General features: G+C 43.3%; 2 long non-coding RNA genes across 4 annotated transcripts; both read right to left on the reverse strand.

Moving 5' to 3' along the window:
• Window positions 1-12,409: 12,409 nt before the first annotated feature.
• Window positions 12,410-104,522, reverse strand: LOC117351279. Its single transcript, XR_004537379.1, has 3 exons — window positions 103,506-104,522; window positions 84,667-84,860; window positions 12,410-12,656 (listed from the first exon to the last, which is right to left on the reverse strand). It is a non-coding gene; the product is annotated as an uncharacterized LOC117351279 (long non-coding RNA).
• A 22,509-nt stretch (window positions 104,523-127,031) lies between these two features.
• LOC117351277 lies at window positions 127,032-137,882 on the reverse strand. 3 transcript variants are annotated; one of them, XR_004537377.1, is made up of 4 exons: window positions 135,318-137,878; window positions 129,376-129,497; window positions 127,329-127,407; window positions 127,032-127,218 (listed from the first exon to the last, which is right to left on the reverse strand). It is a non-coding gene; the product is annotated as an uncharacterized LOC117351277 (long non-coding RNA). The 3 variants fall into 3 exon arrangements; XR_004537378.1 differs by lacking the exon at window positions 127,032-127,218 and having other exon boundaries at window positions 127,227-127,407; window positions 135,318-135,645; window positions 135,810-137,882; XR_004537376.1 differs by lacking the exon at window positions 127,032-127,218 and having other exon boundaries at window positions 127,227-127,407; window positions 135,318-137,873.
• Between the last annotated feature and the right edge of the window lie 6,297 nt (window positions 137,883-144,179).

Raw genomic sequence — 144,179 nt, forward strand, 5'->3', positions numbered from 1 at the left:
CTAGGACCCCTGAGGAAGAAGTGTTTTTCAAAACATGGACCATGTCACATCCAGGTCTCAAACCTAAAGTGAACCATTTTCTTTGGATACAAATTGTTTCAAATAGAAGGCTTGGCAGTTTCTTTTTGGTTGTTCTTTCCCACTGAAGTGAGACAAATTCCTTACAACCTCACCTTTATTTTCAAGTTTTTCAAAATATATTTGCACTTTAAAGTATTGGAGTTTGCTGTTCTATAAAGAAATGGACACTTTAAAATAATAATCTTTTTATTCAGGCACAGTTTAAACCTTTCTAACGATTGAAGATGGTGCAATGATAGACTATTGTGATCTTCGTACCAGCTGTTGGTTCTGAGCACCTTCTCGGTTAAAAAAGGATTATACTTTTTTATTGTCCCTTTGCTTTGTTTGCTTATCTGTCAGGCCTTTGAGGACATTTGTGTTTAAATCTTATCCAGTAGTGTTATTGGTGTTCTTAAATTCTGACATGAAATATCCTGGCTTCTATCAGTCTGTGCAATAGTGCAGGTGTAATCCGCCTTTTTTTAATCTCTTCCATGCTTTTAGTTCTGTTGACTCTTTATCACTCCTTCAGAGTTGTTTAGGCTAGGCACTGTTCCTGTAACTGTTCTACCCCTGACTTCTCACTTCATTTCAGTGAAGATTCTGTAATTGCTTAGACCGGTGGTGTAGTGAGGGTAAGATGCACCCAGGGTGGTGCGCCTCTTCCCTTCCTTCGTCTCCGCCCCACCCCTGCTGCTTCTCCGATCCCCTCAGCTGTGCACACTCCCTCCCTTCCCCCATACCTCTAGCTGAAGTTGTTGCGGCGGTTAACCATATGCTCCTCGCGACCCTGTCAGCTCGCCATCTGAAGTCGCTTCATATGCGCAGCACCCGGAAGTGACGTCAGCGGGAGAGCCAACAGGGTCACAAGGAGCACTTTGTTGACTGCCATGAACAACAACTTCAACTAGAGGCATGGAGGAAGGGAAGGGGGCATGCGCGTGGTGATGGAAGAAGTGGGAAGAGGCGGGGGCCATAGAGGAGGAGGGATGCTGCTATCCCTACCAACATGGCGCCCAGGGCAATCCACCTGCTCACCCCTGTTACTGCTGCACTGACTCAGACCTGGAGTCTGCATTTATCAGCTTGGAAGTGGAGTTTCACAGATGGTGCCAGGAATTTTCAGATCTGGGATGTGATGTCTAATGATGTGGAGATAAAATTAGAATTGGGTAAAACCACAAAGCTTTTTGAAACTTTGGATCCATAGCAGATGAGGGACATGTAGCTTTTCCCACTACAGGGCTGCCTTAACCACTAGACAGACCAGGTCAGTGGTATTCAACCCAATCCTCAGTGCCCACTTGACCAGTTGGGTTTTCAGGATATCCACAATGAATATGGATGACAGAGAATTTGAAACCTGAATGAACCCTGAGGAGTGGGTTGAATACCACTGGACTAGGTAGTCACTTAGAGCAGTGTTCTTCAACTGCTGGTCCGCGGACCGGTGCCAGTCCATGAAGGATTCAGGCCTTCTCCACAAACTGCACACTAGGCAGGAAGAGAGGCTGCGGTGCCAGTGTCAGCTGACTTGCAGCTTCCTGTTGCTGTCGCGTATGCCAGGACTCCTGCCTCCTTCCTTTATCTTGTCTCCGCACCCTCGGACCAGCAGCGGCAGCTCTGTGTGCTTTTAACTTCGGCACACAGCTGCCCCTAAGCAGTAGTTTAGCCGCGGTTTCATGAGGCAGCCTCGGGGCCTTTGTTATGCCAGCCTAGCAAAGGCCCCAAGGCTGCCTCATGAAACTGCGGCTAAACTACTGCTTAGGGGCAGCTGTGTGCCGAAGTTAAAAGCACACAGAGCTGCCGCTAGGCTAAAGAAAGGAAACATTTGCTGGAGAGGGGAGGGAAGGGAGAAGGGGTACTCCTGAACAGGGGAGAAGGGAGGGGAAGGGATACTACTGGACGGGGAGGGAGGGGAAGGGAATTACTGTTGGATAAGGGGAGGAGGAAAGGGAGAAGGGGTACTGCTGGACAGGGGAGGAAGGAAGGAAACAGCTGGCAGGGAAATTAGAGGAGGGGAAGGAGTTAGGATGGATTGGAGAGATCACATGAGGGAAAGGGAAGAGAGAGGAATGAGAAAGTAGAGAGAGATTGATGTTGGGAAGGGGGTCAGATGAGAAATAAGGAGAGAGAGACAAATATGTAGGAGAGATAAAAATGAGATCAGAATGAATCATGTAAAAAGGGGAGAGGGGCATAGAAAGAAGGCAGATACCATATGGAAGGGGGAGAGGGCAGACGCTGGATGGAAGAGAGTAAAAAGACGATGAAAGCAGAAACCAGAGATGACAAAAGGTTGAAAAAAAAATTTTTATTTCTGTCTTGTGATTAGAATACATCAGATTTGAAATATGTATCCTGCTAGAGCTGGTGTTTGACATAACTGTGGACTGCAAAGCCCAGGCAATGCTTCTTTTGCTTCCAGCTGGCTTAGGGCTCTCTCTGACCAGGGGGCAGTTTCCCTAGTTGCACTCCCCTAACACAATTCCTGTCATGTGTGACTGCGGTATTCTGTTAGCATGATATTTCTGTGTAGCATTCTGTAATAATTTGGCTTATTTAATTTTATTGAAAGTAGAGGGAATATTTGTGAAGGGGAGAGGAGACAGAGGTTTTGTTGATCCTTGCTCTGTATTATTTGTATTTATAAAATTACATTAATTAGAGATTTCTATTCCGCCATTACCTTGCGGTTCAAGGCAGATTACAAAAGAATTACAAAAAAGCATATTGCAAAAAGAAGATATCTGGTAATTTCTAGAGGAGATAAAGAGTAGATTAGGTTGCTTCGGGGAATCGGGAAGGTATTGGGAAGTGGGAAGGAGCTAGCGGTATTAAGTTTTAAGTTTATTAGGATTTTATATACCGCCTATCAAGGTTATCTAAGCGGTTTTACAATCAGGTACTCAAGCATTTTCCCTAATTTTCCTTAAGTCGTTTGCAGGGATTTCTTGAAAAGTAGACTGTTTATTTCTTTTCTGAACGTTTTGTAACCTGGGGTCGTAATTAGTAGATTGGAGATTTGGTTGTTGAATTTTGCTGCTTATGTGGCTAGGAGGCCATCTTATAGTTTTTTCCGTTTGACTTCTTTGATTGGAGGGTTTGTGAATGATGTGTGGGTTTTCCTATGTCTAGTTGATGTAGTTTGGATGAGGCGGTTGTTCAGGTAGGTTGGGCTGTTGCCGTTTATGGTTTTAAATAGTAGGCAGTAGAATTTGAATAGTATTCTTGCCGGAATTGGAAGCCAGTGTGAGTTGAGGTATACCTCTGTGATGTGGTCGTGTTTCCTCAATGAATAGAGAAGTCTCAGAGCTGTGTTTTGGATTGTTTATAGTTGTTCTATCATTGTTGCTGGGCAGGGGAGGTAGAGAATGTTGCAATAGTCTACAGTGTTCTCCCTAGGGCCTTTTAGCTGAGCGCTCCGCCCAGCTAATTTAGCTGACCGCTCGGCAGGTTAGAAACAGAAGGTGGGCCGATCTGAGCCTAGGCTGTATGTATCCCGTACTGGACTTTTTACATGAAGCGATGCGACGCACATGTATGGCCTCGAAGAAGCTGGGCGTAGCGGATTGGCTACTGGGTTAGGTATCTTGTCGGGCCGACCAATCGGCAGAGAATGGCGCTGGAGCATGCTGGATTTAGGTGCTCGGAGGATGGTTGCTGTAGAGTAGCATGGGGTCGCAATGTCGCTGGGTAAAGTCGGGTGGCTGCTACTGTTACTTGTGGGGCCTACGCGGCTAAGTGAGATGGCCCGCACGGCGGAGGCAGGAGGTGTGCACAAAACACAACTGGAGGGAAAAGATCACAATGCAAAAGAAGTCCGTCCACACACCCCTCCCCCCTGAAGAAGGGGCTTCGAGGTGTGACAAGCTCTATAAACGAGAAATAGTCTTTGGAGGAATTTGTTCACATTTGGAAAATCTCTCCGTCTCCCTCCCTCCCCCCACCCCACCCCAAGAAAAGGAAAGAAACCCAACACGTTTCTTATTGGGTTAACAATACATGTGTTTGTTAGTTTTCGGCAGTGAACACCCAATCCACTTTTGGCCTGTGGTAAGCACTATACTGTACTACTATACTAAGTTCAAGAAGTTGTTGTACAGTATTTACTTTGTATTGGTCCTTAATGATGTGTAACGAGCTGATAGCAGCCCCACTACTTTATCAGAGAAAAGAGGGATAAAGCAAAGGGGAAGAAGAAGATTGAGAAAGGTGAACTTTTTTCTGCCTCTGATAATGTGAAATATTGTAAAACAAAATGATAGTATTGCTATTAAGGTTGAATGGAGGTGTTATATTGTGTCTGAGTTTCTACCAAATCATATCTGATTTGAGGGAGCATTATATTTTCCTTTAAAAGCTTATTCTTGTAATATAGTGCTACCCGTTGAACTGCCCAGTGGCTCTTTTTACTTTCATGAAAACAACTGCAAATGGTGCCTAGTACAGTTGTTCTTTCATTGACATAAGTATTGTCTCTGTCTGTTGACCTATTTTCTTGGCTTGTACATGAACACAGTGATAAGTGAATTCTAGTGTTGAGACAGAGAAGAGTTGGTATCTTGTCTTACTGTATTAGGATTACAGCTGAGTGATCGTATACCCCAGGGGTGCCCAAAAGGTCGATCGAGATCAACCAGTAGATCGCAAAGGCAACACGAGTTGATCGTGGAGCCCATCTCGGGCTCCGTGATAGACTCGCGTTGTCTTTTGTTCTACCTGCTTCCCGACCCTGTAAAGAGGATGCTGAAGCGCCGGGCCAATCAACGTTCCTCACTTGACGTCAATTTGGACATTGGAGAGGAAGTTCCAGGCAAGCCAATCCATTTCTCCAATGTAAGATGTTTATGCATAGTTAATCGTAATATTTTAAAAGATTGTTCAATATAATAGTCCATCCCATTCACATGTATCATAGTTTGCTTGATTTTATCATTAGGAGCTGCGAGAAGCGAGAGATGTTGGGCGATATAGGGACAGAGAATTAAAGGAGACATGCTGGAGATGGGGGAAGGAGAATAGAGAGAGGACACAAGAGGAAAAGAGAGAAAGACAGAGAGGAGAGATGCTGAGGAGGGATAGCGAGAAGGGGACCATGATGCTGGTGAAGAGAGATGGAGACACTGAAGAAAGTGGGAGAGATGCTGGACATGGAGGGGGGAGATCATATATGAGGAGGAAAGTTAATGAAAGACTGAGAAACGAGAGGCTGTTACATTGTCTTGCAAGAGGGAGGGTACAAGACTGAAAATTTACAGTGGATGCCTAATACCCTTGCAAAAGTCTTGGGAATGTAAGTATTGGTTTAAGAAAAAAAGACTTATGTTAAGGCAAAGCAAATGCACCTATAAATGCTTTGTATCCTCAAAGAACCCCTATAACCTGGGAAATAAAATCTTTCATATAAAACTAATAAACACCTAACAATAGAAGCCCAACTAATAATAAGAAAATATTGGAAAATATGTTTCCCTCATTTCAAAGATTCATCTTTATGCAGTGTGGGTTTGAAGGGAGATGGTGATCTTACGTGTCTGTTTAGATTGCAGCTACGGCTGCAAATCAATGCTTCAGGCATACGATTTTTGTTTGATGGCACACGCATTGATTTTGACACACCTAGATTATTGTAATATGCTTTCCTTGGGACTGACTAAGATTAAATGAGGGCGTTGCAGTAATTTTGATTAATTCTATTGCGAGGTTGATTTTTGGGAATCTCGCGCACAGAACATATTACCCCTGTGCTAAAACAGCTGCACTGGCTTTCAGTGTTGCAAAGGGTTTGTTATAAAATGTCAGTGGTACATTGGAGTTTGTATTCAAGAGCAATGTTAGGAAATTCTACTTTACGGAGAGGGTGGTGGATGCCTGGAATGCTCTCCCGAGAGAGGTGGTGGAGAGTAAAACTGTGACTGAGTTCAAAGAAGCGTGGGATGAACACAGAGGATTTAGAATCAGAAAATAATATTAAATATTGAACTAAGGCCAGTACTGGGCAGACTTGCACGGTCTGTGTCTGTATATGGCCATTTGGGGGAGGATGGGCTGGGGAGGGCTTCAATGGCTGGGAGGGTGTAGATGAGCTGGAGTGAACTTTGACGTAGATTTCAGCAGTTGAAACCCAAGCACAGTACCGGGTAGAGCTTTGGATTCTTGCCCAGAAATAGCTAAGAAGAAAAAATTTAAAAAATGTAAATCGAATCAGGTTGGGCAGACTGGATGGACCATTCGGGTCTTTATCTGCCTTCATCTACTATGTTACTATGTATGGATCTGTTACAGTTCCTTTGAACTTTCAATCTCTGTGGGAAGTATATCAGCCAAGGAGGAATTCTCTTCCTGTGGATGTTGTGGCGGAGACTACTCTTCGGGGTTTCAAGCACAAGTTGGATATATACCTTCTTGCAAATCATATTGAGGGATACGGTAATTTCAGATTTTCATAATAGAGAACCTAAATGGGCCGCCGCGTGAGCGGATCGCCGGACTTGATGGACCTCGGTCTGATCCGGTGAAGGCATTTCTTATGAATCTAAGGTCTGAAGGTACATAAGAACATAAGAAATGGCTTCGCTGGATCAGACTCTAGGTCCATCCAGTCCGGCGACCCGCACCCACGGAGGCCAAGCCAGGTGTTCCCTGCTGAGAAACCTTGTTTACTCGTATCCCCCAATGTGATTTGCAAGAAGGTGTGCATCCAACTTGCTCTTGAATCCCAGAATGCTGGTCTCCATCACGACCTCCTCAGGGAGAGCATTCCAAGCATCCACCACTCGTTGTGCGAAACAGAACTTCCTAATATTTATCCTGGGCCTGGTGCCCCTCAGTTTCAGTCCATGACCTCTTGTCCGAGTCACATTTGACAATGTGAATAATGATGTTTCTTGCTCTATTTTGTCGAATCCTTTTAGTATTTTAAAAGTCTCTATCATGTCTCCTTGCAGTCTTCTCTTCTCGAGGGTGAACAATCCCAGTTTTCCGAGGCGTTCTTTGTAGCTCAAATTATCGATACCTTTAACTAGCTTCGTGGCTCGCCTTTGCACCCTCTCCAGTAGGTTATATCCTTCTTTAGGTAGAGAGACCAGTGTTGAACACAGTACTCCAAGTGTGTTGCTCTGTAAAGCGGCATTATGATGTCCGCCGATCTACTTGTGATTCCCTTCTTTATCTTGCCCAACATCCTATTTGCTTTCTTTGCTGCCGCTGCGCATTGAGCCGACAGCTTCAGGGTCCTGTCTATCAGTACCCCCAGGTCCCTTTCTTGTTCGGTCTTGCCCAGTGTCACACCTAATATTTTATATTCATGTTCTTTGTTTTTCTTACCCAGGTGCATCACTTTGCATTTTTCTATGTTAAATTTCATCTGCCACTTTTCTGCCCATTTCTCTAGCTGGTTCACATCTCTCTTAAGTTCTATGAGATTAACTTCCATGACGGAGAAAACTGCCCGGTATGCTAAATCTAGAGTGGCAATGTTGTCCGTGGTAGGGGGTAAAATTTTAGAACTCCCTCCCTGGCATCCTGAGGACTTTTTCTGACCGTTTACAGTTTAGAAAGATGTTGAAGACACAACTGTTTGTGGAGCCTTTTCTCTGAAATTTAATAAGAATCCTGAATTGTGATTGTTGCACTTTATTTAGTGGGGATGGTTAACATGTAAATTTGTTGAGCTTTTGACATCATTTTAAGTGGACTTTGTAATTGCAATGTAATTTGAATGCATTTTGTAAATGTATTGTCTTTGAACTACTGTGAATGTTTTAACTGTTAACTGCTTAGCTATAGGCAGTTTAGAAATTTTAGAAATAAATAAATAAATAGTTCATATCTTGAATACATAAATAACAGATTGCATAAAGAGATCTGATATCCACTCACCTTTTCACCTGTACTCAGCTAACTTGAGTAACTTTGGCAATGAATAAGAAGCGTTTTTTAGAAGCAAGCTTTCCCCCCACCAATTGTTCTCTCCTCTCCCTTATACCTCCCCTTTGGTTTTTAATTTTTATCTCGATGTATTTTTCTCTATCCCATCCCCAGACTCATAACGTATCTGTATCTATCCATCCTGTCCATCTCCCCCCTTCTTAATTACGAAAGGTTCTCCTTTCTAATTTATTTTCCATTATGTTGTTATTGTAAATGGAGTATTGTGAACCATCTAGATCAGCGGTCTGAAACTCGCGGCCCCCCGGCTGCTATTTTACGGCCCGCTGTGTAGTAGTACCCAAACATGCAACGGCCTGCTGCCGTCGCATATGCTGGGACTCCTGCCTTTGTGTATCTGCCGGATACGTGAAGGCAGGAGTCCTGGCATATGCGACAGCAGCAGGCAATTGCAAATCAGCTGACGCTGGTGCAATCTCGAACACTGGGCAGGAAGAGACGTGTCGGCGTCAGCTGACTTGCAACTTTCTGCAGCCATATCGTATGCCGGGACTCCTGCCTTCTGGCAAATACGCGAAGGTAGGAGTCCCAGCATACGTGATAGCTGCAGGAAGTTGTAAGTCAGCTGACGCCCGAGCTTCTCTTCCTGCCCAGTGTGCACCAGGTACTGCTGGACAAGGGGAGGAGGGAAAGAAGGAAGGGAGAAAGGGGTACTGCTGGACAACGCAGAAAGGGAGGGAAAGGTGCTACACACTGGAGGGGAGGGTGAGATGGTGCATGGGGAGAGAGCATGTTGGGTTGGGGGGTGCAAAGGAGGGATGCAACTGAGGGAAGAGGCAGGGACAGAGAGAGAAAGCGTGCAGGAGGCAGAAAGTGTTGGACTCATGGAGAGGGCAAGATGGATGGGGAGGACAGAAAGGGAAGGAGAAATGTTACACTGGGGAAGGGGGAGAGAGCAGAGAGTGAAAAGTTGGACTCATGGAGGGAGAGAGAGAGATGTTTGGTTGATGGAAGGAAGAGCAGAGGAAAAGCATGCAGGAGGAAGAGAGAAAAAAATGTTGGACTGGTGGAAAGACATGTTGGACTGGGAGGGGAGCCAGAAAAGAGGAAGGGAAAGAGAAATGTTACACTGGGGGGAAAGGAGGGAATGAGAGAGATGTCAGACTATGGAAATAGGGAGGGAAGGAGAGAGAGATAGGAAGGGAAGACATGGAAATGTAGATTTTGAGAAGAAAGCAGAAAAAAGGGAAAATTGAATGTTAAGTTAATGCCAAAGATGGATGCCGTGAACTGACCTTTTCAGATAAGTGATCTACTGTTAAACAGCTTTTGTAGAGCCATAACATTTGCCACTCCAGTAGAAGCAAGAATCCTTGCTCCATGCAATGTGTTATGATTAAAATTCAAGCACCTTTCCAGTGACATTGTACCGCTGCTGTGGCGCCTTGCTGAAGAGCTTATGAGCACATTTAAATATTTAAAAGCCTTTAAATATTATATGATGATATTATTTGAGAAACTTGCCCAGTATTGATGAGAGGGGGGTCTTTTGTGTTTTGTTCTATAAAGATGGATGCAAGGCAGAACGTGTAGACGGAGAGAAAAACAGTCAAAGGACAAGAAGGCCATGGAAACAATTAAAAGCACAGAAAAATGAAGTCACCAGACAACAAAGGTAGGGAAAATGATTTTATTTTCACTATAGTGATTGAAATGTTTCAGTTCTGAGAAAGGAAATATGTTACACTTTAACTGTGAGGGCTGCAGAAAAAATAATGTATTAAAGAAATGACAATTTTGCATGAGGTAAAACTTTTTAAAGTTTATAAATCTCTCCTTTAACAGTTAAAGGAAAGATTTATAAACTATAAAGAGTTTTACCTCATGCAAAATTGTCATCCTCTATAATAAAACCCTAAGCGCGCATGTGAAAAGTAACACGTGAAAAGTTTTTTCTAGAATTCAATTGTATAGCCAGAAAAATGTATAAATATCTCTGTAACTTCCTGGTTTTGGGACTTCTGAAGCCAGCTTGGGGCTCAGGGGTCCGCATATGCTGAACAAAATCTGTGCTTTCTTCAAGTCTCTAAGTTTTGTGGCTGACCAAAGTAACCTTTCATTTGGCGCACGAACAGGGACTTGAAGGTCATTTGACCACCGGTCACTTGATCGGTCACTTGTGTTTGGTCTAAGAGCTGCACATCCGCCTAGCCGGCTTGGTCCTCTCTTGGGATCGGTGGACCTCAGTCACTTTGACCAGCTCAATTGATTAATCCAGTCCTGGTTTAAAGTGCAGAAATTGATTTGTCACTGAAGTCATGGGGAGGGATTCTAGGAACTGTTGTTTTCTGATTGGGCAACTAAACTGAAGTCTGTTGTGGTTTGTATGTTTGAGAGTGTCTGAGACGTCCTTGTGGACGAAGCGAGTGTGGACCTGTTAGTACTGCGTTTCCCTAGTCCGGCGACGGGCAGGGCCAGGAATACAGGGAAGTGTTTTTGTCCTCCATTTCATAATGGGGGGATGTCAGTCTACCTATGGGGACCCCCTGATACAATGTTAGTTAATTTTAAAAAGGGATTTGGCTCTGATTATGGGACTACACTTTAAAGATCAACCCTTATTTGTCTGTGGAGGGTGAGAGGGAGGGGCTGACATCAGTGGGTCTTGATGTTATGCAGATTGACGGAATGTACTGTTTTTGTATTGTACTGAAGTTTTGCTGTGATGTTTTTTGTTATAAATAAACAATTACAAAAAAAAAAAAAAAAAGAATGGCCAACGTTTGGTAGCGATTGCATCAGAGGGAACATGCTACCGAGGTGCAGAGCAGCCTGCGAGGCTCGCTACAGCTGGCCGCGATCCTCAGCAGGGCTGCTTTGAAGAGGAGCATCAGCAGTTCAAAGACACCAGGAAGCTGGCTGCAGGGGGAGCAGGGAAGAGGGACAGGGGGATCAGGGAAGAGGTGCTGCTACACAGGGGGAGGTAAAAGGAAGGGAGAAGGGCTGCTGCTGGACAGGGGGGAGGTAAAACGAAGGGAGAAGGGCTGCTGCTGGACAGGGGGGAGGTAAAACGAAGGGAGAAAGGTTGCTGCTGGACAGGGGGAGTAGGGAAGGGGTGCTGCTGGACATGGGGGAGGTAAAAGGAAGGGAGAAGTGCTACTGCTGGACCCAGGGGAGGTAAAAGGATGGGAGAAGGGCTACTGCTGGACAGGGGGACCAGGCAAGGGGTGGTGGTGGACAACCGAGAAAAGAGAGAGACAGAAAGAAAGATAGACACACACATCTATTCTAGCACCCGTTAATGTAACAGGTTTAAAGATTAGTTTCTTTAATATTTTTTCTGTGGCCCTCCAAGTACCTACAAATCCAAAATGTGGCCCTGCAAAGGGTTTGAGTTTGAGACCACTGGTCTAGATATACTCTGATGGACAGTATATCAAGTATAGAAGAAACTTGGAAAACTGTGAAAATGTGTCTCTACCAAACACGACATGAGGGATTTCAGGAGTGGATGCCTATTCCTTCCTTGCTAATCTAGCTCCTTTTTAAACCTCTAATCCCTCTTGAATTAGAGCATTGTTACTGAACAATGTTCTAACACAACAGATACGCTCTAGTTAAAGGGGTGTAATGTTTAAATGCAATGAGGTAAGCCTTGGAGCTTTGTATCAGTGGCAAACTCTTGCTGTGCAGCAAAAGCTGCCTAGGTAAACATGAAGAAAGAATACGGTATTGTGGGTTTTTTTACATGCTGTTCCAAAAAAATAAAATCTACACACATTTCTTTGGATCCAAGGGGTGAAAAACCTTCTCAATGAAAGGGTGAAATGATTAATATTTTTAGCTTGGCTGCCCAATGGGATAGCTACTGGTTTGCACAAAGTAGGACTGCAGCTGGAATAAACTGATGGTGGTTCTCTATATGGGGAGCCAGAAAGGCTCGGTGGCAGCTGTAGACTGTGGGGCGGTATCAGCAGAGAGGTTTTTTAAGGACAACGAACCCCTTTTTAGATTCTTGCCAGCCAATCAGAGAGAAGCCTGCTGGAGCACATTAAATTTAGAGGACATTAGAGCATCGGCTGCATATGTGCAAATGATTAGGAAAAGGGAGGGAATGTGGAAGCAAGAATATCCTAAACGCAAACCAGGAGATGATCTTAAAAATGGCTACCGGTGTGTAAAAATGTGTGTGTGTGTAGAGGCAAGGGGGGGGGAAGGGTTACTATGACAACTATCCATCAATAGACATGTGTTGAATCTGAAACAGTCCCTGCCCACATCAAGCCCTAGTTAGTGAGAAAAGAGCTGCATTTAGAAAATGCTTCCACTAAATCAATATTGTTACTAGCAAATATTCAATGGCAACAAAGCTACAAACAATAATACAGATTTACAGACATACAGATTTTTTGACAATAGTAAAATATGATAACCAAATATCTTACCTTTACATTTTATTTCAGTTCTGTGGTGCACTGGTCCTGCATTCAGGCGTGTGCTTTGATCTAGGGATCAATTAATAGCACTCCCTGTCTCAGCGGACTGGTAAGAAATGCTGTTTCAGTGCCATTCTCATCTCCGTGTTAGTGCTGTGGATGGTCCTCTGATACATCGCTATCTTTTCCTGTGGTGTAATCTCCTTGAGTAACCCAACACTATTGGCATTATCAGGGTAATGTACATTTCTATCTGCATGTCCCCTGAAGAATGAATGAAAGTATCAAACGATTTCATTCAGGATGAACTCTGTACTGATATTTATTTCTCAACTATTCGTCTACTTCCTTTCCTATAATGCACACTGGCATAAAAATGGCAAAATCGCCTTTGTTCTGTTATATTACATAATTATGTGCAAAAAATTTAGATGGTAAACATAACACTACATGAATTTGTATTTCAAAGGTTTCTCATCCTGATCAGTTTAAAACAGTTGTACATAGATTTAAATTCTAATGGGTTTTTCAACTTTGTCTTCTATTACTTGGTTTGTGTTTTTGCATATAGGTTAGCAGATATAGTGACAGTGTTTACATAATTCCAACTGTAGTTTAACATCCAAAACATCGGATTGTAAAAGGTAAGTATATGATCGCATTTGCCCACTCCTAGCATTTTATTTTGCAGATCAAACACCATAAAGGTTATGACTCCAAGACGAAGCTGCTTGAATCATTCCAATGTAGTTTGCTATATTTCTGGGAAGTACACACTGGGGAGTACAGTTCCTCTGGACTGCTTCAAGTTTTTTTATGTCCTTTGGAATTCTTTACCTCAGTGGTTGAAAACTCAGTCTTCATATGTGCTCTATTTGAGAAGTTTATGAATTAGAAATTGGGTGATTACAGTATACAGTATGTTTGTGGTGAATTTTATCCTGTAATAAGTAGGAAAATAATTTTTATTGTGACCTGCTCTGAAACTATTTGTAGGAAAAAAGTGGTTTAGAAATACCAATTTAGATTAGACTAGATTAGATGCTGCAGTTTAGGATTTCTTTATTTGAAGTGCATCACTGTACTTCTTCACAATAAATCTAACTACCAAAATTAGACCAGTCTCTTAATTTGAGTAGATCACTTCTAATGTTTTCTGTTCCCTCCAAGGGTCCACTCTTGTAAATCTTTATCTGCAAAAGGCAAACCTTTCCTTCTAACCCTCACAGAGATAATGACTGATCCTTGAAGCACTCCAGTACTCACCTGTCTTGCCTGTATTCTATGTACGTTAACCTGTAACCCATTCTGGACTCGTTGGGGAGAATGGAATATAAAACGAAATATCAGTAGACAGCATCCAATACATGCCCTTCATCTGGTTCTCTGGTCACCTAGTTAAATATTAGATCATGCCAAAGTTGCCTGATTGATTTCTTTATCTTAGGTTAAACTGTGTTGCTTTGAGTTTTCTAACTCATTACATAGAAACATGACGGCAGATAAAGGCCAAATGGCCCATCTAGTCTGCCCATCCACAATAACCATTATCTCTTTCTCCAAGAGATCGCACGTGCCTTTCCCAAACCCTTTTGAATTCAGACACAGTCTCTGTCTCCACCACCTCTTCTGGGAGGCTGTTCCACACATCTACCACCCTTTCTGTAAAAAAGTATTTCCTCAGATTACTCCAGAGCCCATCACCTCTTAACTTCATCCTATGCCCTCTCATTGCAGAGTTTCCTTTCAAATGAAAGAGACTCGACTCATGCACATTGATATTACGTAGGTATTTAAATGTCTGTCATTTGTTCTTTGGGTTTGTTTTTTTTTTAAGTCGTTCATCCATTACTTTTCCAACAACTGAAATAAGGATTAACGGCCTGTAGTTTTCTACCTTTTCTTGGTTTTTTTTTTTCCTTTTGTGAACAGGGTCTATAACAATCCTTTTCCCATTCTTTGGAAATTATTCTGTCTCCAAGGATTTATTAAACATATCCTTTGGACCCACCTGAATTTTTCTGATCTCCTTCAGTATCCTGGGATGTATCCACTTTCAGTTTTTCAAATTGTTCATAAACAATTCCTTCTGTGAATGATGTGGTATCTGCTCCATTCCTATAAGTCATTCTCCAGGATTTTCTTCTGCGAAAACAGAAGTATTTGTTCGGCATTACCACTTTCCTTCATCATTATCCATACAGCAGCCTTTAGCATCTTTCAGTCTTTCAACTTCACCTGTTGCCTTCCTCCTCTCCCCAACATACCTGAAAACAAGCCTTGTCATTTTGCTTTAATCATTAGCCATTTTTTTCTTTGGCCCATGGTTTCTGCCATGCTATTTTTCTTTGCCTCTCTGAGCTTTATTCAATATTCTTTTCAATATTTTGTGAATGCTTTTTTGCCTTTATTGTTTCAGCCACTTCCTTAGAGAACCATTTGGGTTTCCTTTTCCTCCTGCCTTTATTTATTTTCCTTACATAAAGTTGTGGTGTCATTGTTATAGCTTCTTTCAGCTTGGCCCACGGCCTCTACACTTCCTTTATATCCTCCCACACTGTCAGCTTCTTCTTCAAGTACTTCTCCAGTCAACATGTTTGAAATCCAGCACTTTGAGTTTTGTGTGTTTGGACTCCACTCCTGGCCTACATTTCCGGAGCGCGATTCTGTACCTGGCATCGTCGTGTGATTGACACATGATCGGTGTCCACTTTTAACGGCGGACACTGACAACGACACTGGAAACAGAAACTGGGCCTATATGCATTGTTATAGAATACACCCAATCCACACAAAACTTAGGGACAGGCATTTAGGCCTGGCTTTAGTTGGCCTAAATGTAGTGTTACCAGACGTCCAGATTTCCCCAGATGGCTTTTCAGAACCCGGTACTTTGTCCAGGTTTTGAAAAGCTTCCCCCGAAGTTGTGTCGGGCAAGAGGACATCACTTCCAGGAAGAGACGACAGGAAGAGCCGACTTTGGTGCAACAGCAGGTTGGGGGTTGCTGCTCACGCCAGGAATGTTAAGAAGTATGGGGGAAGGGAAGGAGTAGGGGTGGAGAGGAGGATAGGTGTCTGCACCCTCACCAAGACGGCACCCAGGGTGGTCCGGTGGACCGCCCCTCCCTCTTACTACGCCACTGGTGATATACACAGGCGCTAAGCGCAGTCCTATAAATGGTACGTGCACCTTGTAGAATCATGCTAAGAGCTGTTCTAGTCATGGGAGCTGTATATGCAATCAGGCCCTAAGATGTTGTCCAAATATGAGCACCAGAAAAAAGAAAGCACTAAGTACTGTTTTATGAGTAGCCCTCTCAAATTAAGCGCTATTTATAGAATTGCGCTGAGTACCAGGATCAGTGCCCAATTTTGGGAATGAAGATTTCCACCAAATGAATCCTGGTGTAAATCCAGGTGCTTAAACGAGGCACGGATCTACCATATTCTGTTACACTGCACACACATCTTAGGAGTGCCCTGGTCCACTCATGCCCCGCCTATGGCCCTGCCCCGTTTTTCGGATCCATACAGGAAAAATGATGCATGCATCTTTTTTTTTTTGGTTTTTGTTTAGTTCAAATTTTTTATTGTGAGTTTAGAAAAATACAAAAAGTTAAAAGTAGAATCCCAATTAGCAAGATGCACAGGTGAATTAAAATTAGCACCAATTGACTGTTAGTGCACATTACTGGCTCCAATTGGCTTATTCAAATCAAACTTTTTTTTCCCCCCCTTGAAAGAAGAGCTCTGAAAGAAAATCCAGAGAAGGGTAGGGAAATTGGGCACAGGTCCAAATCTGCATGTGCAATTTTGAGTACTATATATAAAATTGGGAGTAAAGCACTTGCCCAGTTATGAGCATATTCTCTTGTGTCTCCATCTAATATGCAGGTCCGGCATTAGGGAGGGAGGGGGTGGAAAACAGGGCAGCTGCCCTTGGTCCCACAGTTCCAAGGGGTTTCCATGGGCCAGGTCCACCCTGATTCGAAGCCCCCTCCCTATAATTTTTTTTTAATGCATAGAGAGTCACCGGTATGACAGCGAGCTCCTGATGCTGCCCACAGTCCGCCCCCTGCCGCAGCCTCCTGATTCCGCTTGGGTGGCATTGGGCAGCATCAGGAAATCGCTGCAATGCCAGCAACCCTCCTTGCATTTTATAAGATGAAAGCAAACGGGCTTTGAACCGGGGTGGGGAGAAGGAAAGGACATCCCAGCCCACGGCGGCCCCTTGGAGTAGCTGATTTTAAAATGAAGGGAGAGATGCTGGATGGGAGGACATTTGGTGGGCCTGGGAGTGGTGGGGAGGAAGAGATCCTGGATAGGAGGGCAGTTGGGGGGACGTGGAAGAGATGGTAGACCCAGGGGTGGTGGCGAGGGAGAGAGAGATACTAGCTGGAAGGGCATTAGATCTGTGGGGAAATCAGGGGAGAGGATTTGGAGGTCCACTCCTTAATTTCTGCTTTGGGCCCCCCCTGTCTAACACCAGCCCTGCTAATATGGCAGGTTTTTCTTGTTTATTTCTTTTGCAAGTACTGTGTCTTATGTATATTTTACCCTAGTCGTGCTTGAGAATCAAGAGCTTTTTCTGCTCTACCTGTTGCTGCAAGCTGCTGGAGAATAGCTGAGCTGTCTCTCATATAGAAGATCAATTCAGCATTTGTAAGCAGAGTCTGTAACCGGGTGCGGAGATGCAGTGACGACATCACTGGCACTCTTCTCTGGGTTTTCTTTCAGAGCTCTTCTTTCAAGGGAAAAAAAAAAAAGTTTGATTTACTCAGAGGTTTGGTGAAGTCATACTCTCCTGACTCCTTCCCTTCCCCCAACACGTAGAACGCCAAAATATAAACAATCAGTGTGCTCTGTGGTCGGGATCGCTTCCTAATGTACCAGTGGACGACGCTACTCCGCTAACTCCCACCAGCTGCAATCATACAACACTGGATATCGCCACAGCCTGGCACCACAGTCCTTGCAAAGACACACTGCAGGCTTTGCAGTTTTGTGGGGGTTAAGTATGCATTAAGGGATTCAAAAACTTACACAATAATAATAAAAACACTTTTTTTTTTTTTTGTTCTCCGAGGCTACAGTGTGTACAGGGTAATTCTCATAGCAACAGATTCCTAGAGCTTGCAGTTGAAGCGCAAGCATGGAAGGTTAATTGGCTTGTTCAAGATCAAGCCATGAGTGGTAGAGAACTGAACCGAGGCCTGCAGATCTCATGACTCACTCCTCTAACCTTTACACACCACCACCAGTGCCAGAGTCCAGAATCTCACCCAGCAGAGCGTGCCAGCCACTCAAAGGAATAGTCAGCGATCGCATTCGGGCATAAAATAGCTCCCACATGGCCAGATTTTGACAGCAAAAGAGACCATGAGTGTCAAGGGAGATTTTAGTAACAAACTTCCTCCATATTTCCATCCAGTAATGCATTACTTAAAAATAGAAGGCAAGAACAGCAACGCTTGCTTGCTATTTCAGGGCTTTTCCCTCGAGTCAAATAGTCTGATTACTCGACTTTTTTCTGTCTTCATGGTGGGCCTATGATTTTAAGTTGCATGCAAGAATTTTTTGTGGTAATGAATGGAGTATATTCTTTGTTGCCTGCCTTCAGCCAGTTAAGGATCCTGGCCAGAGGTTTCCTCTTTGGCTTATTGGTATTACTAATGCCAATCTGTCTAGGGCTTTGGGGTTTTTTACCGCTGCTTTTAAAATAATTTGTGATCAGGCTGTGTTGAGGAAAAAGAGAAACTAATTAAGAGATTGTGGATTATTACCACGCTGTGTTTCATTATACTTGATATAACGCCTCTCTGCAGATGTAGCAAGGCGGTTTACAGTCACAAATTAGCAGAAAAATTTGGAAAATGAATTTTATTTTTAAAAAAGGAAAGTAAAGAAAAAGAGCAAATCAAAGAAGGAACTCCAGTGGTGCATCCGCCTAACACTCCTGTTACTCTCAGTCAGAGGAGATTGTGGTAGAGCCAAAATTGAAAGCCAGCGTAGAAAGATATGTTTTAAGATGTGATTTGGAATCATGATATTCGATTCAGGCAAATCCTGAAAAACAATTCTAAAGATGAGGTACAAGGAAAAAGAAGGATAAGTATCCAGTTGAGTCAAAGGCAAGGCACGCCCAGGATACCTGCAAAATCCTAAGAAAGTGTGGAGTGTGTGGCATAGTGGTTAGAATTACCAACTCAGAACCCTGAGGTTGAGGGTTCAAACCCCTTGCTGCTCCTTGTGGCCCTGAGCATGTCACTTAATTCTCCATAGCACCAGGTACATTAGATAGATTGTGAGCCCACCAGGACAGATAAGGAAAATGCTTTAAGTACCTATATGTAAACCACTTAGAATGTGGTTGTAAAACTACAAAAAGGTGGTATACAAGTCCCAGTCCCTTTCCCTGATGTCATAATACCTCATTACACCAATAAGAGTTAACCCCATCAGTGATGTCACAATGGCTTCATTGTTCTATAAGTGGCTCACTTCTGATACTGTATTGGAGGAGAGTATGGCCCAGTGGTTAGAGTTACAGCCTCAGCACCCTGAAGTTGTGGGTTCAAATCCCATGCTGCTCCATGTGACCCTGGGCAAGTCACTTAAGGGTAGGTCCTGCCAATCCAATCTCATCAGCTTCTTTGACTGGATAACAAGAAAGTTGGACTTGGGAGAGTCTTTGGACGTCGTGTACCTGGACTTCAGGAAAGCTTTTGACAGTGTCCCACACCGCAGGCTGCTAAGCAAGATGGAATCGATGGGGTTAGGAGAGACACTAACTGCATGGGTCAATGATTGGCTGAGTGGCAGACTTCAGAGGGTGGTGGTTAATGGTACCCTCTCTAAAACATCGGAGGTGACCAGTGGAGTGTCGCAGGGCTCGATCCTGGGTCCACTCCTTTTCAACATATTCATAGGGGATCTGACTCAAGGGCTTCAAGGTAAAATAACACTATTCGCCGATGACGCCAAACTATGTAATATAGTAAGTGAATGCAGTTTACAGAATTATATGGCGCAGGACCTGCTTACATTGGAAAGTTGGTCCTCAACCTGGCAGCTAGGCTTCAATGCTAAGAAATGTAAGGTCATGCACCTCGGAAGCGGAAATCCATGCAGGACGTACTTCTTGAACGGAGAAACTTTAACTAGGACTTCAGCAGAACGAGATTTAGGAGTAATCATCAGTGCAGACATGAAAACTGCCAATCAAGTGGAGAAGGCTTCATCTAAGGCAAGGCAGATATTGGGTTGTATCAATAGAAGTTTCGTCAGCCGAAAGCCTGAAGTCATAATGCCGTTGTACAGGGCCATGGTGAGACCTCATCTGGAGTACTGTGTGCAATTCTGGAGGCCACATTACAGTAAAGATGTGCGCAGAATTGAATCGGTTCAATGGACGGCCACCAGGATGATCTCGGGGCTCAAGGGTCTCTCGTACGAAGAGAGACTGAACAAATTGCAGCTCTACACTCTTGAGGAACGTAGGAAGAGGGGAGACATGATCGAAACATTTAAGTACCTCACGGGACGTGTCGAAGTGGAAGATGATATTTTCTTTCTCAAGGGACCCTCGTCCACAAGAGGGCACCCGCTCAAACTCAGGGGCGGAAAATTTCATGGCGACACCAGAAAGTATTTCTTCACAGAGAGAGTGGTTGATCATTGGAACAAGCTTCCAGTGCAGGTGATTGAGGCAGACAGCGTGCCAGACTTTAAGAATAAATGGGATACCCATGTGGGATCCCTACGAGGGTCAAGATAAGGAAATTGGGTCATTAGGGCATAGACAGGGGGTGGGTAAGCAGAGTGGGCAGACTTGATGGGCTGTAGCCCTTTTCTGCCGTCATCTTCTATGTTTCTATGTTAATCCTCCACTGCCCCAGGTACAGAAGATAGACTGCGAGCCTACCAGGACAGATCGTAAAAATGTTTGAAGCACCTATATGTAAACCACATCTAGTGTGGTTGTACAACTACAAAAAGGCGGTATATAAATCCCAATTCCTTTCTCTCATCTGGGAATGAAGAGAGTGAAAGGGACATAAGGAATAATAATAACAGTTTATATACCGCAGTACCGTTAAGTTCTATGCGGTTTACAAAAGATTAGTGAAGTACAAGTTGAGTTGACGTACAAATTGAGTTAACTTAAGGGATGTGGGAACAATAGGGAAAAAGGGCAGGAACACCGTTAGAGAGGGGAAAGAGAGAAGTGGGTCAGCTGTCTAGGTATTTCAGGAATAGGTGAGTTTTGAGGCATTTCCTGAATACCTTATAAGTGGTGGGCAATAGGAGTTGTTCTAGGTCTTTACCCCATAGAGCTGCTTGATGTGAGAGAAGATGCTCATGTTGTTATTTTAGTTTGCATCCTCTAACCGGGGGAGAAACGAAATGCAAGTGGGAGCTTCTCTTGTGTTTGTTGGCTGAGAAGGAGAAGAGGTCAGTGATGTATTTAGGGGTTAGACCGTAAAAAACTTTAAAACAGAGGCAGGTGAACTTAAACTTTACACGAGCTTCCATCGGAATGAGACATGCAGATAGATAAGATGGTACACCGGAATAGAAAGCCAACTTCACATACTGCATCATCTGAAATCATTGATTTCTCCTTCAGGCTTTAGATCTATTGTACAGGAGATGGTTTTTTCGAGATTGGACTACTGTAATACTTTCTATCTTGGAATTTCAAATGAAAGAGGGAGAGCGTTGCAGTTAATACAAAATGCTGCAGCTAGACTGGTTATGGGTATTGATAGGATGGCACATATTTGCATTGGCTGCCAGTAGCATTTCGGGTTCAGCATATGGTAATTTCTGTGGTTCAGCAAACTATTTACCATCAAACACCATGATATTTTCATCAAGTTGTGGTTCCTAACAGCCAAATCGATCTTTGCGATCTGAAAATCAAACGTTATTGGACCCGATAGTGCGGGGGAGATATGCAGACACTAGGGTCAATGATTTTCTGTGTTGCTGGTGTTAAGTTGTGGAATGCTTTGGTAGGGCAATTATGATTATATGCAAACGGGCTACAATTTAAGAAACAGTTTAAAAACTAAGCTGTGATTTTGGCCGCCACCGCCTAAATAAGCAAACGATGCTAGAAATTATTTTAAAAAAGAGGTGGTTAACAAGACTAAGAATGTTATAATGCCCCTATATTGTTCCATGGTGCAACCTCATTTTTGGAGTATTTTGTTCATTTCTGGTCTCTTTATCTCAAGAAAGATATAGTGGTTCTAGAAAAGGTTCAAAGAAGAGCGATCAAGATGATAAAGGGGATGGAACTTCTCTCGCATGAGTAAAGACTAAAAAGGCTAGGGCTTTTCAGCTTGGAAAAGAGATGGCTGAGGTGGGGATATGATTGAAATCTACAAAATCTTGAGTGGAGTAGAATGAGTACAAGTGGATCGATTTTTCACGCCGTCAAAAATTACAAAAACTAGGGGGACACTTGAAGTTACAGGGAAATACTTTTAAAACCAATAGGAGGAAAATTTTTTTAACTCAGAATAGGTAAGTTCTGGAACGCGGTGCCAGAGGATGTGGTAAGAGTGAATAGCGTATAGCATAGCTAGGTTTTAAGAAAGGTTTGAACAAGTTCCTGGAGGAAAAGTCCATAGTCTTATTGAGAAAGACAATGGGGGAAGCCACTGTTTGCCCTGGATCAATAGCATGGAATATTGCTACTCTTTGGGTTTTGGCCACCGTGAGAACAGGCTACTGGGCTTGATGGACCATTGGTCTGACCCAGTAAGACTATTCTTATGTTGTTACAGAATCCCTGTGATGTACTTTGTTGATTTTGGAGCAGAAGTTAATTAAGAGTGTAGATTTTATTTTATTTTTTTAATTTGCAATGTTCATTTTATGTATATTTTATATTTGTAAACTGTTTAGTTTTTAGATGGTTGTATAAATTTTTTAAATATTTGAAAAAACTTTTGGTGCTTATTGTTCATTTTTAGCAATGTTGTTCTGCAATAACTGAACTATGTATGTGTGTTTAAAATTTTATGCCTGTTATTATGTAAACCGTATAGGTAATACCAGGGAGAGTATTTTGAACTGGATACGATAAGAAACAGGTAGCCGATGATTTTCTAGAATATCTCTTGATTAAACCAATGCAGCGTTCTCAGCGTCTGAAAATGTTTAAGGTCAGTTGCCCTTATATTGGGCTAAATCAGTGTCTCTCAAACTTTCTCGAGGTAAACTAAAGGTAGTGGCCACAGCTTGGGGTACCCAAAAGTGCGCGGACGTCGTCATAATGACATCATGTTGACGTCTGCGCATGTGCAGAGGCACTCAAGATGGGCCCTGAGAAGCCAGTAGAGGGTGCCAGCAGGGAAGAGGGCTGGAGAGAAGGAGAGGCACTGGCGCCAGCTGATTGCCTACAGCAGTGTTTCTCAACTACTTCAAGCTAAGCATCCCCTAAGTCGAACAAATATCAACTGAGTACCCCAACCCCAGACCTCCCTAGGCCCACCCAAGCTTTGTCCCAAATCCCATCCCCTTTACTAATTGTAATGCAATTTTTTCAAGTCATTTTTCATATACACACAATATACCCAGCAGATATAAATTCTCAAAACGGACACATTTCAATCACTATATTGCAAATAAAATCAATTTGATCTACCAGATGCAGGCTGCTGTAATTAGCTTTAAAAGTGAGACTGGGAAGCCAGGAGGGAAGCTGGAGGACGCTAGAGAGAAGGGGAAAACACGCAGGCCTTTGGTGAATCAGGCAGCGCTGGTGCCGTACCGCGTAGGGAAGTCAGCTGGCAGGTGCCTCTCTTCCTCCTCAATGTTCCGTGGCACACTTGGAATGTCAGGAGGCACGCTAGTGTGCCCCGGCACAAAGTTTGAGATACACTGGCCTAAATAAAGATGCAGTAATCCAGGTGAGAAGTAACCAGTGAATGAACTAAAAAATGTACAGTTAGAGGTTCCAGGATCAAACCTTTTATAAGGCAAAGAATATATTCTTACTAGTAGCTGAAATCCTGTTTTTCAAAGATGACCTGGAAATTAAGTATTACTCCTAGTTATTGATATTCAAAAGACTTGAGCTATGCATTTACACATATAGCCCAAACTTCGCAACCTGCACACTTACTCCCTTTTTTACAAAACCGCAATAGTGATTTTTTAGCGCAGGCCAGTGCACTGAATGCTCTGCGCTGCCCCCGATATTCATAGAGTTCCTATGAACGCCGGGAGCAGCGCAGAGCATTCAGCATGCCGACCTGTGCTAAAAACCGCTATTGCGGTTTAGTAAAAGGGGGGTTAGAGAACAATGCTCCTCCACCCATACCTCCAACAATCACAAGGAGGGTGCAAGGCGATAGTCCTCCACTCCAGACTAAACAATAGTTGCAGTTGGTTTGATGTCACCTTCCACCAATAACATTTTTGTCTTATTGGAATTAACTATGAACTTAGGTGATGTCATCCATGCTTCCATAATCAAGAGACTGGGAGATCAAGATGGATTAAATAACCTACCTGTAATCTTTGTGGCTAAAGATTTTTCAGGGTTCAGCTTCAGATAATGTTTGTCAAGCCAGGCAGCCACTGCATCCAGTGGTGTGGCGAGAGGCGCCTGGGGAGGGGTGCCCCTCCCCCACCCTCTACCATGTCCCCTCCAGTCATAAACGCACCGCTTTCCCATACCTCTAACGTTCCTGGCACGAGCATCAACCCCCAAGCTGCAGTCACGCCAGTGCCAGCTCTTCATCTGATGTCACATCCTAGGGGTGGGTCCAGGAAGTGATGTAAGAGGAAGAGCCAACGTTGGCACGACAGCAGCTTGGGGATTGCTGCTCGAGCCAGGATTGGTATAGAGATATGGGGAAGGGAAGTGGCGGGGGTGGGGAGTAGAGCAGAGTAGGAGGACTGGTGCCTACACCCTCACCAAGATGGCACCCGGGGCGGACCGCCCCCCCCTTTCTACGCCACTGACTGCATCCAAATAGGTATTCAAGGGGGAAAGATAACAAGGTTAGGCATTAGCATAACAGAAATCACTAAGACCAAGATCCTGTATTAGCCTAGTCAGCGGGGACAGAAAGATATTGAACAACAGAGGGAAAAGAACATGAGCCCAAGACCCCAGTGGAGGATAGTGAGACGCTGAGTGATACTTGGAGAGAGCGATCCTGAAAATAGGACTGAACCCAATTCCAAAATGGACCCAAAGTCCTACTCCCTGAGCTGGATACAGGGTGATGACCCATCAAGTCAAATGGTTTATGGTTTAATTTTATTTCATATACTGCCCTTCCTTAGGCAAAAACAGAGCGGTTTACAAAATTGTAGTTAAAATAGAAAGGAACTCCAAATCTATAAAAGGAAAAAAAAAGAGAAACCCCCCCCAAAAAACATTCTGCAGATTGCCTCGCTAGTAAACCCTCAAGATCAAGAGAGACAAGCAAAGCAATCTTATCAGTGAAGAGACTTTGGGAATACTGCCCCAGGCGCCATCTTAGTGGGGGCACCGGCATATCTCTGCCCCTCCCATGCCATGTTCGGCCCTCCCTTCCCGCTCCCCCCGTACCTCTTTAAATCTTCACCAGCATGACTAAATACTTTGACCTGCTGCTCACGCCGGCCTGGCTCCCTCTGAAATTACTTCTGGATCAAAGGGCCAGGAAGTGACATCGGAGAGAGAGCCAACATTGGCATGAGCAACAGGCTGGAGAAGCTACTCTATCTGGTGAAGATTTAAACAGGTACAAGGGTGGGAAGGGAGGGTGTGAGTGTGGCATGGGGGGGGCAGAGAGGAGGGCGCCCCCTACCCTCACTAGTACTGGAAGACCAGGTGTTCAATTGGTGGAGGGTAGAGAATGACACGGGGACAAAATTCTCCCCGTCCTAACTCATTTTCCCATCCCGTCCCAGCGAGTTCTTTTCCTGTCCCTGCCCTATTGCTGCAAGCTCCGTCCTCGTGCGCACAAGCCTCAAACACTTTAAAATCATAAGTGTTTGAGGTTTGTGTGGTTAAGGCAGAGCTTAACAGGAATGGGGCAAGGACAGGGACCATGACAAAATACACGGGGATGGGACAGGGAAATTGAGTTCCTGCGGGGATGGAGACAAATTTGCCCCGTGTCAATCTCTAGTGGAGGGCACTGAACAACAGCGAGCGAGAGCAAGAAAAATGTAACTGGCCTTCACTCAAATGACTGCTAAGCAGACAAACAGTCTGATGCAGCTTTGGACTTTCTCATAGGGCTAGGAAAACTTCTGTGTGTGCTTAATCCTGTAATGGCCTCTCGAATATTCCCTGGGAAAAACAGATAAAGATTTAAACTCGGACGTATCTTGCTTTTAGTCCAAAATGTATGCAAAATGTGCAGTACCAGTTATAGATCTGTATGTATTACATAACATAACTTTATTCTTCTATACCGCCACAATCATACGACTTCTAGGTGGTTTACACTGAAGAGAACTGGACAATCAGCGATTTACAAAATACAAATAGTAAATTTAATATTTAGGAAATAAATCTATCAAACAATGCAGTCTTAATTTCTTTCCGAAAAGCGCCAGAAGTCAACCTAGCTGCATTGATGTAATTGCCTAACCAAGATTGTTGTTTACTTGCTTGAAACATGAATGTTCTATCCAAAAAGGACCTGTATTTACAACCAGTGATCCTGTATTGTGGATATTTTGTTGAGTGTTATGAGCAGTTTGAAGAGATATAAACACAATATTTCATCATCATCATTAGTTTTTCTCTCCTTGTCGCAATTGATTCAGGTTTATTATTTAGGCTGCGGAAGGTTATTGTCCTGTCATTTCCTTATGCTCATTGGGATTCCTAACTGACCAGACTCCATGGGCTCATTTTCATTTAAGAACCGCCCAAGGCTTTTCCCTCATTTCTGAAAAACTCTCTTAGCCATACAGTAAGTCATAGATTTAAGGGCTTCGGACCAAAGTTCTTTTCAGAACCCGAGTCTCACCAGTAGGACTATCTTTCTCTTCTTTTCGGGGGCCGTGAGAACGTGATTCCATTTTGAAGTGAAAAATCTTTTTATTTTTAGCAAAGATTTTTTTCTTTCCCTTGTCTCCAGTTTCTCCATCTCTTCCTCCCTCCCCACTGTTATATGTTAGCTATTTGTCACGTTAGGATAAAAACTTGTACCGTAACTATGGCAAATTATAACCTGTTAACTGCATATTATATATGTTAATCTGTCTGAGCTCTTTGGGAAGGATAGGATAGAAAACATCATCAATCAATCAATCAATAAACATTGGTATCCCACCTTTGAACATAGGTTCAGAGTGGGCCACTGTTCGTGCCTAGCATCTTTTTCTTCCTTCCTTCCTTCCTTCCCTCCACCTCCTCCCCGTCTTACAAGGTGTTCAAAGACTTATCTCTCTTCCTCCGGGCCAGCAATGCAGCAACCAAAGTTGAACTTCCCTGCTTATAGCAGTACACTGTAGCTCTCGGAGACCCCTTGTGTTCCCCTGTTTTGTATCGCCTATAAAACAGGAGTTGGAGACAATTTTGGGTACCTGGAGTCGATAAAAATGTATCAACTCCTGATAAATTTAAATTATAATAAAAAAATACAGCAAGTTTAAATATCCCATTCCACAAACAATATTCATAATTACCGCAACACATTGTGGCCATTTTTCACTAATCTACACCAAAAAGCGTGCAAATTTTAAAAATGTTGCATGGGAAATTAGATTTGCTTAATATAGCTGTAACTTCTGAACCATTGCTTATTTTTGAATAAAACTTTCAGTTTCTTTTCTTATATTGAATTCTTTATTATAATTTGAACACATTTTTAAAATTATTTTGTTATAAACAATTACAACATTTTCCTCAATTTTCCTTTTTGGTGAGCAAATTTATGTTTAAACTATAGAGATAAGAAAATGAATGTTGGGGCATAGCAATTTATTTAAATTGGTTTGGGGACCATTGACATCTTTTATTTCTTCACTAGTCTTTAACATAGTAACATAGTAACATAGTAGATGACGGCAGATAAAGACCCGAATGGTCCATCCAGTCTGCCCAACCTGATTCAATTTAAATTTTTTTTTTTTTTTCTTCTTAGCTATTTCTGGGCGAGAATCCAAAGCTTTTCCCGGTACTGTGCTTGGGTTCCAACTGCCAAAATCTCTGTTAAGACTTACTCCAGCCCATCTACACCCTCCCAGCCATTGAAGCCCTCCCCTGCCCATCCTCCTCCAAACGGCCATGCACAGACACAGACCGTACAAGTCTGCCCAGTAACTGGCCTAGTTCAATCTTTAATATTATTTTCTGATTCTAAATCTTCTGTGTTCATCCCACGCTTCTTTGAACTCAGTCACAGTTTTACTCTCCACCACCTCTCTCGGGAGCGCATTCCAGGCATCCACCACCCTCTCCGTAAAGTAGAATTTCCTAACATTGCCCCTGAATCTACCACCCCTCAACCTCAAATTATGTCCTCTGGTTTTACCATTTTCCTTTCTCTGGAAAAGATTTTGTTCTACGTTAATACCCTTTAAGTATTTGAACGTCTGAATCATATCTCCCCTGTCTCTCCTTTCCTCTAGGGTATACATATTCAGGGCTTCCAGTCTCTCCTCATACGTCTTCTGGCGCAAGCCTCCTATCATTTTCGTCGCCCTCCTCTGGACCGCCTCAAGTCTTAAGAACATAAGAACTGCCATCTCCGGATCAGACCTTCGGTCCATCAAGTCCGGCGATCCGCACACGCGGAGGCCCCGCCAGGTGTACACCTGGCGTAATTTATAGTCCACCATATCTTTATATGCCTCTCTTAAGGAGATATGCATCTAGTTTGCTCTTGAAGCCTAGGACGGTCGATTCCGCAATAATCTCCTCTGGGAGGGCATTCCAGGTGTCAACCACTCTCTGAGTGAAGCAGAACTTCCTGACATTAGTCCTGAACCTGTCCCCCCTTAGCTTCATTCCATGTCCTCTAGTCCGTGTCAAATTGGACAGTGTAAATAATCTTCTCTGCTCTATTTTGTCTATTCCTTTCAGTATTTTGAAGGTCTCGATCATATCCCCACGCATTCTCCTTTTCTCAAGGGAGAACAATCCTAGTGTTATAAGTCTATCCTCATATTCCAGTCTCTCCATACCCTTCACCAGTTTTGTTGCTCGTCTCTGCACCCTCTCCAGCAGTTTTATATCCTTCTTTAGGTAGGGAGACCAATGTTGGACGCAGTATTCCAAGTGTGGTCTGAACATTGCCCTATAAAGCGGCATTATAACTTTCTCCGATCTACTCGAGATTCCTTTCTTTATCATGCCCAACATTCTATTTGCCTTCTTTGCCGCTGCCGCGCATTGTGCCGACGGCTTCAGGGTCCTATCTATCAGTACACCCAGGTCCTTTTCTTGTTCACTCTTCCCCAGAGTTGCACCTGACATTGTATACTCGTATTCCTTATTTTTATTGCCTAAATGCATTACCTTGCATTTCTCCACATTGAACTTCATCTGCCATTTCTCCGCCCATGTTTCTAACCGACACAAGTCGCTCTGGAGTTTCTCTCTATCCTCCTGCGATCTGATTGCCCGGCATAGTTTTGTATCGTCTGCAAACTTGATGATCTCACTGGATGTTCCTTCCTCCAGGTCAGATACGGTCTCCAAAACTGAACACAATACTCCAAGTGGGGCCTCACCAATGACCTGTACAGGGGCATCAACACCTTCTTCCTTCTACTGACTATGCCTCTCTTTATACAGCCCAGAATCCTTCTGGCAGCAGCCACTGCCTTGTCACACTGTTTTTTCGCCTTTAGATCTTCGGACACTATCACCCCAAGGTCCCTCTCCCCGTCCGTGCATATCAGCTTCTCTCCTCCCAGCATATACGGTTCCTTCCTATTATTAATCCCCAAATGCATTACTCTGCATTTCTTTAAGCCCGTTACATTAATGGGTGCTAGAATAGATGTGTCTGTCTTTCTGTCTCTCTCCTTGGCTGCTTTCTGTCTGTCAGTCTTTCTTTCTGTCCCTCTCTCTCCTTGGCCGCTGTCTGTCTGTCTTTCTGTCTGTCTGTCTCTCTCTCTCCTCGGCTGTCCACCACCACTAGTGGGTGACGTCATCCGATGGAGCCCCAGCAGCAGCCCTTCTCCCTTCCTTTTACCTCTCCACTGTCCAGCAGCAGCCCTTCTGTGTGTGTCTTTCACTCCCATCTACCTGTCTTTCAGTGTGTGTGTTTGTGTCTATTTCTGTCTGTCAATGTCCCTGCCCACTCACTGCCTGTCTGTTTATCGTGCCCCTTCTCCCACCTACCTTTTTTTTTTTTTTAAATCATGGGCAACCGGCACACAGTAACCACTGCTGGATATAGTAAACTGCCATGCGCGTACTCGTTGTAAACCGCCGAAAGCGCACTAACATTTCTCTGCCGGCCATGGAGCTACTGATCACGGAGGCAGGGATCACACAGGTAGGAGTGCGCATGCGCGCTTAGGGTTTTATTATTAGTGATTATAGTTGTCTTTTCTCTTTAATCTTAATTTTAGCCCTTTGAATACATACATCTAAGTGGGTGGGAGGAGAGTGGGATTACGTTACTACTTTACATAGGGAAAGGTTAACGAAAGAATCTATGTATTTATGTTTTTGTTGACTAGTTATTGGATGGGTGGGTTTAAATGCTCATGTATGTCTGTAAGATGAATGTGCTTTTCTTGATTTATTATATGTTTATATACTTCTGTATTGCACCGTTGATATATGTAGATCAATAAAGATTAAAAAAAAACAAAAAACACCAATTAGAACATTCAAGGTTAATTTCAAAATTTAAAAAAACTATTCTTATCCTGAAGAAATTTAAGGAAAGACAACTGAATTTACCACTATTTTATTTACGATTTTGATATCCCTTCCGACCCTAATTCCACGAATCGTCAGGTTCGCCCCTTAATGATAGATAATGCATAATTTTTAATTCGCTGAATAGCCGTGTTTACACTTTTGCCGCACCCCGGCGCTAATATATAGAAACCGAGTTTTGTCAGCCCCTGCTCTCTAGTGATAGTGTTTACTCGTTTCCCGCCGGCAATGTGTTAAGTACTTCTCGGATGTAAGAATAAAGCCCAGTGCATAGTTGTATTTCTACTAGTGTGAAGTTCGGAGTCGGAGTCAAAAGATTTATCTACCGACTCCACAGCCCTGCTATAAAATTCTGTGGAAATGGGAAATCACCTCTTGCCAACACATTTAATAGCCCAATGTAATAAAATACAGCAGACTTCGCACAGCAGAGCTTCAGTGTGTGATTGTCTGTCCTACGGCAGCCACCCAATGCTCAAAGGAGTTGTGTGTGCACACACACAGCATGCATAAAAAGTCTCTTCTAGGCATCAGTGCACACTCATTTAAATCCATTGATAATGAAGGTATTAGCTATTAAAACTAGGTACCAAAAAACCTGCACAGATGACCTGAAGGCTGACGTTTCAATGCCAAGTCTCAGGAGGAGTAAACATTAGCATACTCTTCTGGGGCTAGCGTTAGTGAGAATTTAATTTCTGAATCTTTTTTTTTTTTTTTTGCTGTGAGCATGAAGGGTCCACAACATTTTTAGTTTTCCTAAATGGTACAGGACAAAAAAAAAAAAAAGTCAGGGGTGAGCAACTGAGGTGATTGTGTTGCAGTATTAATGGGGAAGTGCCACAGCTGTAAAATAATGGACAACGGGCAAAACTGCAGATATTTACATAAAATCTTAGAGACAGGTTTGCTAGAATGCAGGAAGTTTCTGCACTTGCTGTGTGTTCTGTGCAAAACTGAATGCATGGCAAAGTCTATGGCGCCAGAGGGGTATGGCCAGCATCTGTTTTGCATGCAGCGTTTCCTCTATGCTCATCTACAGTCCTACCAGTGGGGGGTGCTGTTTCGGGAATACATTTTCTTTCTTTCTTTTTTTTTTTTAAATTATTTATTCATTTTACTAGTGTTTAAGCCCGTTACAATAACGGGTGCTAGAGTAGATGTCTGTATGTCTGTGTTTTGTTTTTTATTTGTCTTTCGCAGTCTAAGCAACAAAGTTCATGATCTGCAAGCCCTGATATTAGAGGCAGATCTAGATATTGTTGCTATCACAGAGACATGGTTCAGTGAATCACATGGATGGGATGCAAACATACCGGGATATAATCTTTTTAGGAAGGACAGAGATGGTCATAAAAGTGGAGGAGTAGCGACCGAAATGCAAGGGACCTGGAGAGAGGAAGAAGCAATATGAATTGCTCTGAAAAGAGAAGATGGAACTTCTATCTACGTGGGTGTAGTCTACAGACCTCCGACTCAATCGCAGCAAATTGATAAGGATCTGATTGTGGATATCCAAAAGTTTGGAAGGAAAGAGGAGGTTCTGCTGTTGGGAGATTTCAACCTGCCGGATGCGGACTGGAATGTTCCATCTGCGGAATCGGAAAGAAGTAGGGAGATTGTGGATGCCTTTCAAGAGGCTCTGCTCAGACAAATGGTGACGGAACCCACAAGGGAAAAAGCGATATTGGATCTGGTCCTCACAAATGGAGAGAGTATCTCTAATGTTCGAGTGGGTGCTCACCTGGGTAGTAGCGATCATCGAATGGTTTGGTTTGATATAACGGCTAAAGTGGAGAGCGGCCGCACGATACTTAAAGTCCTAGATTTCAAACGTACGGACTTTAATGCAATGGGAAAGTACCTGAAGAAAGAGCTGTTAGGATGGGAGGACATAAGAGAAGTGGAAAGACAGTGGTCTAAGCTGAAAGGAGCGATAAAAATGGCTACGGACCTTTATGTGAAGAAAATCAATAAAAACAAGAGAAAAAGGAAGCCGATATGGTTCTCCAACCTAGTGGCTGAGAAAATAAAGGCGAAAGAGTTGACGTTCATGAAATATAAAAAAACCCAAGGAGAGCAGAAAGGACTACAGGGTGAAACTGAAAGAAGCCAAGAGAGAGATACGTTTGGTGAAGGCACAGGCGGAAGAACAAATGGCTAAAAATGTAAAAAAGGGAGATAAAAATTTTTTCTGATATTGTGAAAGGAGGAAGATAAAAAATGGAATTGCTAGGCTAAAAGATGCTGGGAACATGTGGAGAGTGATGACTAGAAAGCAAATGTGCTAAACAAATACTTCTGTTCTGTGTTCACAGAAGAAAATCCTGGAGAAGGACCGAGATTGTCTGGCAAAGTTACACGAGAAAATGGAGTAGATTCTGCGCCGTTCACGGAGGAGGGTGTTTATGAGCAACTTGAAAAACTGAAGGTGGACAAAGCGATGGGACCAGACGGGATCCATCCCAGGATACTAAGGGAGCTCAGAGAGGTTCTGGCGAGTCCTATTAAAGACTTGTTCAACAAATCTCTGGAGACGGGAGTGATTCCTGGGGATTGGAGGAGAGCGGATGTGGTCCCTATTCATAAAAGTGGTCACAGGGATGAAGCAGGAAACTACAGGCCGGTGAGCCTCACTTCAGTTGTTGGAAAAATAATGGAAGTGTTGCTGAAAGAAAGGATAGTGTATTTCCTTGAATGGCAACATGGCTTTACAAAAGGTAAATCGTGCCAAACGAACCTGATTGAATTTTTTGATTGGATGACCAGAGAGCTGGATCGAGGACATATGCTAGATGTAATTTACTTGGATTTCAGCAAAGCCTTTGATACAGTTCCTCATAGGAGGCTGTTGAACAAACTTGAAGGGCTGAAGTTAGGACCCAAAGTGGTGAACTGGGTCAGAAACTGGCTGTCGGACAGACGCCAGAGGGTGGTGGTTAATGGAAGTCGCTCGAAGGAAGGAAAGGTGACTAGTGGAGTCCCTCAGGGTTCGGTGCTGGGGCCAATCCTGTTCAATATGTATGTAAGTGACATTGCTGAAGGGTTAGAAGGAAAAGTGTGCCTTTTTGCAGATGATACCAAGATTTGTAACAGAGTAGACACCAAAGAGGGAGTGGAAAATATGAAAAAGGATCTGCAAAAGTTAGAGGAATGGTCTAATGCCTGGCAACTAAAATTCAATGCAAAGAAATGCAGAGTAATGCATTTGGGGATTAATAATAGGAAGGAACCGTATATGCTGGGAAGAGAGAAGCTGATATGCACGGACGGGGAGAGGGACCTTGGGGTGATAGTGTCCGAAGATCTAAAGGCGAAAAAACAGTGTGACAAGGCAGTGGCTGCTGCCAGAAGGATTCTGGGCTGTATAAAGAGAGGCGTAGTCAGTAGAAGAAAGAAGGTGTTGATGCCCCTGTACAGGTCATTGGTGAGGCCCCACTTGGAGTATTGTGTTCAGTTTTGGAGACCGTATCTGGCGAAAGACGTAAGAAGACTTGAGGCGGTCCAGAGGAGGGCGACGAAAATGATAGGAGGCTTGCACCAGAAGACATATGAGGAGAGACTGGAAGCCCTGAATATGTATACCCTAGAGGAAAGGAGAGACAGGGGAGATATGATTCAGACGTTCAAATACTTAAAGGGTATTAACGTAGAACAAAATCTTTTCCAGAGAAAGGAAAATGGTAAAACCAGAGGACATAATTTGAGGTTGAGGGGTGGTAGATTCAGGGGCAATGTTAGGAAATTCTACTTTACGGAGAGGGTGGTGGATGCCTGGAATGCGCTCCCGAGAGAGGTGGTGGAGAGTAAAACTGTGACTGAGTTCAAAGAAGCGTGGGATGAACACAGAAGATTTAGAATCAGAAAATAATATTAAAGATTGAACTAGGCCAGTTACTGGGCAGACTTGTACGGTCTGTGTCTGTGTATGGCCGTTTGGAGGAGGATGGGCAGGGGAGGGCTTCAATGGCTGGGAGGTTGTAGATGGGCTGGAGTAAGTCTTAACAGAGATTTTGGCAGTTGGAACCCAAGCACAGTACCGGGTAAAGCTTTGGATTCTCGCCCAGAAATAGGTAAGAAGAAAAAAAAAAAATTTTAAATTGAATCAGGTTGGGCAGACTGGATGGACCATTCGGGTCTTTATCTGCCGTCATCTACTATGTTACTATGTTACTCTCTCTCTCTCCCTGGACGCTGTCTGTCATTCTTTGTGTTTGTGTCTCTCCCTGGTCCCCTGTCTGTGCGACTTTTTTTCTGTCTGTCTCCCTGGCTCCCCTGCTTGCCAAAGCAGCCTCCTTTCCCTCTCCCCCTGTTGTGCAATGCCTGCCTGCTTCTTGGCCCCCTTCTGTTCCCCCCCATGATTGCTGTCTGCCCCCAGAACAACCATCCCCCTTTCCCTCCCCCCCTGGCCCCAGTTGTGCCATGCCTGCCTGCTCCGTGGCCTTCTTCTGTTCCCCCCATGATTGCTGTCGGCCTCCAGCACAACCATCCCCCCAAAGCAGTCCCCTTTGCCTCTCCCCCTGTCGTGCAATGGCTGCCTGCCTGCTTCGTGCACTCAGCACAACCCTCCCACCAAAACAGCTCCCTTTTCTGCCTGCTCCATAGCCCTTCTTTTTTGGCTTCCCCTTCCTTTCTTACCTCCCTCCATCCATCCATGCTTCCTGCCGCCGCTGCCGCTCCTGTTCCTGTTCAAAGCGGCCTGCTTAGGTTCATGGGCGGCTGTATTGAACCTCACAGGCCACTTTCCATATGGTAGCATGTTCCTTCTGACGCGATCGCGTCAGAAGGAACGTGTTTCATGTGGAGAGCGGCCTGCGAGGTTCAATACAGCCGCCCATGAACCTAAGCAGGCCGCTTCAAACAGGAGCGGCAGCGGTTGGTGCGGGAGGGGGGAGTCGTCGACACTGCTGCTGCGCAAGGGGATTGGGGCCATGCTGCCAGAGGGACAGCCCCCAGCCCTCTCCCTCCTCCCCTCACACGCTGTGGAGGAGATCGTTGGCTGGCTGCGGTCCCGGCTTGGAGAGGGCAGGGGGTGCTAGCGGCCGGCAGCCGCTGCTCCGCAGGTGGAGAGCAGGGAAGGGCGCACATGTGCACTTGTCTTGCCTCGCATGAGGCCAGACCGTAAGCCGCGCATGCGCACTTCCTATGGGTCGCTACAACTCACGGAAAACGGACGCACGCATAGGAAGTGCGCATGCGCGGCTTACCGTTTTATTATATTAGATAATTCACAACAAGTGTACAGTAAATATCAAACAATTAGAATACAATATCACTTGAAAATCTACCATATCATACAACAAAAAGATATAACCCCCACCCCCTCCCACTTCCATATACAACAAAACATATACCATATGAATATAATATCTTATCATTCATATATATTATTAATAGAAATCCAACTCCCCCCCTCCGATCCACATGTAAGAATTAAAATTGGGAAAAGTGTAGATTATTCATTAAAATAATTTAAAAATGGCCCCCACACATCCTTAAATTTATTATAGTAACCTTTTTGAACTGCCAACGCTCTTTCCATTTTAAACATATGACATACTGAATTCCACCAGAAGCAATAATTCAACCTTGTACAATCTTTCCAGTTATACGCTATTTGTTGAATGACAACTCCTGTCAATATCATCAAAAGCTTATTATTATTAGCAGATATTTGAGGCTTAGCTCTCATCAGCATGCCAAATAAAATTGTGTCGTAAGATAATGCAACATAATTTTCCATTAAATGATTTATTTGATCCCAAATAGAGATCCAAAAAAGCGGAAATACATTTTCAATAGTGAGGGACTGGCAAACGCTGCAGGACTCCAGGGAACCTGCCTGTCCCTCGCTATTGAAAATGTGATACTGAAACAGCGTACGATCATGCACACACACCTGGCAGGAATATACGTGTAGGACTCCTGCACAGCTTAGAGAGAGAGAGAATAAAATCCTGTCATTAAAGAACATTGCAGTTGAAGACATTTCTTTCTCACAACTTTTTTTGGGGGAGGGATTTTGTATTTCATCGAGCAGCGTTCATCTGGTTTTACTTCTTGCAGTGGTTAAAGCTACAGTCTCAGCACCCTGAGGTTGTGGGTTCAAACTCCTCGCTGCTCCTTGTGACCCTGGGCAAGACATTTAATCCCCCCCCCCATTACCCCAGGTACATTAGATAAATTGTGAGCCCACCAGGACAGACAGAGCAAAATGCTTGAGTACCTGAATAAATTCATGTAAACCATTTTGAGCTCCCTTTGGAGAACGGAGAATGGTACAGAACGGTATAGAAAATTGAATAAACAAATAAATGTAATACAGCGAGCAGAGCCATACCAGCATGGTGTTACATGAAGTGCCAGATAGCCTGCAGCTAAGGTAGTGCGATCCTTACATATAGTGACAAGCATTGCGCTCCGCCCACACAAATGTCCCCTCTCAAATGAGATCCTCTGCTGAATCCCCAGTCTCTGAATCTCCACTTTAGCACTCCCCCGATATGTTCCCAATCCCCACAACACACTGATCACATACCCAAACTTCATCCCCCAGATTGAATATCTCTCTAAACCCCCTAACCACCTCTCCATCCAATTGCAACACTCTGAGCCCCTCCCCAATCCAAAATCTCACCCACGTGTGAGTGTCTGAACCCCACCGTCATCCTCCCTGGCCCCCTGGTCTCCCCATTAATCCTGGGTCTTATTCAAAGGTGAGCATAGGTGCTAAAGTAGGCAGGATATGAGGGTCTCTCTTTGCTCCCACCTATGGCTCTTGAAATGACCACTATGACTCCTAGTGGTAGTATCATGGTACTACCGTTATGAATCAGTCTTCCATGCAAGGGGATTGGTGTAGTAGCTCCTGAGGCTAGAGCAAAAGATTTTTCCAACCTAAAGATAAGCAGTTCAATCAATTTAACCACAATGGGTCATCTTATAAGAAGTGGGCTCTTTTATAAGAGGTGCAATGAAAAAAACCCGTAAAAAGCTTAGATTTCGGTCAAAAATAAGGAAACAGGAAAGCACAATTCTCTTTGTTTAACACGTATACAAAGCTGGACTGTTTCATGTGCTTCACCATCCACCGAAAACTGCCAGCACTTCACCACTCAATTATGGGACAACTACTTAAAGGCACTGTAAGCAACTATTTGACTTAGCAATCAAAGCAGGCCTGGAATTGCTTTCCTGCTATAAAGTAGTATAAGGAGCCCTAAGCCAGATGCCCCTTGTGACAGGGAAAAAAAATGCTTAACTACCTGAATTCAAACAACTTATAAGTGGTATATAAAGACGTGCCGTGGACCACCGGATTGATTCTGGAAGAGATCAAACCGGCTACGTCACTCGAGGTCCAAATGATGAAGTGACGACTGTCTTATTTTGGCCACACCATCAGAAGAGAGAGATCACTGGAGAAGAACATCATGTTTGGGAAGATCGAAGGAACCAGGCGAAGAGGGTGACATGCAATCAGATGGCTGGCACGTTTAAAACAACCATGGGGATGATGCTGGAAGCACAAAACCGACCTCTTTTTAGATCTGTAATTTATCAAGTTGCTAGGACTCAAACATGAGTCGATGGCACCTATGAACAACCAAGACTATGAATAAATAAATAAGAGTTTCTCCATTTTTGTGGTACAATTGCTCAGCATATCAGGCCCCATACAAGTCACATTATTTCCCAGAATTCAAGGGCATGAAGACAACCAAATTAAATATAAAAACTAGCCATAGGTTGGGCAAATTCTTGTGAGGTCAATATACTCTTGTCAGTGATTATTGCTAGCTGTGACAGCAAAATTTTATAAAAGTACAATGAATAGACAGAATAACAAAGTCACCATTGCTTTATTATAGTGCCTTTAAGAATAAATAATAATTACACATCTCGGGACACAGGCTTACCACCGCGCCCATAGCATGATTCACTCTCTTGCTGAAGTGGCAAAAATCAAGCAGTTTGCAGAATCATTAGGGCAGGGCTCATCCAACAGGCCAACCTCCACAGATTTTGGACCTGAAGAAGGTGAACTAGAAAAGCATCTTACAAATCTGTATAGTCTCCAGTGTCACGCTATAAAGTATTTGCTAAACACAGGAGAAGGGGATCCCTGTACTAGTATGTAGGGGAGAGTGTGGTGCAGTAATTAAAGCACCCTGAGGTTGTGGGTTCAAACCCATGCTATTTCTTGTGACCCTGGGCAAGTCACTTAATCCCCCTATTGCCTCAGGTACATTAGATAGATTGTGAACCCGCCAGGATAGACAGTGAAAAATGCTTGAATACCTGAATAAATTAATGTAAACCCTTTTGAGTTCCCCTGGGAGAATGGTATAGAAAATTGAACGAATGAATGAATAAGCTTCTCTGGAAAATTTGGTTCAGGTCTCATGCTGGAAGCCTACAATATAAACTCTCTGTATTTGTCTAGCATGGGAAGTGGCAATAGGAAATGTAAAAACCAGTTTGGAGATGTCCTGGGAAGATTAGCAACAGGTGTTTTGGGAGTAACCTGAAACTATAAAGACAAAAAATAAATAAATAAAATTATGGGAACTCACCCTGAGGGAACTAAACTTTATCAGATAGGCTCCATGGGAAGTCACCAGAAGCTCATAATCTAGAGAAGTTTGAAATAAAATAAACAAATGCATTTTAAAGTTCTTGTACTTTGGGTTCCAGTGAAGATAATGTTGAATTGCTTGTTTGCCCTTTGTTAAAAAAAAAAAAAATTAGTACTAGGGGGCACAATGAAGCTACTAAGTAGTAAATTTTGAAACAAACTGGAGAAAATATATTTTCACTCAAAATATAATTAAACTCTGGAATTTGTGGCCAGAGAATGTAGTAAAAGGAGTTAGCGTAGCAGGGTTTTAAAAATATTTGGATAATTTCCCAAAAGTCCATAATGGAACAAAAGAAGATCAGCAGACCGCACCGCTTTTATCCAAGCTCCACTGGCTTCCGATTATCTCCAGAGTCCACTTCAAATGTGCCTGCCTCACTTTCAAGATCCTACACGGTATTCTCCCTCCCTTCATTCCTCTTTCTTGGAACTCCTCTAACCCCAATTCTGCCAGATCCACCCAAAAACTGAAACTTTCCTTTCCCTCTCTAAAAGGCATTTCACTTGTAGGAAAACTCGGTTCTTCCCTCCCTTTCAGAATCACTCAGCTCTGGAACAACCTTACCTCCCCTCTTAGGAATCTGAGTTCCCTCCAACTCTTCCGTAAACATCTGAAAACCTGGTTATTCTCAAAAATGTAACTCCTCCTCCCTCTCTGGTTATTCTAGTCTTCTAAATTTTCTCTTCATTTTGCCTCTTCCCTCCACTGGAGTTCCTTTCTACTCTAACTCTTGTTAACAGTGTCGAGCTTTCCGAATGTAGAAATGATGCGGTATACAAACCCAAGGTTTAGATTTAGATTTAGACAATATGAAGATTAAGTCAGATTTATTCAAGGTGCTGCCAGGAACCGTGCCTGACATGTTTCGCCAAACAAGGCTACCTCAGGGGTATGAAGCCAACTGGGATAGGAAATAGCTTCCACCAGCAATTGCAACCAGATGGCGTGATTAAAATCATCTTACCCCAACACTGGCTGGGATATAAAACAGCTTTCACCATGAATTACAGCCAGCTGGTATGAGAAGAACAACTAATTCCAAAAAGTGTCCGTAAGCCATTATTAAGATGGACCTGGGAAACAAACTGGAGAAAATATATTTTCACACAGAATGTAATTAAACTCTAGAATGTATGCAGTAAAAGCAGTTAGCTTAGAAGGGTTTAAAAAAAAAAAAATTTGGATAATTTCCGAAAAGTCCAAAAGCCAATATTAAGATGGGCTTGGGAAAATCCACTGGTTATTTCTAGGATAAGCAGCATAAAATCTTTTTTATTGCCGAGTACTTGTGGCCTGGTTTGGCCACTGTTAGAAACAGGCTACTGAGTTTGATGTATCTTCGGTTCCAGTATGGCGACACTTATGTTCTTATGTACTAGTTAGTAACAGTAAGGGGTAAGTTTATAATAGGGCACCTAACAGGCCTCTCTACTTGCTCACTTTCTATCCCATACAAATACAGCCGATACCCAAAGAGACTTTTACATGTGAAAGACAATTCTATAACAGGACCCCACCCCCCAAAAAAATCTATGTGCCGCTTGCATGCATAAGATTACAGAATACTTATAGGCAAGAGCATGGGAGGGGGCTCCCACTTACACATATCACATACAGAAATTACACATTTACATGACCACAAGTACACCACGTCTACGGGCAGTGTAAATGTTAGCTGCACCAATGCCAGGTTATGATGGCATTCTATAATGGAATCTGGCAAATTCTATTTTGTCTGCCTATAGTTAGGAGCCTGCATTGGCATGCCTAGCCAATGGTATAGGTCTAACTTGATAAGCTTAATTGGTGTTAATAAATGGCACTCAATACTTCATAACATTTACATTTTTTGTCATTTATATTCTGCATTACAGTACATAATACAAAAGACTGACCAACATCAGGAATTACAAAATTAAAAAGGTATCAAATGACATCTTTTCATTATATATAAATAAAGGGAGAAATCCCACCACAATAAATATAGAAGATGATCCAAATCTCAGACAATGTGGAAATATGTGCCTTACACTTACCGTATTTTCACGCATATTACGCGCGCGTTATACACGATTTTACAAACCGAGCATAACCATGCGCGTTATACAAATTTTTTTTTACATAGTTCCCCCCCCCGACGTCCGATTCATCCCCCTGCCCCACCCCGAAGGACCACTCGCACCCCCACCCCGAAGGACCGCTCACACCCCCACCCCGAAGGACCGCTCGCACCCCCCCAACGTCTGATTCATCCCCCAGCCCCCCCCTCCCCCCACGCATGGAGAAGCTGCCTACCGTTGGTTCCCGATGCCAGTGAGCCCTGCTGCTTCTTCTGCCGGTGGTCCCGCTCCTTCTCTGAGCCCTGCGCTGTTTCCTCTGCCGCGGTCCTGCCCCTTCTCTGACATTAGAGAAGGGGCGGGACAGCCAGCAGAGGAAGCAGCAGGGCTCACTGGCATCGGGAACCAACGGTAGGCAGCTTCTCCGTGCCGGGGAGGGGGCGCTGGGGGATGAATCGGACATCGGGGGTGCGAGCGATCCTTAGGGTGGGGGGGGCCAGCGGTCCTTCAGGGTGGGGGGCGAAAGGAGAGTTGGGACGAGAGGAGACTCGGGGCAGAGGGCAGGGCGGCGAAAGGAGAGTCGGGATGAGAGGAGACTCGGGGCAGGGCGGCGAAAGGAGTCTGGACGAGAGGAGACTCGGGGCAGAGGGCAGGGCGGCGAGAGGAGAGTCGGGACGGCAGGAGATTTAAATTCATGGAGCAGCATGCGCGGAATACAATAATTTCTTTACATAAATTTAGGTTTTCCGCGTGCTATTACCCGTATGTGCGTTTTACACGGGTGCGCGGTATATGCGTGAAAATACGGTAAATCTCAGCTGCTTAAGGATGAAAAAAAGCCTCAGAAGTCCCAGTGCACAAAGTCTTAGGCCTAGATTCACTAAACTCACCGATCTAGATCGTTGTTGGCCGATTCTTGGCTGAGTTTTGTCGAGCGACCGATTCTCTACAGATTATTTATTTTAGAAATTTCTATACCGTTTAAAACTAAACGGTTTACATAATTTACATACATAATTTTATAAAAACATAATAAAACAGACACACAAACAATCCTTAGAAATCATATCTACAAACTAATACCATGGCTTATATAATGAAAATCATGAATAATTCATCAACTATGCAGAGGAAAATTATTGGCTAAAAAAAGGCATCTACAAATAATTGTGTCTTGAGTAATTTTCTGAACATGCCCTTTTCACTACAGTTTTGTATTTGGCCTACAAGGGAGTTCCATATTTTAACTCCTGCACAGCATAAAGTCATTTTGCCAGTCTCAGCAAGCCTTGAGTTAACATTTGTCTTCAGTAGAGCTAATGATCTGTTTGGTGTACAACTAAGCATATTATTTTTGAACAATTTTGGTATATTTGCATACAAGAATTGATGGCAAATCATTACTGCTTTATATTGTATTCTGAAGGCAACTAGTAGCCAATGCAGTTGTTGAAGATATGGCGAAATGTGATCATGTTTTGACAATTCTATTATCAATCTTGCTGCTGCACCTACACCTTGCTTTGGTCATGCAAATGATCTGATCAGATGCACGCCCTACAGCGATCAAAACACATACGCAGATTATCCTTGTTGGTTGTAGATGCCATTTGAGCATAAGAACATAAGAATTGCCGCTGCTGAGACAGACCAGTGGTCCATCGTGCCCAGCAGTCTGCTCACGCGGCGGCCCTTAGGTCAAAGACCAGTGCCCTAACGGAAACTAGCCTTACTTGCGTACGTTCTGGTTCAGCAGGAACATATCTAACTTTGTCTTGAATCCCTGGAGGGTGTTTTTCCCTATAACAGCTCCGGAAGAGCATTCCAGTTTTCTACAACCCTCTGGGTGAAGAACTTCCTTACGTTTGTATGGAATCTATCCCCTTTTAACTTTAGAGAGTACCCTTTCGTTCTCCCTACCTTGGAGAGGGTGAACAACCTCTCTTTATCTACTAAGTCTATTCCCTTCAGTATCTTGAATGTTTCGATCATGTCTCCTCTTTTCAAGGGAGAAGAGGCCCAGTTTCTCTAATCTCTCACTGTACGGCAACTCCTCCAGCCCTTTAACCATTTAAGTCGCTCTTCTCTGGACCCTTTCTAGTAGTACCGTGTCCTTCTTCATGTACGGCGACCAGTGCTGGATGCTGTATTCCAGGTGGGGGACATACCATGGCCCAGTACAGCGGCATGATAACCTTCTCTAATCTGTTTGTCATCCCCCTTCTTAATCATTCCTAGCATTGTTCGCCCTTTTTGCCACCGCACATTGTGCAGATGGCTTCATCGACTTGTCGACCGGTACTTCAAAGTCTCTTTCCTGGGGGGTCTCTCCAAGTACTGCACTGGACATCCTGTAGTCATGTAATAAGATTTTTGTTACTGACATGTATCACCTTACACTTATCCACGTTAAACCTCATTTGCCATGTCACAGCCCATTTCTCGAGAGTGTTTATGTCACGGTGCAGGTCTTCTCAATCCTCCTGCATCTTCACTACTCTGAATAACTTCGTATCGTCTGCAAATTTAATCGCCTTGCTCGTCGTACCAATTTCCAGGTCATTTATAAATATGTATGTTGAAGAGCACTGGTCCAAGCACCGAACCCTGCGGCACTCCACTCGTGACACTTTTCCCGTCCAAGTATTGTCCATTTACCCCCATTCTCTGTTTCCTATCTGCCAACCAGTTTTTAATTCACGTGAGTATTTCACCCTCTATTCCATGGCCTGCAATTTTTAGTAGTCGTTCATGCAGAACCTTGTCAAATACCTTCTGATAATCCAGATATACAATATCGACCGGGTCACCCTTGTCTATCTGCCTGTTTACTCCTTGAAGAAGTGCAGCAAGTTTGTCAAGCAAGATCTTCCTTTACTGAAGACACAGGATGCTGCTATGTCAGCACAAATGTGATTATTATACTGAGAATCTACCTTATTTATAAAAAAATGAAGTAATTCTTGTTTATTTTACAACAAACTGGTTCAGTCCTATAAACTTGAATATTTTTCTAGGGAGTGTATATTTCTACCACTTTCTGAGGTTTAGAAACATCAATGTTTTAAATTCAACTTTAAAAGTGAGTGCAGCACCCAACAATCCCAAAACTTCCTCATCCAAATTGCTTCCCGATGAGCATATAGGCCCATATTCTATAAATGGTGCCTTAAATTAGGTGCTCTACCGGCACCCACCTGAAGCTGAAAATGCCATAAAAAAATAAAAAATGCATTTTAAGAGAAAAATGTAGATGTCACCTGGCGCCTATGGAGGCACTTTGATGCATAATGCTACTGTAGGTGTGGCTAATGCAGGAAGCTGCGGCATTGTAAGGGGATGTGGGGAGAGGCAGTCTGCCCCGGGCTCAGTCTTACTAAGTATGCGGTACCCCTTCTTTTCTCCTTTCCGCACGCATCTCTTGCCTTCCTCCATACCTTTTTTACTTCCCCGGCATGAGGTTGATGCTCGCATCGGTATTGGTGCTGTCTCTGATGTCATTTCTGAGACCTGCGCCTAGGACAGTGGTCGGCAAACCGTGGCTCGCAAGCCGTATGTGGCTCTGCCGGTAGCCAAAATTTTACTTTACAGAAGGGCCCAGACACAGCAGCTATTCTCACAAGCTTCTGGCGGCTGCCCCGAAGTTTTCCCTCTGCCACAACTTCCCGTTTCTGACAGGGCAGATCGCTGCAGAGGGAAAGCTTCAGGGCAGCCGCCGGCAATTTGAGACCGGCTGCCATCAGGGCTGGATCACAGCAGAGTTATCGCCTCCCCCCAGCATCATTGTCCCGGGCCCTCCCCGTCGACCCTCCCACCGTGAGACGACCGACAAACCTCCCTCCAGCACTCGTCGGCAGCCACAGCATTCTAAACTGGCTGCTTCGCAGTTTGTGGCCTTCTGCTGGTGATTCCTTCTGCCATGTTACTGATGACATGTATGGTGAGGAAGAGATGAAAGGAAAGGAGAGAGATGCCAGGGAATCAGGGAAGGGAAGGAGACAGATGCCAGACCATGGGGTAGGAAGGAAAGGAGAAGAGAGAGTTGCCATAGCATAGGGGAGGGGGTGATGACAGAGAAAAATGGAGAGGTGGCAGAGCTGAAATGAATCATGTACAAAGGAGAGAAGGGGCACAAGATAGACAGTTTATGGAATGAGCATAGAAAGAAGGAAAATGCCATATGGAACGGGGAGAGGGTGGACAGTGGATGGCAGGAGCAGAGAGAGAGAGGGCAGACATGGAAGGGGATGATGCTGCATGGAAGAGAGAGAGAGGACAGATGCTGGCTAGAAAGAAGTTATTGAAGACAATATGATTAAAGCAGAAACGACAAAAGGTAGAAAAATATTTTTTTTGTCAATAAATAAGATTATTATTATGATATCTGGTTTTATTTAATGTTAGTAGCTAGTTTAAACCAATTCCTGAAAACATGGTTCTTGAAAAGAAATTTGGCTCTCAAAAGAAATCTTAATCGTTGTACTGCTGATCTTTGGCTCTTTTGACTAATGAGTTTGCCTACCACTGGCCTAGGAAGTGACATCAAAGGGCAAGCCGACACCGACATGCGCATGCTGCTCGCATTGAAGAAGTTAAAAAGGAAAGGGGACATACACATGGCAGAGGGGCAGGGGAGGGGCACCACCACCCCAGGCGCCGCTCATCCTTACTACGCCACTAGCTGGAAAAGGCATTAGCATCATAAATCTCCTTACTAGGCGCTTAGAGAGAGGAAGAGATAATGGTTACTGCGGATGGACAGACTGGATGGGCCACTTGGTCTTTATCTGCCATCATGCTAGGGTCCACCTTGGGGGTTAGCGCTCAAGAAAAGGATCTGGGTGTCATCGTAGACTAGGAGTGCCGAATACATCGATCGTGATTGACCGGTAGATTGGGAAGCCAATGTGAGTCGATCGCAGAGCCCATCCCGGGCTCCGTGATAGATTTGTGTTGCCATCCCGATCTACCGAGCTAATCAGCCTTCCTCTTCCCGATAACCCTCACCACCGCCCCAAGCTCTCCCTGCAGAAGCGTTTGACCGACCAGCATTCTTCTCCCCGTCGGAGAAGAAATTCTGGGCCAGCGAATCGCTGCCTGGCTGGCCCGGAACTTCCTCTCCGATGTCAGAATTGACGTCGGGGTGTGGAGAGCTTGGGGCGATGGTGGCAAACCTAGTGGCTTGGGGGAGGGCAGGGAGAAAGAAAGAAAAAGTTGGGGGAGAGAATGAGGTCTGGAGGAGAGGAAGCATAAAGTAGGCTGAAAGAAGGGAAGAAATATTGAATGCACAGTCAGAAGAAGAAAGTGCATGAAGAAAGACTCATGAAATCATCAGACAACAAAGGTATGAAAAATTATTTTATTTTCAGTTTAGTGATCAAAATGTGTCCATTTTGAGAATTTATATCTGCTGCCTATATTTTGCACTATGGCTCCCTTTTACTAAACCGCAGTAGTGTTTTTTAGCGCAGGGAGCCTATGAGTGTCGAGAGCAGCCCGGGGCATTCACCACAGCTCCCTGTGCTAAAAACTGCTATCACAGTTTAGTAAAAAGGGAAGGAGGGTATATTTGTCTATTTTTGTATGGTTGTTACTGAGGTAACATTGCATAGAGTCATCTGCCTTGACCTCTTTGAAAAAACCCCAGAATATGAATGATAATTAACATTTTCTCTGCCTTTCTGTGTGCTTTGTGAGTTTTTTTTTTTAATTTTATTGTTGTAGATCATTTTGAGTTGGTCATTTTAAAAGTAGCTCACAAGCCCAAAAGTGTGGGCACCCCTGTCGTAGACAATATGATGAAATCTTCCGCCCAATGTGTGGCGGCAGACCAAAAGCAAATAGGATGCTAGAAAAAAAGGGATGCTTAACAAGAATAAGAATGTTATAATGCCCCTGTATCGCTCCATGGTGCAACCTCATCTGGAATATTGCCTTCAATTCTGGTCTCCATATCTTAAGAAAGATTTAGTGGTGCTAGAAAAGGTTCAAAGAAGAGTGACCAAGATGGTAAAGGGGATGGAACTCCTCTCGTATGAGGAAAGACTAAAACAGTTAGGACTCTTCTGCTTGGAAAAGAGATGGCTGAGGGGAGTTATGATGGAAGTCTACAAAATCCTGAGTGGAGTAGAACAGGTACAAGTGGATCAATTTTTCACTCCATCAAAAATTACAAAGACTAGGGGACACTCAATGAAGTTACAGGGAAATACTTTAAAACCAATAGGAGGGAATTTTTTCTCACTCAGAGAATAGTTAAGCTCTGGAACGCATGGTCAGAGGATGTGGTAAGAGCGGTTAATGTAGCTGGTTTTAAGAAAGGTTTGGACAAGTTCCTGGAGGAAAAGTCCGTAGTCTGTTATTGAGAAAGAAAGACACGGGAGAAGCCACTGCTTGCCCTGTATCGGTAGCACTGAATATTGCTACACCTTGGGTTTTGGCCAGGTACTAGTGACTTGGATTGGCCACCGTGAGAACGGGCTACTGGGCTTGATGGACCATTGGTTTGACCCAGTAAGGCTATTCTTATGTTCTTATGTTTTTATAACCATAAAGCTCTATGACCTCACAATGCAGGTTTAAAGAGTCTTAGCCAATAGGAAGAGGAGATGCAAATGTTAAGAGCCTTAGCCAATAGGGAGAGGAGGAGATTGTAGATGCTGCAGATGGACAGACTGGATGGGCCATTTGGTCTTTATCTGCCATCATAATTCTGTGTTTCTGTAACCATTAAGCTCTATGACCTCACAATGCAGGTGTAAAGAGCCTTAGAGGGGCATAATCAAAAGATACGTCTAAGTCAGTTTTGGGCCTAAGTCGCTAGTCGCCCAAAGTTGGACATGGGAAAAGATCCATTTTCAAAAAATACATCCAACATTTTTTTTTTCCCCGAAAATCATCTAACTGTACGTCCAGCTGTCTGATAGTCAAAAACACCTAGAAAAAACCTTTTGGATATGGGTGGAGTCAGCAAAGTGATGGACTGGACACCCAAACATTGCACCAGAGTAATGGGGTACCTTAAAGGCATTGCTGTGAACTTCACAAAAAGGGTGCCACACATACATCTCACCATAACAACCTTATAGGTCATGGTGAGCCCCCCAAAAGACTCCCCAGAACCAACTAGAACCACCTGTCTATCACCCCCAATAGCTCTTATGGCTGCAGGTGCCACTTATATGGCAGTACATAATGGTTGGGGGGTGCATGTTTCACCATGCATGCAGTGGTTAAAGTGGCTTATGGGTCTGGGTCCTCCTCTCCATGGTTCACTAGTCCACCCCCTAGACTATTTAAGCCACCTCTATGCAACTCTACTAGGCTTTCCTATGCCAGGTGCTAATGTTCTAGAAGCAGATATGTAAAAGTTGTTATTACACTTTTTAGGGCAGTGGGGGTGGTTGGTGAGTAATCACTGGGGGAGTGTGTAGGGGTCTGTACTTTGTTCCTACAGTGGTTATCTGGTCACTTTGGATACCTTGTTGTGACTTAGACCTGGTTTTAGATGGCCTAAGTCATAACGTCCAAGTTCCGTCTAGGCAATGTTGTAAAATTTTCGGTTATACATGCAATAAGACTAAGTCTAGGACGTCATGCCCAAATCCCGCCCATGCCACTCCTTCTAAAATGCCCCTTTTATCTCTGGGCGTACTGCAGCACTTTGAAGGCCTAAGTCATTTTTAAGATACGTCTAAAACCCGGTTCAAATATTGGCACTTGGACGACTTGCCTCGCTGATCGTCTAAGTGCCAATTTAGGCTGGTTTTAGATGTATTTCCGTTTCAATTATGAGCCCCTTAGCCTACAAGGAGAGGAGGAGAAAGTGGATGTTGCAGATGGGCAGACTGGATGGGACATTTAGCCTTTCTGTGCCATCAAGTTTCTATGTTTGTATGATTCACATAAAAGGTAGGTGCCTTAAATGTAGACCTTGAAAACCCTGGCCTACATTTGTGATGCCTACCTACCTTGTCTGAAGCTGAGATTCTATAAATAGTGCCATCATGTGAATGACATGCAGTCAGCAGCCATTTTTAAGGTGGCTGCCGACAACAATGCCGTTTATAGAATCTGGGACATAAGGTCTTCAATACTTTCAATCTTTTCTTCTCTTTAACAAATGGATAGCTAAATAATCCGTGACCTCTACGAGATCATGTATTTTCCAGTCAATTAAATCTGGGGATCAAATATAGAGGAACCATATAGTACTTTGTAATGCACACAATAAAATTTAAATTTTACCCCCCACTCCAATTGCAAGCCAATGTAATCTCACATAATAATCAGAAACATGAACAAATTTGGTTAGTGAAAAATCAGCCGTACAGCTGTATTCTGCCAAGTCTGTAATTGTTTCAAAGATCCCTTGAACAAAACAAATATAAAATATTACAATAATCCAATGTCCCTAAAATCAAAGCTTGGACTAACAGTCAATACTGAGCACACTAGTGCTGCCCGATTCAGGAAAAAAAAATTTCAAATCGATTCAGCCTGTTGAATCCTAGCTCACGTTCACAATCTAACACCAGTTCGGGAAGGGTACATATTTCAAATCTGGCATATTGTAATCACAAAACAGAAAAAATTATTTTTCCTACCTTTTGTTGTGTGGTCATTTTTCAAATCATGTTAGTCCCAGGCTCTGGTTGTCTTCTGATCAGGCTCTCCTTCTTTCTTCTCTCTCTGTGCTAACCATCCATCTTCCATCTCTGTCCTCCCCTTCTGTTTCCCTTTCCTCCTCTGGAGGTCTGGCATCTTTCCTTTTTTTCATCTCCATCCCCCGCAGCTGCAGCAGTGACTCCACCATCCACCATCTCTCCTTTTCACAACTATCCTTTCATCCAGCATCTTTCTTCTGTATCCCTGTCCCTATTCTCCTCTCCACTAGTGTCCCTCGTGCCCCTGTTCCTATGCTCCCTCCATGCCCAGCATTTTATCTGTTTCATGTCTTTCCCCATATCCAGCTTCTTTCTCTCTTCCTTACCTCCTGTATCCCCTTCCCCAGGTACAGGCTTTCTCCTATCATCTCTCCTGCCATCCTGCACCCTGCCCACCTACTTTGGAGCAGTATCTGTCCCTCTTGTACCCTTCCCCTTGTGGTCTTGTATTTCTCTCTCCATTAGTCCAGTACCTCTCCTCTGCTTTCCTCCCCCTCTTTATGGTTTGGTCTCTCTCTTCCCTTCACTTCTGGTTATCTCCCCTCCCCTCTCTTACTCCTTCCTCCTCCTCCTTCTGCACAGGCCTGCTTCCCACAGATTTTACCTTAAACTAATACGGCAGCCTGCAGGATCGCTGGTGCTATAGCGATCCCTGCAGCTGCCGTCATCCTCAGCGGTACATTTCCTCTGCCGCGATCCTGACCCTGACGTCAAAGGAGGGGTGGGATCGTAGCAGAGAGAACGTGCCCTTGAGGACGACAGCTGCTGCAGGGATTGTTATAGCACCAGCAATCCTGCAGGCTGCCATATTAGCTTAAGGTAAGAGCGGGGAAGCTGGGGGAACATGCAGGCCTTTCCGCCTGACCCTCCCCCCTCAAGCAGGAGCTGCCGCTCCTGCTTTAGGAAGGCACAGGGGGGTCGGTCATCAAATCAGAAGGCTGATTTTAAAAAAATATATATTTTTTTTAATTGAATTGATTTGAATCAATTCACCTGATTCGAATCGGTGAATCAATTCGAATCGGGCAGACCTACTGAGCACATTCAAAATATTTACGTACATAGAACATTAAAGATTTTTGTATCATTTTGGCAACCTGCACACAGAGAATAACATCTGTCCATCCATACCCCTAGCAATTTTAAGGAGGGCATAAGGTGATAGTCCACCCCTCTAATCTTACCAACAGTTGCAGATGATTTGATGTCACCTTCCACCAATAACATTTTTGTCTTATTGAAATAAAGTTTATCCCAGGACAAGCAGACAGCATATTCTCTACATGTGGGTAACGTCACCGACGGAGCCCCCTAGCGGATGTTTTCACAAGCAGACTTGCTTGAAGACCTTCAAGCTTGCGATTTGTCCATGCATGCGTGCGTGCTCCTTCTCCCCCCCCCCCCCGGTCTAGGGCATGCGTGTCCTCAGTTCTCTGTTTTCCGCAGAGCCAGAAGCACTGCTCCCTTGCTTCGCACGATATCGTTGTCCCTCTTGCACCGCGGCTTGTTTGGTTAGTTTATTTTGAGTCGCTGTGCTCGCGTCTGTGTTTTTCTTTCATTTTGTTTGTTTTTTAGTTCGTATCTTTTTGACTGGGTTTCCGGTCTTACTCTGGCCGCCTGGCCTCACGGGGCCGCAGCTGTCTTTTTTCTTATGTTCCTGCCCTTGTTCCGGGTTTAAAAACTGTACTAAGTGCAACCGGGTTATCTCCATCACCGACCCTCATCGTTGGTGTGTGGAGTGTCTGGGTGCAGAGCACTGTGCTGAGTCGTGCGACTTTGCAACCGCGGGCTCTTCGTAGGAGGGTGGCCAAGATTCTCCAACTCTTTGGCCCCATGGAACCTGCGGGATAGGCCTCGAGCTCGGCCTCAGCGCCCTCGTTGGGTGCTTCGGCCTCGAAGTCCTCGGCGTCCCCGTCGGCCCTCAGCCCCTCCTGTTACTCCAGCCTCGGGTATGTCTCCTCTTTCCTCCTCAGGTGTGCCGGCAAAGAAGCCTACCTACGAGTTTCATGTCAGTGCTGCCTTGTCGGCATCTTCGAGACATCACTCTAAGTATGCCTCCTCACGTAGGGAATACTCTTCCTCGAGGCACCTAAGACCCAACCATCTTTGGTCTCGGTGCCTATGTTCGAGGACATGCTTAAGGCTATTCTTACCACACAGCTTTCCTCGGTGGTGAGCCAACTGGTCCCGACTTCGACGCCTCTGACCTCGGTCTCGACCCAGTCTTGGTCTGACCAGTCTGAGCGTCCCCTCGTTTCTTGAGGCCCTGCCTGCAAGACTCGCCGGGTTCCCTCGAGCGATTCTTCATCCCCCGAGTCCCCTGTAACTTTTCAGGGATCCAGGCCAGGGGGCCATTTTTCCCCTGCTACTTTGTCGAGGTTTGCCCCTCCTAAAAATAACTTCTCCGCCCCTTCGGGGCAAGTCTCCAACCGTGAAACCTTCTAGACACACGCTTGTCCTCGAGTTGGACTCTGGGTTGTGTTTCCCATCGAGGCAGCTACCAGCCTCTAAGGGGTCTTCTTCGAAACCAGTAGAGGAATTTTCCTTTACCCAGTCTTCCCCGAGGCGTCGTCAGCTAATTCCTCGGACCTCGGGGTCTTCCCCGGCCCACCTAGCAAGGGGTCGTTCCTCGACGCCCCCAGACACTTTAGTAGAGCCTCTTCGTCTCCCATTCACAGGACTCCGAGGCCCCGGCTTACTGTTCGAGGGAAATTTCTCCTTCTTGGCTGCCTCCAGATCTCGCTCGGGGTCTCCTCAGGAGGATGAGTCTTCTCCTCGAAACTCCTCCTTTACTCATTTCATCTCTGACATGGGTAGGACCTCCAGTCTGAGTCCCGTTATACCCAGGAATATCTGGCAGAAATGGGTGTTGATCATCCGCCCCGTGAGGCACTGCGCTGGCCATTGCACCAGGTTCTTCAGCAAACTTTTCTCCGGAACCTGGAGACCCCCTATGTAGTCACGGCCATTCCCTCTAAGTTGGAGTCCCGTTACTGGACGATCCCGGTAAAGGGGTTTGAAAGTTCTCAGCTTTCTCATCAATCCTTGGTGGTTGAGTCTTCCTTGAAGAAGTCCAACCCTTCTAAGGTTTACGCTGCCATCCCTCCAGGCTGGGAGGGCCGTACGATGGACAAGTTTGGTCACCGTCTTTACCAAAACTCAATGATGGCGAATCATATCAACTATAACTTTATCTTCACGTCCTACCTCCGGTTCTGTTTGGATGCTCTCCTCTCGTTCCGGGAGGACATACCGGATTCTCAGCGTCAGGAGTTTCGTCTCCTCGAGGAGACCCTCTCCAAGCTTTGCCTCGCTTGGCTCCGCATTGTGGATATGGATCCGAATCTCCAGGATCATCTTGCCAATCTCCCGTGTGTGGGTCATGAGCTCTTCGATGATTCCATCGAAGCGGCCACCAAGCGCCTCTCGGACCATGAACGGTCCTTCACCTCTCTGATGAAACTTAAACCGAAGGCCCCTCCGGCTCGGCAATACAAAATTCCTCTCCAGAGGTACCCACAGAAATCTACGCTTGCCTTCTCTCAGCCTCCTTCGAAGCTGCCGCAACAGCAGCAACGTCAAACTAAGACCCAGCTGCCGGCTCTGGCGAAGACTGGGCCGTCCTTTTGACAATTCCCGTCTGAGCCTTCGAGCTCCCTTCCTCCAGGAGCCTTCTCCCCTCCCCATTGGGGGTCGTCTTCATCATTTCTATGCCCAGTGGGAAAGTCTTACCACCGACAGTTGGGTGCTTTCTATCATCCGGGAAGGGTATTCCCTTCACTTCAGTCACGTACCCCCGGACCTGCCTCCAAGAGAGTTTCCTTCTGCTCGGTCTCAGCTGCCTCTCCTTCTGCAGGAAGCTCAGGCCCTTCTTTGCCTTCAGGCGGTCGTGTAGGTTCCCCTGGACCAGTGGAACACCGGATTTTATTCCTGGTACTTTCTGGTACCCAAGAAGACAGGGGATCTGCGTCCAATCCTGGACCTCCGTGCTCTGAACAAGTTATTGGTCAGTGAACAGTTCAGAATGCTCACCCTTCCTACTTTGTACCCCCTCATGGACGAGGGGGACTGGCTGTGCTCACTGGACCTCAAGGAGGCGTACACACACATTCTGATACACCCGGCCTCTCGCCGGTATCTGAGATTCCAGATGGGGGATCTCCATCTCCAGTATCATGTTCTTCCCTACGGCCTGGCGGCCTCTCCGAGGGTCTTCACGAAATGTCTAGTGGTTGCTGCGGCTCTGCGTCTCCACGGCCTGCAGGTGTTTCCCTACCTCAACGTCTGGTTGATCAAAGCATCCTCTCGCCACGAAGTTCTGCGAGCGACGAATCAAACCATCTTGCTCCTTCAGAGTCTCTGCTTCTAGGTGAACTTCCCCAAGTCTCAACTCTGCCTGTCCCACTCTCTGGAATTTATCGGAGCGGTCCTGGACACGGCTCGTTTCCACTCCTTCTTGCCTCGGCCTCGACAGGAGGTCCTTCTTCGCTTATGCCGGAGGGTAACCCATCTGTCTTCAGCCCCGGCTTGGCTCCTGATGGTCCTCCTAGGTCACATGGCCTCCACGGTTCACGTGACTCCTTTTGCCTGACTTCACCTCCGTATTCCTCAATGGACTCTAGCGTCCCAATGGAACCAGGATCGGGACCCTGTCTCTCGACTCATTGTCGTGACTCCTTTGTTGAGGCAGTCTCTCCGTTGGTGGACGTTCTCTTCTAATCTCTCCAGAGGTTTTTTGTTTCATGCTCCTCCTCCGAAGAAGGTCCTGACTACGGACTAGTCGACCTATGCTTGGGGGGGCTCATTTGGACGGTCTTCGCACTCAGGGTCTTAGGTCCAGTGCCGACCAACTTTGTCACATCAATCTGGAGCTTCGAGCGATCTTCCTCGCCCTGAAGGCTTCCTCGCCCTGAAGACCGGGTGGTGCTGGTCCGCACGGACAACCAGGTCACCATGTATTTCCTGTCCCTGTGCCAGGAGGCGATGCGGATCTGGGATTGGGCCATCCGCCGCAACATATTCCTTCGAGCAGTCTACATTCAGGGCCAGCATAATTGTCTGGCAGACAAGTTGAGTTATCTTCTGCAGCCTCACGAATAGTCCATCCATGCCTTGAACCTGCGTCAGGTATTTGCTCATTGGGAGACACTGGACATCGTCCCCCCACAATCACAATTACCCCGCTTCTGCTCCAAGGTCTACACCCCACTCAGACTCGAGACGGATGCTTTCCTGCTGGATTGGACGAAACTGTTTTTGTATGCGTTCCCTCCATTCCCTCTGATTCTGAAGACTCGTCAGGCTCAAGTCCACGAGTGCCACCATGATTCTGATAGCTGCTCAGTGGCCCCGACAGACGTGGTTCTCCCTCCTGTTGCAACCCAGTTCCGGGGAGCCTCTTCTTCTGCCTGTTTTTCCTTCACTCTTACGCAGAGTCGGGGGTTCTCTACTTCATCCCAACCTACAGTCTCTACACTTAACGGCTTGGTTCCTCAAGACTTGATGCCCTTGTTCCAGTTCTCACAGCCTGTGCTGGATGTCCTGGAGGTGTCTCGGAAGGAGTCCACTCGCCAATGTTACCATCAGAAATGGACCCGTTTTTCTTCCTGGTGTGCTACTCGACAGCAGGAGCCGCTGTCTGCCTCCTTATCTGCTGTCCTGGACTATCTGTTACACTTATCTGGCGCTGGACTCAAGTCCTCCTCGGTTCGAGTCCACCTTAGTGCTATTGCCACTTTTCACCAGCCAATTGACGGGAAGCCTATCTCTGTTCATCTTGTGGTCTCCCGCTTCATGAAAGGCCTTTTCCACGTTCATCCGTCCCTTAAACCTCCTCCTGTGGTTTGGGATCTTAACGTGGTCCTTGCTCGCTTCATGAAACCCCCGTTCGAGCCGCTAGCGTGGGCTCACTTGAAGTATCTTACTTTGAAGGTTGTGTTCTCACTTCTGCCTGTCGGGTCAGTGAGCTTCAAGCCTTGGTAGCGGACCCTCCTTTCACTGTCTTTCATCATGATAAGGTGGTTCTCCGTACCCATCCTAAGTTCTTGCCTAAGGTTGTTTCTGAGTTTCACATCAACGAATCCATTGTTCTCCCTGTGTTTTTTTCCGAAGTCCCATTCTCACACTGGAGAAGTGGCTCTGCATTCTCTTGATTGTAAGCGTGCGCTGGCCTTCTACTTGAAGCGCACCGCTCCTCATCGTACTGCTCCCCAGCTGTTCATATCTTTTGATCCTAATCGCTTGGGTCGTTCTGTTTCTAAATGGACCATTTCTAACTGGTTGGCCGCCTGTATCTATTTTTGTTACGCTCAGGCTGGTCTCTCCCTCCCAGGTTGAGTCACTGGCCACAAGGTCAGAGCGATGGCGGCGTCTGTTACTTTTCTCCGCTCGACTCCACTTGAGGAAATCTGTAAGGCTGCCACTTGGTCCTCGGTTCATACGTTTATCTCGCACTACTGTCTGAATGTTTTCTCCAGGCATCGTGATGGCCATTTCGGCTAGTCCGTTTTGCGAAATCTGTTCTCCTAAATTGTCAACTCTCCCTCCATCCCATTCTGGTTAGCTTGGAGGTTTCACACATGTAGAGAATATGCTGCCTGCTTGTCTTGGGATAAAGCACAGTTACTTACCGTAACAGGTGTTATGCAGGGACAGCAGGCAGATATTCTCGCAACCCACCCAGCTCCCCTGGTTGGCTTCTTAGCTAGCTATCTGAACTGAGGCCACGCTGAGGAGACGCATGCCCTAGACCAGGCGGGAGGGGCACGCGGGCATGCGCGGTACACTCGCAAGCTTGAATGTCTTCAAGCAAGTCTGCTTGCGAAAACGTCCGCTAGGGAGCTCCGTCAGTGACGTCACCCACATGTAGAGAATATCTGCCTGCTGTCCCTGGATAACACCTGTTATAGTAAGTAACTGTGCTATCAACTTGTGTGATATCATCCATTCTTCCAAAACCTCAAAAATGTCTTCCAACTCCTCTCCAGTATCTTCCATTCTATGGTTAATAGGTATTAATATAGTAATACAATCTGCATAGCTGTATGTTACTACCCCTTGTTCCTCCAACATAATGCCTAAAGAAGCTAAATACAAATTAAAGAGCATAGGATAAAGTAGGGAACCTTGAGGAACCCCATACAGGTTAACCCTTAATGATAAGAAACCTTCTTGTTCTTTAACCCTATATGCCCGTTTTTGTTTTGTTTTTTTAAATCCCCCCTAAACTTGACCTGTCACCCCAGTAGCATCCAAAATCTGTAATAGAATATCATGATCTACTAGGTTGAATGAAGATGATAAATCAAATTGCAAAACCATTACTTATGCTCCCTCACACGGCCATTGTCTGATAGGTTGAATCATAACACTGAGACACTATTAGGGTCCTTGCTAGATACTAATTCCTGCTTGATTAGTATGTAGGGGGTCTGTGGTCTTTCAGATATGTTGTCAAATGAAAAGCTACCAATCCCTCCATAATCTTCAAGGAGCAGCAACATTCTGTATTAAAGCTTAACATAAAAACTGATTAGTTATTTTAATTTAGCATAAGTTTAATCAGTGTGAGGGGGTCAACTGTGCTTATCAATTGTTTCTATCTTATAACATAAGAACATAAGATTTGCCGCTGCTGGGTCAGACCAGCGGTCCATTGTGTCCAGCAGTCCGCTCATGCGGGGGCCCTTAGGTCAAAGACCAGTGCCCTATTTGAGTCTAGCCTTACTTGCTTATGTTCTGTTCCAGTAGGAACTTATTCAACCTTGTCTTGAATCCCTGAAGGGTGCTTTCCCCTATAACAGCCTCCGGGAGAGCGTTCCAGACCCCCACCACTCTACATTAACATTACTTTTAATGTTTAAAGTAATAAGGGATTCAACATTGCCAGATGCATAGTGAGGTCTGTAATCTCATAGGGCTGCTGTGATGATCGCTCCGATGCCCATAGGTGGTTTGCCATGTGGCAGCCGCTACCGTAGCTTTGTAAAAGGAGGAGTTAGTTTTTTGTAAGCATTATTACTATATTCTTTTTTGTTTTAAGTTCAATATTCTTTATTATGTCTTAACAGCTTACAAAAATCAATACATGTTAAGAATACATAGAAGTGTAAGGCCAATAGGATATAATAGAGCAATAACAGAACCGTCTGTAACAAATACCCTATACAGCCATGACTAGAAATAAGATGACATTACAATGAAATCTAAGATTATGAGAAACGAAGAAACATATGAGTGATGGGTGATGCTGTCATAATGGTCAGTACATGATATGGTGCCATTTTGATCCATATATAAGCAGTACAGTATGTTCTTGAAACCTGTGCCTGGAATTCTATTACGGCTATAAACAGATGCATTACCTTTGGGGAAACATTAGATGTGCTGAAGCATTAGCATCTGTTTTTGCTATAACCCTAGTTTTTTAATATCAATTTTTCATGTACTTTTTAAAGTACTGGTTCATAATTAATTATTTAGTTTCTATATATTTTTATTGTTTTAGGCTGTTTTTTGTAACTCCTCTGTTACTGTTATGGCCATTAGTAACCTTTTCTGGTGTGGGAGTGCTGTTACTTGTTCTCAGACAGCCAACATATAGATTCCATATTTCACGTCTATTAATCATATGTTCTTTGTTGGCACACGTTGTTTTATTTCTTTCTTTCTTGTCCGACACCTCCTCTTTTTGGACATTTGGCCTATTACATGGCTTTACTCTATAATTTCTGTGTTAACAATTATTATCAGATTTTTGTTTAATTTATTCCTTTTTATCCACCAAGTTGTTTATCAAACCCTTTATATTTTTACTTTATGCTTTAATATGTTTCAATATGTTAACATTTTAAATGATATTTTACAATATTTATGCAATGGCATTGCAAGGGTGGGAGGTGCCCGGGGCAGAGGCATGCTTCCTGACACCCCTGCCGCACACACGCATGCACCCCCCCCCCCCCACACACACACTTCCCAAACCCCCTGTACCACTAAGTGTTTAAGTAAGCTCTCCTAGCGATGCACAAAAGGGAACTCCTCATTTCTAGCACACCTCTGATGGAAGGGGGTCCAAAACCGGGACCCCTAACACCAAGCCCCCTCCTTTCTGAACTCCACAACCACTACCACCATCCAAAAACAAAATCCCAGTGGTATAGTGGGTTGGGTTGTTGAGTCAGACCCCTCCCAAGCTCGATTACCACTCCCTGTACTTTTTGTCAAAAATGAGGCAGGAGGAATGCCTACTCCCTTCTGCCTTGAAGGGCCACCTCTTCAAAATGGTGGGCCTTCTCTCTCTCAATGCATCCTGAGATGCACTGGGAGGGGGTATAAGCCTGATTGGCTCACGCATAAGGCTCCTCTCCAGGGGAAGAACCTTAGGTGCCTGATCCAATCAGAGCCTAAGGCCCAGGATGCACTGGGAGGGGGAAGGGTTGCCATTTGAAGAGGAGGCCCTTTAAGGCAGGAATGAGTGGGCATCCCTCCTGCCTGATTTTCAACAAAAGGTACAGGGGTAGGGTCGGGGGTGTTGGGTTGTTGAGCTGGGGGGGCGTCTGACCCAATCACCTCCAGCCCATTAGAACACCAGGATTTTGTTTTGGCATCAAAGGAGATTCAGGGGGGTCAGAAGGCAGGTGGTTTGGGGGGGTCTTTTATGGGGGTAGAGAATCTCGGAGAGAGCGTGAACTCGTAGGCCTTGAGCATGCACAGATGCTCTCAAGGCCCAGCAAGAAGAGGAGTTTGATCTTCGGGCACTGGCACCAACGCACAGGACATGCCGGTGCCCAGGCCTAGATGACAGTAAGAAGTGGCGGGGGGGGGGGGGGGGGCCCAATCGCGGGGGGAGGGTGCTGGATCGCGGGGGACGCCGCTCGCAAATGCAAGCATGCAAGAAGAGGAGTCCTATCTTCGGGCACCGGCACCAACGCACAGGACATGCCAGTGCCCAGGCCCAGATGACAGTAAGAAGTGGCGGGGGAGAGTGCCCAATCGCAGCGGGTGGGGGGGTGCCGGATCGAGGGGGGGAGGGTGCCGGATCGTGGGGGGGGGGGGGGGGGGTGATAGAGCAGCGCCGCTGGCCTTGGGGGGTGGGAACGTATCAAAGCGAGTTTCCATTATTTCCTATGAGGAAACTCGCTTTGATAAACGAGCATTTTGGATTACGAGCATGCTCCTGGAACCACTGTAATTTAGAATCCGTAAATTAATAGAATGGGTAATTTAACAAATAAAACCAACCGAAAACCTTTTGCTAGGCACATCTCTAAAACTTGTACATTAGGGGTACCCACACTTTTTGGGCTTGCGAGCTACTTTTAAAATGACCAAGTCAAAATGATCTACCAACAATGAAATTTAAAAAAAAACACAAAGAACACTGAAAGGCAGAGAAAATGTTAATTATCATTCATATTCCGGGAGGGGTTTTCAAAGATGTCACGGCAGATGACTCTATGCAGTGTCACCTCAGTAACAACCATACAAAAATAGACAAATATACCCCCTCCCTTTTTACTAAACCGTGATAGCAGTTTTTAGCACAGGGAGTTGCGCTGAATGCCCCGTGCTGCTCTCGATGCTCATAGGCTCCCTGCGCTAAATAAAGCTATTGCGGTTTAGTAAAAGGGAGCCATAGTGCAAAATATAGACAGCAGATATAAATTCTCAAAACGGACACATTTTGATCACTAAATTGAAAATAAAATAATTTTTCCTACCTTTGTTGTTTGGTGATTTCATGAGTCTCTGGTTGCACTTTCTTCTTCTGACTGTGCATCCAATCTTTTTTCCCTTCTTTCAGCCTCCTGTATGTTTTCTCTCCTCTGGACCTCATTCTCTCCCCCAACTTTTTCTTTCTGTCTCCCTGCCTGCCCCCTTTCTGTCTTTCTTTCTTTCTTTCTTTCTTTCTCCCTGCCCTCCCCCAAGCCACTCGATTTGCTGCCGCCATTGGGGAACAGCCCCCAAGCCACCGCCGGCCAATCTCTCCATGCAGAAGCGTTGCGCTGACCAGCATTCCACTCCCCAACATCAATTCTGACGTAGGAGAGGAAGCTCCGGGCAAACCAGGCATTTCTCCCCATTCCATCCAGCCTGAGCCCCATCTCTCCTTGATCCCTTCTGTGTCTCTGTCAGAATTACCATTCCACCTATTTTCCAGCATCATCCTTCTTTGTGTCCATCTCACCTATATCCCTATCTCACCACTTTTTCAGAATCTTCATTTGTCTCTGTCTTTGTCTTTACTCCATGTTCACCATTTGCCCTTTCAATGTCTTTATTTCTGCCCCCCCCCCTTTTTCAGCATAACTTCTATGTCTCTATTTCACCTCCTCTTCATGTCCCCTCTGTATCTCTATCCTTATTCAGTAGGTCCTGCTTACCTTTTCTCTTCTTTGTGTCATTATCTCCATTTTCAGCTTTCCCCTCTTTTCCTTTGTTACTGCACCCTGTAGCCAGAATCTTTCTACCCTCCCTCCACTCCGGCCCAGCCCAGTATGAAATATTTCCTTTTGTTTCCCTCCCCTCTCTTATCTCCTCCCTCACCTACGAGTCCTGCATCTAGCCCTCTCCCTTCCACCTGCATCCAGCCACACACCATGCCCTGCGGCCCTCTTTAGCAACTCGTCAGCAACGGTGATCAAGACAGGTTGCCGACATCGAGGCCTTCCCTCTGCGAGTCCCGCATTTGTGGAAAAAGGAAGTTGAAATAAGCGGGACTCACAGAGGGTAGGCCCCGACGTCAGAAGCTTGTGTCGATCGCTGCTTCTGATGAATTGCCGAAGAGAGCCGCAGAGCAGAGGGTGTGGCCGGATGCAGGTAGAAGGGAGAGGGCCAGATAGGAAGGCTGTTAGAAGAGGTAGAAGATCCGGAGCATGATACCGGCCCCGGCCAGGATGATTTCTTTTTCAGGTTGCTGCCGCCACCACCGCCCCCCCCCACCGAAATGACAAAAACCAGACTAAAGTGGATGCCCAGCGGTGGCGTCTTTGATGTCAGGGAGAGGAAGGCTGATCGGCCCAGTAGATCGGGATGGCAACACGAGTCCATCACAGAGCCCAGGATGGGCTCCGCGATCGACTCACGTTGCCTTCCTGATCTACCAGTCGGTCACGAAAGACGTATTGGGCACCCTTATTGTACATGATGCATTTCTTTGTCAGGTTTAGCGATTATCATGGTAGTCACTTACAGCTTGCTACCTGCAAGATGTGTATATGCAAACGGTTTGCACTGTTAATAGAGGTTATTAGGGCTATACCAAATATTTGTATTAGATTCGGCCCCAAATAGTACCCCGAATACATTACCCATATTCAGCCAAATAGTGATTTAAATTCAAATTTGAATAATCAGTGGCTCTAATATGCTAAATCCTACTGAAATAAATACTTGATCGCTGATTGATGTTGCTTCTTTTATTTTTTTATTTATGTTAAACCACAATGTCCATTATTCGTATTTGACTGAATAATATTTTTCATTATTCATATTTGGCCAAATAGTATGGTATGCTATTCAGTACAACTAAAGTCTGTTATTGAGAAAGACATAGGGGGAGCCACTGATTGCCCGGGATCGATAAACATGGATTATCCCAGGCAGCATATTCTCAACATGTGGGTGACGTCACTGACGGAGCCCCTAGCGGACGTTTTCGCAAGCAGACTTGCTTGAAGACCTTCAAGCTTGCGATTGCCCACGCATGCGCGTGTGCCCCTCCCGCCCGACCTAGGGAATGCGTCTCTCAGCTCTGTGTTTTCCGCGGAGCCAGAAGCACTGCTCCCTTGCCGCGCATGATCTCGTTGTCCCCCTTGCACCGCGGCTTATTTAGTTACTTTCAGTTAAGTCGCTGTACCCGCGTCTTTATTTTTCTTTTTTTCCGTTCATATATTTTTCACTGGGTTCACCGGTCTTGTTCTGGCCGCCTGGCCTCGCGGGGCCGCGGCCATCCTTTTTCTTATGTCCTGGCCTCGTTCTGGGTTTAAAAACTGTACTCAGTGCAACCAGGTTATCTCCATCACCGACTCTCATCGTTGGTGTGTGGAGTGCCTGGATGCGGAGCACCGTGCCGAGTCGTGTCCACGTTGTGCGACTTTGCAACCGTGGGCTCTTTGTCGGAGGGTGGCTAAGATTCTCCAACTATTTGGCCCCATGGATCCTGCAGGACAGGCCTCGAGCTCGTCGCCCTCGTTGGGTGCCTCGGCCTCGAAGTCCTCCTGCTACTCCGGTCTCGGGTAAGTCTCCTCTTTCCTCCTCAAGTGTGCGGGAAAAGAAGCCTGCCTCAGAGTCTCATGTCAGTGCCGCCTCGTCAGCGTCTTCGAAACTCATTCTAAGTGTGCCTCCTCATGTAGGGAATACTCTTCATCGGAGCGGTCCTCGACACGGTTCGTCTCCGCTCCTTCTTGCCTCGGCCTCGTCAAGAGGACCTTGTTCGTTTATGCCAGAGGGTGGCCCATCTATCCTCAGCCCCAGCTCGGCTCCTGATGGTCCTCCTAGGTCACATGGCCTCTACGGTTCACGTGACTCCTTTTGCCAGACTTCACCTCCATATTCCACAATGGACTCTTGCATCCCAATGGAACCAGGATCGAGATCCTGTCTCTCAACTCATTGTCGTGACTCCTTTGTTGAGGAAGTCTCTCCGTTGGTGGATGCTCTCTTCCAATCTTTCCAGAGGTTTTCTGTTTCATGTCCCTCCTCCGCAGAAGGTCCTCATGACGGACTCGTCGACCTATGCTTGGGGGGCTCATCTGGATTGTCTTCGCACTCAGGGTCTTTGGACTGCCTTTGTCACATCAATCTGCTGGACCTTCGAGCGATTTTCCTCGCCCTGAAGGCTTTTTGTCACCTGCTTCACGACCGAGTGGTGCTGATCCGCACGGACAACCAGGTCGCCATGTATTATATCAACAAACAAGGGGGCACGGGTCCCTGTGCCAAGAGGCGATGTGGCTCTGGGATTGGGCCATCCGCCGCAACATATTCCTTCGAGCGGTCTACATTAAGGGCCAGCACAATTGTCTGGCGGACAGGTTGAGTCGTCTTCTGCAGCCTCACGAGTGGTCCATACATTCCTTGACCCTGTGTCAAGTCTTTGCTCATTGGGGGACTCCAGGCGTCGATCTGTTCGCGTCCCGCCCTCAATCACAAGTTGCCCCGCTTCTGCTCCAGGGTTTACACCCCTCTCAGGCTCGAGGTGGATGCTTTTCTGCTGGACTGGACAAACCTGTTTCTGTATGCGTTCCCTCCATTCCCTCTGATTCTGAAGATTCTCGTCAGGCTCAAGTCCACGAGTGCCACCATGATCCTGATAACTCCTTGGTGGCCCCGACAGCCGTGGTTCTCCCTTCTGTTACACCTCAGTTCCAGGGAGCCTCTTCTTCTGCCTGTTTTTCCTTCTCTGCTTACGCAGAGTCGAGGTTCTCTACTTCATCCCAACCTTCAGTCTCTGCACTTAACAGCTTGGTTCCTCGAGACTTAATGCCCTCGTTTCAGTTCTCACAGCCTGTGCTGGACGTCCTGGAGGCGTCTCGGAAGGAGTCCACTCGTCAATGTTACCGTCAGAAGTGGACCTGCTTTTCTTCCTGGTGTGCTACTCGACAGCAGGAGCCGCTGTCTGCCTCCTTATCTGCTGTCCTGGATTATCTGTTACACTTGTCTGGCGCTGGACTCAAGTTCTCTTCAGTTCGAGTCCCACTTAGTGCCATTGCAGCTTTTCATCAGCCGATTGACGGGAAGCCTATCTCTGTTCATCCTGTGGTTTCCTGCTTCATGAAGGGCCTTTTCCACGTACATCCGCCCCTTAAACCTCCTTCTGTGGTTTGGGATCTTAACGTAGTCCTTACTCGCTTGATGAAACACCTGTTCGAGCCGCTAGCGTGGGCTCACTTGAAGTTTCTTACTTGGAAGGTTGTGTTTCTTATTGCTCTCACTTCCGCTCGTTGGGTCAGTGAGCTTCAAGCCTTGGTTGCGGACCTATCTTTCACTGTCTTCCATCATAAGGTGGTTCTCCGTACCCATCCTAAGTTCTTGCCTAAGGTTGTTTCTGAGTTTCACATCAACCAATCCATTGTTCTTCCTGTGTTTTTTCCGAAGCCTCATTCTCACCCTGGAGAAGTGGCTTTGCATTCTCTTGATTGTAAGCGTGCGCTGGCCTTCTACTTGAAGCGCACCGCTCCTAATTGTTCTGCTCCCCAGCTTTTCCTCTCTTTTGATCCTACATCTCCTGGGTCGTTCTGTTTCTGAGCGGACCGTTTCTAACTGGTTGGCCGCTTGTATCTCTTTCTGTTATGCTCAGGCTGGTCTCTCTCTGCCAGGTCGAGCCACAGGGCAGAGCGATGGCGGCGTCTGTTGCTTTCCTCCGCTCGAGGAAATCTGTAAGGCTGCCACTTGGTCCTCGGTTCATACGTTTACATCGCACTACTGTCTTGGTACTTTCTCCAGCTGTGATGGCCGTTTCGGTCAGTCCATTTTGCAAAATCTGTTCTCCTAAATTGCCAACTCTCCCTCCATCCCTTTCTGGTTAGCTTGGAGGTCTCCCACATGTTGAGAATATGTTGTCTGCTTGTCCTGGGATAAAACACAGTTACTTACCATAACAGGTGTTATCCAGGGACAGCAGGCAGATATTCTCGCAACCCACCCACCTCCCTGTGGTTGGCTTCTTTGCTAGCTATCTGAACTGAGGATATGCTGAGGAGACGCATTCCCTAGGTTGGGCGGGAGGGGCAAGCGCATGCGCGGGCCAATCGCAAGCTTGTTTTTGTTTTATAAATCTTTATTCATTTTCTTATGTTACAACAAGTGTTACAAATAAACTTATTAGAAACTTGAATATACACACTTGATTAACTCACATATTAATATTAATTTTAACATTTCATTAGAAAATTAATATTATATATAGTTATAATATTATGCAAGATATCTAAATCAATATACTTCTTATTTAATATAAAAATCCCACCCCCTCCCTCCCTCCCAAACAATAATATATAAAATCAACTTTATTGAGAATTCATTCAATTATTGGTAAAGTATATAATAATCAGAAATAAAATCCCACCCCAATCCCCTCTAATTAAAAATCTTATCATGGGAAAATTTTTTTCATTCTTTACAGAAATCAGTTAACGGTCCCCATACTTTTTGAAATTTATTCACATATCCTTTTTGTGTTGCAATAGTGAGTTCCATCTAATATAATAAAGAGCTAGCCACGCATGCGCACTCCTATTTGCGTGTTCTGTGCGCTGTAGGTCTGTGGCCGAAGGAGTGCGCATGCGCGCTAATACGTCACCTCCACAAAGCCGGACCGCAGCCAGATGACGATGTCCATTCCTCCTGCCGCTGCCGCTGATCTCCGTTTCTCCTTTGCCGCCCACCCCCTTCTCTTCCCGCGGGCCCGAATGGCGATTCCAGCAACGTGTGCATCAGTCTTCACATGCTGCTTCGGGCCCTTCTACTGCCCTTATTTGCTCTGCCGCGTCTTTGATGATGTCATCAGGGACGTGCCAGAGTAAATCAGGGCAGAAGAAGGGCCCGAAGCAGTGTGTGGAGACTGATGCAAGCGCTGCTGGAATCACTACCTTTGTAGTCCGGACCGCGGGAAGGGAAAGGGGGGGGGGGTAGAGGAAACGCTAATGCTGCTGCACAGGGAACTGGTGGGGGGGGGGAGGGAAATGGAGGGGAAGGAAATGCTGCTTTGGACAGACAGACAGAGAGAGGAAGGGAAACACAAAGAAAATAAGAAAGACACAGGGGCAGGTGCACAGGGAACTGGTGTGTGGGGAGGGAAATGAAGAGAGATGGAATGCTGCTTTGGACAGACAGACAGAGGGAGGAAGGGAGACAGAAAGGAAAGAAGAAAGACACAGGGTCAGGGAGATACACAGAAAGACAGACAGGCAAAGGGGGCCGGGACAGAGACAGACAGAAAGAACAGCGGGAGCCGCGTCAGGAGGGGTGCGGGATGCGGCAGTGGGAACTTTTCCAATGGGTGCAACTGGGCAGCTGTCGGGAACCTCTGATAAGGGGCACAGCAAGGTAAGAGTATCATAGGGATAAGAAGGAGGAGGGAGGATAAAAAAGGAAGGGATGCCTACTGCTGGACAGGGGGAGAAGGAAAGAGATGCTGATGGACAGGGGAGGTGAAGAAAAAGGAACGGAGGACTAATGTTGGACAGAGGGAGAAGGAAAGAGGTGCTGCTGGACAGGGGGGAGGTAAAACAAAGGGAGAAGGGCTGCTGCTGCATAAGGAGAGCAGTGAAGGGGTGGTGGTGGACACAGTGGAGGTAAAAGGAAGGGACAATGGACAGGGGGAGCAGACAAGGGATGGTGATGGACAGCCAAGGAAAATGAAAGGCAGAAAGAAAGAAAACGGCTAAGGAGAGAGAGAGAAAGAAAGACGGACACATACACATATGTTCTAGCACCCGTTAATGTAACGGGCTTAAAGACTAGTTTTGTATATATGGCATACAGAATTCCACCAAAAATTGTAATTTAACCTGTCATGTTTTTTCCAATTATATGTTATTTGTTGTATTGCTATTCCAGTTAAAATAAACAGAAGTTTGTTGTTACTTGCTGAAATTTGACTTCTTGGTCTCATAGTTGTTCCAAATAAAATAGTATCATATGTCAAGGCTACTGGATTTTCTAACATCCTATTGATTTGAGGCCAAATTGCTTTCCAGAATGATAAGATAAATGGACAATAGAATAAAAGGTGGTCTAATGTCCCGACTTCAACATGACAGTGCCAGCATCTATTAGACTTAGAACTATCTATCCTTTGTAAACGAACAGGGGTCCAAAAAGCTCTATGCAAAAGAAAAAACCAAGTTTGTCTCATAGATGCTGACACCGTACATTTTAACCTCCAAGACCAAAGTCGTGGCCATTGAGATGCATTAATTTGATGCTTTATGTCAATGCTCCAAATGTCTCTAAGACCATTTTTTGGTTTTTTATTTACAAATCCGGATATTAATTTATACCACTGTCTGTTTGCGAAAACGTCCACTAGGGAGCTCCGTCGGTGACGTCACCCACATGTTGAGAATATCTGCCTGCTGTCCCTGGATAACACCTGTTAATGGTAAGTAACTGTGCTATATTGCTACTCCTTGGGTTTTGTCCAGGTACTAGGGACCTGGATTGGCCACCGTGAGAATGGGCTACTGGGCTTGATGGACCATTGGTCTGACCCAGTAAGGCTATTCTTTTTTTTTTTTTTTTTTTTTTTTTTTTTTTTTTTCTGTTCAATATTTTTTTATTGAGTTTTTTGAAAAAATATAAGAAACAGTTCAAGTACAGGGTATCATTTAGTATAACAAATATTCAGTTATATTGTGTAATGTAGAATTGAATCGTTTTAAAAGATCTAAAGTACTAGGACTGTTCATGAAAAGATAATAAAAGAAAAGATAAGAGGAAAGAGAAATTGAAAGAAGAAAGAAAAAGAATAAAATGAGGAAAAAGATGAAGGTAAAGAAAAAGAAGAGGAAGAAGAGAGGAGTGTCTATGAAATAGATTGAACATATGAGTCCAAGAATTTCCAGGGTTATTTACATTGTGTCAAACTTTTGGAAAGTCGAATTATATTTTTCTTTTCATAAGCATATGATTCAAATTTATGATACATGCTCAAGGAATTCCACCAAAAGGTATAGTTTAGTAATGAAGAGGACTTCCAATTTTTCAAGATGTGCATAAGGGCAGTCACAAACATTGCATCAATGAGTTTAGGAGGACAGTTAGACTGTGTAAAACAAGGGTGTTGAGATCGGAGAATTATAATGTCAAAGGAAATTTCTTCTGAACAATTGGTAATAGACTTTATGGTGTCCCAAATGCATGTCCAAAAGGAACGAACTTTAGCACAGTGGAAAAGCATGTGATCAAGAGTCCCAGCTTCTTTCATACAATTCCAACATATAGAGTCTTGTTTTAGGTTAGCTTTCCACATCCGAAAGGGTGTCCATACCGCATTCCACATAATGAAGAACATTGATTGTGAGACTCTGGATGATAAAAGAGGTCGGTTTGTCGATGACCAGAAGAGTTCCCAGTCAACATCAGTAAGTGAGGTTGTCAGCATAGATTCCCAATGTTTCATGGAATGAGAGGAAAATGTGAAAGAGTGATCTCTTAGAATACTATAAAAGAGAGATATCGCTTTACCTTTTGATATAGCCAATGTGGACCAGTGATACAAAGTGTGAATGGATGTCATATAATCAAAGCGTATAGACATAGAAGATAACGTCTTAGTAAGAGAAAGCCACTGTGAGTAAGCAGAAGGAGACAATGAGTAAGTAGAGCAAATTGTGACAAAGGGAACAAACGAAGTGAGAGTGGTTATCTGATGGAGAGACCACAAACCAGCCCGCTGCCACCTTTTCCATGAAAGAGATTTACTATTGATTTGGATTTTGGGGTTATTCCAAATGGACAAGAGTGGACTGTCTTTAATTGAAATCTCTGCGATTACGTCTAGTATATGAAGGGCATGCTGCGTTGCACTCAATAAGGAGTATTTTCTCAAATTTTTGGGCACTGGCACCGTCAACAAGCATGAAACATGTAATGGTGCACATAAAAACCGTTCCAGGTCAAACCAGGTTGGTGAGTCTTGGGTACTAGGGTTAATAATCCAATAGGCTCCATATTTGGCCAATGATGCGATATAATAAAAATAAAAATCTGGTACATTCAAACCTCCATTAATTTTAGAGGCTTTCAGCTTGTCGAGAGCAATACGAGGTTTTTTGTTATTCCACACAAAGTCAGATATTTTCTTATTCAACCAATGAAAAAATTTCTTCTTGCATAAGGAGGGAAGCATTGAGAGGGTATAGTTTATCTGAGGAGTAAGGGTCATTTTGATAGAAGCTATTCTGCCCCACCATGAAAGGAAGAGTGGAGACCAACGAGACAGGGTGTTAAGAACTAAACTTTTAATTCTTATAATTTAACATCCATACCTTTGTGAGAATGTGCTCAACCTGAAATACCATCCAGTTCCTGAAGTTGTGGGATCAATCCCAGGGCTGTTCCTTGTGACCCTGGGCAAGACGCTTAATCTTCCATTGCCTCCGGTACTTTGAATTTGTAACCACAAAAAGGTGGTATGCAAGAAGTCCCATTCCTTTCCCACCGCCATAGTAAGTTCCTGAGGCTTGGTTATTCTCATATAATGCTGCTGTCTCATGCTTGTTAGCCAGTTTACTACTTCTCATATAATAAGTGTATAAAACCCTCTCTTGCTTGTAACCTTTCCGTAGAGAATGACACGGGGACAAATTTTTCCCTGTTTTCACGAGAACTCATTTTCCCATCCTGGTGAGTTCTTTTCCTGCCCCTGCCCCATTCCTGCAAGCTCCTTCCTCATCTACACAAGCCTCAAACACTTTAAAATCCAAAGTATTTGAGACTTGTGTGGTTAAGGCAGAGCATACAGGAATGGGGCGGGGACAGGGACAGCAACAAAAGTCGCAGGGATGGGACGGGGGAAATTGAGTTCCCACGGGGGTGGGGACAAATTTGTCCCTGTGTCATTCTCTACCGTAGAACATGGCATTGGTGGAGACAAAGGGAGGGAAGAACACCATTAGTATCTCCATTCTTCTTTTACAGAATAATCCTCAATTCCCACCAAGAATGGACGTCTCTGTATTTAAATCTTGGGGAGCTGAGAATACCACACTAATAATAATAATCAATTTATATACCGTAGGGTTGTAAAGTTGTATGTGGTTTACAAAATTTGTTAAAAAAATACAAATTAAGAGAAGAAATTAAATAACCAAATAATTTGAAATACTAGTAAACATTTTTTGGCTTTATATCCTAAAAAATCAGAATGTGCCACATAAGAATAACATCTCCTAAGTCTCTATAGGATTCACAAAACTGAAGCCTTTATTATCGAGTTGTCATTGTTTGGCAAAGGCAGACAACATAGTATAGTATTGTACTGCCTTGATGCATACGTTAGAATGATGTGAAGCTTTATATGTGCCTAATAAAAATGATGTTAAAAAAATAGTGCATAAACATCACCATCTAGAGGCTTGGAAGATGAATTGCCAATACATTCTGATTCAAAGTAGAGAATGACACAGTGGCTGTTACCCGTGGCTAGCCGTGGTTGGGGGGAAGTGCTCACTGTGGGCACAGGGACAAGACCATTCACCGCTCCGTAGAGCGTGAATGGCCTTGTCCCTGCAGTTAAGGGAGGGAACGCGCGCAGTCACCGATCACGCACAGCCCTCTCTCTCCCCCTTACATTTGCAGCGTGTTAGTAAAAGTAAGTTGCTCAAGCTGGCCGAGCCTGCTTGCAGTCACGTATGTGTGGGTGGAAGTAGAGAATGACATTGGGAAAAAATCTGTCCCCGTTACAGTCCCCTTCACCGCCCCGTCCCTGCTGTCTCCTTCACCGCCGCAGCATCCACCCTTCCCTCGCCACCTCACTGCCCTTCAGCAGCCCTAGAATCTCCCTCCCTCCCCCTTACCTTTGCGGTGTAAAGAAACTTAAGGGAGGGAAAGCGCGCGGCCCCTTCCCTCCCTCCCCCTTACCTTTGCGGCGCTTTAGAAAAGAAACTGATGCCGGCGAAGCCTGCCTGTGCTGCCCCGCAGTCACGTGTATGTGGGCGGAAGCTTCTCCTCTTGACAATTGTCATTTTATAAACATAGATAAAACAGAGCAAGGTTCAACAAAACCCATCTCCCCTCCCTTTCACAAATATCCCATTCACTATTGTGAAAACTGAACAAACCAAATTACTACAGAATGCTACATAGAAAAATCAAGCTAACAGAATACTTTAGTCACACATGGCAAGAATAATGTTAGGGGAGTGCAACTAGGGCAACTGCCTCCTGGTCAGAGAGAGAGCCCTAAGCCAGCTGGAAGCTAAAGATGCACAGCCTGGACTTTGCGGTCCCCAGTTATGTCTAATACCAGCTCTAGCAGGATACATATTTCAAATCTGAAATAGTCTAATCACAAAATATAAAATAAATTTATTTTTTTTCTTTTTGTTGTCTGGTAATTTTATTCTTCAAATCACATTGGTCTCAGGCTTTGGTTTTAGGTTCCTTCTGTCTTCATCGTGGCATGGTTGTTCCTGAAGGTAAAATAGGCGCAAGAGGAGCTGGGGAAAAGATGGCGAGTCTGATACGGGCGCAATTTGTTTTACCACAGGAGTAAGACTTTTCACCGCTCCCATGGGGTGATAAGAGGTCTTGTCCCCATTCCTGCGGATTTACTGCATTGTCCCACGGTAAACGGTCCCTGTGTCATTCTCTAGGCGGAACCTTCTCCTCTGATGCAATATCCGGTTGCGTCAGAGGAGAAGCTTACGCTCACACATACGCAACTGCAGGCAGGCAGGCTCGGCCGGCTTGAGCAACTTACTTATACTAATGCGCCGTGAAGGTAAGGGGGAGGGAGGGGGATTCTCGGGCCATGCGAGAGGGTGCTGAAGGGTGATGCGGTGGCGAGAGGGAAGGGTGATGGTGGGGAAAAGGAGCTGGAAGGGAAATGGGGAAGACAAGAATGGGCAGAAGATGCTGGAAGGGAAATGGGGAAAACAGAGTTGTGAGAAGACAGAGATGCCAGGCTATGGGGGGGGAGTGGAGGGAAGAAGATGGATGCCAGACCAATTTGGGGGGGGTGAAGGGAGAGGCACAGTAACAGAGTAAATGGAAGACGCTGAGAGAAGACAGACAGTGAATGGAAGGAATTGAATGAGAAGATAAGGAAAGCAGAAACCAGACAAGAAAGGTAGAAAAAAACATTTCTATTTATTTATTTTGCTTTAGGATAAAGTAGTATATTAGTTGTGTTTATAAAAATTTATAAACAAAGCCCTACCAGCTGAACATCTCTTTCTTTAGTTTAGCAGCCAGAACTTTGATTTTTAAGGAAGGAATAAGCTAAATATTGCAGTACTGAGGCTTGTATGGATGCTGCGAGGACGGGGCGGTGAAGGGGATGGGGTGGTGAAGGAGACAGCGGGGACAGAATTTTTCCCCGTGTCATTCTCTAATTCAACCCACAACGGCATATAATAAACTTCAAAGTTTATTATATGCTGTTGTGGATTGATGGTGTATATTACATAGACAACGTCATAAACAACATGGGGCTATTTTAATACAACATTCTCTAATTCAAAGCATGAAAGTCTTCCCATTCACAGTTGAGATCAAAGGGATCCGATACCTGGAGTTCCGCAGGATTCACCATTATCCCCATTACTTTTCAATGTTTACATGTCATCATTAGCAATTGACCCAGCTAGGAATAAAATTATTTAGTTACGCAGCTGACTTTATGATCATTATCCCATTCGCTACCTCTCTCTCTCTGAGGCAACAGAAGTACTAAACTTGATGAACAATGGATGACTGAATTTAGGCTGAAGCTTAACTCAGAGAAAACAAAATTCTTTATAACCTCACATACCCACTTGACACTAAAGCATCACTATACATCAATATTCTTAGTTACTATGAAGGTCTTGGGGGGTAATACTGGACCAGGGCCTAACCATGAAAGACCAGGTGGACTCTTTGGTTAGAAAGGGGTTTTTTTTACTCTCTGGAAGCGTCGGTCTATTAGAGCATATTTTGATGCTTCATCATTCAGAATTTTGGTACAATCCCTTATACTGAGCCAACTTGATTACTGTAATATCGCCCATCTGGCAATTTCCCAGAAGAATATGCAGCGATTACAACTGGTGCAAAATGCGGCGGTCAAGCTGATTTTCGGATTGAAGAAGTCCGATCATGTAACTTCTTCCTACCGATTCCTGCACTGGTTGCTGATGGAAGCACGTGCAACGTTTAAGTTTGAATGTTTCTGCTTCAAGGTACTATCCGGTTTAACCCCTAGATATATAACTGACCTCTTCTCTTTCTCAACCAATAGACACAAGAGAAGCTCACACTTGAAGTTTGTTTCTCCACCAGTTAGAGGATGTAAATTTAAAAGATATCTCCTTTTTGCAATTGTATTAGAACCTTGTTATTAGCTATTCAACAAGCAAAGGGGATACAGGGTATTCTTCATACAGACTGGGAATATAAAGTCTCTGCCTATGCAGATGATATACTGCTTTATTTGAGGAATCCAGAAATTTCCATTCCATGCTTCCATGAGTTAATAGAGAAATTTGGAAAATTTTCAAGATATAAGATAAATTGGAACAAATCAGAAATTTTGCCTCTTAATGTGCATTGTACTAAAGGACTATTTGACTCTTTTTCCTTTGTATGGAAGGAAGATGGATTAAAATATTTAGGTATTTGGATTAAAAATACACTTGAAGACACGGTAAAAGAGAATGAAAATTTTTTATTAAAGAAAGTAACAGAACTGTGTGAGCAATGGAATCCTTTGCATCTTTCTTGGTGGGGGAGAGTTCAAACTATTAAAATGATGATATTGCCTGTGGTTTGTTATCAAATGAGTATGATATCAGTTTTTTTTCATGAGTCCTTTTATAAAAAGTTAAATGGTATTCTTACAAAATTTATTTGGCTGGGTAAAAGACCTAGAATCACTTTAGTATCTCTACAAAAATCAATTAGGGAGGGTGGAGTAAATTTCCAAAATTTTTATAGGTATCATCAAGCTTATATTTTACACCAGGGTATGTATTGGGTCCTCCCAGAGCTCATGGAAAATATCCCAGATTGGTTATATTTGGAATGGCGACTCCTGTTCCCTTTACATTTATGTCATGCTCTCAGTATTAAGATGCCTAGAAAATATAAAGATAATAGAATATTAATGGATGCGTGGAAAACATTACATTATGTCAGTAATTTAACACCTAACCCAATACAAAAATCAACAAATCAATCTATATGGCTTAACTCCAAAATTCAAATTGGCGGATTTAAAGTCATCTGGAAGCATTGGATTATTGCAGGTATACGGGTTTTAGACGATGTTATTTTAAATGGTAAACTGCTTGATTTTTCATAGTTGCAGCAAAAATATGGTCTTAATAAAACGCAAAGTTTTAAGTGGTTGCAACTGAAGCAGGCTATTCAGGAGGGGTTCCCTGAATGGAAGAATTTTAATAATCAATACAGTCTGGAATTCTTATGCTTTCAGGCGGACTTCTTAGGACACCAAGCCGCACAGTGGTATAAATTGATAACAGGATTTATAAATAAAAAACCAAAAACTGGCCTCGGAGACATTTGGAGCATTGAGATTAAGCATCAAATTTCTGCATCTCAATGGCCACGAATTTGGTCTTGGAGGATGAGATGTACAGTGTCAGCATCTATGAGACAAACTTGGTTCTTTTTGTTACATAGAGCATTTTGGACCCCAGTTCGATTACAAAAGTTAGACAGCTCTAAGTCTAATAGATGCTGGCATTGTAAACTTGAAGTAGGGACTCTAGATCATTTATTATTCTATTGTCCCTTTATTATGGCCTTTTGGAAATCAATTTGGTCCCAAGTTAATTGTTTATTAGAGAACTAGATTTTCAGCCCGTTACATTAACGGGTGCTAGAATAGATGTATGTGTCTGTCTTTCTTTCTTTCTCTCTCCTCTTAGCCTGTTTCGGTATTTGTCTGTCTTTCTTTTTCCTCGGCTGTCCAGGTGCTAGAATATATGTGTGTGTGTCTGTCTTTATTTCTTTCTCTCTCTCTCTGCTTAGCCGCTGTCTTTCTTTTTCCTTGGCTGTCCATCACCACCCCTTGCCTGCTCCCCCTGTCCATTCTCCCTTCCTTTTACCTCCCCTTCACAGCTCTTCTTATGCAGCAGCAGTCCTTCTCCCTTTGTTTTACCTCCCCCCTGTCCATCAGCACCTTCCTTCTCCCCCTGTCCAACATTAGGCCTCCGTTCCTTTTTCTTCACCCCTTCCTGTCCATCAGCACCTCTTTACTTCTCCTCCTGTCCAGCAGTAGGCGTCCCTTCCATTTTCTCCCCCCTCCTCCTTCTTATCCCTATGATACACTTACCTTGCTCTGTCCCTGATCAGAGGTTCCCGACAGCCGCCCAGTTGCACCCATTGGAAAAGTTCCCTCTGCGGCATCCCACACCCCTCCTGACGCGACTCCCGCTGTCTTTCTTTCTGTCTGTCTCTGTCCCCCTTTGTCTGTTTGTCTTTCTGTATATCTCCCTGCATCTTTCTTCTTGTCTTTCTGTCTCCCTTCCTCCCTCTGTCTGTCTGTCCGAAGCAGCATTCCCTCCCCCCACACCAGTTCCCTGTGCACCTGCCCCTGTGTCTTTCTTCTTGTCTTTCTGTCTCCCTGCCTCCCTCTGTCTGTCTGTCCAAAGCAGCATTCCCTCCCCCTTCCATTTTCCTCCCCCCACACCAGTTCCCTGTGCAGTAGCATTAGCGTTTCCTCTACCCCCTTTCCCTTACCACAGTCGTGACTACAAACACGGTCCCGAGTCCTTTGCCGCCCCCCCTTCCCTTCCCGCGGGCCCGACTACACATGGCGATTTAAGCAGCGTGTGCAACCGTCTTCACACACTGCTTCGGGTCCTTCTACTGCCCTGATTTACTCTGGCACGTCTGGAGCAAATCAGGGCAGTAGAAGGGCCCGAAGCAGCATGTGAAGACGGTTGCACACGCTGCTTAAATCGGCAGTCGGGTCCGCGGTAAGGGAAGAGGGGGGGCGGCAAATGACTCGGGTCCCGGGCAGCGGAAAGTTGCTGGGCTCCTCGGTGGGGGCGCTGAGCGGCCACGATCCCTCTCCTCGTTGTGAAGGGGCAGCGTGGTGCGGTGTGCTCTGAGGGGAGGGGGAAATGTGCTCCAGTTTCGCTGCGCCTGTGGCGCCCGGCGGCAATGGGTGCGTGAGAGAAGCCTGCTGCCCGAAGAGGAGGAGCGGCGGGGTCTGAAGAGGCTGAGCTGTCCCGACCTGAGATTTCTGCCGTTGGCTCCTTCGATCCTGGCTGTCTCTTTCGCCATGTTCCGGTAGAGCCGTATTGTGATGTGGAGAGCAGAGAAGGGCGCGCATGCGCACTTGTCTTGCCACATCCCGACAGAAAAGGGATCAGGGAACACGCTTGAGGCAAGTGCGCATGCGCGGCTAGCATTTTATTATTTAAGATCATGTAGCATTATCATATGATACGATTCTATTTGGTGCATCAAAGAAAACAAGGAGTCAGATTTCATCAAACAACAATTAACTTTTATTGATTATGACATGGGTCGCCATTCAAAATATCACAAGTAATTGGAAAAACTGCAGTAGATTAAATTATACCTTCTGGTGGAATTCGTTGCGTCACATTTATAAAATGGAAAGCATAATTGCTACTCAAAAAGGGTATTATAATAAATTTAAAAAGATCTGGGGGCCATTGACAACTTATTGTAATGAATAGACACCATTTTCCAGTGAAAGTATATTTGCAAATGGGGGAGGAGAGTGGTTGATAGTTTACTGTGGGTTTAATCAAAAGAAAAAGAATATTTATATTGTATATTTTTGATTAAATGTTAAAGGAAAGGGGGTGGGAAGGGAATAAATTTATATATTTGATGTTATATTACAGGGGTGCCCAACACGTCGATCGCGATCGACCAGTAGCTCAGGAAGGCAACGTGAGTCGATCGCGGAGCCCATCCCGGGCTCCGTGATAGACTCGTGTTGCCTTCCTGAGCTACGGGCGATCAGCCTTCCTCTCCAGTGTTCTCCCTAGGACCTTTTAGCTGGGCGGTCCGCCCAGCTGTCATCTGCTGCTGCTGAACATTAAAAAAACAAAAAAAACCGGCTTGGAGATTTCAGCCCGTAGCGAACTTATGCTCCGGGCTCTAACGTGTGCGTGCCGGCTTCTCTTCTCTTCCCTCCGAAACCGGAAGTTATGTCCCGGGGGGGGGGGGGGGAGAGAAGGGAAGCCGGCACGCACATGTTGAGAGCCCTGAAGCAAGCGTTCGCTACGGGCTAATGCGGGAGACAGGTTAGTGAAGCATTTGTTCTTCTTCCTGCCGGGTCCTGCCTACTTTCTGTTTCCGCGAAGGCAGGACCCGGCAGCATTTCCCCCAATAGATTGATCACGATCTTGGGCTGATCAGCCTTCCTCTTCCCGACGGCTGAATTGACGTCGGGGAGAGGAATGCTGGTTGGCCGAAGCAGGGAGAGCTTGGGGCCTGTTATTGGTGGCGTTTGGGTCCTAGTCCCCGATGGCAATGGCAGTGGCAGTGGCTTGGGGGAGGGCAGGGAGAAAGAAAGAAAAAGGGCAGGCAGGGAGACTGAAGGAAAGAAGAGAAACAGAAAAAAAAAGAAAGGGAGGCAGAGAGAAAGAAAGGGCAAGGAAGAGGAAGGAAAAGTTGGGGGAAGGAATGAGGTCTGGAGGAGAGGAAGCATACAGGCTAAAAGAAGGGAAGAAAGATTGGATGCACAGTCAGAAGAAGAAAGTGCAACCAGAGACTCATGAAATCACCAGACAAGGTAGGGAAAATGAATTTATTTTAAATTTAGTGATCAAAATGTGTCTGAATTTATATCTGCTGTCTATATTTTACACTAAGGTCCCCTTTTACTAAACTGCAATAGAGGTTTTTAGGTTAGGGAGCCTATGAGCAACGAGAGCAGCGCTGGGCATTCAGCGCAGCTCCCTGCGCTAAAAACTGCTATCGTGGTTTAGTAAAAAGGGAGGGGGATATATTTGTCTATTTTTGTATGGTTGTTACTGAGGTGATAGTGCATAGAGTCATCTGCTTTGAACTCTTTGAAAAACCCTGGAATAGGAATGATAATTAACATTTTCTATGCGCACAGTGTGCGTTGTGTTTTTTTTAAATTTTATTGTTGGTAGATCATTTTGACTTGGTCATTTAAAAAGTAGCTCGCGAGTCAAAAAAGTGTGGGCACCCCTGTTATATTAGAAAGAAATTCAAGTGATGTATTTAATTTCAAATGTTTTATTATTTGTACACTTGATGGAAGATTAAAAAATGAATAATAAAAAAAAAAAAGCTATCAACAACATCTTTTCTCTTATCAAGCAGCATTATGGGGCAAAGATCTAGAACAATTGCATTTGCATGCTGATAACTAAGGGGAATTTAGGGGACACCTCAAAACATATCTATTCCTGAAGTACTTGGGTAGCTTATCTGCACAACCTTTCCCACAACAACTGTTAGTCACTAACTTCTAACTTTGTTGGTTCTACTCAATTTGTAGCATCTTTAATCATTGTTAACCGCATAGAACTTCACGGTCCTGCGGTATATAAACTGTTGTTATTATTATTGAAAGTGGCAAAATAAAACAAGTTTTTCCAAATAATTTCCGGGGTCCATTTATTTGAGATTTTAAAGCCTGAAAGAAAGACTAGGAGGGAGATTTCCAGTGGCCAAGAAAAGTGATGGTGGGGAGTGAGAAGGAGGTGATCTTCTTTCATGGGAAGTAACTCCATAGTCAGCTTGCTGCAAAGCATTCTGGAACATTTTTGGCAACACATGGCACTCAAAATATAATAAGGAGACATTATCAAAATAAGTAAATACATTTATGTAAAATAGCTAAGTCACAAGTTTTCCATAGTACAGATAAAAAATATAATTTGTCTTTCATTCATTCACTATTCAATATTCTGCTTGCCTTGTCCGATTTATTACTGTTGTGCTCATTTTGAGCAAATATCGATTTGTATGATAAGAAGGTGCAGTAAAACTGGGTACAAAGCTTAGCCCGTGTTTATATAGCTTGAAAAACTAGCGAATATTACTATCATTGTTAAACTGAAAGAGGCTCTCTGGTCCAGCCCAGTATGTTGAGCCTGACAAACTGTGGCACGGTAATAGAGGGGTCCTTTTACTAAGACGCGTTAGTGCGTCTTAGCGCGCGGCAGTGCATCCATAGGATATAATGGACGCGTTAGCATTTAGCATATGCTAATTTTTAATAGCGCGCCTTAGTAAAAGGACTCCAGAGAATCCCAAAACCTACTCCTTACCTATTCTCACCAACCATATAACTCGGCAATCTCTCTGATGATCCCTTTATATTTACTTCTTCCTTGTCATATTTTCCTCCCATGGGTTTCACGATGGGTGACATAGGTCCCAAGACAGATCTCTAGACAGGGGCCCCCAAACTTGGGGTTCTAGGACCTGGAGCCACTAATTGAGGATTCTTTGTCCATTTACAATTTGTCGCCCGGGTCTCAGCATTTATTTGCTTCTTCACATCTAGGGCTAGCTTTAAAAATCAATGCTAGAGGACGAAATAGTAAACGCTAACAGAGTAATAATTCTAAAGTACACCCCAGAGAGAGTGGAATGTATGGGATGTAATCTACAAAAATTAAAAGCTTGGGGTAGGTAATGCTTGGCAGTTAAGCTTTAATGTGAAGAAATGCAGGGTGATGCATTTGGAATGCATAAATCCAAAGGAGCTGTGATGAGAGGCAAGAGGCTGATACACATAGTTATTTTTATTGTACGCTTTATAAATGTTGTGAACCACTCTGTTATTGCATAAGGAAGGGTGGCATATTAGATAAAATAAACCATAAATCTCAGAGTGCTAAAGATCTTAAAGTGGCTAAACAATGTGACAAGGTGATGGCCAATGCCAGAAGGATGCTTGGCAGCATTGATAGGAGTATAGCTAGCAGAAAAGTTTTATTTAAAATTTGATTAATCGCTAAAGCGTATTTCTAAGTGATGTACATAGCTAAAATCTATACCAAAGGCAAGAAATACAATAGTCGATGGCAAATAAGACAAATAGGAGAAGAACAAAAGGGAGGGTAATAAAGAAGAGTAACGGGCGATTCGAGGACAGTCTTTGAAGGGACATTCTAGAGAGCTAACAGTCAAAGGCATCTTTAAAAAAGAAAACATTTCAACTTGCTCTTAAACTGGTCTACCGCAATAGACGGCTATCCTAGGGAACTAGGGCTATCCAATTCCCACTGCAGCTCCTTGTGACCCTGGCAAACCACTTAATTCTCCATCCCATGTACAAAAACTTAAGATTGCGTGCCCACTAGGACAGAGAAATTACCTGCACATAATGTGTAGTAGCGATATAGAAATGAAACATAAAAACATGACGAGATAAAGGCCAAATGGCCCATCTACAGCATCCACTATCTCCTCCTCTCCCTATTGACTAAGGCTCTTTACATTTGCATCGTGATGTCATAGAACTTTATGGTTATAGAAACATTGTAAGATGAAGGGCCAAATGGCCCATCCAGTCTGCCCAGCCGCAGTAACCATTATCTCTTCCTCTCTCTAAGGGTTCCTTTTACTAAGGTACGTTAGTGTTTTTAGCGCACGCAGGATATTACCGCACGCTATGAGGCTAGAACTAACGCCAGCTCAATGCTGGCATTAAGGTCTAGCGCGCGCGCTATTCTGTGCGTTAATGCCCTAATGCAGCTAAGTAAAAGGAGTCCTAAGAGATCCTGTGTGCCTATCCCAGGCTTTCTTGAATTTAGTGCTTACCGTTTTGTTTTTTAACCACCACACATCTACCGTATTTTCACTCATATACCGCGCACCCGTGTAAAACGCGCACGGGTATAGCGCGCGGGGAACAGAAATTTATGTAATAAAATTTTAATATAGTGCGCACACGCGTATACCGCACATGCTAAAACCTCTTCCCGCCTACTCTGAACCGGCATCCTCCCCCCTCCCCTGCTCACATCATCCCCCCTCCCCCACGATCCTACATCCCCCCCAGCACCGCAAAGACAACTCTTACCCGATTGGGCACCAACACCAATGCACAGGATGTGCCAGTGCCAGTGCCCGAAGATCCTCCCTCGTTGAGTTGGGCTGGGCTGGGCTGGGCGGTGCGAGAGAGATCCTCCTTCTTCCTGTGCCGGGCTGGACTAGGCTTTGAGAATTTGCGCATGCTCAAAGCCTAGTCCAGCCCGGCACAGGAAGAAGGAGGATCTCTCTCGCACCGCCCAGCCCAGCCCAACCCAACGAGGGAGGATCTTCGGGCACTGGCACATACTGTGCATTGGTGCTGGTGCCGGTGCCCAATCGGGTAAGAGTTGTCTTTGCGGTGCTGGGGGGGATGTAGGATCGTGGGGGAGGGGGGGGGTGACGCGAGCGGTGGGGGGGGGGGAGGATGCCGGTTCGCAGGGGGAATGCCGGATCAGAATGAAAAAAAAAAATTTATATAACGCGCATGGTTATGCACGGTTTGTAAAATCGTGTATAACGCACGCGTTATATGCGTGAAAATACGATACACCTGAGCTTGCTTTGGGTGAAAATGGCAGCGGCTTGACTTTTTTTTTTTAATACGCTTACCAGAGACTCCCCTATGACATCATTACATTCTAAACCTTAGTTCGTTTGTTATGAAGTTCAATGTCTTCAAAATGAGATATATGCAGACAATTCACAAGTGCCAATGAAAATTACAATAAAGTATTCTACTCAATTTCTAAATTTAAACAGTTAGCGGACACAGTGTTAAGAGAGAAGATCCATCTTTGCTCTTGGTAGTTTGGAATCTTTTCAAAATTTCCACCTTCCCACCCTTCTATCAGGTTCATAGTCAGTGTCACGTGAGACACCAGCTGACAATTTAGCGCAAGAAAGAAACGCGCTGCAGGAAAACTTATTTTTAAAGAGCTCCGACGGGGGAGTGTTTGGGGGAACGCACACACATTACTGCATAGTGTTTGTGCTGCTGTTGGGGGCGGGGATTTGGGGGGGTTGGAATCCTCCATTATAGAGAAAACGGAATTTTTTCTGATTTTTTTCAGGAAAAGTTCCGTTTTCTCTATAATGTGGGGGGTTGCACCTCCCACCCCCACGGCAGCGCGAACAGCGCTGAGCTCTTTAAAAATAAGTTGTCCCGTGGCGTGCTTCTTTCTTGCGCTGGATTGTCAGCGCACTGGTGTCTGGCGTGCGATTATCCCGTCACCTTCTATCACTTGGTCAATTACCCTCCATTTTATATCTTCCCAAGTGTAATGTTTCTCCCTCCAGTGATCCACCAGAGGGGCTTGCTGGGCATCTGTCACTATTCTAGATTTATGATCATTTAAGCGGACATTAATTTGATGCTTACTCCTGCTGATATAAATTAAATCACAAGGACATTTTATTATATATACTACACTTTTACTTTTACATGCAGTGGCTGTCAGCTTTCTCCCAAGAGTAAGGTTTCAAGTTTATTAAATTTTTACTATACCGACTATCAGCAAATATCTAGCCGGTTTACAAGTTAAAATAAGATAAAAAAAATAAAATAATATACAAAATAATTGAAAAGAAAAAGAAGGGGGATTGTGAACATTTAGACTTTAACTGGACATACTGGAAAGTGATGGTAGGGAAAAGAAGTGGAAGGGGAAAAAATACATAGTTCAATTAAAAAAAAAAAAAAAGGAAGGGATGAAACATAAGGAATGGGATCGCTTCCTAAAAGCGGTTGAGGTATTGAAGAATGAATTATATTTGGGAGCAGGAAAACGCATCTTGGAATAAGAAAGTTTTTAATTTAACCTTAAATGTATCAATTGATGTCTCGTGACGAATGTGGGATGGCAATGAGTTCCATAGGGTAGGAGCGACTACAGAAAAGTTAGTCTTTCTCGTATAGAAGAAATCTTTGATTGTAGGAACAGATAGCAGGTTTTGATCGGCTGATCTAAGGGTCTGTGATGAGCAGTAAGGGATGAGAAGTTTATCTAGAAAAGAAGGTTGGCGGAAGAATTTAATTTTGAAGACTTGCATAATTGTTTTATATGTGATACGATGGGTTATAGGTAGCCAATGAGCTTCTTTCAGGAGTCTGTCCAGTCTGATCCCGTTATAGTGTGGACACACCATTGGCAGGTGTCACACGCTTGATGTTGATGTACTATTCCTTCACTAGTTGTAATGTCATCTCTCTTTTTTTAATCACAATTTTTCCAATGTTTTTAGATCTTTGGTATGCTATTATAGGCATCCTGGAGAATTCCTTCATTAAAGTCTGCACCGTAGGCCATTACCGTAGGCTACTCTTCTTTACTTCTTGTCCCATCCGAATATACGGAAGTACACCCGTATTCTTTAAATTACAACCTGCCTGTAGGGCAGTTTCTCTGAATCTGTAGAATATGTAGAACTATAGAATTGTATATGGAAGAAGCAGATTGTATGCTAAATAGTACCCTACATTGCCAGTAAAAAAAGTGAAGTTAAGAGCGCAATTTGCCAATAGACAACTGCTCCTTCAAAAGAAAGTGGCCTCTCAGGAGGAAGAAGAAAAAATGATCTGTGTGCTTCCGTTTAATCGGATGGGAAAACAAGTAAAGAAGGAGAAATATAATTAAACTTTCATTTCCCTGAAATAAGTTTTGCCGCCATGTTTTGTGTCCAGGGCTGAAGGAAGGGGGTGGATTCCAGAGTGGCTCACCAGAAGAATAATTGAAAGGGGGGGGGGGGGGTGTTTTATATGCCAAGACTGTTGCCAAGAGGGGACAGATACCAATTTCAGTGGGTTAAAGAGAGTGTGAGTGACTGCATATATCAGAGCCTAGACTGAGACACACGGGGTTTACTTCTATTGAAAGCAACGAAAGTAAAACCCAGATGTCTCAATCCATCTTCTTTTTTTTGTTCTGGAGCCCTATGTTAACTGTGGGCTTACACAAACTTAGCATCCAGTTTTTAGCGCCTCACATTTAGCAACCTTTACTGAAATTACCACATTGCATCACAAGAACATAAAAATAGCCTTACTGGATCAGACCAATGGTCTATCAAGCCCAATTGCCCGTTCTCCCAGTGGCCAATCCAGGTCACTAGTACCTGGCCAAAACCCAAGGAGTAGCAATATTCTCTGCTACTCAATAACAGACTATGGACTTTTCCTCCAGCAACTTATCCAAACTTTTCTTAAAAACTAGCATCCTATGAACTTCAGGAAACTCTCTTTGGTACAGTCAGTGTAAAGTATTATGAGAAGCGTTAGTAGTAAATTTGAGAGAGATCTTATTCCACATACATTGACTGAGTAGAGAGGTTCATTTCTATCATAGCAGATACAAAACTAACCTATTTGGAGACACTGTCTTGAAGTAAGAAAAATCAGGAAAATGTTTTCTCTTCCCACTGAAGAAGATCTCTAGAACACCGCAGGTATCCTGTACAGATGGCCATGAATCAGTAGTTGCACAAGCTCTCCCATCTGTTCCTATAAGCATGCCGTGCATTTTGATTTCATGTATTCTGACAGCATGAAGTAGAATCTAGAATGTGATAGAAATAGATTTGGATGAATATAATTAACTTGCGTGATATAGAGAGCATCACTTTATAATCCTTCAGTTCCAAGCTGGTGTAGCTTCTGCTATTCTCTGATTTCTCATATTTTTTAAATAAAGAGCCCTGATTTTATCCCCTGCTTTAAGAACATAAAAATCGCCTCTGCCGAGTCAGACCACAGGTCCATCATGCCCAGCAGTCTGCTCCCGTGGCGGCTCCCCAGGTCAATGACCTGTAAGTGATCTATTACTCTAAAGCATTTGTATTGTATAGTACCCCTCTAATTATACCCTTCAATCCCCTTTTCCTTCAGGAATTTGTCCAGTCCCATTTTGAAACCTAACCTCGTACTCTGCTTTACTACCTCCTCTGGAAGTGCATTCAAGGTGTCCAGAAAAACTTCCTGGCATTTGTTCTGAATCTATCTCCCTTCAATTTTTCCGAATGCCCTCTAGTTTTTGTCGCCCCTGCCAGTATGAAGAATCTGTCCCTCTCTACCTTTCATGATCTTGTAAGTTTCTATCTTATCCCCTGAGTGAAAAGATCAGGAATTATATCAGTTAAGAGTTAGCACTTTCTCATAGAAAAAGTCTTACAAACAGAGAATAATAAATTCCTTCTATGCATTTCAGTCATTCAGGGATGTTAATAGTTTTTCAAGTTTGTACTTAACTAAAAATATAAAACATAAAGAACTATGAGATGAAGATAGAAGTTGAGTAGTCAGCATTCAAAGGTCCATTTTTGACATGTCTAGATCCGAGTTTAGATGTTTTTGTAAGTCACCCAAAAATCGGGTATAGAAAAAGGACATTATCAAAACAGCAAAATGGCTATTTTTTAAAAATGATTATTTCTAGATGTGTTTGATCTTACTGTGTCTATCTTTTTTTTTTTTTTAACATTTTTGGAAAAAAAAAAAATGTCCAAATGAAAACCGCACAGAACAAGCCATTGGGGATGTAGGAGGGCCATCATTTTTAGTAGACTGGCCACACAAACATCCCAGGAGGGTAGTGGGGTATCTTAGGGGGCATTGCAGTGAACTTCACATAAAAGGTTCCTATAGCGAGCCCTGAAAAACTCACCCCAAACCTACTGTACTCGGCTGTACACCACACCAGTAGCCTCTATATGTAAGTACAGTAGCTTTTGGGTGGGTTTTGGTAGGCTCACACATTTCCCCACAAATGTAGTAGATTGGGATGTGGGCTTGGATCCCCTTCTCTGAAACCCACTGCAGTGATCCCAGGCTACTCCAGAGACCTACTGGGAGCATGAGGGAGAACATGCCTCCAGCAGTCATCTGGTTACTTTGGCTACCTTGTAGGCACTTAATTCATTACTAAAACAGATTTAGCCTCAAACGTCCAAGCGCTGCCCTGGACATTTTCTGCAATGTTCCATTATTGCAGACTACCCGTACTATGTGAAGTTATCATACAGGCTAGTATGGACTATTGGGGGAAGATAGCAAGGTCCTGGGCTGAGGAATAAGGGTGAGACCCAGAGTGTCTCAGTACGAGTACAGAAAGAATTGTGTGAAGAGATTGGGAACACAGTGAGGGATGGATGGAAAAGACTTGTGTAACTGGAATGCAATTAAAAACTGAATTTAAATACCCTCCTGGTTGCTATGCTATCACGATTGACATTAGTTTCGAGTTGCAGCTGTGAGTGTCTGAGTAAGTTTGGAGTGGTGGTATTTTATGCAAGTAAGTCTAGTGTCGACAATGAGGGTGAGTCATTAGGAACTTATTCATAGATTTTTTTATTTTTTTCTTTGTAAGTTTTTTGCGATATGAATCTCCCAAGGCAGGTCTAGTAGTGAAACACATGGTTGGCAAGTGTTAATTGAAATGCTTGGCTGGTCAGAGCGTTGAGAGCATTAGAAGACAAGCGCCGGAGTCTATATACAGAAGCTAAGTAATCGTCCCATCATAACTGTAATGTTGAGTACATGAGCTGAGCGCACATATTTTATTTAAAAATTTATTTGTCGCAAACATCCAACAATTCTGAGCGAGTTACAATAAAACCTGCATAATTCAAACTAAAACATAAACACTACAAATTAGCATCCATACTCATCATATCAAAAGCTGAATCACGTAAGAAACATATTTCCAGACTCAGTCACTCACAAAAGCCATTTCTTAAACAACAAACTTTTAACCATTTTCCTGAATTGAAATAGACTAGAAGCTCTTTTTATTTCCACAGGCACCGCATTTCACAATATTACTCCCTGCACAGTTATTATTTTATACCCTGAAAAACAATGAAAGCAGTGCATGCAAATAGATCTCATGCATATTCATTGGGGAAATCCTGAAAACCCGACTGGATTGCGGCCCTCGAGGAGGGACTTTGACACCCCTGGTATAGGGGATGTGAGATGTTTCATGAGGTCTGTGACTGTTTTGGTTTTTTTATAGTAGAAAGGGGTCATATAATTAAAGGCTTGGAGGGGCATAATTAAAAAAAATGTCTAAGTCCCCTTTTGGCCTAAGGCCTTAAACGTTGAAAGTAGAAGCAGGAAAAATGTCCATTATCAAAAAAAACGTCCAAAAGGAGGTTTTTTAAAATAATGGCCTGCCTCTACATTCAGCTGTTTAAACGCCCAGACCACCACTACATCTAAACTTTTACCATATAATCAACCTAAAAAAAGCCTAAGTCCCAAACGTCCAAAACAAGGGCTTTTAGGCGAAGGAGGAGCCAGTCCGTCAGCTAAAAGCTGGATTCTGTAACCGGTGTCTGTCAAAAACAGCACCGGTTACAGAATCCATCCCTCCCCCCCCCCCCCCCCCCCCTTTAACAACGAACAGGGCAGGAGGGAACCTAAGCTTATGGAAACATTGATTAAACACAAATTAGATACGGTTCTGGACGATGAGAGACTTAGGTATCCCCACCAGCATGGATTTACAAAGGGGAGATCCTGCCAATCCAACCTGATCAGCTTCTTTGACTGGGTAAGAAAAGAACTAAATAAAGGAGAGTCCCTAGATGTAGTGTATCTGGACTTCAGCAAGGCTTTCGATAGCATCCCACACCGTAGACTTTTGAACAAGATGAATTTGTCGGGGCTAGGAGAAATATTATCCGCATGGGTTAAGGACTGGCTCAGCGGCAGACATCAGAGGGTGGCGATACACGGTACTCCCTCTGAAAAGTCGGAAGTGCACAGTGGAGTACCGCAGGGTTCGGTCCTGGATCCAATCCTAATTAATATCTTAATAGAAGATCTGCCTCAGGGACTTTAGGGTAAAATTGCATTATTTGCCGATGATGCTAAATTATGCAACATAGTGGGCGGCGGTACCGTGCCCGACACTATGACACAGGACATACTTTTTCTGGAGCTCTGGTCTACTATTTGGCAGGTGAATTTTAATGCCCAAAAATGTAAAGTTATGCACCTTGGTAGCAGAAACCCATGCAGAACCTACACTCTAAATCAGGGGTGCCCACATTTTTGGGCTTGCGAGCTACTTTAAAAATGACCAAGTCAAAATGATCTACCAACAATAAAAACACTAAACATATAACCCCCTCTTTTACTAAGGTGCGCTAGCCGATTTAGCGAGCGCTAAGTGCTAATGCACCCATTATATTCTTTGGACGCATTAGCACGAGCTAAATCAGCTAGCGCACCTTAGTAAAAGACCCCCCATATTTATTTATTATATATACTGTGTGCACCTCTTCTGTCCTCCAGACCTCGTTCCATTCCCTAACCAACATCTCTCTCTGTCCCTCCGGGAGTCCAACTTTTCTTCCTCTCTCCTCCACCCCTATTGGCAACATGTCTCCCTCTCTCTCCCTCCTCTGTTATGATCGTGCATCTCTCTGTTCTTCCTCAGGGTCTCTCCTCCTCTGTCTGCACCTTCCATATCCCAACATCTGCCCCCCTCTCTTCTGCCTCCCCTTTGTTTCAGGTTTCTCCTTCTCTCTATTTTCCTTCTGCTAACAATTTGAGTCCTCCCACCTTTGGTCAAGGTCTTTGTCTCTCTCACTCTGTCTTCCCCCTTCCCAGGGCATGGAACCTCTCTAATCACTCTACTAGTCCAGGATCTGTCTTCCCCCTCACCTTTTGGTTCATGGCTTTTGGTTCAAAGCTGCTTTCCCCCTCCCCTCCTTAAGGTCCTTTTGTCTCCCCCCCCCACCCCCCGATCCAGCATCTCTAAGGCAACCCCTATCCCACCGGGGCCCTCGCTATGAGCACAGCCTTACCTCACCTAATTCCCCTTTATGCCTCTGAAACTAGACAAAACAGTAGCAAACTTTAAATGAATACATTTTAAAGTGCTCAGCAAACGGATGCCACAGGCAGCTGGGAAGGCACTCTGGGGGCCTTACTGGGAGGAGTACTTCCCTAAATGCTATGTTTCAACAAGAGGATAGATGAGGGTACAGACTTACTCTCTCAGTTTATCTTCAAACTGTCCTCGTCTTCATTCTTCCCTCTGGGTCTAACTACCACAGCTGAAAGTTAATTACGGCAGCCTGCAGAGCAAACGTAGCAGGCTGCCGTCGGCCTGTGTAGCATGTTCTCTCTGCCACGGTCCCGCACCTCCTGTAATGTCAGGGGCGGGACTGCGGCAGAGGGAACGTGCTACAGAGACCAACTGCAGCCTGCCGTAATTAACTTTCATCTGTGATAGGTTCAGAGTGAAGAACGGAGGACGCTGAGGGGGAAGCATGTCATCTGAGTAAGACAGCTGGGCGCTCACCTAAATTAGCTGGACAGAGTGCCCGGCTAAAAGATGCTAAACACACTAGGGAGAAGACTGGCTTAGTGATTTACCGGCATTGCCTTTGCGATCGACCGGTGGATCGCGATTGATATTTTGAGCACCCCTGCTCTAAATGGTGAGACCTTAACCAGAACTGTGGCAGAACGGGACCCGGGAGTAATCATTAGTGAAGATACGAAGGCAGCCAATCAAGTAGAGAAAGCCTCATCCAAGACTAGACAAATGTTGAGTTGCATCCGGAGAAGCTTTGTCAGCCGAGGCGGTAATGCCGCTGTATAGGTCCATGGTGAGACCACATCTGGAATACTGTGCACAATTTTGGAGGCCACACTATCGGAAGGATGTGCTAAGAATGGAATCAGTTCAACGATCGGCCACCAAGATGGTCTCAGGGCTCTAGGATATCCCATATGAAGAACGTCTAGGTAAATTGCAGCTTTACTCTCTCGAGGAACGTAGAGAGAGGAGTGACACGATAGAGACGTTCAAATACATTACTGGCCGTATTGAGGTGGAAGAAGACATCTTTTTCCTTATAGGCCCTACGGCGACAAGAGGGCATTTGCTAAAAATCAGAGGTGGGAAATTTCATAGTGACACTAGGAAGTACTTCTTCACCGAAAGGGATGATCTAAATGTGGAATGTTGGAATGATCTAAATGTGAGGTTATAAAATTTGCGGATGTCACCAAACTTTGCAGCAGGGTTAGAACCACGGAAGACTGCGAGGACCTGCAAAGGGACCTAACGATACTGGAAGAGTGGGCAAAAAAGTGGCAAATGAGCTTTAACATAGAGAAATGCAAGGTCATGCATGCAGGGAAAAAGAACCTGATGTTCAGCTACAAAATGGGGGGATCACTGCTAGGGGTAAGTAACCTTGAAAGAGACCTAGGAGTGATGGTAGACACAACATTGAAAGCGTCGGCCCAATGCGCGACGGCCTCAAGGAAAGCAAATCAAATGTTGGGTATCATTAAGAAAGGTATCACGGCCAGGACGAAGGAAGTCATCATGCCACTGTATCGTGCAATGGTGCGCCCGCATCTGGAGTACTGTGTCCAGTACTGGTCGCCATACCTCAAGAAGGACATGGCAGTACTTGAGGGAGTCCAGAGAAGAGCGACTAAACTGATAAAGGGTATGAAAAATTTCTCATATGCGGACAGGTTGAAAAAGCTGGGGCTATTCTCCCTGGAAAAGCAGAGACTTAGAGGAGACATGATAGAAACCTTCAAAATCCTGAAGGGCATAGAAAAGGTAGACAGGGACAGATTTTTCACACTGTGGGGAACCACAAGTACAAGGGGGCACTTGGAGAAATTAAAAGGGGGCAGGTTTAGAACAAACGCTAGGAAGTTCTTTTTTACCCAGAGGGTGGTGGACACGTGGAACGCACTTCCAGAGGCCGTGATAGGACGGAGCACGTTACAGGGCTTCAAAGAAGGTTTGGATAGGTTCCTAGACGATAAGGGGATTGAGGGGTACAGAGAGGAGTTGAGGTAGGTTATAGGAATAGTCAGGGACCACAGCACAGGTGATAGACCTGGAGGGCCGCCGCGGGAGCGGACCGCTGGGCGGGATGGACCTCTGGTCTGACCCGGCGGAGGCAAATTCTTATGTTCAGGTAGTTGAGGCCAGTAACGTGACTGACTTTAAGAACAAATGGGATCACTTCAAAGAAGAACTTAGAGGGGAGGGTTATTTGAGTGGGCAGACTTGGGCCAAAGGCCCTTTTCTGCCGTCATATTCTATGTTTTTATGTTTCACTGGTGGATGCTTTTTTCCAATCTGTCTAGAGGTTTACTGTTTCAAACGCCCTGTCATCAGAAGGTCTGCATGAAAGATTCTTTGACCTACGGTTGGGGGGGGGCTCCTCTCGACGGTCTCCGTAATCAAGGATATTGGTCCAGAACAGATCGTCGGTGTCGCATAAATCTGTTGGAACTTAGAGCGATTTTCAATGCTCTCAAAGCTTTTCAGCATCTTTGTCACGGTCAAGTAGTCCTCATTCGTACAGACGATCAAGTAGCCATGTACTATGTTAACAAGCAGGGAGGAACAGGATCTCTTCTGCCGTGCGAAGAAGCTCAGAAAGTTTGGATTTGGGCAATTTTTCACTACATTTTTCTGAAAGCCATTTACGTTCAAGGAGAGAAAAACTTCTTGGCGGACAAATTGAGTCGTCTTCTACAGCTTCACGAACGGACACTTAATTCCTCGCCTCTCTATCATATTTTTTCTCAGTGGATCTCGGTGCAATTGCTGCTTTCCATCAGTCCTTAGAGGGGAAACCTTTATCTGTTCATCCTGTGGTTTCTAGATTTGTGAAAGGACTTTTCAGTGCGAAACCATCTCCAGCGTTTTGGGATCTCAATGTGGTTCTCGCTAGATTAATGAAGCCTCTATTTGAACCAATGTCTTTGGCTCACTTGGAAAGTGGTTCTTCTTATTGCTCTCACCTCCGCTCGCAGAGTCAGCGAGCTACAAGTTTTAGTAGTAGATCCACCTTTTACCGTATTCCATCATGACAAGGTGGTTCTCCGTACTCATCCTAAATGCGTACGAAAAGTGGTTTCAGAATTTTATCTCAATTTCATTACAATCTCATTATACTCCCAGTGTTTTTTTTTCCAAAGCCTCATTCTCATCTCGGAGAAACAGCTCTTCGTACTCTGGACTGCAAGCGCGCTTTGGTTTTCTACTTACAAAGGACTAAGCCACAAAGATCTTCTCCTCAACTTTTTGTCTCCGATCCAAACGAGTCGGGACATCCAATTTCCAAGCGAACCATCTCCGACCGGTCGGCCGCTCGCATCTCTTTCTGCTACGCTCAGGCTGGACTGCATTTCGAGGGTCGAGCCACACAGCCCATAAAGTCATAGCCGTGGTGGCATCTGTAGCTTTCCTTAGATCTACTCCTATTGAGGAAATATGCAAAGCGGCCACTCGGTCCTCGGTTCATACATTCACCTCTCGCTATCGTTTGGATTCTTTTTCCAGACGGAATGGTCACTTTGGCCAGGCAGTATTACAAAATGTATTCTTCTGAATTGCCAACACTCCCACCATTCTTTTCAGGCTAGTTTGGAGGTCACCCATATGTTGAGAATATTTGCCTGCCGTTACGGTAAGTAACTGTGGTTTTTGATCATTTAATTTGCAACTAATTTGGGGGGGTTTGCATACATTTATAAATAAGGATGCCTATCAATGTGTTATATAATATGTTCACGGTATCTGATATCATAGCTGTTACCATTTATTATAAATTTTAAGTTTAATTACATTAAGGATTTAGTAACATAGGAAATGACGGCAGATAAAGACTCAAACGGTCCATCCGGTCCGCTCAATCCGTTTCAATCTAAAAATTTGTCGTCGTTGTTTTTTTTTTAGTTATTTTTGGGCAAGAATCCGAAGCCGCACCCAGTACCGTTCTTAGGTTCCAACTACCGAAGTCTCCGTCAACGCTCTCTCCAGCCCATCTACACCCTCCCAGCCCTCGAAGTCCTGCTCGGCTCATCCTTCAGTAAACAGCCAGATACAGACCGTGCCAGTCTGGCGAGTATCCGCCTTATTCTTTTCCGAAGATAGATCCTCCGTGTTCATACCATGCTTTTTTGAACTCTGCCCGGTATCGTTCTTAGGTTTCAGCTCCTGAAGTCTCCGTCAACGCTCGCTTCAGTCCATCCTCCCCCAAATGGCCATATACAGACACAGACCTTGCAAGTTTGCCCAGTTACTGGCCTTAGTTAGAACATAAGCAGTGCCTCTGCTGGGTCAGACCAGAGGTCCATCGTGCCCAGCAGTCCGCTCACGTGGCGGGTCCATCAGGTCCAGGACCTGTATAGTGATCCTCTATCTATATACTGTTCTATCTATATCCCCTTTTCTTTCAGAAAATTATGTAATCTCTTCTTGAACCCCAATACCGTATTCTGTCCTATCACACCCTCTGGAAGCGCATTCCAGGCGTCCACCACCCTTTGGGTGAAGAAGAACTTCCTAGCATTGGTTCTGAATCTGTCCTCTTTTAATTTTTCCGAATGCCCTCTCTTTCTTGTAGTTTTCGAAAGTTTGAAGAATTTGTCCCTCTCCACTGTCCATCATGTCCCCTCTAAGTCTCTGCTTTTCCAGGGAAAAAAGCCCCAGTTTCTCTAATCTCTCAGCATATGAATGGTTTTCCATACCCTTTATCAAATTGTGTCACTCTTTTCTGAGCCCTCTCAAGTATTGCAATATCCCAGATGCGGGCGCACTATCACCCGATACAACGGCAGGATAACTTCTTTCGTTCTGGTTGTAATACCCTTCTCGATACCACCTAGCATTCTGTTTGCCGCCTTAGAGGGCGCCATGCACTTTGCCGACGGCTTCATTGTCTTGTCCACCAGTACCCCCCCCCCCCCCCAAGTCCTTTTCTAGGCTGTACATTGGGTTTCTGTTTTCTACATGCAAGACTTTACATTTCTCTATATTAAACTTCATCTGCCTTCTTTTCGCCTACTTTCCCCCAGTTTGTTCAGGTCCCTTTGTAAATCTTCACAGTCCTATTTAGTCCTAACCCTACCGAATGGTTTTGTGTCATCCGCGAATTTTATAACTTTGCACTTTGTCCCTGTTTCTAGATCATTTTATAAATACATTTTGTTTTGTCAGGGTCGAGTTTCAGTTTGTGGTCTTCCATCCAGTTCGCTACTGTTTCCAAAGTTCAGTGTAGAGTGTCTGTTACGGTGGTCTTCGGTTGATCAAAAGGTACAAGGATGGTGAAGTCATCTGCATAACTGTAGGAGGTTATGCCCAGTTTTTCCATGTACATTCCGAGGGAGGCAGTATATAGGTTGAATAGAGTAGGAGATAGAGGGGATCCTTGTGGTACTCCACAGAGGTCAGACCAAGGTTCAGATTTTTCTTTATCTGATTTAACTCTGTATGTTCTGTATTTTAGGAAACCCTCAAACCGTGAGAGTACATTGTCTGAGAAACCATTTGAATCTAAAATTTGCAGCAGTATGTTATGGTCTACCAGGTCAAATGCTGCGGTTAGATGAGACTAAACTATAAACTCCTATACGTTTGCCAAAAGGTGCTTAAAAAGATACAAAAAAGAAGGCAAAAGATATCAGTAAGGACTCTATGAGTGTGTCTATCAGCTAATCACTACTAACAGACCAAACCACACAAATACCAAATGTCAATTGAGGAGTAGGGACGCTCTCAGTGTGAGGTTATTAGCGACGGGAGAACAAACTCCAGCGCTTCCACTACAAAGATGGAGGTGAATCACCCCGCCTGCACACCATCATTGGGCGTCCCTAGTGTGCAAAATCAACTGTGCAGAATTAATAACAATAAATAAGTCACAAACAGTGAACTAGTGAGAGAGTGAATCACACTGAAAACCCACTCATAGAGTCCTCCCCAGCCTAATCCCCAAGATACAAAATGAAACCACAGCCAACTTAGCTTTTAAAGCGAGCCAAATGAAGTCAATGAGAATTGCAGGAGACCAGAATAGTCATTGGATCAACCGGTTTCGGGTGAAACTCTTCATCGGGATCTTAAGGCTGGAGCAGAACCGGCTGGGAGGGAAGCAGGAGAGCCCGCAGAGGCAACTGACCGGGCTTAAAAGCAGATCCAAAATGACATCAGACACTTTCAACCAGTTTGTTCTCCCGTCGCTAATAACCTCACACTGAGAGCGTCCCTACTCCTCAATTGACATTTGGTATTTGTGTGGTTTGGTCTGTTAGTAGTGATTAGCTGATAGACACACTCATAGAGTCCTTACTGACATCTTTTGCCTTCTTTTTTGTATCTTTTTAAGCGGTTAGATGAGAAGCATTCATTCCTTTTCCAGTGCTGAGGTGTTGTCTAACTGTGTCCATAAGGGAACCTAGTAATGTCTCTGTGCAGAAGTTGGTTCTGAAGCCATATTGCGTGGGGTGCAGTATGTTATGATTTTCTAGGTAGGCGGTGAGGAGTTTAGCTACCAGTCCTTCTATTAGATGGCAGCCGATTAAGTCAACATTTGTGCTGTCTCCCTTTGCTCTCTTTATTTCTTTTATTTTTGGTTTATTTTTTGGTCTTCTTTGATACAGTTCCTCATAAGAGGCTGTTGAACAAACTTGAAGGGCTGAAGTTAGGACCCAACGTGGTGAACTGGGTCAGAAACTGGCTGTCGGACAGACGCCAGAGGGTGGTGGTTAATGGAAGTCGCTCGAAGGAAGGAAAGGTGACTAGTGGAGTCCCTCAGGGTTCGGTGCCGGGGCCAATCCTGTTCAATATGTATGTAAGTGACATTGCTGAAGGGTTAGAAGGAAAAGTGTGCCTTTTTGCAGATGATACCAAGATTTGTAACAGAGTAGACACCGAAGAGGGAGTGGAAAATATGAAAAAGGATCTGCAAAAGTTAGAGGAATGGTCTAATGCCTGGCAACTAAAATTCAATGCAAAGAAATGCAGAGTAATGCATTTGGGGATTAATAATAGGAAGGAACCGTATATGCTGGGAGGAGAGAAGCTGATATGCACGGACGGGGAGAGGGACCTTGGAGTGATAGCGTCCGAAGATCTAAAGGCGAAAAAACAGTGTGACAAGGCGGTGGCTGCTGCCAGAAGGATACTGGGCTGTATAAAGAGAGGCGTAGTCAGTAGAAGGAAGAAGGTGTTGATGCCCCTGTACAGGTCATTGGTGAGGCCCCACTTGGAGTATTGTGTTCAGTTTTGGAGACCGTATCTGGCGAAAGACGTAAGAAGACTTGAGGCGGTCCAGAGGAGGGCGACGAAAATGATAGGAGGCTTGCGCCAGAGAACGTATGAGGAGAGACTGGAAGCCCTGAATATGTATACCCTAGAGGAAAGGAGAGACAGGGGAGATATGATTCAGACGTTCAAATACTTAAAGGGTATTAACGTAGAACAAAATCTTTTCCAGAGAAAGGAAAATGGTAAAACCAGAGGACATAATTTGAGGTTGAGGGGTGGTAGATTCAGGGGCAATGTTAGGAAATTCTACTTTACGGAGAGGGTGGTGGAGAGTAAAACTGTGACTGAGTTCAAAGAAGCGTGGGATGAACACAGAAGATTTAGAATCAGAAAATAATATTAAAGATTGAACTAGGTCAGTTACTGGGCAGACTTGTATGGTCTGTGTCTGTGTATGGCCGTTTGGAGGAGGATGGGCAGGGGAGGGCTTCAATGGCTGGGAGGGTGTAGATGGGCTGGAGTAAGTCTTAACAGAGATTTCGGCAGATGGAACCCAAGCACAGTACCGGGTAAAGCTTTGGATTCTCGCCCAGAAATAGCTAAGAAGAAAAAAAAAAAAGTAATTTAAATTGAATCAGATTGGGCAGACTGGATGGACCATTCGGGTCTTTATCTGCCGTCATCTACTATGTTACTATGTATGTTCCTGCTGTTTTTTGTTTATTTATTTAATTTATTTTATTTGTGTTAATTTTTTGAATCTTCTTTGTTTTTTACTTTGATTGTCACCCATTTGTGGACTCTGAACTGACAGTTCAGATTAGACCGTTATTATTGGTCTGTCAGAAAAGGCCTTGTTGTCACCTGATGTTCCTGCACCTTGGCGATCCTGAGTTGTGCCTGGCAGCTTGCCTTTTTTCTCATCGGGTGTTTGCTGCGCATTGGCGATCCTGTATTATGTCTGGCAACCGATCCATGACGGGCAGTGTTGGTGCTGAGTCGGAGAGGGAGTGTTGCCGAGGTCGATGGAGGGTGACTGAGTCGCCATGGCTGGGATAGTAGAGTGGACTGTAATCTCCCTGCAGCTATGCAGTTTCGGTTCTCCTACTGACAGTGCGACATTAGCAGGATGGGAGGACTGGAGAATGGCTTTTTTATCTTGCAGGAGTCTTACAAAATTAGATGTCCCACAGCCAATCTGGATTAATGTTTTTGAGTGACGGTACCATCAAGGGTTGATTGAACTGTATTATCCAGACCAAAGAGCAGAGTATTGAAGCTGGAAGATCTGTGAGCTGTTGAATATAATGAACAGTATTCCAGAAAATCGAGAAATGCTTCTCTCTGCTTTAAAAAGTGATCCCATGGCTGATGTGTAGAGATCATTGATGGTGGTTGCCTGGCTGAAACAACTAAAGCTCTGGAGACGATAACATTGATGACTGAGGGAATTGAAATCAAGTCCTTCCTGACTTTTGTTCTACTATGCGTATCATATCTATTTCTTTTTATTTAGTTTTCATTTAAAATTTTCTTAGAATTCTATTGTTTAACCGTTTTTGGTTTTTTTCATTCCATTCTATTCATATGCCATCCTCTACCTTTTCTTTTCTCCTCACTTCAAATGCTTATTTTCTTCCTATATTTCTATATTTGATTAATTCTGAAAATTATTTTCTATTTAAATTAGTTTCTTTCTATTACTTTATTACTTTGATATGTACACTTTGTTTTTAACAGTATGATATTGAGAGTTTTTATGTATTCTTGTTAGAAGCTCTACATCTCATTTCCGCTATCTTTATTTTCCTATCTACTACTTGCTAATTTATTTGTCCTTGGTACTTTAGTTAGATTGTGAGTCTTTGGGACAGTAAGGGAATTTCAAAGTACCCATTCTTTATTTTATTGTATCCTTTATTGTATATTTAATGTATATTTCTCTGTACACCGCTTAGAACTTAACGGATTTAGCGGTATATAAGAAATAAATAACATAACATATTAGTTTGACGTATAGAGGGATTGAGGAGATGGGTCTATAGTCGGAAGGTTGATCATTTGGTCCTTTAGGGTCTTTAAGGATCAGGGTGATGATGATTTCACTGAGGTTAGTTGGGAAAAGGCCATCTGTGTGTGAGCATGTTTTGTATCCATTGAAGGAGTAGAATACGGAATTTTGTACTGGACGTTGTTAGGAGATATGGTGGGCAGCGGTTGAGGTCACAGGATGCATGGCTGTACTTTTTGTAGAGTTTGTTGAATTCGGGCCATTGTATATTGGGGAATTGGGACCAAGATCTGTCTGCGGCTGTTGACTCTTTTTCAGCGGGGCGTATTGTGAATTCAATTAGGTGAGGTGGAGTGCAGTTGTGAGGGTAGCTCTGGCATTTGTGATTTTATTCTTGAAGTGTTCTGCAAGAGGGTGGCTGAGGGAGGGGGGGGGGAGATGTTAGTGGTCACGAGGGGTTTGGTGTTTGTTAGTAGTTTTAATATTTGGAATAGTTTTTTGGTGTCTTGGGTTTCTTTCCCAATTAGGTTAGTGTAGTATGTTTTTCTCTTATCCTTTAGTTGTATTTTGTATTGTTTGTTAATTTTTTTCCAGGTGGTTTTTGTGTGTTCTAGGTTGTTTTTTCTCCATTTTCTTTCAAGTCTTCTACATTGTCTTTTGAGTAGTAGTAAATCATTGTCAAACCATCGGTCAGATTGTCTGCTCGTTCAAGTTTTGGTTTGTGATGGGGCTAGCTCATCGAGGGTGTTATCGCTCAAATTGCACCAATGTGAAATGAAGTCCTTGAAGTTGCATTCCAGGATTGATTCATATATTTTAGTCCAGAATTTGGTGGGTTCGATGTGCTTGCGTGAGGTGTAGGTTATTTTTTTTTAATTTTTGGCGTGGTTTGGTTTTTGGTCCAGATTAAGTTGAAAGTGTATGTGTAGTGGTCTGACCACAGGGAAGGGGACCAGGTTCCATTAGCTGTTTGAATTTCTGAAGCGGATGGTTGATGGGTCACGAAGGCTGCGATGTCAAGTTGGTATCCTTTGTCATAGGTAGTTGTGGATTTAAGATTCGGAAGGATAAGATGTCGAGGAATGATAGAAGGTTATCAGCAGGTTTGGATGTTCGGTCTTCAAGATGTAGGTTTATATCTCCTAGGATAAGGTTGTGTGCTGCTGTGAGTGAGTTTTGATATATGAAGTTTTCAAATTCAGGTCTTACTGTGGTCCAGTTCCCCGGCGGTATATAGCAGAGCATGCATTTTAGTGTGTTCTTTAGTGTGATGCTTGAGAGTTGGCACGCTAGAAGGTCCATGTGTGGGGTGGATGTTTTTTTGAGAATGTTTAGGGTTAGGGAGTCTTTGAAAATGATTGCAAGTCCTCCTCCTCTTTTTCTCTCTCTGCAAGACACTGACTGTTATTTTGTATCCCTGAGGGCAGACTTCCGTTATTCTGGGATCTGTGTCTGATGTTAGCCAGGTTTCTGTAGGGAAGAGGCAGTCTAGGTTCTCGTTTTTTATCCAGTTTTTAATATGTTCTATTTTGGGGCCTAAGGCTCTGATGTTTTGGTAGGCACATGTGTGGTGATATGTTATTCGCTACAGGATTATCAGTAGGATAACCCGGGTGAATGTTTGATGGTTTTTCTTCATATTGGTGGTAGGGGGGGAGGTTTTCAGATTATGTTGTTGATCCTGTGCTGTGACCGGTTCTTTGGGGTTTTTTCTGTGGTTATCTCAGAATAGGTGGTTGGTTTTATGTTGTGTCCAGTTGGGAGGGGTGGAGCTCGTTCCCACGCCCTTGTGCTCTGATCACTGCTCCCGGTTCAAGGAGGGAGGTGGGTGGAAGGTAGAGCAAGCTTGAAGAAAAGTTGAAAACAAAAGCGTTCCTGCTGAGCCTTCCAACTTGCTCAGCAGTGCAACGTGGAGGGGGGAGGGGCAGAGCTCGCTCCCACGTCTTTGTGCTCTGGTCACTGCTCCCGGTTCAAGGTGGGAGGCAGGTGGGCGGAAGGCAGAGCAAGCCCGAACAAAAGTTGAAAATAAAAGCGTTCCCGCTGAGTCTTCCAACTTATACGGCTCCTTCCGATTATTAATCTCCAAATGCATTACTGTGCATTGTTTTGCATTGAATTTGAGGTGCTAGTTATTAGACCATTCCTCTGACTTTTGTAGATCCTTTTTCATTTTTTCCACTCCCTCCTCGGCGTCTACTCCATTAGTTGATGTACTACTGTAAAACACACCTAGAAAATACAGAAGTAGGGTGGGTTATTGGGTAAGAGCGGTTAACGTAGTTAGTTTTACTGGCGGTCGGTTTTGTATCAGTAACTAGGGTTGAAATACAGCAATACTAGTTATCGCAGGAGAGCAGCATCTTGCAGTTAAACTGAAATCCGTCCTTTTGAAATGCTATCGAGAGTAACATCTAACGGTTTGAATTTTCACACTTATTGTATTATTCTTTCCAAACTAACAATATTTGTGTGTCATTCTGTCTGAATTCTCTCAGTCTTTAACCTCAACGGCAGAGGGGCATACAAACATCATTCGGATCGGAAAGAATTCACGACGATAAACTCTGAATTTATGGCCGGATCAAACGGTTAATACAGATGGATTTCATCTGCAGCTTTTCTCTGGGATAAGTAGAACGGAATCTCAAATGAATGGGGCAGACCGGACGGGCTATTTAGGTCTTTTTAGATTAATAAATGAGGCGAAAACATGTGAAATGCAGAACACAAACCCTTCTAACCCAGTATCCCGCTTCCGACAAATGGCCAGTCCGGATTACAAGTAACTAGCAATGACCCAAAAAGTATTCAAATATAGTGACGTAGCAAATAAAGGATAATTATTTTCCGATTGTTTCAGTTGTCCAGTCACGCTTTGCGCGGGTAGTTAAAATTAACGTTTCAACCGTCATCAAATGAGTACAAATATTTCTGGCTCACGGGCATACAATAGTAAAAATAATGATAATATTTTAAACAATCATATATAGCCTGTTACATTAACGGGTGCTAGAATAGATGTGTTTTGCCTGTATTTCTGTCCACCACCCTATGTTCAGCAGCAGCCTATGTCTCCCCTATCCAATAGTACCCCTTCACTGCTCCCCCTATCCAACAGCAGTCCTCCTCCCTTTCTTTTACCTACCTCCCCCCCCCTCCTGCTCTTCCTGTCTCGCTGAGGTGCTAGAAGCATGGAAGAGGGGCTGCCGCTATTCCTCCTTACCTGCCTTTGCGTTCCTTTGCTGCTGGGTGGCATTGCTTATGTTCTTCTGTTTAACCTGTCACTGGGGGGTGGGTTGGACTTAATGAAATTTGCGGTGCTGGAAAGGCTCTGAATATGAGCTGGGAAGAGGACTGGCGGCTGCTGAGGCTGCGGCCGCCAGGAGACTGTGCTCGGCTGGCCAGGAACCCTCGTATGAAAAGCTCCACCGGTTGGCATTGTAATTTGGAGTTCTGTTATAAAATAACATTTGGCATGTTAACCAAGTGACCTAAACCTTGACTTTAATCTGAGGTATATTAATACATTTGTTTGCGCATCCCTGAGTAAAATTTTGCCAGTATAAAAGGTTCTATGAAAGATCCTTTTCCTTTCAGGCGGCTAAATTACTAAATATCTGGCTAGAAAATAGACTAAAACTCAATTATTCAATAGGCTAGGGTCTTAAATACTTTTTTAAAATTTTATCTTTCATTCTTTGTAAAATTCTGTGCATTCTTTTACATTGCTTGTATTTTATATTGTATGTATTTCTTTCCATTTTATGCTTTTTAACTTGTTGAATTTTTGTGAACAGCCTAGAACTTTCAGGTATGGTGGTATATAAAAATAAATTTATTATTACTATTATTGTTACGTTTCACTTTCGGTGCACCCGAGCGGTCGTGGAGCCGGTACTCACCGCACCTGCCCCTCCGGGTCCACGTGCACGGTCTGCACTGCACACTCTAAGGAGGGGAGCAGAAGGAATGACCTGATTTCCTTATTCGACCCGGTCACTGCCCTCTTGCTTTTGGGGGGCTGCTGCAAGCCGGCTCATGTGTTGTAAACTGTGTCCTTCCATGGCTCTATTCTATTTGTGGTATGTGCTCCTAAATGGACTTTATTTGAAAGTGTCAAAGTTCCAAAGGTTCACTGAAATGATCCACATAAAATAATTCAATTGATATAAAAATGGAATTATTTTATGTGGATGATTTCAGTGTACTTTTGGAACTTTGATACTTTCAAATAAAGTCCATTTAGGAACATTATCACTCTGCAGAGTTTTTTTTGGTTTTCTCTGGATTTTTTTCTTTCTGTATATTTTTGGGTCAATTCCTTTTGTTTTTTTGTGTGTGTAAACAGCATTATCCAGCGAGCAGTGTCCCTTCTGCACAGGTTCTCACAATATTTTCAGAACCTGTGTAGAGGGAATGTTGTTTAAAATCATGGTGGTATTTAACTTTATATGTCTTACCCAATTGCCTGTTAATTTATTTATTCTCATTTTATGTATATATATTTGATTGTTTATAAAGGGATAAGAACATAAGCAGTGCCTTTGCTGGGTCAGACTATAGGTGCATCATGCCCAGCAGGTCCAGGACCTGTATAGTAATTCTCTATTCTCTTTGCCTTCAGGAAATTATCAAATTTTTTCTTGAATCCTAAAACCGAACTCTGTCCTATCATACCCTCTGGAAGTGCATTCCAGGTGTCCACCTTTCTATGGATGAAGAAGAACTTCCTAGCATTGGTTCTGAATATGTTTCCTCTTACTTTTTCCGAATATCCTCTCGTTAATACTTAGAAGCAGAAGCACAAACAAACCAGAAAGTTAAGACTTAAGAAGCACAAACACAAATCAGAAAGTTAATACTTAAGAAGCACAAACAAAGTCAGCTGAGGGTACAATTTTACAGGCAGACATGTACTGTGAGGTACTGCTAAGATTTGCAATGAGAGCTTTTACAGTGAAGTGAAGCTGAAGATATGACAAATCTTGGCAGTATGTCACGGTACCTGTCTGCCTGTAAAGCTGTATATAAGAACATAAGAATTGCCGGTGCTGTGTCAGGCCAGTGGTCCATTGTGCCTAGCAGTCTGTTCATGCGGTGGCCCCCTGGTGAAAGATCAGTGTTCTAGATGAGATTAGTCTTACCTGTGTACGTTCCGGTTCAGCAGGAACTTGTGTAACTTTGTCTTGAATCCTTGGAGAGTGTTTTCCTCTATGGCAGCATCTGGAAGAGAATTTCAGTTTTTTATCACTTTATAGGTGAAGAACTACTTCTCAGGAGCTCTTCATGAGGAATTTTATCAAAGGGTTTTTGGAAAATCTAGATACGCTGCATGAATTGGGCCACTTTTATGTACATGTTTATTTTTTAGGTTTAAAGAAGTGAAATAAATTTGTGATGTAAGATTTCTCTCGTTGAATCCATGCTGATTTTGTCTCATTAAAATCACATTTGTCTGTTTTCCATAATTCTATCTAGGCAACGAATTAGTTTTTGTTTGTTTTCTTTTGATATACTGCCGAGTTAAAAAGAAAAGACAAAGGTGAGGTTTTTGTATCAGAGTAGGTAACATTCAGGTGCATTAGATATTTACCAGTATTTAGATATTCTGGTTTCATCCTGTGTGTTTACAGCATAATTCCAAATATCCAGCAAAATAATCCAAGGAGTTATTGTAACCGGTATTGATTTAAGCTAATGTTGTTCTAGAAGGTTGCCTTCAAAGCGGACGGTGTTGCATTGTAGCGATGGTATTAGGATGGTTTTTATTTTGGAAGTTTGATGATGTATGTGTATAATAGTTGTTATATTTCTGGCAATGGTGTTTTAATACAAGTTATCGAGTTGGAGGAGGGTGGGAGTAGGCTTTATTTATTTATTGTTTGTTTGGGTTGGGGAGGGAATTTTTTTGTATGGCACAGTTAGTTTGCTTGTGTAATACATTCTAAATATGTGTGCTATGGAAAAAAAATGAATTAAACTAGGCAGATGTGTCGGTAACTCAGGAACAGATTCATTTGTTTAGGTTTTTATCATATTGTGTCTTAAGAGGTCACGAGGAACGCTTGGGTGATAGAAGGCTGTGTAGATTGCTGCAGGTTTGTTTTTGGATGGGAAGGAGAGATGGGAGGAATAGAAACTGGGTGGTAGCTGGGCCAGGGTTGTATTTTATGCTTTTGTGGTTAAGAACATAAGAACATAAGCAATGCCTCTGCTGGGTCAGACCCGAGGTCCATCTTGCCCAGCAGTCCGCTCACGCGGCGGCCTAACAGGTGCAGGACCTGAGCAGTAATCCTCTATTTATACCCTTCTATTCCCTTTTCCAGGAGAAAAATGTCCAATCCTCTCTTAAATCCCAGTAATGTATTCTGCCCTATAACGTCCTCTGGAAGCGCATTCCAAGTGTCCACCACGCGTTGGGTAAAGAAGAACTTCCTGGCATTTGTATTGAATCTGTCCCTTTTCAACTTTTCCGAACGGCCTCTTGTTGTTTTATTTTTTGAAAGTTTGAAGAATCTGTCCCTCTCTACTCTCTCTATCATATCCCCTCTAAGTCTCCTCTTCTCCAGGGAAAAGAGACCCAGTTTCTCCAATCTCTCAGCGTATGAAAGGTTTTCCATCGCTTTTATCAGACGTGTCGCTCTTTTCTGAACTCTCTCGAGTAACGCCATATCCTTCTTAAGGTATGGTGAACTGGACACAGTATTTCAGGTGTGGGCGCACCATTGGCCGATACGGCGGCAGGATAACTTCTTTTGTCCTGGTTGTAATACCCTTTTTGATTATACCTAGCATTCTATTTGCTATCTTAGCGGCTGCTGTGCACTGTGCCGTTGGCTTCATTGAGCTGTCCATTGTTACCCCTGAGTCCCTCTCTCGGGTACTCTCATTCAATGACATCCCTCCTATCGTATAGTTGTACCTTGGGTTTCTGCTTCCCACATGCAATACTTAACATTTTTCAATGTTGAACTTCATGTGCCATTTTGTCGCCCATTCTCCTAGTTTGTTCGAGTCCCTTTGCAATTCCTCACAGTCCTCTTTAGTCCGAGCTTCCCTAAATAGTTTGGTGTCATCTGCAAATTTTATTATCTCACATTTTGTCCTGAGCACTGAGTCCTGCGGAACAACACTTGTGACCCTCCTCCAGTCAGAGTAGTGTCCCTTCAACCCTACCAACCAGTTTCTGATCCATCTATGTACGCCTCCGTCCACCCCACGGTTCTTCAGTTTCTGGAGTAATTGTTCATGGGGCACCTTGTGAAAGGCTTTTTGGTTTCTCTATTGTGTTAAAATGTTGGTTAGTTATTAGTTTAGTGTTTGGAGTTTGTGTGAGGGTTATTGTTTGTTAGGGTTGGGAATTTTGAGGGTTGTGTGTGGTTAGGGTTTTGTTTAGTCTTTTGAGTTTATTGTGTGGTATTTGTACTGGGTGTCAGGTCAAAAGTGTGCTGGGAGAAAGGTGTGTGCTGTAGAAAAGTACTGTTTTTATGGGGGGGGGGGGGGGGAAATTTTTCCACTTTACTTAATGGATATTGTGTTGTGGGGGTTTGTAATTCCCATATTTTACTGAAAAGTTCACTTTTTCATTGTTTTTAGGGAAAAGGTTTAGTTTACAGTAAAATGTGGAGGGTTGCAAAATCCCATAATGCAGGTGTGATCTGTATTTAGGAAATTGGGGAGGTTTTTTGAGAAAACCCCTTTTTGGAGTCTTTGTCTTTTGTAGGGTTATTTGTTATGCATTCTATTTTGTTAAAATGTTGGTTAGTGGTTGGAGTTTTTTTGTGTGAGGGTTGTTAGTTTGTTGAAAAGTTGGTTTTGTGTTAGGGTTGTGTGTGGTTAGGGTTTTAGAAAGTTGGTTAGTGGTTTGTTTTATGTTTGGAGTTTATGTTTGTGTGGTCCCATTACTGTCTTAAAAAGTTGGTTAGTGAATTGCTTATCCTTTGGAGTTTATGATTGTGTGGTTCCCCTACTGTCTTAAAAAGTGGTTTTGAATTTGCTTACCTCTTTGGAGTTTATGCTTGTGTGGTCCCCCTACTGTCTTAAAAAGTGGTTTTGAATTTGCTTACCTCTTTGGAGTTTATGCTTGTGTGGTCCCCCTACTGTTTTAAAAAGAGGTTTTGAATTTGCTTACCTCTTTGGAGTTTATGCTTGTGTGGTCCCCCTACTGTCTTAAAAAGTGGTTTTGAATTTGCTTACCTCTTTGGAGTTTATGCTTGTGTGGTCCCCCTACTGTTTTAAAAAGAGGTTTTGAATTTGCTTACCTCTTTGGAGTTTATGCTTGTGTGGTCCCCCTACTGTTTTAAAAAGAGGTTTTGAATTTGCTTACCTCTTTGGAGTTGTTTTTAGTTTTGTAGGAAGTTGGGTAGTGAGTCTGTTGGTTTGGTTTTATAGGGTTAGGGTTGATTATTTTCAGGTGGTTTGAGTTAGTTGGGTGTGGTTTTTATGTATATAAGTGTTGGTAATGGGGTGGGTGGGGATGGGGGTAGGGAGGGAGGGCAGGCTCTAAGAGGAGTGGGAAGGGCGACTGAAGAGTGGAAAGGGCAACTGAAGAGTGGCTGAAGAAACTTTCTAAGTTTCCCCAGCCACCCCTCAGCTGCCCTTTCTACTCTTCAGCCTTTCCTACTAACTATTGCCCTGTTTTCCTTCCTAATAAGTCTTAACTTTCTGGTTTGTGCTTCTAAGTAAGCATTAACTTTCTTGTTTGCTTCTGCTTCTAAGTCTTATCTTTCTGGTTTGTTTGTGCTTCTAAATAAGTATTAACTTTCTGGTTTGTTTGTGCTTCTACGTCTTAACTTTCTTGTTTGTTTGTGCTTCTAAATAAGTATTAACTTTCTTGTTTGTGCTTCTAAATAAGTATTAACTTTCTTGTTTGTTTGTGCTTCTAAATAAGTCTTAACTTTCAGGTTTGTTTGTGCTTCTAAATAAGTCTTAACTTTCTTGTTTGTTTGTGCTTCTAAATAAGTATTAACTTTGTTTGTTTGTTTGTGCTTCTAAATAAGTATTAACTTTCTTTGTTTGTTTGTGCTTCTAAATAAGTATTAACTTTCTTGTTTGTTTGTGCTTCTAAATAAGTATTAACTTTCTTTGTTTGTTTGTGCTTCTAAATAAGTATTAACTTTCTTTGTTTGTTTGTGCTTCTAAATAAGTATTAACTTTCTTTGTTTGTTTGTGCTTCTAAATAAGTATTAACTTTCTTTGTTTGTTTGTGCTTCTAAATAAGTATTAACTTTCTTTGTTTGTTTGTGCTTCTAAATAAGTATTAACTTTGTTTGTTTGTTTGTGCTTCAAAATAAGTATTAACTTTGTTTGTTTGTGCTTCAAAATAAGTATTAACTTTGTTTGTTTGTGCTTCAAAATAAGTATTAACTTTGTTTGTTTGTGCTTCAAAATAAGTATTAACTTTGTTTGTTTGTGCTTCTAAATAAGTATTAACTTTCTTTGTTTGTTTGTGCTTCTAAATAAGTATTAACTTTCTTTGTTTGTTTGTGCTTCCTAATAAGTATTTCTTAAATGTAAAGTCAGAAATTAGCCCCAAAAGAGGGGAGATGGAGAGAAAGAGGTCTGGGTGGTAGAAGCAGGTTGTGATTGCAGTTAATGGTTTAATGGAGTCTATTTTGCTTGTGTATTCAGAGAGGTTCCTGGAGATAGGAAAACAGTTTAGGTGGGGAGAGAGCAAGACCAAAAACAGAGATAACACTTCAAAACAACATTTGTTAGATATATACAGTTCACAAAGTAATCTGCTACCTACTTTTCAGATGTTAGCCCCAAAAGAGGAGAGATGGAGGGAAAGAGGTCTTGGTACTGGTAGAATCAGGTTGAGGTTAACGGTTTAATGCAGTTTACTTTGCTTGTGTATGTTCAGAGAGGTTGGAGCTGATTAATAAGTGGAGACAGGAAAATGGATTAGGTGGTGGAGATAGAGTGAGAAGAGAAACAAGAGCAGAACTATAATACTATTAACAGTTTTATACAGTTGACAAAGTAATCTGCTACCTACTTTTCAGATGTTAGCCCCAAAAGAGAATAGGTGGAGAGAAAGAGGTCTGGGTGCTGGCAGGAGCAGGTTGAGACTGATCACACACAAGCAAAGTAGACTTCATTAACTGCAGTCATTGCAATAGGCTAGAGGTTGGAGTTGATTAGTCAGCTGAGACAGAACATAAGAAGTTGCCTCCACTGGGTCAGACCGAGGTCCATCTCGCCCAGCGGTCCGCTCCCGCGGCGGCCCATCAGGTCCGCGACCTGTGAAGTGGTTTCTGCCTACTTCTATAACCTACCTCAAGTTATATCTGTACCCCTCTATCCCCTTATCCTCCAGGAACCTATCCAAACCCTCCTTGAACCCCTGTACAGAGTTCTGGCCTATCACATTCTCTGGAAGCGCGTTCCATGTGTCCACCACCCTCTGGGTAAAAAAGAACTTCCTAGCATTTGTTCTAAACCTGTCCCCTTTCAATTTCTCCGAGTGACCCCTAGTGCTTGTGGCTCCCCACAGTTTGAAAAATCTGTCCTTATTCACTTTCTCTATGCCCTTAAGGATTTTGAAGGTTTCTATCATGTCCCCTCTAAGTCTCTCCTCTTCTCCAGGGAGAACAGCCCCAGCATTTTTAACCTGTCAGCGTATTAAAAATTTTCCATACCATTTATTAGTTTAGTTGCCCTCCTCTGCACTCCCTCGAGTATCGCCATGTCCTTCTTGAGGTACGGTGACCAGTATTGAACACAGTACTCCAGGTGCGGGTGCACCATTGCGCGATACAGCGGCATGATGACTTCCTTCGTCCTGGTTGTAATACCTTTTTTGATGATGCCCAGCATTCTGTTTGGTTTCAGTGATGTGTCGACCATCACCCCCAGGTCCCTTTCAAGGTTACTCACCCCTAGCAGTGTTCCCCCCCATTTTGTAGCTGAACATCGGGTTCTTTTTCCCTACATGCATGACCTTGCATTTCTCTACGTTAAAACTCATTTGTCACTTTTTTGCCCAGTCTTCCAGTTTCGTTAGGTCCCTTTGCAGGTCTTCGCAGTCTTCTGTGTTTCTAACCCTGCTGCAGAGTTTGGTGTCATCAGCAAATTTGATAACCTCACATTTTGTCCCTGCCTCCAGATCGTTAATAAATATATTGAACAGTAGAGGTCCCAGCACTGACCCCTGTGGAACTCCGCTTGTGACCCATTGCCAGTCTGAGTATTGGCCTTTTACTCCAACCCTCTGCTTCCTGCCTGCCAACCAGTGTTTGATCCATCGGTAGATATCCCCTTGCACCCCGTGGTTCCACAGCTTTTTAAGTAGCCGTTCGTGAGGTACCTTGTCGAAGGCTTTTTGGAAGTCAAGGTAAATGATGTCTATGGATTCCCCCTTATCCATCTGGCTGTTTATTCCCTCAAAGAAGTACAGCAAGTTCGTGAGGCATGACCTTCCTTTGCAGAAGCCATGTTGGCTCGCCTTCAGTTGTCCATTGTTTTCTATGTATTCGCATATTGTGTCCTTTACCATTGCTTCCATCATCTTCCCTGGAACCGAGGTCAAGCTCACAGGCCTGTAGTTTCCCGGGTTACCCCTTGATCCCTTCTTAAAGATGGGCGTGACATTCGCTATTTTCCAGTCCTCTGGGATCTCCCCTGTTTTTAGGGAGAGGTTACATATTTGGCGAAGTGTCTCTGCTATTTCGTTTCTCAGTTCTTTTAGTACCCTTTAGTACCCAGGCCGTCCGGGCCTGGTGATTTGTCGCTCTTTAGTCTGTCTATCTGTCTGAGGACATCCCCTTTGCTCACCTCTAGTTTTACCAGCCTTTCATCTTGTTCTCCGTTTATAATCTCCTCGGGTTCCGGAATATTGGTTGTGTCCTATCTGGTGAAGACTGACGAGAAGAATTTGTTTAACCTGTCAGCTATCTCTTTTTCCTCCTTTATCGCTCCTTTCCTGTCTCCGTCATCCAGTGGTCCCACTTCCTCTCTGGCTGGTTGTTTCCCTTTCACATACCTGAAGAAGGGTTTGAAGTTTCTTGCTTCTCCTGCCAGTCTTTCCTCATATTCTCTCTTTGCTTTCCTGACCTCTCGATGACATTCTTTCTGGTGTCTTTTGTGCTCTTCTTGGTTTTCCTTTGTTGGTTCCTTTTTCTATTTCTTGAAGGATGATTTCTTGGTAGGGAGATAATTATGGTAGGGAGAGTGTGAGAAACAAGTTACAGGAAAAGTAGGGGGTGGCTGTCTGTGTATATCAAGTTACAGTAGGACTAGTTGACTTGCTTTTCATCTTGCTAAATAGACTAAACATTTTGTTTTGTCATTCTCTTCAGTAATGAAAGATGCATGAGAGCTTCATCAAGGGAGTATCAATGTTGTTGCTTCAGTATCAGGGTGCATTAACTATAGATGATTCTAGTGGAAAATAGGTAGCTTATAAACAATGAGTGCTGCTTTCTATTAAGCTTGTCTTAAACCTAAGATTTTAGTACTTAGCATACTTTAAAGGGGGCAGGGCCTCAGATGCCCACACTGCGCTTGATATTGAAGTCACCTCGTCGACCCGACACCCCCTTCCTGCCTAGTAAATAGTGTTCTGTGCTTCTTGAGTCGAAACTCTAAAACAAAGAACCAAAATTATCAACTTAGCCCTTCCCCCCTTTAAGTACTAAAATCTTAGGTTTAAGACAAGCTTAATAGAAAGAAGCGCTCGTTGCTGTTTCTGTTGAATAAAGACTTCTAAAGTTTTGGACAAGAGAGATGTGATTGCAGTATTTACATGGATCTCTCTCTCTCTTATCTTCAGACTAAAAAAATGGGATCATATCTCCCCATATCTCCAAATACTCCACTGGCTGACAGTAGAATCCAGAATACTTTTCAAGTTTGCCTGCATCAGCTTCAAAGCGATCTTCGGGATGCTACTGACTTACTTAGCTTCCCAACTCTTCACCAATTGCCAGAATAAGACCTCTCGCAGAACAAACCTCTTTATTTGCCCTTCACTGAAATCATGTTGCTACAAGAAGTACCTAGATAGAATGCTATCATTCCAGGCAGCTAAACTGAACACATGGCTAGCAAAACCAATACTCGAGGCCACTTTATACATTGACTTCAGAAAATCCCTGAAGACACGTTTCTTTCCCCTCTCTCAATTGTAATCTCCCCGAAAGCCCTCCGCTGCCCCTGCCCTTTCGTAGTATATTGCCGCTATCCTCTCTTATTCACATGGCAAATTTCTTCCTGTAAACAACGTTGATCTCTTTTATCTTTCAAATCGTATTATCCTGTATCTTTCACATGGTAATACCCTGTATCTTATTCACATTGTAAATATCTTATTCACATCCAGATGTACCCTGTTCCAAGCCTATGTATCTGAGATATCTTATTCCAAAGCTATTGTATCCTAGATTTCTGATTCCATAAGCTTGTATCTTATAATCCTGCTCCAAACATATGTATCTTGTTGTAAACATATGTCTCCTATTGTAAACACTACTTGCTCTCTCAGCACAACTCTCATTGTAAACCGCTTTGAACTTAGGGTATAGCAGTATATAAGAAATAAAATTATTATTGTTATTATTAGTCCTGTATAGTTTTCCAATGAGCTTCTAAGCTGTTTTTTTTTTCCATCTTCAGCGCTCTCAAAGGTTTTCCCGGTGTGTTAGGAAAGTGAATCTTGATCCTGTCAGACAAAGGATGGCTTCTTGCATTCTCTGTACAAAGGTGTTAAGGATCTAGAATTGAGTACCTTGGCAGTTTTTGAACAGAGAATGTGATCACCGACGTACTCGACCGCTGCTTGAAATCTCACACAAGGTCTTTGGACCAGTTGGTAGTGGGAAACTCGGCGACAGATCTCTTAGCTTTCAATCTTAAGAAGGTGATGCTGGCAGGTTGGATTTGGGGATACCTCCGTAATACACTGGGGCTTAAGGCTTATCTATCTATGCCCATTTCCCCCCTCCCCCCCCCAGTTTAGAAGATGAAATGCCACAGTCCCTCTCGGGTTTGTCTTATCTGTTTTGGTTCCCAATTCCCAAAAAGCATTATTTTAAGCATATTTTATACATCAACATCGACACCTATGTGCCTTGGGGTGAATTGGCGGGGGGGGGGGGAGTGAATGTGGACTGTATGACATATGAATGGTGTGATCTCTCTCTCTTCTTTCCTTTTACTTCTCTTGGATTTACGTTTGAAAGGTCACTTGGACACACAAAGTCAGAGGCGTGAAGAAAGTACAAGAGGTTTATTACGGCATACGGCAGTTAACAGCCTGCCTACTAGAGTGTTAGAATCAGGAAATGCATGGACTTTTATGCCCTTTTTCGCAAACTAATATATGCAAAAACTACAATTTTCATTTGTTACTTCTATAACTTTGCTACAATTATTATTGGTCCTAAGCCAGCACTTATGATAGGTTCAGGGATACAACTTATAGTCCTATAGGAAACTAGCTCATTTCTCTGCTTATCTAAATCTTACAGCTCTAAATGTTACATGTACAGAAGGGCAGGGTACATCATGGCTCAAACTCTTTATCTATTTAGCTTACAATGTGGTAAGGCAGGGACATACATTTCAGGCAGATGAGGTCAATAGATTGTACACTGTTTTCAGCTATGTAAGCCAGAGCAATATTTTAAACAACAGTTAACCATTTGGGGTCCCCAGTGGGTAAGGGACGATACTGGGAGAGGGCAAGGGCCAATGCAGCAGTGGAACGGTTGACAGCAGAGTCCATAGTTCAGTGGAGCAGCTTTATGGCTATGGGGACCACACAGGGCGGCAACCAGCAAGATGGTCTTCAGTGCTGTACCAGAGATCCAGTCTGCAGTAAGTTCACGCCAGGTCTGGACAGGAACATGAGCCAGTTTGGTGATACGATCCACAATCACCTTACTCAAATTCAAGGCAGTAGTTAGTGAGGTTGAATTTACCACAGACACCACCTTCTGTCTAGAGCTAGGCAGTGCTGAGAAATAGCAGTGCACATTTTAGCATTCGCTCTGCCAATGGTACTCAAAGCTCGGGTGGTCTCATTAGTTATCAGTTCGAGTACAGCTTATAGGCGAATAATGCAGTTCAGCATGTAGATTGGGGTCCAATAGCCCCAGGTGTCGTCCTCGGTCCATGTGGCAGGTCCGTAAACAGCAATGATCCATTCTGCAGGACAGTCATCACCCCATTTACGTATTTTAAGGGAATTGGTGGAAGTAGACCGCTTTTGGCGACCCCTGGTGTCGAACACGGGGGCTCCCAGGTGTTCACCATCGGCCAGCGGTAACAGGAAGAAGCTGGGATGGATCATGCAAAGTACACATGTACCAGTCCAGTTAGCAGACAACCAAGAGTAGGCAAACAGATCACAGAGCCAATATCAACTATCAGGAGCTGACCATCATTCATAGGAAGTTTCATTAAGCAGTGTCTGAAGGGCGCTGAAGATAGTGGGAAGCAACAATGGAGGTTCGCAAGGCCCATCGTGAAGGTCTTGGACCCGACGTAAAAGTGAGGGTCTGTGAAGTCCAGCTGCTTTGCCTCCCATAGCCACTGTTCTCCCATACCAGTCCCTCCTCATACAAAACAATTGCTAACATTAAGAGTCTGACCGATAGTCTCAGCAAACTGTATAAACAGATTTCTAGTGATTACAGGATATCAGCATCTACTTTCATAAAACTGGGGAAACACCACAGAGTGATGGACAGGAGCACATGAGCAGAATACAATTCAGATATATACATCAGTACCTGGGTCTCACCTTTTACCATCAATATACAATGCCATGCGGTCTCTGGCCTTCTGGACTTGGACATTGGCATTCCAGTTATATGGGTCAGTGATAGTGAAAACCATGGGATTACAGTGGCCTGTAGTACACAAGGGGCCGGAGCTAGGACCTATAGTAAGGGAGGCAGAGGGGGTATATAGGGGGATATTTGTGTGGGTTATTGTAGGTAGCCCACGAGACACTTTCTCATAAAGGACAGGCTCCACCATTAGTGAAGGTTTCCTCATAGGGGCAGTTCTTAAAGGCATCAGGTTATACAGACATATATACTTAGCACATTTGGTATAATAACGCTGTCAATCTAGGGAGCCACACAAAACTGTATTAGGGGCAAAACCATGACCATGGCCAACATCAAATAGCACACATGTATCACAATACAAAGACACCGGGCGAGTGGGGTCTACAATAAGAGTCTAGTTGATAAGTGGACCCTCAACATTATCAATGCAGATTTCCGCCCACTTTTAAACTTCATAACCAGTAGGTTGGAAACAGAAAATACCCTCTGATGTTTGACACTTTCTGTACTTAACTCCATCATGCAAACAAACATCAGGCAAAAGGGCTATGGGCACTTAAGTACAATAGGAAAGAACTACAGCAGAAAGAAACATAAGGCAGTGAGGGCAACACAAATATCAAATATATATAAGACAAAAGGCGCCTACAATGCTAACATAAGAAGCTCATTTTTCTTTCAGGCACAACTTAGAAAACTTCAAACAGTTATACTCAACACACTTGCTAAAGGCAGTGGTGAACCACAGGCAGTCAATTAAACCCAAACATTTATAAAGAATTTTATTCAGAACACCTGCTAAGTACAGTGGTAAATATTCAGAACTTTTTGAGGTCTTAGAAAACTTCAGCTGAAGATCCCTTTTGTAGTGGAACCAAGTTTCATGTCCGGACACTTTGACAACTGTAAGAGAAGAAATGAGGACAGTAAAAGGACCTATCCACCTAGGTTTCAGGGGGGGGTCTGACTTCCAAGTTTTTAGCCATACCGTATCCCCATGGATGTATCCATGGACTTGTGTAGCTATCGGTAGTGGGGGCCCTTTCCAGGACCCATTTGTGGAGCTCTTAAAGGGCCTTAGCTAAAGATTGGACCTGACTCTGGAGGATATCTGATCCCAGAGTAGCAAAGGAATCAGAATCTGGGTTCACAATGGGTGGTGGCCGGCCAAACATGAGCTCAAATGGGGAAATTTAGTGGGTTTAGATGGGGTGCATCTAATCTGAAATAGGACAGAGGGCAGCACAGGCCAGGACAGATTAGTTTCTTCAATTCGTTTCGTGAGAAGGGTCTTAAAGAGTTCTGTTCATTCTTTCAGCTCTGGGGCTGGTAAGCAGCATATAATTTCTATTCAATTTGGAGGGCCTGAGCAGTTTGTTGGACAACATCGACAATGAAAGCAGGGCCGTTGTCACTGCCTATAAAAAACAGGGAGACCAAAGCACAGAATTATATCATTCAGGAGGTGTTTGGTTATGTCCCTGGCACGTTCAGTTACGACTAGGAGGTGACTGAGAGAACGGGAAATGGGCATGTGGGTTAAGTCTACAGACAGAACCTGCATCGGATATGTTCCAATGGGTTGGTATCCAGGAGGTGGCAGTTATCTGACTGAGGATTTTATTCTAGAACAGACAACACACTGTCAGACCATAATCTTTTGACAATCGTGAGGGCCGGGTGTTGATGAATAAATATGAGGGTATCCGCTGTGCTCGTGTTTGAAGTATCCACCCCCCTTTCAGGACAGACTGGCCCAAAATAGTACGTGCCCAAGTCTGTTCCTGAGAAGTATACTGGGGTGTAAGGGAGTCCAGAAAAGGAATGATTGTATACAGAGGAGCCGAAAGAGGGGGCAGAGACTGGCAGCTCGGGCTGTGCGGTCGGCAAGGGCATTGCCACGAGAGACAAGGTCCGTCACGCATCTGTAAGCATGGCAGTGCATAACAGAAACACGTGAGGGTAGTAGTTGTACGGCCTCAAGGTCAAGAATGAGGGGAACATGATGGATCAGGCGGCCGGAGGCTGTAATGAAACCTCGATGTTTCCAGATGGCCTCCATGGGCATGCAAGGTAAGGAAAGCATATTTGGAGTCAGTGTAGATGTTGCAAGACTAAAGAAGCAGAGTATCGCAGGGCACAAGTGAGGGCATACAGCTCAGCTGCTTGGGCGGAAGGGCCAGAGGGCAGGAACCTGAGTCTGAAGTTTTTGGAGGCATCATACAAAGGGTGGGCAATAGTAGAGAAATCAGAGATCCAGATGGGACAGTATCCTGCAATACTGAGAAAGGTGCGCTGAGCCTTGCAGTTATCAGGGACAGGGAGACTACAGACAGCCTGGACACGGGTGTAGGAAGGGACCTGGTACCCTGGGAGATTTGAAATCCAAGGTAGGTGACACGAGGAAGGCATACTTGGAATCAATGGAAATATGGCCACAGGAAAATTTAAAAGGCAGTCCCACTATCTGTATCAGGTTCCTACCCCAAAGAGCTGACTTGTAAAATTAAGCTAAAATTCAGTTTCAGTCCCTTCACTATCATCTGACTGGCAAAAATATTTACTTCCATACAAAAGCATTCCTAAAAATTACATTCTTATACCTAAACTTACATGATTTATAAACAGAAATACAAAACAAAGATTGAAATATACAGTAAAACTTTGGATTGCAAATAACTTGGTTTGCAAGTGTTCTATAAGACAAGCAATGATTAAATTTTAACTTGCTATACCAGCAACGTCTTGTAATACAAGTATGTATATTTTTGTACACGAGTGCCCTGGACTTACAAGCATGCTTCTGGAACAAATTATGCTCCCAAACCAAGGTTTTACTGTACTCACAATTTTAAACATTTTTCTTTTTTTTTTACAATCAACTTGGGTCTCAGTAGAGACTTACTCCCCCAACGTACAGAATTTTACAAAGGAGAGAGAGTTGCTTAAAGATCAAAGAGATTAAATTACAGTTGTAGTCTTTTCAGAATTAGTTCCTTAGGTTTAAAAGAGAGGCAGTCCTTAAATTCGGACAAATCATTTCTTTTTAGCATGGAATATAAGTACCAGAAATCATAATTTTTGTTTACATTCATTTCTGAATATACATAAACATTGTATAACATAGCCAAAAACTTTAAATCTAACCCTACTCATCTGTTTCAGGAGAAACTGCATTTGAAGTGCTAAACACTTCATGGTCCTTATCAGCACAAAAGGAGGAGGAGGAGGGGTACTCCCCTCTCCTGCTTTGAACAACTGACAGTTTAAAACTTCACTGATACATTTGGACAGACAGAATTCATAAAGAACCCGGAATACTGCAGGACTTGGGAATCAGATGAAGGGAAGAAATTGGCAAGGTCTAAAGCAAGGGCGGTGCTGAATAGAGTGGGGCTATTTTTAAAGCCCTGGGGTAGACGGGTCCAGGTTCCTTGGGAGGTTTGTCCAGGGGAAGGGTTTTCCCATTGGAATGCAAAAATTGGCTGACTGGAAGGGGCTAACCGACAACAAAAGAATGCATAAAAACCTGACGGGTTATGTCCTCTTCCAGGGAGCCAAAGGGGGGCCAGCCCACACCAAATGTCAGCCATTCTAACTGGCACAGACGAATAAGGGTTGATTTGTTATGTGTAGTCCCATAATCAGAGCCAAATCCCTTTTTAAAATTAGCTAACATTGTATCAAGGGGTCCCCACAGGTAGACTGACATCCCCCCATTGTGCAATGAAGGACAAAAACACTTCCCTGTATTCCTGGCCCTGCCCGTCTCCGGACTAGGGAAACGCAGTACTAACAGGTCCGCATTCGCTTCGTCCTCAAGGACGTCTCAGACACTCTCAAACACACAAAACACAACAGACTTCAGTTTAGTTACTCAATCAGAAAATAACAGTTCCTAGAATCCCCTCCCCACAACTTCAGCGACAAATCAAGTGGCTTACTAGGCAAGAGACGAGAGACAGGATAGGGATGATCAATTCCCACTTACCAGATGGTGGCCACTCCAGGACAGAATTAAACTGATACAGATTCTTGTACTTTAAACTGAGACTAGATAAGGCAGTTGAAGTGGTCAAACGTCCTGAGGTCTGCCAACCCCCCCTCCCCCCCCAAAAGGAAGGCAGCCGGCTAAGCAGACACGTCAGCCGTAGGACCAGAAACAAATGACCAATCGAGTAACCAGTGGTCAAGAGATCTTCAAGTCCCTGTTCAGGTGCCAAATGAAAGGTCACTTGGACACACAAAGTCAGAGGCGTGAAGAAAGTACAAGAGGTTTATTACGGCATACAGCCTGCCTACTAGAGTGTTAGAATCAGGAAATGCATGGACTTTTATGCCCTTTTTTGCAAACTAATATATTCAAAAACTACAATTTTCATTTGTTACTTCTATAACTTTTCTACAATTATTATTAGTCCAGGGATACAACTTATAGTCCTATAGGAAACTAACTCATTTCTCTGCTTATCTAAATCTTACAGCTCTAAATGTAACATGTACAGAAAGGCAGAGTACATCATAGCTCAAACTCTTATCTATTTAGCTTACAATGTGGTAAGGCAGGGACATACATTTCAGGCAGATGAGGTCAATAGATTGTACACTGTTTTCAGCTATGTAGGCCAGAGCACTATTTTAAACAACAGTTAACCATTTCATGACCCTACTGGTTCACCTCCAGTTTAGGAGGGGATCCAAATTGCTTGTAGATTTTCTTCTAAAATAAGGGCTCGGGCCGGTTTATCCAGGGCCAAGTTATTCTGGTGCGGTGTGGTGAAGATTGGACTGAATGCTTGTTATAACTTATATAGTTCTGTTCTGTAGCCCTGTTCCTGTGTTGTTAACCGTGCTGGAGTTCGAATAAAGATATTCTATTAAAAAAAACAATTGGTGACAGATGAGTCCTTAAAGTGTCCGTTGTATCTTTCTATCAGCAGGTGGAAATAGAGGATAAAAACTGAACTCTGCTGTATATATATAGGACAGTCGTTGCCACAGCCGAACGATATTTCTACTCTGTAGCAGATGGAGGGTGGACGGTTTGCCAACACTTTCTGATCCCAGCTAGATATTTAATGCTATTCTGTGTTTTCTAATTCGATCAAGCGTGGGGGGGGGAGGTCCTTGACAGTTTGGAGTGCTGGCTTGGGGGTATACCTGGTGGTGCCAGGACCCTCTCTTCCTTCCCCTCCCGCTGCTCTGTCCTCTTCCTCACTGAGGAGGGGGAAGGGGGGGGGGAGACCAGTCTTACCTCCTGCCTATCTCTCAGACTTTACTTTCTGAGGGGGGGGGGGGTAGCGAAGAGGTAGTACTTGGAAGCCTTGGCTGATACTAACCTAGGATCTCCTCAGTTGGAGGAGGTTCTTCGATAGCTTCTATCTAGTCTCTCAAACCTGAGGTTTTGAGGAGGGGCGAGCTATCCATTACTGTGGCTGATCCCATAGTCACGCGTAAGAATTGTTCTTTTATTATTCAAGCTCTTGTGGTCCTTAGTAATTTTTGCCCTGCCTCAATGAACCTTATGATGGCCAGCCTTAAATGCTTCTTGTTCCATTGGGCTGTGTCCCGTTGGAACATCTCCCTAAAGTGGATGCTCCGGTAGATGACGGGGGGGGGGGGGGGGGTGGACAGTCTTGCACTCGAGGACATTCAGAATAGGAAGTTGGCATCTTCTCTGAAACTATCTTTTGAAGTGACTGCTTTGTCTCTGCAAGCCTCAAGTGTGTAGTTCTTATACAGCTAAGGCATGCCGATGCACTGGCTGATTCCAAGGTTGCCTCTGATTTTCGGTTGCCATCCACTGAGGCCGGTCTGGCCTAGTTGGTGGACTCCCTGTACAATCTGCTTAGGGCCTCGGCCGAGCAGATGGCCTTGGCATAAGTCCTGTATCGAAGCGCACCATATCCAACTGGATGGCGGTTTGTATCTCTTTCTGTTATGCCCAGGCTGGATTACCCCTTCCCTGTAAGGTCACAGCCCATAAGGTCAGAGCAATGGCGGCCTCTGTAGCCTTCCTCAGATCGACACCGATTGAGGAGATTTGTAAGGCTGCCACTTGGTCCTCGGTTCATACATTCACCTCTCATTATTGTCTGGATACTTTCTCCAGAAGGGATGGACAGTTTGGCCAAACCGTGTTACAAAATTTATTCTCCTAAGTTGCCAACTCTCCCACCATCCCATTGAGGTTAGCTTGGAGGTCACCCACTAGTGAGAATACCTGCCTGCTTGTCCTGGGATAAAGCAATGTAACTTACAGTAACAGTTGTTATCCAGGGACAGCAGGCAGCTATTCTCACGTCCCACCCACCTCCCCTGGGTTGGCTTCTCTGCTAGCTACCTGAACTGAGGAGACACGCCCGGACCATCGGGCGGGAAGGCACTCGCGCATGCACGATGCGGGCATCTCGAAACTTCTGAAGTTTCTTCAAGCAAATATGCTTGTGAGACGTCCGCATCGGGGCTCTGTCGGATGACATCACCTACTAGTGAGAATACCTTCCTGCTTGTCCTGGGATAATCAGCTAAACATAAACCCACCAAAAATGACCTGTGATTCTTCTATATTCTTCTACAGAGAGTAAGACTTGGAACGCTGGATTTAGGTGAAAATGAATTAGCTCCGGTTATAATCATTGCCGTAAAAATCTCCCTCTCCTCCATCACTTAATCTTCTCATGTTCAAATCTATTGTTCAGCAATTTAGCACATTTGAACATGAGACGATTAACTGAATAGTCAAGTTGAATGGCGGGGAAAGTTTTCATGGCAAGCGTTTCTAATTTCCTTCTAAGATTCACATTGTCCTTAATTAGGGCCTCTTGCAATTGTTTAGACGATAATAAGTCTCGGTCAAGCTTTTGAATTGAAGATTCTGAAACAGTCAGATCTTGTTTTAAATCCTTAAGCTCCTTAGTATGTTGAATCAATTTACCCTCTATATCAGGGATCTCAAAGTCCCTCCTCGAGGGCCGCAATCTAGTTGGGTTTTCAGGATTTCCCCAATGAATATGCATTGAAAGCAGTGCATGATCAATCCACAACGGCATATAATAAACTTCAAAGTGCCTAATTTCTAAGTGATCTTTTTTTCAGATAATACATTTCTAGTACCTCTTATGGTCTTCAGTTCCAGCCAACCACCAGCCAAATTATTTGAAGGCTTGTTTCTCTTTCTGGCTTTTATTTTGTTGGGTTTTTGTTTTTTTTAAGTGCTTGTGCTCATCTGTCTGCATCTCAATGGCCACAAATTTGGTCTTGGAGAATGAGATGTACAGTGTCCGCATCTATGAGACAAACTTGGTTCTTTTTGTTACATAGAGCAGTTTGGACCACAGTTCGATTACAAAAGTTGGATAGCTCCAAGTCTAATAGATGCTGGCATTGCAATCTGGAAGCAGGGACCTTAGATCATTTAATATTTTATTGTCCCTATTGGAAATCAATTTGGTCTCAAATACATTGTTTATTAGAAAACCATATAGCACTATCATATGATACTATTCTGTTCGGTATGTCAATGAAAACAAAAAGTCAAATTTCATCAAGTAATAACAAACTTCTATTGATAATGACAGGAGTTGCCATGCAACATATCACCAGTAACTGGAAAAATTACAACAATCTTAGTTATACATTCTGGTGGAATTCGTTGTGCCACATTTACAAAATGGAAAGAGCAATTGCTTTGCAGAATGGGAATTATAATAATTTTTAAAAGATCTGAGGGCCATTGGCAAATTATTGTAATGATTAGACATCATTTTCCACTGACAGTCATTTTATATATAGGGGGTAGGGGGGATGGTATAATATTCTATTTTATAGGTTTCATCAATTATTAAGAATACAGTATTTATATATTCATATTCATATATTCATATATTCAAAATGGAAAGAACAATAGCAATACAAAGGGGGACATATACTAAATTTACAAAAATATGGGGGCCATTGGTAAAATACTGTAATGAATAAATAGTAGGATTTTTCTTCTTCTTCTCTTCTTTTAGAGATCTTTTTCATGACACACATAAAGGGAGGGTAAAGAAAATAATTTCTACATAATATGTTATAATATATTATACAATATGAAATATATGAATGAAAAGTAATAGAAGGGTGGGGGGAGGGAGAGGGGATAAATTTATTTAGAATATATTGTATTAGATATAAAAATGTTATTGAATATTCATCAATTGTATTTTAACATGTTGTACATTTTATATAAAATTTAAAAATTAAAAATATTATATATTAAAGTAATAAAAGGGTGGGGGGAGGGTGAGGGGGAAAATCAAACTTAGATATATAATGTATTAGATATAAAAGTGATACTATGTATTTATCAATTGTATTTTAATATTTTGTACACTTTATGTAAAATTTGAAAATAAAAAATAATGGAAAAAAAAAAAAAAGAATACAGTATTTATGATATTTTTGATTGAAATATTTGAGGGAAGGGTGGGTGGGGAGGGAATACATTTTATGTACTTACGAGGACAATAGAAAGAAATTCAAGTGATGTGTAAAAGTTTTAAATGATGTAATATAGTGTGCTTGTTATAAGATGAAAAAATGAATAAAGAATTTGGAAAAAAATAAATAAATAAAGTGCTTGTGCTCTATATATTCTATGCTCTCTGCAAATCAACAAACGTTTCCTATACAACTTTAAAACTTTTGTACTTAGCTTTAGCTATTTCTTCATTCTTTTTGTTAAACCTCAGGAAGGTTCGCCCGAAGGCTTTTTCAAGAACAGGTCCCCTACAAATAAGAGGCAAGAGTTGGTAAATGCATCAGTTTCATTGTTCTAAAACGTTAAACTAATCCCTCAATATCTTAGCAGTTCTAGTTTTAGAAGTAAAATTACCCCTTTTGTTTTGCTCCACAGCATCCTGACGTGTGTTCTTCTATGTAAAGATGGCCGCGGCACTTTTTGGTTCTGTATGGGAGGAACCTAAACTAGTGCTATCCATTCTATTTCTAAATTTAATTCTCCAGAGTGTATATCCAGCGTTGTTCTTTGAAATGTGATCTGTTCTCAATGTAACTAACCACCCTCCCACCCTTCTTTTATACAATCTATGACCCTCCATCTTAAATCATCTATGGTGTGAGCTTTTTCCATCCAGTGCTGGACTAGAGGGGCCTGGATGTGTTCATTTAGTCTAATGTGCACTGGTCTACTACTTCTCCCCACATATATGAGCCCGCATGGGCATGTGATGGCATAAACTACTTTATGATATTTGCATGTAGTTAGCATACGAGCTTTGATCTTGATGTCTCTGTTGGGAGGATTCCACATATGGCCCTCAATAGTTTTTGTGCACCATTGACAACGGCCGCATCCGACATGATTGCCATCCTCTCGATCGTGACTGGCTTCCTCATACCTATACCTGGAGAGGTGCTCCCCTAAATTCTGTCCTAAGCCCACCCAAAAGTGGGTGTCTGGCTACGCCTCTCGAATTGACTACAATACTGAATTGATAAATAGAAAGTGAGTTCCGCTAGGCTCCTGATATGAACACATGTACCCTGTTTCCCCCCAAAATAAGACCTAGTTAAGATTGACCCCTGAAGCCCCCCCCTTCCCTGACTCCATCCCTGACACTAATTTTGCCTGATTTGCTGAAAAAATCAGACTCGGCAATTCAGCAACCCCTACCCCTGCTGCTTTAGGAGACCTCAGAGCAGAGGTATGTCAGTCTCACGGTGGGAGGGTCGGTGGGGTTCTGCTGCACAAGTGGATGAGTGAGAGGGGAGGAATGATGCTGCACATGGGGGGAGGGGGTGGGAGAAAGGAAAGAGGAAGAACTGGGGTAGCGGAGAAGAAGGGAAAGATGATTGTTGTACAAGAAAAAAATAAGACATCCCCAAAAATAAGTGCTAGTGCGTTTTTTGGACCCAAAATTAATATAAGACACTGTCTTATTTTCGGGGAAACACGGTAGCAGTGAATGTGAAGTGAACGCATAAGAAGTATGTATGAAAATGGTCTAGGTTTGGGGTACCAAGATGAGAAAACATGGCAGTGCATCCTTCACAGAAATTCCTCCTTCACTGTTTAGCTCTCCTTTCAATAAGATACATTTGCTATCAAAACCTCTTAATGGCTTCTGTGTTTTCTTTTCCACAGGTTTTTAGATACTTCCAAACAAGCCATAGGGATGTTGTTCATTCACTTTGCTAATGTCTATTTATCAGGCCTTACAGGAGAGGACCCTTGTTCACTGTAAGTACCGCATTCCCCCTCGGGTGGAAGAGCTTGTTTTTTTGTTTAACGTTGGAACAAATGCTGATTTGCTCATGGTAATAACTCTTATCTATAATCCTGGTTTATTTTCCCCTTTTGTACTCGGGTATCAACAGCTAAGCAGACCACAATAAAATAGTCATAAAAATATCATCAAACTATGCTCTATTTCCTGCATTAATCAATGGCCATGCAATTAAAATGACCACATGAGCCCTTACTGCCACATATTTTGTAGGCGATGAGGGCTCATGCGATATCCAGGTGCTAAGCAGATGCACATTTCCCAGTGACCTCAGGATGCCTGTAGAAAGATATTTTTTGCTGTGTTAGGCACTCCTTTCGTCTTTTCAAACATCCTGTGTCCTCTGTGATAAGTACCTTCGCAGACTCCAAGTCAGACAGAAGTCTGCCTCCAGGCTGCTTCCTGATTTGAATTAATTGCATCTTCAAATTAACTGGTACCCTACGTTTTTTAGATGCCTCTAAGCTGAGCGATCTCATTCCTGTGGGTTTAAATTTAAGAATCAAACCTTGTTAGATTTTCAGAAACAAATTGAGAACGTATTTCTAGTGGGGCATATGTCTTGTGTAGTTGTGGGAGTCAATAGTGTTGCCCGATTCAGGCAAAAAACATTGATTCGATTCAGCCTATTGAATCGATTTTTCGATTCGATTTTCCTGCCCAATTGGGTGTTTTGTTTTTTTTTTTTTTTCAAACATCCTGGTGGGTTTATTTTATAGCCTCCTCACCCCCACCCCTCTTTGCCCTCTCCTACCCACACTGGTGCTGTGGTGTAAACAAAATAAACAAAAAAGACTATTGTGTAATAACTTGTTGAAATATATTATTTTGTATACTTAGTCAAATTTGAAAATGAATAAAGAAGGAAAAAAAAAAGACTTTTCCTCTATGTTAAATCCTAGCTCATGTTCGTGGTCTAACACCATCTCTGGCAGGATACCCATTTCAAATCTGTTTCTCCTCCCCCCCGAAGGCCTGCACCTCTCTCTGAAGACCTGCATGTGCCCCCAGCTTCCCCCCTGGCCTCCCACTCTTACCTAAATTAAATTACTGGCAGCCTGCAGAGAGGGTCACTGGTGCTTTAGCAATCCTTGCAGGCTACCATCGGTCTCCGCAGTTGTCCTTCCCTCTGCCGTAGCCCCACTCCTCCCCTGACATCAGGGGCAGGATCACGGCAGAGGGAAGAACAGCTGCGGAGGCCAATGGCAGCCTGCAAGGATCGCTAAAGCACCAGTGACCCTCTCTGCAGGCTGCCAGTAATTTAAGTAAGAGTGGGAGGCCAGGGAGGAAGACACTGCAGCGCTTCCCGACTGAACCTCGCCTCCTAAAGCAGGAGCGGCATTGGCCGCAAGAGGCAGCGCTTCCGCTCCTGCTTTAGGGGGCGAGGGTCAGTCACCTAATCCGGAGGCTGATTTTTTATAATGGCTCAATCCAAAGATCAAAGTTGGCGGTTTTAAAATTATCTGGAAACATTGGATGATTACTGGAATTCGGATTTTAGAAGATGTAATAAATAAAGGTAAACTGCTTGAATTTTCACAATTGCAAAATAAATTCGGTTTGAATAAATCACAATATTTCAGATGGATGCAATTGAAGCAGGCCATTCAGGTAGGGTTCCCTGAATGGAAAAATCTTAATAACTATCATAGTATGGAATTCTTATGTTTTCAGATAGATTCCATGGGTCACCAGGCCGCAATGTGGTATAAATTAATATCTGGATTCGTACATAAAAAGAAAAAAAATGGTCTTAGAGATATTTGGAGCATTGAGATTAAGCATCAGATTAATGCATCTCAATGGCCACGACTTTGGTCTTGGAGGTTAAAATGCACATTGTCAGCCTCTATGAGACAAACTTGGTTTTTTATTTTACATAGAGCTTTATGGACCCCTACACGTTTACATAGAATAGATAGCTCTAAGTCTAATAGATGCTGGCATTGTCATCTTCAAGCAGGGACATTAGATCATCTTTTATTCTGTTGTCCATTCATATTAATATTTTGGAAATCAATTTGGCCTCAAATTAATAGGATGTTAGAAAATCCGGTAGCCTTGACATATGATACGATTTTGTTTGGTAATGCAATGAGAGCTCGAAGTCAAATTTCATCAAATAACAATAAACTTTTATTTATATTGACTGGAGTAGCAGTACAGCAAATTACACATAATTGGAAAAATTATGACAGATTGAACTATAATTTTTGGTGGAACTCAGTTTGTCATATATATAAGATGGAGCATACATTTGCAACACAAAAAGGATATATGGATAAGTTCAAGAAGATTTGGGGACCATTAACAGATTTTTGCAATGAATTATTTTAATTTTTTCCCATAATAAGATAATGGTTAAAGAAGGGAGGGAGGGAAGGGGTAAGGAATTTATTCTCTTTATTATACATTATAAAAAATATATCATAATGAATGAATGATAGTCTTATGAGAAATTAATGTGATAAAGGGAGGGAAAAGGGTTCATAATTAAATAATAATTGATAAAATCATTACAATATATGTTATATAAATTCATAAGAAAAATAATATAAAATATGGTTTATATAAAATACATTATAGAGATATCAAGTGTATTGTTAAGATAAATGTATGGAAAATTTATAACACTTGTTGATATGTGAAAAAATCAATAAAAAAACTTAAAACAGTAAAAAAAAAAATTAACATTGTGCAGCAAATGCCAGGAAAATAATTGCAGTGTTTCTTGCCCAGGAAAAGGATTAAATATGTCTTTTAAACTAAAAAAAAAAAAAAAAAAAAGTGAATTCATTTGAACCGATTCACCCGATTCGAATCAGTGAATAAGGCAGCACTCGTAGTCAAACCTACAGCACAGTAGAGCAATTACCTCGTGGCCTGGGGAGTGATGGGCAGTCAATGGTTTCAATTAATAATCCTGAAAATGCTTCCAGTTTCTCTTATCTTTTCTGAAAGAGAGAATGGGAGGAGAGGTGGTAATAAACATTCAGGGTCATGACCCCGTTATCACAGCCACAGAAAGTGCACAACCCCCAAAAGCATGAGGACCTGCCCAACTTGCAACCACAGATACACAGTTGTATGCTGGAGTAGCTGTAGACAGTAATGTGTTAATATGTTCCACTCGAGCAGTTTTGACAGGGGCTGTCAAACCTTTTCAATGTATGGTACACCCAGCATCTGGAGCCCTTCCCTTCCCTCCCACCAGTTGACGCGTCGTCATCATCTCTTCTCTTCTGTCCCATCTCCTCTGGTATTACTAACTTCCTTCTATAGATCGTATGTAGCTATCAAAAGGAAGTGTGCAAGCATTACCTCATAGCTGCTGCCTCGTTCTCCGTCAGCTTCTTCTTGAAGCTGCATCGGGGGGGGGGGGGGGAACGGGGACTCCATGGTCTCAAGACTGTGTTCTACTGCTAATTCAGTGATTTGTTAAGCTGTGGGTCTCAAGATCATTTGGTTACTCATGGGCTGATGCTCAAAACCAAATGCGGATGCCGGAAAATACGATGTGAACACTGCAGATAACCTTCCAAGTATATGTGTACTGTTAGTGCTGGACATTGGAAAGTTAAGGGGGAGGAATGTTCTTGAGGCAAGCGCAGTAGAGTTTTACAGAAAGTATATCTCTTGGCTCTTGCACGTATGGCCAAGCAAACCAAGAAGTGACACACGCAATGGCACTGTTCTTGTATACCTTAAAATATAGGCTTTTCAAATTTTTGCACTTGAAAAGCTTATATGTAAGCGCAGAAAACAGGCATTAATGTATGTTTGGCTTTCTGACCTCTCACACATTCATATCTCACTACCGGCACTTAACGACTTCCTAGGGCTTCCTTCTGCTTTCATATAAAAAAACTGACAGATTTCAAAGAGAGAATCGTGGAACACCTGCTCCGAGTTGACATTGTTATTTCAGTGGCAAGGATGGCCTTGTTTTCTATGCTGTTCTCTGAGGGTTAGGAAATGACCTAATTAACATTCATTTGACTACATTTGCATGCTATCGCACTGCTGTTTGGTACTCATGTTATCTCGCTCTAGAGCCTTCTGAGCATTCTGAGTTCACTAATGTGTGCGCTAGTCCGACGCTAATCGCTTCATATTTGGCCCATCAGTGCACACACCCAAAATTAGAAATGTGGACATCTAGATGGCACATCAATGAGAGAAGGAGTGTATTGGGGGTTCCCCCCAAGCCCCCCCTCTAGATGGCACATTTTTTATTTTAACGGAGCAGGATGATGGAAATTTCAGAGTTTTTCTTAAGTAAATGATGTTTTCCCTTTAGTTGCTTGTCTGGCGACAGCCACCTCTTCTACTACCCAATAAGGAAGGCAAAATTTGAACCATGGGGCTTGAACTTTTGCATTAAAGCCTGAATTCTGTAAGGCGCAGCTAAATGTTAGGCACCGCTGAAGGCGATTCAGAGAACGGAGCCGTGCTGGTTGTGAATCGCGCTGAGCTCAACTGAGCGAAATTATATAGCGCTGAAAATCGAAGTGCCTGGTATAGAATCGCACTCTAGAAGAGTAAGCGCTGTTTATAGAATCGTTGTTCAATAACTAGAAAGAGCTCTCTTGAGCACGGTTTGTTGAATGCTCTGAGTGGGGTGGGGGGGAACTCCCAATACACTCCTGCTCTCGTTGAGGAGGGGAGTGGTGGAGGGGAATCCCCCTTCCCACTACACTTACAACTTGGCCTCTCCTTACGCAAGCTCCAACCTTTGACTTTTCTGCTTCACTCCACTTACAATTCGGCCCAAACTGAAGATAATAGGGCGGTGTGCTTTTATCCATGTAGAACTGTGGCCAGTGGCTGCCCTGAGGCTGGAGCTCCTCCAGCCACACTCCAAACTCAGACTGCTTGCCACAACCAGTGTCATATGTAGTTAGTACACAGAATTAGCTTACCCCAGGCAAGAGGTCCTCTGGGTTCTGATGGCAAGGAGTATGCTGGCCCTACATCTTCCTTCTGTTCTCCTAGGCATCTGACTCTGCCTTATATACCGTATTTTGTTCTCCATAAGATGCACCTTAGATTTAGAGGAGGAAAGCAACAAAAATATTATTCAGAGCCAAATGGTGCACTAATATATTTAACAAAATGTACCAGCTTCTTCACCCAGCCCCCCTCACTTCTTGCCAGGCACTGTAAAAGAATACTTGTGTAGATACATGGAACACACAGCCCAGACTTTTCAAAAAATCTGTCCCTCCCTCCCTCCCATGTGACCCACACTGGGGCCATTGTGATATTGCGGCAGGGGAGCACCCCCTGATTGTCCACCGAGCGGCTGTGACGCTGCCCTAATGTTTACTAGCACCATGTGTCTCCTTCTCAGCTGCCACCCCTGCCTTCCACATCTCCCCCAGATCTCGGCTACCCAGGGCCAGGACAGCTACCGTTGCTAGATCAGCCACCTGAAGCAGGCTGGGGCTGATGCCAAGGCGAACTGGAGACAAAGAGTCACTCGGTGGGGGGGATTTTTTTATATTTGCTCCCTAAGACGCAGATATTTCTACCCACTTTTGGGGGGAAAAGTGCATGTTATGGCGGTGAAAACTATAATACTTCCCTTACGCCTCCTGCCTCTGTCAGTTTTCACTAAGGAGGGGTTAAAGACAGTGTGAGCCAATATGTAGCAGAGGTAGCATACACACTGTTTTCCAAATCAGTCCTGGGGTACCCCCATGCCAGTCATAACATGGCAGTCAGTATCCACAGTTACAGAAGTACAGGGAGAAGGGAGGCAGTGTGCATAGCAGCGGGTTGTAGGGTTACCAGATGGCTGGATTTCCCCAGATTTTCCAGGGATCCGGACAGCTTTCCAAACCCTGCACTTTGTGTGGGTTTTGAAAAGCCTCCAAAAATTTTGTCAGGCAGGGAGGGCAGAGGTATGGGTGGAAGGGAGAAGCCGGGTGGCGGGGGTTGGAGAGGAGGATGGGTGCCCTATCAAGATGGTGGCCAGGGTGGACCGGCCCCATCCCTTACCACACCAGTATGGCTCTAAGGGGATGGAAAACGCATGAAGTCAGGTTAGGTGCTATAAAGCGCCTGTGTATGCATAATTCAAGGCATAGCTAGATACTGGAAATGTAGGTGTAGAAAAACCTTCCATACATTTCTGGCAAGGGGTACTCCAGGACCAGGTTGTAAAACATAGCTAGGACCCTCTCAAATGGAGGCATGATTAGGGATGAAATGTCATACTGTCGTATGAATAATGTTATGTACCTGGTACTCAACTTGCCCCTCCCTATTTCTTCCCTTGTCTCTCCTCTATACAGGTAGTAGACTTGCGCAAATGAGGTTGTCTCCTGCGGCAGCAGCACCTCCAATTTATTGAGGAGGTGCGTGACGAGCTGCATGGCCAGGAAGGTCAGTAATGAGTCCATTCCATAGACCCTCTCCACAATATTGTAGAATGTTTAAGGTTTCGCTTATCTCCCATATTTAGCGATACCTGACTATAAGCTCTTTCTATGTTTATCTCCTGTTTCGCTGCTGCAAAACTATCACCCCCTGAGGAGGAAGAGGAGGTAGTGATGGAGGAGAAAGAACAAGAGGAAGAGGTGCTGGAGGAAGAACTTGAAGAGGCAGACTTCCACATTATTGAAATCGACTGGGAGGAAGCTTCTGCCCTCCCTATCATTGCCCCTGCCAGCGGATCCAAACCCCTTCCCCTTCTGCCCCCCCCCCCCCCCACCCCTCCTCAGGAGCAGCTGGACCAACCTCAGGAGGAGCATCCGTCCCCATCCTTTCCAACACAGGGAGCTGCTGCTGCCCCTGGAAATGCTGAGGCATTGGAGAGGCTGGGGGCCATAGAACGCCGACTACTGGTGATAGAAGGGCATCTGCACATGCTAGAGCATGGTCTGTCCAGCATTTCCACTGGGCTAGGCCATGTTCTAGCCAAAGGGCCAGAACCCTTCCATCGCCAGTAAACTGGCCCCACCCACCTCTTGAGGCAGCTCCAGCTGCTCTTGAGGGCTACCTCACCCTCACTGCTTGCCCTGGAATATTGCTACTTCTTGAGCTTAGGATAGTAACTACTGACCTGCATTGGCCACCGTGAGAATGGGCTACTGGCCTTGATGGACTATTGGTCTGACCCAGTGACAGTTTTAGTTTTGTACCAAGTTTTTTTGTTTAAAATGTATATAATTTTGTAAAAATTTTATAAAGTTTCATATTTGATTGTTTATAGAGGTTTTTTCCTATGTGTTTCTCTCTGGCTGTCCATGTTATAATTATGTTAAGTGGACAGTGGAAAAGAAACAGGGGTCGCACCATCATAATATTGCAAGGGATGGTGTAAACCTGGGTCAAGAATGAGCTTTTCAAGGCCCTAGTCCTCATTTTACATATGACCACAAAGTTACAGAGAAATATTTAAGTTGTTTATTAGTCTTCCAATAATAATTTTCCATTAAATGATTTATTTGATCCCAAATAGAGATCCAAAAATTTTTAATGAATGGACAATAAAACAACAAGTGATCTAAAGTTCCAGCATCAAGGTTAGGCCTAGAGCAATCCAATTTTTGTAAACGAACAGGGGTCCAGAGTGCTCTATGCAACAGAAAAAACCATGTTTGCCTCATAGAAGCAGACATTGTACACTTCAACCTCCAGGACCATGCTGATGAGAGCTAAGCCTCAAATATCTGCTAATAATAATAAGCTTTTGATGATATTGACAGGAGTTGCCATTCAACAAATAACGTATAACTGGAAAGATTGTACAAGGCTGAATTATTGTTTCTGGTGGAATTCAATATGTCATGTGGATTTCTTCCAGATATTATATTCATATGGTATATGTTTTGTTGTATATGGAAGTGGGAGGGGGTGGGGGTTATATCTTTTTGTTATATGATATGGTAGATTTTGTTTGATATTTACTGTACACTTGTGAATTATAAAATGAATAAAGAATTAAAAAAAAACAAAAAAATCTTCCAATAATAATCTACTATAATAAAACCCTTAGTGAGCATGCACACTTCAATCACCGTGCTCCGTGCCATGCATGCACAGTAGGAGCCTGTGGCAGTTTACGTTCGGCGGTTTCCCCAACTGAAAAAAGAGCTGGACAGGGGGGAGGTAAAAGGAAGGGAGAAGGGCTACTGCCGGACAGAGGGAGCAGGGAAGAGGTGCTGCTGGACAGGGGGCGAGAAACAGAAAGAAAGACACAGACAGACAGGAGGCAGGGAGAGAGAGAGAGAAAGAAAGACAGATAGAAAGAAAGAAATGAAGAAGTCTACATATCTATTCTAGCACCCGTTAATGTAATGGGCTAAAAAACTAGTAACAATTATAATACAAAATCATATACAGTATTAGATAACACTTGAATGCATAATACTAGTAGGAAAGGAAAAGTGCTGAAACAGTAACACAAAACATGGGCTCAGAAGGGCACAAAGCCTAACCCACAACCTTCTACATTCCTGGATCGACTGCTCTACACTTGGGACTCGCCCATGACCGGGAGCACAATGAAAATGTGCAAGAGATATAATAGGTAGTTAAAACCAAAAAAACAACAACCCCAAACCCCCTACAAAAATAAACTGTACATGTACAGAGAGGCACAATTACAAAGTCATTACAAGTGAGCAAATTCCAGTCAAGTGGTCCCCATACACCAACTACAGCTCCCAGCCACCCCTAAATATGCCTTAGCATACATCGTAGCCCCACAGTCCAGGAAAGCAGGATGCAGCATTGACAATGCAACTGGAGACAGATGAGATGGATCCTGGCAACAGGTGACAACAAAGAAGAATGCTCCTTATGAACACAAGAAGGTCCAAGCTACATGAGGAAGAGGAGAATGTAAGTGTGGAGGCATTTGTTTAAACAGTACAAGGACACTGGTATATGGAAGCATAGGTGTTAGGAAAGGGGGGGGCACAGGGGCCATGGTCTCCCCCCAAATTAGCTGTCCTCCGGGGGGACTGCACTTCTTGCCAGGCAGGGAGTGACACTTAGCTACCGGCCTGTGTGCCTGCTGGTGGGCACTCTAACGTACCCCTGCCAACATCTACTTCTTCACCCTCCTCCCTGCGCGTGTCTACCTTTAACATCTTAGAGAAGCGCTACCCTGCCGCTGGTCCAGCATCTTCTCTCCACTGTGACCAGCCCTAGCGGAAACAGGAAGTTGTCAGAGAGGGCAGGCTGCAGTGGAGAGAAGACTCTGGGCTAGCTGCAGGCCAGCGCAGCGCTTATGTAAGACATTAAAGGTAGACATGCCATGGGTGGTAGGGAGTAGGGGGAGGAGCAGATGCTGGCAGGGGCTTGTTAGAGTGCCCACCAGCAGGCACGCAGGCTGGTACCTAGGTGTTTTCTAGAGAGGGAGGGAGAATATGGGACTGGGGGAAGGAAGAGAAGTTGGACTCAGATAAGGGAAGGAGGGGGAGATGTGAGGAATGGAGGGAAGGAATGATGTCGGATGTGTGAGGAACGGAGGAAACTGGATTTGTTGATGGCACAGGGGGTAGAGGGAGGACAGGGAGAGGTGACAGGGGCGGCAGAGGGACAATAAGATGGATTTGGAGAAGGACAGAGGGAGTATAAGTGAGGGACAGATGGACATGAGGGGAAAGCAGAGAAGGAAGAGAAGACACGGCTAGGGAAAGGCGGAGGGGATATGGAGTGGGGACCAGGAGAGGTGAGAAATGTCATACTTGGGAGCACACCAGAACCTCTGGTCATACGCTGCTGCCTGTGGCTTTGTGAAGAAAGAAGTGCAGCTTGAAAGAATGAGGTGGAGACCTACTTGGATGTTTTAGAGCCAGCCAGAACACCGGTACATACTCTTGGGAGGAGGCATGAAGTAGGGACATAGGATGGAAGGATGGGGGAAAGAGATGCTGAGGTGGGGGAAGGAATAGAAAGCATGGGTGTGAGGGAAAGAGATGGTGTACATAGGGAAAGGAAGAAAGAGGAGAATTATTGGACATGGTGATGGGAGAGGAATGAGAGATAGAGAGAAATGGTAGTGGAGAGAAAACAGTGGGACAGATGGCAATGGAAACAAGAGGGAGGAATGTTGGACATGGTGGTGGAGGGAATGGAGGAAGATGTGGCATGGAGCTGGAGAGGGGTGATAGAAACAGAAATGTTAGACATGGGGCTGGTGGGCAGGAGCAAAAGATGCTGCACACAGTCTGGGGGGGGAGAAGAGGGAGAAATACTGAATGTGACAGTAGATGGAGTAGGAGAGAGGCACCCTGAATCCCTCTCTCTCTCTCTCTCTTTCCCCATTCCCTTTGCAGCAAGGGAGGGAATGAGAGAGAGAAAAGAAGGAAGACGTTGCACATTGGGGTGGAAGAGAGAGGAAGAAATGCTGTGCAGTGGAGGGCAGGGGAAAAAGAATGCACTTTGTGTAGTTTAATTTTGTGGTTACCATTGTGTATATGAAAAATGAATGGAAGAAATGGCATTTACAGTTAGTACTATTATGGGGGTGTGGTCTGGGGAGGAGCTTGGACAGGTCTGGGGCCAGGTCTATGGTGGAGCTTTTGCCCCCCCCCCCCACCCAAACAAAAAAAGTTCCACTGCCTATGTGTGGAAGGAGAAGACAGGTACACAGCCACAACCAAAAACACTGAAACCTACACACACACACACACTGCTACTACAGGGGGCATAACAAGTGGGAGTCAGGAGGGTTATGGGAATTGAGAAATGGACATAGGTGGTATAGCTGAAAGGCAGTTAAGTAGGAACAGGTAGGACATATGTCACACAGGGAGTGATAGAAGTGCACACTGGGGCAGTGACAACAGAGAGAAACATGCTTGGGGAATAATGTTAGAGTGCACAGGAATATGACAGTTCTTACCAGAATCACAAGAAATGCCTCTGAATGAGATTATCTCGGGCCTCCTGGTGTGGTTCTACATCATCCATATCTTTTGCTGGCTCTGGCATCCTCCGTCTTCTTGCTAAGTTATACAACATGCTGCAAAGATTTTGCAGACCTTTTCCGGGCTGTAGCAACTGACCCCTGACTGATGCAGACATCGGAACCTTGATTTTCAGAGTCCAATTGTCCGTCCAATGCTATTGTGGCTGGTGTTATGTGCCCTATTGTAAAGGAGCTGCTCTGGCCTCTGGGCATGCATGATGGGCGTCATCAGCCATTCTCTTAAGTGGATAAGCCCCATCATCTGCATTCAGGACAAGAGAGGACACAAACATGTAAGAAAAGGAACATGCATCTTGCAAGTTGTCAGGTTCCAAAGGTGTGTGTTGCGTCACAGGCCTGTGCTAAAAGGAGAGAAATGTGGTTAATGGTCAAAAACTTTCTTTGGAGTAGTAATATGGTACTTACTCCTTGAATCTCTTGCCTCTGGAATCGCTGATAGATTCCGGGGTGTGTCAGAACGTAGGCATCATGGCAAGACCCTAGGAAGTTAGCACACGCATCTGTGATCTCCATATCAGCGTTGCAGACCACCTGCAAATTCATGGAATGATAATTGGGCCGGTTACAGAACACACTCTCATTATATGCAGGTGTGCCACTCCAATAACTGAGGGGAATTGGGATAGATCATAAAAGCCTAGCATTGTCTGCTGCTGCTCTGCCGCATTAACAGGAAAGTGGAGATAGGTGGAGATGTGTCTGAAAAACACATCCAGAAAGCTGGCAATTATACGGCAACAGATGGTTGGCTGATGCCAGCTGCAGCACCCAGAGGTCTCTGGAACGTTCCTGTGGCCAAGAACGCTAGGGCTGTGGTGACACGAACATGAACGGGAATGGCCTGTCCCCTGAAAGTCATGGGTTCCAGCTCTTCCTGCACCTGTTCACACAGATGAACTATGGTCTCCTTATTAAAGCAATAGAAACCTATATACTGCTTATCTGTCATGTCTAGGAAGTTGACCCTGGGCGCATGTCTTCTGGCTAGCCTTCGGACTTGTCTCCGCTCCTGGGCTTGGCCCTGGCCTATTCCTCTCAGCCTATGAGCCTGCACATACAGAAGCAACACAAAGAGGTCAGCCATCACCACACACCCCTAAAACGACCAGCACAAAACAAAGACCAGCACAAAAGAATGACCAGCAGAAACACCAGCAAAAAAATGACCAAAATCTAACAGGTTTTATACCTGCGGCGCAGTTATCGGCGCTGATGTTACGGCGCCGATGTGAGTGCAGATTCCCGCCAAACACCCTTTAAATACAGAGCACTGTAACTGCTTCCTACTTTGGTAACATGGGTCCTAAAAGGCAGCAAAATTTCTTGCCAGGCGAAACTAGGATCCTTGTTACCAAAGTTGGGACTAACTATGATGCCCTCTATGGGAGGCAAGCTGATAGAATTGGAGCGCAGGGGCAGCTTGCTATCTGGCGCCGGATCTGCAATCAGATCAATGCAGTCCACCACCAGCACCGTGAGGTCGAGGCCCTAAAGAAACGGTGGCGGCTAACACGGGGGCAGGTCCGCAGAAAGGCAGAACTCATTGCTGCACAGGATCCTGGTGGCGACCTACATCTGACTGCCCTTGAGAGAGAGTTACTAGCCATAGTTGGCCCAGTAACACCGGCTGTAGGAGGCATGGATACCTCACTCAGACGCCCAGGTAAGACCACACTATGAATGTGTTGGGTCTGCCTTGAAATGTAGACTTCAATTGCTATGTAATCATATAGCACTTCTCATGTGTTGTTATCCTTATCCTAGAAGTGATACAGTTTTATATTAACATTTGGAACAAAAACACCAAACCATAACACATGCTGTTCACATTTATGCTTCTAGAGCCTGTGTATGCTAACATGAGCTAGGGTTACCATATGGCTCCAGAAAAAGGAGGATGGATTGAGACATCTGGGTTTGACTTTAATTGAAAGCTATGGAAAAAAGGAGGGTTTAATTCCATTGAAAGCACCGGAAGTAAAACCCGGACAATTGGACTCTGAAAATCAAGGTTCCAATGTCTGCATCAGTCAGGGGTCAGTTGCTACAGCCCGGAAAAGGTCTGCAAAATCTTTGCAGCATGCAGACCGTACTTACAGACCTGCTCAGACAACTCATTGCCTGGGGTCACCCCTCTGGTGATCCAGCCACCCTGCAAGCCTCCTCCAGGCAGGCCTCCACCAGCAGCCAGGGGTCCTCCCATGGAACATCTGGCCAAGACCACAGGTGTGGCCGAGGGCGAGGCCACGGTCAGGGGAAGGAGCCCCATTAGTGCCCACTATAGGCTCTACCTCCCTCTCAAGTGTAGTTATGCCACCATGGACCCTTTGACTCTGCCAGATTGCCTCTGCATGGATCCGCCACCAACTCTACCTCATGGTAGTATGATTGCAGATCCAGGTTCCAGATAACAAACTGACCACATGCCCAGTCCTTTTTTTTTCCCATTATTTTTTATTTTCAAATTTTTCATAAAGTGTACAAAATATTAAAATACAATTGATGAATATACAATATCACTTTTATATCTAATACATCATATTCTAAATATATTTTTCCCCCTCTCCCTCCCCCCACCCTTCTATTACTTTTCAATCATACATTACATATTATATATCATATTATAACATATTATGTAAATATTATTTTCACTACCTCCCCTCTATGTGTGTCACAAAGAAGATATTGAAAAGAAGAAGAAAAGGGGGGGCGTGGCTTGGAGCGCGCACGATATGGCAGCCTAACTACAGCGCTCCCGTATCCAGGCAACAAACGGAACAAAATTAAAACTTCTACTTTTTTAAATCGCTAAAAAAAATACACTAAACAACGTCGGAGATGGCGAATATAAAGCAGGGGAAAGCTGAAAAACCCTCAACATCGGGAATATCAGCAAAAAGAACAAAAGTCACTCCCCTGTCACCATCGAGTGTGCCGTTCCCGATGGAGACTGAAGAAATCACTGAAAAGGCTGATATAATGACTGAACTGTTTAAAATAAAACTTATGCTGACTGAAAACTCCAATAAAATATCGGAAGTAAAAGAAGAGCTTCTTAACATGAAACAAGAAATCCAGACTGAGAGACTGAGAATGACAGTGCTGGAAGAAAAAGTGGAGAGGTTTGAATCTTTCACACAGGAATATGACAAAGATAAAAAAGAAATAGCAGCTTTAAAAAATCAAATGGTGGACATGGAAAACCGAGGAAAAAGAAAGAACATAAGAATTTTGGGGCTGGCTGAAAATATTGAAGGAGGAGATCCTGTACAATTCCTAGAAAATCTGTTACCTAAACTGCTTCAGCTCAACTCAAAATGGCCGTTAGAAATTGAAAGAGCCCACAGAATCCCCACAAGAAAGCCAGTAAACCAAGCTGCTCCAAGACCTTTGATATTCAAGGTATTACGGTATCAACAAGCTCAAGAAATATTAAAAATGGCAAAAGCAAATAAAAACTTGAATTATAAAGGATCAAAACTGATTTTAGTACCGGATTTTGCTAAATATACTGCTAACATAAGAAAACAATTCCTCACATACAGACAGCAGCTGAAAGAAAAGGGATATATATATGGAATATATTATCCATCCACTATGAGAGTATCCAGTGGAAATAAATCCATATATTTTCAAGACCCGGAAAAACTGAAAGAATTTCTGACACAAAAAGATCCTAAGTTTATATAAATAACAGAACAATTCAGCTGAAGAAAGAAGAAAGAAGAAAGTTTATATAAATAACAGAACAATTCAGCTGAAGAAAGAAGAAAGAAGAAAGAAGAAAGAAGATGGAAAAAAAAAAAAGGGAAATAAAGAAGATTATTAAAAGAAATGTTATCAACTGGAAATATAATTTATTGAAATAATGGATGCAATAATATAACAATATTTAAAAATTAGCATCCACAATCATTAATATCATTAATTATTATTAATATTATTAAAAAAAAAAAAAATATATATATATTATTATTATCAAAATATAATAAATTAATTATTTAAAAAATATATATAAAATACAAGTTTTAATCAAAATAGATAATATATTCTATTATATAGCATATTAAATTATTATGATAAAGGATTAATGAAATGATTTACAATGAAATTATCATTAAAATATTGAAAGGAAAAATTTATAATTGTTATATTGAGAATAAGATTTAAAAATGAAATATATTAATTATTATAAAAATAATATTTTAACACTGTATAAGAAAATTAAAACTTTATGAAATATATACAAGAAATAATTGATTATTGACAGAAATAATTAATAAAATAGATGTCTAATACAAAATTTTTATTTGATTTAATATTCAGACATATTAACTTATTATGAAAAATAAGAAAATAATGTAATTGAATGATAGATAATTAATAAAAGATGAATTTATTATAAAACCTATTTACTGACATAAAATGTATATTTTAATCAAATATTCATTCAAATTAATTCAGTATGAATATGATCTATGAAAACGAAATGCATTATTATTAAGATCAATATTATATATTTATTTAATACTGGATATATTTAAGTTATATGACGATATAGATATAGATATATATAGAGAATAAGAGCTATATTTGAAATATGTTTATTTATTAGAAATATTATAGTACAAGAATACATGATATTGAATTTAATTTTATAATTCAAATATATTTAATTTTCAGTAAATATATAAAATTTTATAGATTAAATGAATATAATTTTTAATAATATAAGGGTGGAAGTATATAGAATGTATTGAATTCAGAAATATATGTTAAATAATATAATGTATTATTAGTTGCCTGGAGATGGAGATGTAGGTTTTGCATGACCAATGCGTGTTCCAAATCAGAATAAGATAATGGGTGGGAGGGGAGGGAAAATAATGGGTGGGTTAGGGGAAAAATTTTCAATGAATGTGCTAGGAGCTAATCATGTAAACAATCATAGAATATTGAATAAGTATAATTATTAATCAGATGGATCTAAAAATGTATTCGCTGAATGTCAATGGTTTAAATCATCCTATTAAGAAGAAGAAATTATTATCGTTCCTTAAAAATCAAAATGCGGATATTTATTTTATTCAAGAAACTCATCTTTCGGAAATTGAATCAAAAAAATTATCTGGAGGTTTTATTTCTAAATGTTTATTTGCACCGGCTTTAAAGAAAAAAGCTGGAGTGGCTGTTCTAATAAATAAAAAATGTAATGCAGATTTTAAATTAATTAATTATGATCCCTTAGGAAGATGGGTGCATGTCGAAATGGTTCTGGGAAATACTACCCTGAATTTATTCAATTTATATGCTCCTAATACGAATCAAATGGAGTTTTTTAAACAAATTCAACAATTGCTCTTACCACTGGCTACATCTAATTTAATAGTAGCAGGGGATTTCAATGCTGTAATGGATCCGATATTGGATAAAAAACCAAGTAAAGTTATGAAATCATTAGGCTTAGATAATTTGATACTATCTTGTGATTTAGTAGATATATGGCGAATTCTTCATTTTAATGATCAGGAATTTTCTTTTTGTTCTCAGGTCCATAAATCCTTTTCACGAATTGACTATATATTTGTTTCTAATAATATAGCGCAGCGTGTCTTAAAAGCAGTAATTGATCCTATTATAATCTCAGATCATGCTGGTGTGTGGATTAATCTTCAAAATTATGATGTTGAAAACTCTGATTTAATTTGGAGATTTAATAATGATTTATTAGCGGATTCAAAATTTCTTGAAGATTTCAAAATAAAAATGCAAGAATTCTTTCAATTTAATGTATCAGATGATATTAATGTTGAGATCTTATGGGATGCTTTTAAAGCAACTATGAGAGGAAATATTATTTCATATTCAACATTTATTAACAAACAAAAAAAAAAACAATTTATTGAGATGGGAAAGCAAATTAAATTATTAGAAAATAAATTAATTGAGAAATGGGAAAATAATACATTACAAGAATTATTAAAATTAAAAGTTAAATACAATGAAATTTCTTCTCAAATTGTGAGGAAAGACATTTTCAACAAACAAGTACAATATTATGGAAATTCAAATAAAGCTGGTAAATTATTAGCAAACTTTCTAAAAGCAAAGAAAAGAAAATCTAAGATTATTGCAATTAAAGATACAAAAGGTAACACACATACCAACACAAAAGATATTATAACACAATTTCTTGATTTTTATAAAGAATTATATACTTCCAATTCTTATAAAAATAAAGAACAAGACGGATTAACTTTTTTAAATTCATATATTGGACCAAATATTCCAGATCATATAAAAGGAAGTTTAGAAGAACCTATATCTTTAAAAGAATTAGAAACAGCATTGAAGTCTCTTAGAGTTGGATCCGCTCCAGGTGGAGATGGGTATACTGTTGAATTTTATAAATTTTTTCAAAATATCATATTACCACATCTGTTAAATTTATATCAATATCAAATAAAGAATGGAAAAATTTCTGGTACTATGGCAGAATCGATAATTATAGTCTTACCAAAACCAAACAAAGATCCTACTCTGGTTTCAAATTACAGGCCTATTTCATTATTGAATGTGGATAACAAATTAATGGCTAAAGTATTAGCATTAAGATTGGCAAAAGCTCTCCCTTTCATTATTGATGTACATCAAACAGGATTTATTGCTAAAAGACATTCATCAAATAATACTAGATTAGCATTCCACTCATTAAATTTAGCAAAAAATATAAATGATCCAGTTTTTTTAATATCTTTAGATGCAGAAAAAGCTTTTGACAGAGTGGAATGGAATTTTATATACCAAGCTTTACAATGGTTTGGTATAGGATCCGGTTTTGTTAAAATGATTCAGACATTGTATAGCTCTCCTGGAGCAAGATTATATATTAATAATAATTTATCAAATAGATTTAACTTGCACAGGGGAGTTAGGCAGGGATGCCCTCTGTCTCCTTTACTTTTTGATATTGTCCTAGAACCTTTATTAATTGCAATAAACAAAACTAAGGAGATAGAGGGAATATCATTTAATAATTTTGAATTTATTTTTTTTTTTTTTTAAATTTTTATTTATAAGTTTTCCATTCTTACAATATTTGAGTAATATAATATACAATAAAGTTTTTTAACATAATTTTGAATTTAAAATATCTGCATATGCAGATGATATATTATTATATTTAAGAAAACCGGAAACTACTATTCCATGTATACTTAATTTAATAGAAACATATGGTACTTTTTCTGGATATAAAATTAATTGGAACAAATCTGAAATTCTCCCAATAAATGTTCATTGTACCAAAGGATTATTTGACCCATATTCATTTATTTGGAAAGATGAAGGAATAAAATACTTAGGAATTATGATCAAAAATACAATTGAAGACACAGTCAAAGAGAATGAAAAACTTTTATTGAAAAAAATAACAGAAATGTGTGAGCAATGGAATCCATTACATCTTTCTTGGTGGGGAAGAATTCAAACAATTAAAATGATGATATTGCCTGTGGTTTGTTACCAAATGAGTATGATTCCAATATTTTTTCAGGGGTCATTTTATAAAAAACTTAACAATATTCTTACAAAATTTGTTTGGTGTGGGAAAAGACCAAGAATCGCTTTAGTATCATTACAAAGACCAATTGTGGAAGGGGGGGTAAATTTTCCAAATTTTTATAGGTATCATCAAGCCTATATCTTAAGACAGGGTATGTATTGGATCCTCCCAGAGCTTCTAGAAAATGTACCAGATTGGCTATATTTAGAATGGCGGCTCCTGTTCCCTTTATATCCAGAACAGTTAATAACTATAACAATGCCTAAAAGATACAAAGACCACAGAATATTATTTGACACTTGGAAAACATTGAGATATATTAGTAATCTATCACCTGAACCTATTGCTAAATCTCTAAATCAATCAATATGGATAAACTCCAGGATCAGAATTGGCGGATTTAAAATCGTCTGGAAACAATGGATAAATGCAGGAATAAGAACATTGAATGATATCATATCAGAAGGTTCACTGCTTAGTTTTTCACAATTGCAAAATAAATTTGGATTAAATAAATCACAATATTTTAAATGGATGCAATTGAAGCAGGCCATTCAGGTAGGGTTCCCTGAATGGAAAAATCTAAATAATCAATATAGTCTACAGGTTCTATGTTTCCAGACGGATTTGTTGGGTCACCAAGCCGCAAAATGGTACAAATTGATATATGGATTTTTAAATAAAAAAAAGAAAACAGGTCTTAGGGATATTTGGAGTATTGAGATAGGTCAGACAATTTCTGAATCTCAATGGCCACGATTTTGGTCCTGGAGATTAAGATCTACAAGGTCAGCATCTATGAATCAAACATGGTTATTTTTATTACATAGAGTATTCTGGACCCCAACGCGCCTGCAAAAAATAGATAGTACTAGATCTAATAGATGCTGGCATTGTAAATTGGAAATAGGGACGTTAGATCATTTAATCTTTTTTTGTCCCTTTGTAAACGCATTTTGGAATTTAATTTGGCCCCAAATTAATAAGTTACTAGAGAATCACGTAGGACTCTCGTATGACACCATATTATTTGGTACTGCAATGAGAACTAAGAGTCCGATTTCAGCAAATAATAATAAGCTATTACTAATACTAACAGGAGTCGCCATGCAACAAATTACTCAAAATTGGAAAGATTACACCAAATTAAATTATACGTTCTGGTGGAATTCTGTTTGTCATATTTATAAAATGGAAAAAATAATAGCGTT

Source organism: Geotrypetes seraphini, chromosome 17 (genome assembly GCF_902459505.1).
Source record: "Geotrypetes seraphini chromosome 17, aGeoSer1.1, whole genome shotgun sequence".
Lineage (NCBI taxonomy): Eukaryota > Metazoa > Chordata > Amphibia > Gymnophiona > Dermophiidae > Geotrypetes > Geotrypetes seraphini.